The sequence below is a fragment of the Aotus nancymaae genome, unplaced genomic scaffold (assembly GCF_030222135.1).
Source record: "Aotus nancymaae isolate 86718 unplaced genomic scaffold, 86718_ANA_hifiasm-v0.15.2.pri h1tg000011l, whole genome shotgun sequence".
Lineage (NCBI taxonomy): Eukaryota > Metazoa > Chordata > Mammalia > Primates > Aotidae > Aotus > Aotus nancymaae.
Genome location: NW_026988422.1, coordinates 88,732,919 through 88,876,208, shown reverse-complemented (window position 1 = coordinate 88,876,208; position 143,290 = coordinate 88,732,919). Strand labels below are relative to the sequence as shown.

Here is a 143,290-nt window from a genome sequence, read left to right as displayed (position 1 = left end):
GACAGTAGGGACAGATGCCAGCCTGAGATGGAACCTCAAGAGAGGTGGTCTCAGACACTGTCCACCTAAGCCAGGAGCAGACCCGAGTGTCGCCCCAGAGGTCCTGAGAGCGCTGGGCCCACAGCCTCCCCTCCAGGCTCTGCTGCCTCTCAGGCCAGCCCTGGACATCCGGGTTTCCCCAGGCCTGGCGGTAGGATTAGAGTGAGGTCTGTGTCACTGTGGTTCTACTATACAGAGGAGTATGAGTACGTGGGTTACACTTACACCCACAGTGTCGCACAGTCCATCAAAAACCCATCCCTGGGAGCCTCCTGCCACAGCCGTCCTCCCGGGGACCACCACGTGCCGTGTTAGGATTTTGATCGGGGTCACAGCACCATGGGTATGGTGGCTTCCACAGCAGAGCAGCCCGTGACCAAAACCCACGGGACAGCAGGCACGACAGAGAGGCCTACGAGTGACCACGTGGGGCTCCTGCCCATAGAGACCCCAGAGACCCAAGATGGCCAGGGTCACACACAGGTCGGCCAGATGTGGCTCTGAGGGGTCCTCATCACTGCTGCCCTCCCAACACCTGTCCCCGGACAAGGCCAGCCCACAGCACCGTCTGCGGCCATCTGGCCAGCAGTCCGGAAGTCCCTCCCTCAGGCTGGGGTCCCCCAGGTCGGCACAGGGGCAATGGGAGGGCGGCACTGGCCCTGTGCACTGTCCCTGCCCCTGTGGTCCTGGCCTGCCTGGCCCTGACGCCTGAGCCTCTCCTGGGTCATTTCCAAGATGATGACATTCCCAGGGGCAGCCAGAGCCGGGCGTCGCTCATCCTGCCCGGCCGTCCTGAGTCCTGCTGGTTTCCAGACCTCTCTGGGAAGCCAACACAGGACTCACCCCCCACAGTCAGAGACAAAGAACCTTCCAGAAAGCCCTGTCTCTCTCCTCAGTGGACACCCTCTTCCAGGACCCTCCTCGGCAGGGTCACAGCGGGAACCCACATCTGGATCGGGACGGCCCCCAGAACACAAGATGACCCATGGGACAGCCCCACACACAGCCCTTCCCAGACCCCTAAAAGGCACCCCACCCCTACACCTGCCCCAGGGCTAAACTCCAGGAGGCCTGACTCCTGCACACCCTCTGGCAGACGTCACCTCAGGCCCCTCCTGGAGGGGACAGGAGCCCGGGAGGCTGAGTCACATGCACCTGCCCTCGATGGCAGGCAGGGAAGGTTCAGAATGCTCTGAGACCCCCAGGATGCAGTGCCACTGTCAGTGGGGGCCCCGGACGCCTGGGCCAGGGCCTGCATGGGAAAGGCCTCTGGCCACACTCAGGGGTTTTTGTGAAGGGCCCTCCTACTGTGTAACTACGGTACCTACCACAGTGATGAACCCAGTGACAAAAACCCGGCCGCACACCCAGGCCCATGCACGCTCCTCAGCTCAGAGCTCTCCAGGACCACAAGAGCAGGGCCCGAGGGTTCGTGCCCACACCCTCAGCCTCTAGAGACACCCTGGCCATCTCAGCCCGCGGGCTGGTGCCAGGCACACCGTATCCCTCCAAACAGGGGCTTCAGGGGACTCTGAGCTGACCTCACTGATGTCCACAGGTGCCCTGACCCCTTCCCCACCAGCTGCTCCAGACTCTGTCCCGACAGCTGCCCCATTTCCAACAGCCAATTCCTGGGGCCCAGATCCACTGTACACACCAGCCTCGTTCCAGCACCTCCTGCCAATTCTGGACCCATCCTGGCTGGAATCCAGAGGGCAGCATACGCCGGGCTCCCAACAGGCAGGACCCCCGCAAACCCTCCTCTGAGAGGCCAGTGTAGCCCATAGGGTCATCCCCCAGACGGTCCCCTCACCTGCCCATGTAGAAACGCCTGCCTTTGACGTCCCCACCTGGCAAAGACGCCTTATGGAGCCTCCAGCCCCAGGTACAGCCATAGAGAGCATCTCCAAAGCACCTAGGAAGGAGCCCATGCCCAGGTCTGCCTGGACCCTCGGCCAGGCTGACAGGAGGGGACTCTGGAGCTGGGCCCGCACTGGGCCGCATAGGAGCTCACCGCTGAGGAGGACAGGAGAGCCCCTGCTGGGGAGCCCCCAGCCTCCTACTGACCGGAGGCCTGTCCCAGAGCCCAGGAGGCTGCAGAGGCCTCTCTGGGGGACGCGGGGCGTGTCTGGTCCCTGAGCAGCCCCGGCCTCCCCAGCCCTGGGGTCTCCTGGCACCGCTGTCCGGACCCTCCCTGCCCCCTGAGAAGCTCCTCCTGACAGCCCCGCCTCCAGTTCCAGGTGTGGATATTGTCAGGGGGTGTCAGGCCGTGGTGCAGGCAGCTATAGCCACCACAGTGCTGCTGCCCATAGCAGTAACCAGGCCAACGGCGGGCCCCGCCCTGCAGCCCCAGGCCCAGCGCACCTGCTTCTCCTGGGCTCTCAAGGCCGCTGCGGTCTGCCCTCCCGTCCTCTGTGCCGAGGCTTCCCTCAGTGGGAGGTCTGTGCTCGGCTTCCCAGGGCCTCACCCCTGCAAGGAAGGCCAAGTGCTGGGCCTGCCAGGGGCACTGCACCCTCCCTTGCCTGGCTAAGATGGGGTGGGCAGCCCAGCCTCAGAAGGGACATTTTGCTGGGGCGTCTGTCACCGTGGCTACTGGAGTACTGGCCCCCAAACAACGCAGACCTTGCCAAAATCCCCACCGCCTCCCCTGCCAGGGGCTGGCCTGGTCTCCTGCTGTCCTACGAGGCTGCTGACCCCCAGGATGGCTCCCGTCCCCAGTTCTAGAGCCAGGGAAGACCCCAGGCAGGCTCAGGCTGGGAGGCCACCCCCTCCTCGCGGGGTTCAGTGCAGGTGCCCAGGGCAGGAAGCGGCATGAACACAGAGATGACGGTGCCATCCCTCACCTGCGTCCCCCCCTTCCTCTGTACCCCTCACCCCCCAGGCCAGCCCAGGATGTCCAGTGACCCCACCTCAGTGTCACTGCCTGGCACTGCCCTGGGGAGGACCCTCAGCCCCCACCCTGTCTAGAGGACTGGGGAGGACAGGACACAGGCCCACTCCTTACACTTCCCACACCTGGCTCCTGCTGGGACCCTCGGGGTGTGGACAGAAAGGGCGCCTGCCTGGTTGGCCCCAGAGCCAGGAACAACTCTCCAGGGACCGCAGCCTAAGCACCCCCATCCCCAGGACCCAGCCCTGCCCCTCCTCCCCCTGCTCTCCTCTCATCACCCCACGGGAACCCGGAATCCCAGGAAGCCACCGGGAAGGGCTGAGGGAGGAAGCGGGGTGCTGCACCCCAGGCAGGAGGCTCTGTCTTCATGAGCCCAGGGAAGTGCCAGCCTCCTAGAGGAGATGGTCCACCCTGCCTGGGGCTCCCACAGTGGCAGGCTGCGGGGAAAGACCAGGGATGGTTCCGGGGAGGGCTCAGGGCCCCACGGGTGCCCCAGCATCCTGGATGAGCCCACCCCTCTCACCCACGGACCCGCCCACCTCCTCTCCACCCGGCTCCACCTGGGCACAGGTCATCCACACCATCCTAAGTCCCATCTACACCAGAGCCAGAGGAGTCAGTGCAGACAGAGGCTGGGGTGCAGAGGGACCGAAAGGGCAGGTGGGGGAGGAAGGGATGGAGGGAGGGGCGGTCAGTGAAGATGCCCCCATCCCTGGGTCTCTGATCCTCCTCTGGGACCCCCAGATCCTGCCCCCTCCAAGCCCTGGAGAACAAGCAGGATGGGAGATTCTGTGGGGGACCCTCTCACAGTGGAATACCCCCACAGTGGCTCAGGCCAGACCCGAAGCCCCTCAGTGAGCCCTCCACTGCAGTGCTGGGTGCCCCTCCCAGATAGGACGGACCCAGCACCCCGAGGAGGTCCAGCCAGGGGGAGCTCAGAGCCCTGGAGGAGCAGGATACAGCCCCCAATACAGGCGCAGGCCTCAGCTCCACCCAGGACCTCCCAGACCCGCCCTGGGAGGGATGCCTCTCTCTAGCCCCTGAAGGCCAGAAGGCAGCTGGCCTCTGCCTCAGACCGCCATTCCCATGGAGCCCATCCTGACACGAGAGCGGGAGAAAGGCCCCCAGAGTCAGGGTTGAGGGACGCCCCCATCAAGGTCAGACACATCCAAGGGGCGCTGAGCCCAGCAAGGAAGGCCCCCGAACAGACCAGGAGGTTTCTGAAGGTGTGTGTGTCAGTGTGGGGTATAGCAGCGGTTGGGCCCACAGTGACACGTGCCCCGCCAGAAACCCCGTCCCAAGTCAGCAGAACAAAAAGACAGCAGGGAGGACAGGCCTAGGATCTGAGGCCGCACCTGACACCCAGGCCAGCAGACGCCTCCCCTCCCTGCCCTGTCTCGCATTCCTGAAAGAACAGGGGCAGCCTGAGGGGGTCCAGGACCAGGAGATGGGTCCCCTCTACCCCGAGGAGGAGCGAGGTGGGAACCCCAGCCGCCCATCATTGAGGCTGACCTGCCCAGAGGGGCCTGGGCCCCCACACACCGGGGCGGAAAGTGTGCAGGCCTCAGGCTCTGTGGGTGTTCTGCTAGCTGGGGCTCCCAGTGCTCACCCCACACCTAAAACGAGCTACAGCCTCCAGAACCCCCACAGCAGACCCCTGCAGCAGCCCAGCCCCTCCCAGGAGGCCCCGGAGCCCAGGGCACCTGGGTGGATTCTGAACAGCCCCAAGACTCAGTGGGTACCCTGGGAACTACCTCTGTGAGAAAAGCTGTGTCCAAAACTGTCCCCTGGCCACTGCTGGAGGCCCAGCCAGAAAGGGGAGCAGCCGCCCCAAACCCAGGTCCTGCTCGGCTCCCAGGATCCCCAGCACCCGGAGACCCACGGGGTCCCCACTGAGGACAAGGCCCGGGGGCTTCAACGGGTCAGGGAAGCGGCTGAATCCTGTCCTACAACGCTGGCTCCAGTGCCCCTGACCAGAGCTGACCCCACCGAAAAGCAAGTGCCCCTCAGGGAAGCAGAAGTCACCGGCGCCTCCCAGCATTACCCCAGGCAGCACAGGCACAAACCCCACATCCAGAGCCGACTCCAATACCCTGGGGGACCCCCACCCTGATGACTCCCCACTGGAATCCACCCCGGAGTCCACCAGGACCAAAGACCCCACCCTGTCCCTGTCCCTCACTCAGGGCCTGATGCAGGGGAGCGCTTGGGAGCAGACTCGGGTTTAGGGGACACCACAGTAGGCCCCAGCCTGCACCAGGCCACCCACCCTTCCCTCCTGCCTTGGAGCGGCACAGACTTTGGGGTCTGGGCAGGGAAGAACTTCTGGTAGGTGGCCAAATACACAGCCCTCGGACTGAAGTGGCCCCAGGAAGACCCCCGGGTGGTGGACCTCGCCCCTTCCTCCCAGCTGGACCCCATATCCTCCCCAAGATGTGGGCGTCATCCGAGACCGGACCTCCATGGAGCCCCCGTCGGAGTCCTCCCTGGTCTCCACTGGGTCTCCGCACAGTCCATGTGAATGCGGCCACCTTGGACACACCAGGCAGCCCCGGCCCAGCCACCCTGCAGCGCCCGAGCCCACCCTGGGGTACAGCAGGTGCCTCTGGGAGGGGCTGGGCTCCCCACGCCCACCCCCCACCTGCACACACCCACCCGCCCCCGCCCGGGCCCTCTGAGGAGGGTCAGAGCCCCCCGTGGGGTATGGACTTAGGGTCTCACTCACGCGCCTCCCCTCCTGGGAGAAGGGGCCTCATGCCCAGATCCCCAAAGCAGCTGGTCACAGGTGGAGGCAGCGGCCCCAGTGCCACCCGAACTGCCCCTCAGGCTGCTCCAGCCCCGGCTGCCCTGCGTCCCTGGGAGGCCTGGACTTCACCAGACCACAGGTCCAGGGCACAGCCCCGGGAGCTGCCCACACCCAGCTCGCAGGAGGAGGATAAGCTCCAGACCCCCAGGGCTGGGAGCCGCCTTCCTGCCACCCCTTCCTGCCCCAGACCTCCGTGCCCTCCCCCAGCCACTGACACACGGGCCAGGGAGCTGTTCCCACACAGTTCAACCGAAACCCGGACGCCTGGCCCTCGGGTGGCTGCCACTTCCTTCTCCATTCGCTCCCAGCACCTCCGTGCCCCTCCTTCCTCCCTCCTTCCAGGAGCACCCTGTGCTGCCCCTCCCTGAAGCCCACACCCTGGGAGACCCCACTCTCCCTCAGGCCGTTTCTCCCCCGCTGCTCTTGCCACCCACCCAGACAACCTGGGGTCCTGTGCCTGCAGCGCCCACCCTGGTCTCCACCCAGACCCCTCCCAGGCCGACCCTGCACCTGCAGACCCTCCCCTCTTCTACCGCCAGAGCCTGTTTCTCCCACCTGTGCCCACCCCTCCCCCTCCTGCCCACAGCTCAAGCTCTTCTTCTCCTGGGGCCCCTGAGCCATGGCCCTGACCGTGCCCTCCCCACCACCCACCGCCCATGCCCTCACCTTCCTCCTGGCCACTCCGCCCGCTCCCCTCTCAGGCCCAGCCTTTGTATTTCAGAACAAAGACTCACCCAAGTCTTTCCCTCCAGGCCTGGGCCCGTGTCCTCACTGCCCGTCTGTGGGACCAGCCTCCTCTGCACAGAAGCAGGGAGCTCAGCCCTTCCACAGGCAGAAGCCGCTGGATGAACTCTGCCCCAGCGCCTTGACCCACGTCTGCCTGGGTGTCCACTGCCCACTCCTGCAGGGAGGCTTAGGACTCCTTTAAAGATGAGGGATCCAGTCAGCAACATCATGGAGCAATGGGGCTCCCAGACATCCCAGCCTCTCCCAGGCCCCTCCAGGAAAGACACCTGCAACCTCCCGTTCAACAGAGTCTAACACCAAACGACCCTGGAGGCCGCTGGATAGGAACTGAGTCAGCGCCCGACCCGGAGGCAGAGGAGCAGTGAGCCGGAGCCCGGACCTCAGGGCCGGAGACCAGCGGCGCACATCCTGAGAGCCTCACTGGTGGCCCCACAACACCCCAGGAAACAGGACAGACCCACAGCCCCATCTGGACCAGGGCAGACCCTGCCTCAAGGACACCAGGCGACAGCTTCAGAGGCTCCTGCAGAAGAGAGGAGAGGAGGCCTCCTTCTCCAGCAAGCGCTTCCCTTGACCAAAAACAGGGCCACGCAGCTCCCCCAGGACAAAGGAGGAGCCCCCTGCACAGCACTGGGCTCAGAGTCCTCTCCAAGTCACCCTGCGTTTCAGACAAAAACCCTGGGAATGCACAGTCTCAGCAGGAGAGCCGGGCCAGAGACAGCAAGAGGGGACAGGAGGATGTTGTGCCGGCCCGTGTCACTGTGAGAGTATTGTACTAGTACCACCTGCTATGCCCACAGTGACTCAGCCCCAGTCCCAAAGCCCTGCTGGCAACGCACCCACTGCTGGGCTGAAGCGCTGGAGGCAGCACCTGGGAAGTAGGGGCTAGGGGTGCCCATCAAAGTCAAAACGCACCAGACTCTTCACCCAGTCATCACCCTCCCCGGCCAGCGAGCAAAGTAAGCAGAAAATGAGAGCCAAGCTGGGGAAGCTTGCACAGGCCCCGAGGAAAGCGCTTCGGTGGGTGTGCAAGATGAGATGCAGGCAGAGCCTGAGGACAGCCTTTGACGGCTCCCGCTCTCCTGTGCAGAGAGTTCCGTAAACCGGTGTTGGGGATTGACGGCTGGGAGGAGCCCAGGAGGACAGTCTGTGGAAAGAGAACCGAGAAGGAGGAGCGGTCGCCGTCGTACGCCATCATCCTCCAAAGTTTGCCCTGTGCCACACCTGCTGCATCAGGGATGCTTAACAGCTGATGTAGACACAGCTAAAGGGAGAATCAGGGAGACGGATGTGCAGCACAGACCTGGATAAATTCTCCAGCGCGAGGACACCAGCACAGGTGAGATCACGACGATGCTGAGTAATTGGAGGAACAAAGGGAAGTCCCAAAAACACTTTCAATAGGATTTCTCCTAAAGAAAACTTACACCCGCCAAAATGAGCTACCTTCTTAAGGGACACATTTCCCAGTTAGAAAACCACAAAGAAAACCGAGAAAAGACGGTCACGTAAACACAGCAGCGGTGACTTCTCCTGGGGAGGAAGAGGGTGTGAACGGAGCCTCGCAGGGCCGGCAAGTCCGCCAACAGAACAGAGCAGGACAAACACGTTACAGCACGTTGGAACGAGCGGCTCAGCTTCTAAAACGCAAGAAGAGGAGCACGCACGCGGCTGTGTTTGGAAAATTCTCACTCCAGCCCTGTTCACGATGGCAAAGACATTAACCCAGGCTGGATAAATAATGACGACACAGGCCCCTGCACAATGATACAGACACACGTTCAGTATGCGACATCCACGGCGTATCCCCAAAGAAACGGCTCTAAGAGAAAAAGGCCTGATGTGTGGTGGCACTCACCTCCCTGGCATCCCCGGACAGGTGGCAGGCGCCCTGCTGGCAGCTCCTGGGGCCTGACGTGGAGCAAGCACGGAGCCGCGGACCAGCGAGGAGGGCACAGTCGGTGCATCCCAGAGAGAAGCAGCTCAGCCACACTCCAGACCAGGGCCCAGAGGGACGCCCATGCACGGGGAGGCCGAGCCCAGCCCCTCCACAGCCAGCACCACCCTGCAGGGACTGCCAATGGGCAGGCGCAGAGGGGGCTGGGAGGAGGGGCAGGGACGCCAGGCGGGGTCGGCACCGGGAGAAAACCACAGAAGCCTGGCACACGCACCTGAGCCTCCCCTGACCTGGACATCACCTGGCCTGGACCTCACCTGCCCTGGACCTCACCTGCCCTGGACCTCACCTGGCCTGGACATCACCTGGCCTGGACATCACCTGGCCTTGACCTCACCTGCCCTGGGCCTCACCTGGCCTGGACTTCACTGACCTGGGCCTCACCTGGCCTGGACCTCACCTGGCCTGGACCTCACCTGGCCTGGACTTCACCTGGCCTGGGCCTCACCTGACCTTGACCTCACTGACCTGGGCCTCACCTGACCTGGGCCTCCCCTGACCTGGGCCTCCCCTGACCTTGACCTCACTGACCTGGGCCTCACCTGACCTGGGCCTCCCCTGACCTGGGCCTCCCCTGGCCTGGACCTCACCTGCCCTGGACATCACCTGGCCTGGACCTCACCTGACCTGGACATCACCTGACCTGGACCTCACCTGGCCTGGACTTCACCTGGCCTGGGCCTCACCTGACCTTGACCTCACTGACCTGGGCCTCACTGACCTGGGCCTCACTGACCTGACCTCACCGGGTCTGGGCCTCACCTGCACCTGCTCCAGGTCTTGCTGGAACCTGAGTAGCACTGAGGCTGCGGGGGCCCATCCAGGGTTGGGATGACTCTGGGGATGACTCTTGTACCTCATCTGACCTTTCTGGGTGAGGAGCCTTATTCCCTGGGAACACAAAAAGCCCCAGAGTGATGCCTGCATGGTTAGGACAGGGCCATGGGGTGTGTAGGGGCAGTAGGGACAGATGCCAGCCTGAGGTGAAGCCTCAGACACAGGTGGGCACAGACACTGTCCACCTAAGCCAGGAGCAGACCCGAGTGTCGCCCCAGAGGTCCTGAGAGCGCTGGGACCACAGCCTCCCCTCCGGGCTCTGCTGCCTCTCAGGCCAGCCCTGGACATCCGGGTTTCCCCAGGCCTGGTAGTAGGATTGGAGTGAGGTCTGTGTCACTGTGGTTCTACTATACTGATGCTGATGGGTTCTACATACACCCACAGCGTCGCACAGTCCATCAAAAACCCATCCCTGGGAGCCTCCCGCCACAGCCCTTCCCCCGGGGACCACCACGTGCCGTGTTAGGATTTTGATCGGGGTCACAGCACCATGTGTATGGTGGCTCCCACAGCAGAGCAGCCCGTGACCAAAACCCACAGGACAGCAGGCACGACGGAGAGGCCCACGAGTGACCACGTGGAGCTCCTGCCCACCAGCCCCAGAGACCCATGATGGCCAAAGTCACCCTCAGACCAGCCAGACCTGGCTCCAAGAGGTCCACACTGCTGCTGCCCTCACAACACCTGTCCAGATGGGGACCAGGGTGGCCCACAGCACCATCAGCTGCCATCTGACCAGCAGCCCCAGAAGCCCCATTCTCAAGGCTGGAAAACATGTGTGGACCCTGTGAGCCCCCAGGTCTGCGCAGAAGCAGTGGGAGGGCGGCACTGGCCCTGTGCACTGTCCCTGCCCCTGTGGTCCTGGCCTGCCTGGCCCTGACGCCTGAGCCTCTCCTGGGTCATTTCCAAGATGACGACATTCCCAGGGGCAGCCAGAGCCGGGCGTCGCTCACCGTGCCCGGCCGTCCTGAGTCCTGCTGGTTTCCAGACCTCTCTGGGAAGCAACACAGGACTCACCCCCCACAGTCAGAGACAAAGAACCTTCCAGAAAGCCCTGTCTCTCTCCCCAGTGGGCACCCTCTTCCAGGACCCTCCTCGGCAGGGTCACAGCGGGAACCCACATCTGGATCGGGACGGCCCCCAGAACACAAGATGACCCATGGGACAGCCCCACACACAGCCCTTCCCAGACCCCTAAAAGGCACCCCACCCCTACACCTGCCCCAGGGCTAAACTCCAGGAGGCCTGACTCCTGCACACCCTCTGGCAGACGTCACCTCAGGCCCCTCCTGGAGGGGACAGGAGCCCGGGAGGCTGAGTCACATCTACCTGCCCTCGATGGCAGGCGGGGAAGGTTCAGAATGCTCTGAGACCCCCAGGATGCAGCGCCACTGTCGGTGGGGGCCCAGGACGCCTGGGCCAGGGCCTGCATGGGAAAGGCCTCTGGCCACACTCAGGGGTTTTTGTGAAGGGCCCTCCTACTGTGTAACTATGGTAACTACCACAGTGATGAACCCAGTGGCAAAAACCCGGCCGCACACTCAGGCCCATGCACGCTCCTCAGCTCAGAGCTCTCCAGGACCACAAGAGCCGGGCCCGAGGGTTCGTGCCCACACCCTCAGCCTCTAGAGACACCCTGGCCATCTCAGCCCGCGGGCTGGTGCCAGGCACACCATATCCCTCCAAACAGGGGCTTCAGGGGACTCTGAGCTGACCTCACTGATGTCCACAGGTGCCCTGACCCCTTCCCCACCAGCTGCACCAGACTCTGTCCCGACAGCTGCCCCATTTCCAACAGCCAATTCCTGGGGCCCAGATCCACTGTACACACCAGCCTCGTTCCAGCACCTCCTGCCAATTCTGGACCCATCCTGGCCGGAATCCAGAGGGCAGCGTCCGCCGGGCTCCCAACAGGCAGGACCCCCACAAACCCTCCTCTGAGAGGCCAGTGTAGCCCATAGGGTCAGGCCCCAGACGGTCCCCTCACCTGCCCACGTAGAAACGCCTGCCTTTGACATCCCCACCTGGCAAAGACGCCTTATGGAGCCTCCAGCCCCAGGTACAGCCATAGAGAGCATCTCCAAAGCACCTAGGAAGGAGCCCATGCCCAGGTCTGCCTGGACCCTCGGCCAGGCTGACAGGAGGGGACGCTGGAGCTGGGCCCGCACTGGGCCGCATAGGAGCTCACCACTGAGGAGGACAGGAGAGCCCCTGCTGGGGAGCCCCCAGCCTCCTACTGACCGGAGGCCTGTCCCAGAGCCCAGGAGGCTGCAGAGGCCTCTCCGGGGGATGCGGGGCGTGTCTGGTCCCTGAGCAGCCCCGGCCTCCCCAGCCCTGGGGGCTCCTGGCACCGCCGTCCGGACCCTCCCTGCCCCCTGAGAAGCTCCTCCTGACAGCCCCGCCTCCAGTTCCAGGTGTGGATACTGTCGGGGGTGTCAGGCCGTGGTGCAGGCAGCTATAGCCACCACAGTGCTGCTGCCCATAGCAGTAACCAGGCCAACGGCGGGCCCCGCCCTGCAGCCCCAGGCCCAGCGCACCTGCTTCTCCTGGGCTCTCAAGGCCGCTGCGGTCTGCCCTCCCGCCCTCTGTGCCGAGGCTTCCCTCAGTGGGAGGTCTGTGCTCGGCTTCCCAGGGCCTCACCCCTGCAAGGAAGGCCAAGTGCTGGGCCTGCCAGGGGCACCGCACCCTCCCTTGCCCTGGCTAAGATGGTGTGGGCAGCCCAGCCTCAGAAGGGACATTTTGCTGGGGTGTCTGTCACCGTGGCTACTGGAGTACTGGCCCCCAAACAACGCAGACCTTGCCAAAATCCCCACCGCCTCCCCTGCCAGGGGCTGGCCTGGTCTCCTGCTGTCCTACGAAGCTGCTGACCCCCAGGATGGCTCCCGTCCCCAGTTCTAGAGCCAGGGAAGACCCCAGGCAGGCTCAGGCTGGGAGGCCACCCCCTCCTCGCGGGGTTCAGTGCAGGTGCCCAGGGCAGGAAGCGGCATGAACACAGAGATGACGGTGCCATCCCTCACCTGCGTCCCCCTCCTCCTCTGCACCCCTCACCCCCCAGGCCAGCCCAGGATGTCCAGTGACCCCACCTCAGTGTCACTGCCTGGCACTGCCCTGGGGAGGACCCTCAGCCCCCACCCTGTCTAGAGGACTGGGGAGGACAGGACACAGGCCCACTCCTTACACTTCCCACACCTGGCTCCTGCTGGGACCCTCGGGGTGTGGACAGAAAGGGCGCCTGCCTGGTTGGCCCCGGAGCCAGGAACAACTCTCCAGGGACCACAGCCTAAGCACCCCCATCCCCAGGACCCAGCCCTGCCCCTCCTCCCCCTGCTCTCCTCTCATCACCCCACGGGAACCCAGAATCCCAGGAAGCCACCGGGAAGGGCTGAGGGAGGAAGCGGGGTGCTGCACCCCAGGCAGGAGGCTCCGTCTTCATGAGCCCAGGGAAGTGCCAGGCTCCTAGAGGAGATGGTCCACCCTGCCTGGGGCTCCCACAGTGGCAGGCTGCGGGGAAAGACCAGGGATGGTTCCGGGGAGGGCTCAGGGCCCCACGGGTGCCCCAGCATCCTGGATGAGCCCACCCCTCTCACCCACGGACCCGCCCACCTCCTCTCCACCCGGCTCCACCTGGGCACAGGTCATCCACACCATCCTAAGTCCCATCTACACCAGAGCCAGAGGAGTCAGTGCAGACAGAGGCTGGGGTGCAGAGGGACCGAAAGGGCAGGTGGGGGAGGAAGGGATGGAGGGAGGGGCGGTCAGTGAAGATGCCCCCATCCCTGGGTCTCTGATCCTCCTCTGGGACCCCCAGATCCTGCCCCTCCAGGCCCTGGAGAACAAGCAGGATGGGAGATTCTGTGGGGGACCCTCTCACAGTGGAATACCCCCACAGTGGCTCAGGCCAGACCCGAAGCCCCTCAGTGAGCCCTCCACTGCAGTGCTGGGTGCCCCTCCCAGATAGGACGGACCCAGCACCCCGAGGAGGTCCAGCCAGGGGGAGCTCAGAGCCCTGGAGGAGCAGGATACAGCCCCCAATACAGGCGCAGGCCTCAGCTCCACCCAGGACCTCCCAGACCCGCCCTGGGAGGGATGCCTCTCTCTAGCCCCTGAAGGCCAGAAGGCAGCTGGCCTCTGCCTCAGACCGCCATTCCCATGGAGCCCATCCTGACACGAGAGCGGGAGAAAGGCCCCCAGAGTCAGGGTTGAGGGACGCCCCCATCAAGGTCAGACACATCCAAGGGGCGCTGAGCCCAGCAAGGAAGGCCCCCGAACAGACCAGGAGGTTTCTGAAGGTGTGTGTGTCAGTGTGGGGTATAGCAGCGGTTGGGCCCACAGTGACACGTGCCCCGCCAGAAACCCCGTCCCAAGTCAGCAGAACAAAAAGACAGCAGGGAGGACAGGCCTAGGATCTGAGGCCGCACCTGACACCCAGGCCAGCAGACGCCTCCCCTCCCTGCCCTGTCTCGCGTTCCTGAAAGAACAGGGGCAGCCTGAGGGGGTCCAGGACCAGGAGATGGGTCCCCTCTACCCCGAGGAGGAGCGAGGTGGGAACCCCAGCCGCCCATCATTGAGGCTGACCTGCCCAGAGGGGCCTGGGCCCCCACACACCGGGGCGGAAAGTGTGCAGGCCTCAGGCTCTGTGGGTGTTCCGCTAGCTGGGGCTCCCAGTGCTCACCCCACACCTAAAACGAGCTACAGCCTCCAGAACCCCCACAGCAGACCCCGCCCAGCAGCCCAGCCCCCATCCCGGAGGCCCTGGAACTCAGGGCGCCTGGGCAGATTCTGAACAGCCCCGAGTCACGGTGGGTATACTGGGGGCTATTACCACTGTGAGAAAAGCTGCATCCAAAACTGTCTCCTGCCTGCTGCCGGAGGCCCAGTCCAAGAGGGGAGCCGCCGCCCCAAACCCGTGTCCTCCCAGCCCTCGTGACCCCCAGCACCCGGAGCCCCACGGTGTCCCCATGGAATGGTGAGGATGGGGGTTGTGGGCCATCTGCACCTCACAACATCACCCCCAGGCAGCACAGGCACAAACCCCACATCCAGAGCCGACTCCAGGGGCACAGACACCCCAATACCCTGGGGGAACCCCACCCTGGTGACTCTCCACTGGGATCCACCCCAGCGTCTATCTGGACCGAAGCCCCTGCCCCTGTCCTTGTCCTTCACTCAGGGCCTGCTGAAGGGCGAGTGCTTTGCAGAAGAGTCAGGTTTAGGGGGCACCACTGTGGGCCCAACCTCCCACCAGGCCCAACTTCGGCCAGGCCACAGAGTTTCCTTTCCTGCCCTGGGCACCATAGACTTTGGGGTCTGGGCAGGGAGGACCTCCCAGCAGGTCACCAAGCCCAGAACCCCAGACTGAGGTGGCCTTAGGAAGACCCCCAGGAGGAGGCTTGTGCCCCTTTCTCTCACATGGACCCCGTGCCCCCAAGACAGGGGCATCATGCAGGGCAGGTGCTCCATGGAGCCACCACCAGGCACCTCCCTGGCGCCGGTCCCCACTGTGCCTCCTTCCCGGCTCGGGGGATGTGGCCACCTTAGCCTCACAGGGCAGCCTGGACCCAGCTCCTCTGCGGTGCCCTAGCCCTTGGCAGGATTCCCAGAGGCCAGAGCCCACCCCTCCTCATGCTCCACCTGCTCACACCCACCCACCCCCCGCCCAGCCGCACTCCAGGAGGGCTGGACCTGCCCATGGGGTGGGCATCCCCCACCTGCTCACACCCACCCACCCCCTGCCCAGCCGCACTCCAGGAGGGCTGGACCTGCCCATGGGGCGGGGGGTCCAGGTCTCACTTACTCGCCTCCGTTCCTGAGCAGAGGAGCCTCATGCCCGGGTCTCCCGTGCCAGCGCTGGTCACAGGTGTGGGTACTGTGCCCCACGGCCACCCTGACCTGGCCCCTCAGGCTCCTCCAGCCACCGCTGCCCTGCATCCCTGGGAGGCCTGGGCTTCACTGGACCACAGGCCCAGGGCACAGCCCTGGGAGCCGCCCACGCGCAGCTCACAGGAAGAAGATAAGCTCCTGCCAACCCTTCCTGCCCCAGACCTCCGTGCCCTCCCCCAGCCACTGACACACACTGTTCACACACAGTTCAACCCAAACCCGGACGCCTGGCACCCGGGTGGCTGCCACTTCCTTCTCCATTCGCTCCCAGCGCCTCCGTGCTCCCTCCCTCCTCCCCACTTCCTTTCTTCGTGAATTGGGTGCATTCCCCGGAGTGCTGGGTGCAGGGCAGCCCCGAGCTTGGGGTCACCTCCTCCCAGAAGGCAGCCTCAGGGTGCCTGGGGCTAGCAGGGTGGGGGTGAGGCTTCCAGCTCCAGCCACTCCACTGGCCGGGACTAAGGAAGTGAGCGGCAGCCAGAAATCCAGACCATTCCGTAACAGACAGATTTCAAGAAGGTTACCAGACCTCAGTATAAGTTACATGAGCCCCTTCGCAACAATCCCTTATGAAGGGAAGTCACTGTCGCCTCAGATTTCTCAAAAAACATGGAAACTTTATCAATGCCTGTAAAAGTCTTTTGGAAGGAAAATACGATTCAAGAATTCTATGCCCAAAATGCTGGCGTGTTTTCCACACAGATACGCTTGGGGAGTGCGGTCCCATGACTGCTTCTCTCACTGCATAAATTTTATGTGGTATTTAAGCATATTCATAAACGTATATGTCTATTTTTACGTGTGAGATGTTTTACTTTTGTTTTATTTATTCAATCAAGAATGTTGAAGAATAAGCCAGACATGGTGGCTCACACCTGTAATCCCAGCACTTTGGGAGGCAGAGGTGGGCGGATCACCTGAGGTCAGGAGTTCCAGACCAGCCTGACCAACACGGTGAAACCCCATCTCTCCTAAAAACACAAAAATTAGCCGGGCATGGTGGTACTCACCTATAATCTCAGCAACTCGGGAGGCTGAGGCTGGAGAATCACTTGAACCCAGGAGGCAGAGGTTGCAGTGAGCTGAGATCACACCACTGCACTCCAGCCTAGCGACAGAGTGACACTCCATCTCAAAAAAAAATTGACAAGTAAATTTCTGTTTTTGAATAAAGACGAACTTCATCACAGCAAGATAAAGATGCAAGGCTCCAGACGGGAAGGCACAGCCAGCACAGTGAAGGCTGGCACAGGCGCTGGGGTGCCAGGCACATGGCAGGAGTGCCAGCGTCACGCAGTGCCCACCACGGCCCCGCAGCCTCAGTGTCCTTGTGAGCTGGCCGTGCAAGGCAAGGAGCGTGTTACAAGCTCTAGGACAACCACTGGAAGTGAGGCTGAGGAGCAGAGCCCAGAGGCCCGTGGAGCTGCTGAAATGAAAGCTAAAGAAAGTGTTTGCTGCCTCCCGACCTGGTAGGAAAAGATGGAGAGGAGGCGGCACAGGGAGTATTGTACAGAGGGGACCGTTTACAATGGAATGCACGGAGCGCAGGGGGCCCAGGACGCGAAGGCCCTGTGCAGGGCGGTCACCCAGCCTGCTGACCGAGGTTTACTGCAGGGAGCTCTGGGGTGGCTGAGATGCGGTCCCTGGAGCCCCCCACAAGGTAGCAAGGCAGCAGAGCGGGTCAATGCCCAGGTCGGCTGCAGGCTGCCCAGGACTTGGGGTCCTTACGTCAGCAGGCACTGATGCAGCTGGTGCAGAGAGAGGCACCGAGCAGGTCACCTCCAGGGGACAGAGTGGCTGGAGAGGGTGAAGCAGTGGGTGGAGTCACAGCAGCTCCAGGCGCGGGAGAGACGTGCATTCACGCACATCTGATCCTTCCTCCCCCACAGAACAGTCCCCCCTGCCTTCCTCATAGCTGCGCAAAGCAAAATGTAGACCTTTCTTTTTGTAATTAATGTTTAAATTCACAAATGAAACTGTATATATTTATTGGGTAGAAGATGGTGTTTTGAAACATGGGTACGCTGTGGAACGGCAGCGTCGAGCTGATTAACAAGCGTTACTTCCCGTACTTGTCCTTTGTTTGTGGCGAGAATGCCTAAAACCCACTGTCTCAGTATTTTTAAGAATGCAGTACGATCTTATCCACCATGGTCGCCGTGATGCACAGCCCAGACCCAAGCTCACTCTCCGGCCAGCTCGGGCCGTGCGTCCTCTCACCAGCGTCCCCCACCTGGCCCCCGGCCCTGGTAACTACCATGCTACCCTCTACTTATGTGAGTTCAGGTTTGTTGTTTTTTGTTGTTGTTTTTTTTTTTTTGAGACAGAGTCTCACTCTGCCGCCCAGGCTGGAGTGTGGTGGCGACCTCGTCTCACTGCAACCTCTGCCTCCAGAGTTCAAGTGATTCTCCTGCCTCAGTCTCCCAAGTAGCTGAGATTACAGGCACCCACCAGCATGCCCGGCTAATTTTTTGTATTTTTAGTAGAGATGGGGTTTCACCATGTTAGCCAGAATGGTCTTGATCTCCTGACCTCGTGATCCGCCCATCTCAGCCTCCCAAAGTGCTGGGATTACAGGCGTGAGCCACCGCGCCCGGCCAGCGTTTTAAGATTCTGCAGATGAATAAGACCATACGGTAGTTGCTTTCCATGCCTGGCTCGTTTTAGGCAACACACCGTCCTCCCGATTCATCCATGTTGTTGCCGATGACAGGGTCTCATCCTTTTCAAAGGCTAAATAGAATTCCATCACGTAACAGACGCATTTCCTTTATCCGTGCGTCAACTGATGGACGTGTGGGTTGACTCCGCTTCTCAGCTGCTGTGGACGGTGCTGCAGTGAACCTGGGCGTGCAGAGGTCCCTTCAGCATCCTGACTTCGTGTCCTCTGGATAAGTGCCCAGCCGCGGGATCGCTGGATCACACTGTATGGGTTTTTTTATTGGAAACTTTAATTTTTTTAGTGAAACTAGGAAAACAGATAAAACCACAGAATCCAAAATACAGATGAAGATGTCAAAAATAGCTGACGTTGCACAGAGGTCACGTGGGAGGAAGCGAATATGTGACGAGCAAACGAGGCTGCGAGGGCCCAGAGGCAGCTGAAATACCCCGTCTACACCCGAGGACCCTGCCAAGAGCTCAAGAGCTTTACCCTGTGCATATGACGATCAGCACACGAGTCAGAATACAGAGAGTCGCCAGCAGACGTCTGGTGTCCATGCATCCAGCTGAGCGAGAGACACGGGCGGCGCGGGGCCAGCCGGTCACACCCTCCGGGCCAGCCAGTCACACCCCACGTCGTTTTCACTGCAGGTGTTTGTCTTTGCCACGGCAGAAAACGAGAAAGCCTGGGCTTCAAAGCTTCCCAGGCTCCTCTTCTCCCCATTCCACAGAAACACCTGCGAAGAGCAGGCCCAGCAGAGCTTAATTCACAAAAAACGAGTAATAAACTTGAATGGGAACAGTATCGACTTCTTAGAAACAACAGCAAGGTGTATAAAAATATTCATTGGAGCAATATTGGGATAAGAATTCCAGCCAAGTTGTTCTCCATGGATACAAAGTAATGAAGGAGTTGGATTTGTGAAGGAAAATGGTGAAGCTCAAATACAGGTGAAGAGATCAGAAATGAACAGGACAAGACAAAATAAGGTCTGGCCAAAGGAAACAATGCGGAAGATCAAAAAACAAAAAGCTGTTTTCTTGAGAAGCTAAACAAAATTGACAAGCCGTTATCCAGACTAAGAAAAAGAGAGAAGATCCAAACAAGTAGAATCAGAGACGGGAAAGGGGACGTAACGACTTACATCAAAGGGTCACTAGTGGCTATGACATGCCAATAAAGTGGAAAATCTAGAAGAAATGGACAAATTCCTAGACACAGCCTCCCAAGATTGAACCAAGAAGAAATTTAAAACCTGAACGGACTGAAAACAAGTAATGAGATCGGAGCCATAATTTAAAAGTGTCCCAGTAAAGAGAAGCCCAGGACCTGGTGGCCTCGCTGCTGAATTCTGCCAAACATTAAAATAGAACTAATACCAATCCTACTCAAACTATTTCAAAACATAGAGAAGGAAAGAATGCTTCAAACCTCATTATACGACGCCAGTGTTAACCTGATACCAAAACTAGACAAAGACACCTTAAAAAAAAAAAGAAAGAAAGAAAACTACAGGCCAATATGTCTGATGAATATTGACACAAAAATCTTCAACAAAATCCAAGCAAACCAATTCAACAACACATTAGAAAGATCACTCATCATGACCAAGTGGGATTTATCCAACTGGGGATGCAGGAATGGTTCGACGTATGCAAGTCAAGCAATGTGACACAGCCTATCGACAGAATGAAAGATAAAAACCATTTAATCATTTCAATCGATGCTGAAAAGGCATTTAATAAAATTCAACATTGCTTCATAATAAAAATTCTCTTCTATACCGGGTGTAGAAGAAACTTACCCCAACATAACCAAGCCATATATAACAGTCCCACAGTAATGATACTAAGCAGGAAAAAACTAAAAGGCTTTTCTCTAAGATCTAGAATATGACAAGATGCCCACTTTCACCACTGCTATTCAACAGAGTACTGGAAGTCCTAGCCAGAGCAATCAGACAAAAGAAATATACAAAAGGCATCCAAATTGGAAAGGAAAAGTCAAATTATCTGCATTTGCATATGGTATGATCTTATATTTAGATGGGTAAACAAATTCCGTAAGGTTACAGGATACAAAATCGCCACACAAAAATCACTAGCATTTCCATATGCCAACAATGAACCATCTGAAAAAGAAATTAGAAAGCAACCCTATTTACAGTAACTACAAACACACGCCTAGGAATTAATCAAAGAGGTGAAAGATCTCTATAATGAAAACTATGAAACACTGGCGAACGAAGTGGGAGAGTACACCAAAAAATGGAGATATTGCATGTTCATGGATTAGAAGAATCAAAGTTGCTACAATGTCCACACTATCAAAAGCAATCTACAGATTAAATGCAATCCCTATCAAAACACCAACGACATCATTCACAGAAATAGAAAGAAAATCCCAAAATGTACATGGAACCACGAAAGGCCCTGAAGAGCCGAAGTTCTCCTAAGCAAAAAGAACAGAACTGCAGGAATGACATTGCCTGTCTTCAAACTGTGCTACAGAGCTATGCACAGTAACCAAGAGAGCATGGTGCTGTCATACGAACAGACACACAGGCCAATGGAACGAGATAGAGAACCCAGAAATAAATCCACACACCTACAACGAACTCATTTTTGACAAAGTTGCCAAGAACATACACTGGGGAAAAGATAATATCTCTTCAATAAATGGTGCTGGGAAAACTGGATATCCACATGCATACAAGTGAAACTAGAGCCCTGTCTCCCACCATATACAAACATCAAATCCAAATGGATCGAGGACTTAAATCTAAGACCTCACGCTATGAAACCGCTGCAAACTCTCCGAGACATCAGTTCAGGCAAAGATTTCCTGAGTAATATCCCACAAGCACAAACAACCAAAGCAAAAAATGGACAAATGGGATCACATCAAGTGAAAAGGCGAAGGGAAGGAGACGATCAACAGAATGAAGAGACAACCCACAGAATGGGAGAAAATATTTGAAAAATATCCATCTGACATATACAGCCAACTGTTCTTCTAGAACAATCCAGGGCCATATACACAGCCATATACAGCCAACGGTTCTTCAAGAACAAAGGCTGCTGAAAAAGAGTTCCAAGCATCAATACCCCATCATCTCATGATAAAACTGCCAGAGAAAGCCACCAGCCGTCAAAGGTGCTTGGAGAAACCAGGGCCGAGAACCAGCAGCAGATATTAAGCATCCTTAACTGCAAGGCTAAGACAGAAATGACGGCGGGGGACAGTGTGGGCTCAGCAGACGTGAAGCGGGCGGGAAACGGTGTCTGCTCTGACAAGGTGGACTTTTTACAACGATCGACACACAGGACGGGAGACAGAGAGCACTTCGGAATTACTGCCTTGCTCCAAATAACTCTCAGCCAAAGGACTTCAGTAAAACCAAACAGCGTATTAGACAGCACAGACGAATTCTAAGAAAATAATATTACTGACTACAATCATACGATGCTAGAGATGGAGGGCAAAGGAAGAGGAGACCGGGTAGTTTCTCCTTGTACATAGCAAAGAGCGAAGGTTTATTGACCAAAGAAGAGGAATGTTTTGGAAAGTTATGAAGTTAGCCACGACACACAGAAGAGAGCCAAAACAAGAAAACTTGAGATGGAAAACTTTTGGAAGTATAAAAACAGAAAACACGATCTACTAAGCTAGGATTGAAGCCAGATACATCCGTGAACACAACACGTGCGAATGGTCTCAGCTCGCCTTTAAAAGGAAGAGACTTCCCAGTTGGACCCCCAGATAAAACCCGGCTCTATACAGCACGCGAATATTATGACACATAAAACGAGAAAAGCTGAAAAATCTTGAGCAAAAGTCACCCTCTGGGACAATGTCAAGCTCCGTGCCGGGGAAGATGACCCTCCTGAGACCTTCCCTCACTCTCCCAGTCCTCTCAGGGTAGGAACTGGGTGTCCGTAGGGAAAGTGTTTCTTTTCACTTAAATGTTTTTATTCCCTTTGGTAACTTGTCACGACCTCGATTCATCAGCTGCAGCGGCGGCGTGCTCCTCCGTCGCTCCTGACCTGGGAAATGAAGCAGCAAGACTTTTTCTGCTGTCCTTGCCCACGAGGGCCTTCCTCCCAGAGGAGAGTGCCCAGGCCGGCAGGAGCCACGGTGGAAGCATGGAAACCACGTCTCCAACAGCAGAGACCACCTGCTCTCTGGAGAATAAGGGATATTCCCTCATCCCTCAGGTATAAGGGATACGGCGCACTCTCCCCAGCCTGGGGGTGAGGGACAGCGTCATTCCTCACAGTGATGCCCCTGTATTCCAGTCATCTGGCCCCTCACCAACCAGCCAAGAGCCAGCCCCTCGCCAACCTGGACCCCAGCCACCTCGCCAAGCCTCGGTGTGGGCCTGGAGGGCGTGGAGCCCCGCTGGGCCGTCCTGTCCTCCTGGGGGGCCTGGGGTCCCGCTGGGCCGTCCTGTCCTCCTGGGGGGCCTGGGGTCCCGCTGGGCCGTCCTGTCCTCCTGGGGGGCCTGGGGTCCCGCTGGGGCGTCCTGTCCTCCTGGGGGGCGTGGAGCCCCGCTGGGGCGTCCTGTCCTCCTGGGGGGCCTGGGGTCCCGCTGGGGCGTCCTGTCCTCCTGGGGGGCCTGGGGTCCCGCTGGGGCGTCCTGTCCTCCTGGAAGGCGTGGAGTAGGTGTTGCACCCCTACCTCTGGGCCCACACCCTCCCTTGTTGCTGACCCCAGGCCTTTCCCTCTGGCTTGGATGTCCAAGGCCCTGTCCCGGCCAGAGAGCTGCTCCAACTCGAGGAACGTCTTCAGCGGGATCTAAAGGCCATGTCATAAACAGCGCGTGTGCCCAGTGAGCAGAGCAGCCTCTCCACTACCCTTGGGCTGCAGCTCTCAGCTCAGCTCCCAGCCTTGCTCAGGGCAGCCAGGCCAGGAGGTGTCGTCCAGGCTAAGTGCTCTGAGGGGAGACAGGGCCCCCAGGAGATGCCAGCTGTAGGGATAGGCTGGGGGGCCAACTCGGCCTGGCCTGTGGGCCCTGCCCTGGCCACCCATTGCCTGATCCGGCCTGGGTCACTCGCGTGCTTTCTCTGGTGTGTGCTTGTGGCGGGTGGGGGCAGGGGCTGTGCTCCAGGACCCAACTGTAGGATGCTGTGGAAGGAGCAAGGCCCAGGTACCAGCAAAGCCATGGGCACGGGGGTCTCTGGTCCCTCCACAGCTCTGCACAAGGGGCCACGTGCCGGGGCCTCATAGGCCTTGTGGGCCTGCTGGAGCTACCAGCCTCTGAAGTGTGTGGAAAGGCAGGACTGGGGCTGGGGCTGGGGCTGGGGCTGGGCATGGGCAAGGTGTGGGGGGCTCCTCCCTGCCCTCAGGACAGGAGGCACAGAGGGCAGGAGCCAGTGCTTCTGGAGGGGCCTGGAAGCCCCACCCCTCACCCCCTGCAAAGGACACAGGAGGTCCCAGAGCTGAGACCGTCAGAGAAAGGGCCTTGGGAAAGGAGCTGGGGCTCAAGAAGTCCCACCAAGCACTGTGACCCCCCACTGAGTCTCAAAGGGCGGCTCGGGACTCCTCTGCTTCCCCAGAGAGCAGGATGCCAGTGCAGTAGGAAAGAGAAGGCCGGGCCCTCCCCTCCCCAGCCCAGGGATCCAGAGGCCCAAGCATGTGGGCGAGAGGCACAGCCCACCCTCAGCCTGCTCCCTCAACCCTGCCAGCACCCCCAGGGCAGCGGTCCCCAGACACAGAGCCACTCCCCCAGCACCAGGTCCCCTCCTCCTCACTCGCCCCTCACAGGTGCCTCCCGGGACATCAGTTTCCTAAACAAATGCGTTCTCAGCCCCTCGTGGCTGGAGGTGGGTTCTCTTGCCATTCCCAGCCCAGGGCATCGTCCCCAGGCTGGCAACTGTCCAGCTGTGTCTAGAGAGACCCACTGCCCCAGACAGCACCTCAGGGTCCCCCGTCCTGCCCGGACCCCTGCAGGAAAGCTCACAAACCACCCCCATCCTGTCCACACCCCTACGGGAGTCCCAACCCTCTCCCCACATCCAGGCTTCCCTCCCAGACCCATCATCCCAGCCCGCACGGTGCCTGAGGGAGCCTTCTTGAGCGGCAACTAAGAAAGCCCCCCACACCCTCAGCCCCTTCAAGGCTCTCAGTCCCCTTTACACCCAGCCTCAGCAAACCACCGGCGTCCTCCAGCTTCAGGCCACAGCCTCCAGGCCTTTGCCTTGGCTGTTCCTCTGCCTGGAGCTATGCCCTGATGTAGACTCTCCCCAGCAAGCCTGCAGGGGCGCCTCCCCTCCCCTAGACACCCACTGCCCCTCAGTTTACCCCCAGCAGAGGCCCACACTGGGCACACTCCATGCTCACACCTGGCTGCAGGCCTTGGCCTCCCTGAGGGCCCCGTCCAGCCCACGTCTGGCTGGGGATGCACACAAAGCCCCTCACCCAGGCTCGGCGGGGGGCACCAGTGCAGGCCTGGGGAGGGTCTCTCCTTAGACCACTTTGCCCCTTCCCTGGCACCACCACGGGAAGAGCTGAGACCTCACAGCTGAGGTGCAGGGAAGGGGCCCAGCACTCGTGGACACACAGGGAGCCCGTGTCCCAGCGCCGTGGTGAGTGAAGCCCAGCGCCACCCGCAGAGGACTCCCATTCAGTGGCATGAGGGTGACAGGCAGAAGCAACCGGGCAGCCCCTCTGGTTCCCACAGACGGGATCAGAGCAGGAAAGGCTGCCTGCCCTGCCGGCCTCCAAGGAGCACTGGTGGGGTCCGCGGCCCTCCAGGCGAGGGGGCTACCCCAGCCACCGCCCCCCGGGCCTCTGCAGTTGAGAAAGCAACTCAGAAAGCAGACAGCTGGGAGGTGGCATGGCAGACCCAGCCTCAGATCTGCGCTGCTTTCTGAAAGGAAAGGACTGCTAATGACAGCAGCGGCAGGTGATTGGCACGAGACTCCAGCGTGGCACCCAGCACGCCAACGACTCAGCAGCGGCAGGTGATTGGCACGAGACTCCAGCGTGGCACCCAGCACGCCAATGACTCAGCAACGGTAGGTGATTGGCACGAGACTCCAGCGTGGCACCCAGCACGCCAATGACTCAGCAGCGGCAGGTGATTGGCACGAGACTCCAGCGTGGCACCCAGAACGCCAATGACTCAGCAGCAGCAGGTGATTGGCACGAGACTCCAGCGTGGCACCCAGAACGCCAATGACTCAGCAGCGGCAGGTGATTGGCACGAGACTCCAGCGTGGCACCCAGCACGCCAATGACTCAGCAGCGGCAGGTGATTGGCACGAGACTCCAGCGTGGCACCCAGCACGCCAATGACTCAGCAGCGGCAGGTGATTGGCACGAGACTCCAGCGTGGCACCCAGCACGCCAATGACTCAGCAGCGGCAGGTGATTGGCACGAGACTCCAGCGTGGCACCCAGCACGCCAATGACTCAGCAGCAGCAGGTGATTGGCAAGAGACTCCAGCGTGGCACCCAGAACGCCAATGACTCAGCAGCAGCAGGTGATTGGCACGAGACTCCAGCGTGGCACCCAGCACACCAATGACTCAGCAGCGGCAGGTGATTGGCACGAGACTCCAGCGTGGCACCCAGCACGCCAATGACTCAGCAGCAGCAGGTGATTGGCAAGAGACTCCAGCGTGGCACCCAGCACGCCAATGACTCAGCAGCGGCAGGTGATTGGCACGAGACTCCAGCGTGACTGTGAGGGCTGGGGGGGGCACGCCACTTGTTCTGGGGCTGACAGTGGTGGGGAGAGCACTGGCGAAGGTGCTGGGGGCCCCTGGACCTGACCCGACCTGGTGGCCACAGCCAGGCCCCCCCCCGGCCCCGCAGGGCCCCTACCAGCTGCGGGGTTTCAGTTGAGCTTGGAACCACTGTGCTAACTGGGGACACGGTGATTGGCAGCTCTACAAAAACCGCGTCCCCAGGGACCCCTCGGTGGCTTTCTGCAGCCCCAGGCTCAGGGCGGGCTCACCATGCCTGATTACTTGGACTCCTGGGGCCCCGGCACCCGGGTCACCGTCTCCTCGGGTGAGTCTGCTGTCTGGGGATGGTGGGAATCCAGGTGCGCTGGGCCAGGCGAGGGCTTTGGCCTCGGACATGGGGACAGGCGCTCAGCCAGGGGGTCAGCGGGAGGGTGGAGGGCATGTTTTTGTGTGGGAGAAGCAGGAGGGCAGACACTGTGCTACTGGTACTTAGACGTCTGGGGCCCTGGCACCCTGGTCACTATCTCCTCAGGTGAGTCCCCCTGCAGCCCCCTCCCCATCTTCTCTGTCCGGGAACCAGCCCAGGTCCCTGGGGTCTGCGGCCAGTCGGGGTCTGGCCTGAGGCCACAAAGGTGCCCTCCCTGGGGTCTCTGCCATGGGCTGCACGCCAGAGCCCTGCCGTCACTTAGCCCTGGGGCAGCTGGAGCCCCCAAAGACAGGCAGGGACCCACCACAGGTGGCAAGCAGGCCGAGGGCAGGGACGGGGCTGGCCGGGAAGGTGAAGCTGTGGGCAGAGCCGGGGCCGAGGCCGGGCGCTGGCTGTCCATGTGCCCAGACCTGGCCGACACTTCAGTGCGGCTTCCAGTGCTTGGAGCGCTGGGACCAGGGCACCCCAGCCACCGTCTCCCTGGGTGACTTCACCTCCGTCTCAGCCGGGGTCTGTGTGGCTGGGGACAGGAACGCAGGTTGCCTCTGCTCTGTGCTTGCGCAGCGTGATCCATTTGAGCGTCCTGCAGGCGGGGGTTTGGGCAGGAACAGGGACTATGTCCCTGTGTGATGTTTCTGATATATGGGGCCAAGGGAGCACGGTCACCGTCTCTTCAGATAAGACGGCTGTCCCTCTGCCTCCTTGCTCTGGGCACAGCGTCCTCTGTCCTGGAGCTGAGAGATTAATGCCCAGGGGCTCTTGGGTCTGTGCAGGGCCTTGTGGGGCTCTCCGGGGCTCCTTCTGGGGCTGCCTGAGCCACGTTCAGCAGATGGCCTTTCTTTGGGGGTCAAGACTCTGCTCCTGGGGTGAAGGGTGGGCAGAGTCATGCTTGTGCTGGGACAGGGTGACCTTGGGACACAGGCCCGGCCGCCCAGCCCGGGACAGACGGAGAGTTGGGTTTTTGCACACCTCTTAACGGGGCCTCTCACAATGTGACTACTTTGACTACTGGGGCCAGGGGACCCTGGTCACCGTCTCCACAGGTGAGTCCTCACAGCCTCTCCCCTGCTTTAACTCTTCTCTGGGGTTAATTTTGGGGGAAAATGAGTGTGCCTCGGTCTCATGCCAAGAAAGCCTGGGAGCAGCCTTGGGGGGCTCAGGAGAACGCCCCAGGCCACGGCGGCCGCTCCGACAGAGGGCAAGGGCTCCAGACCTTCCTCCTCCTGGGCCCGGCAATGGGGTCTCTCCGTAGTCAGGGCCACCCGGGCCCTTCCCGGGCTCAGTCTGAGAGGGTCCCGGATACTTGGCCGGGGATCGGTTCTTGCCGGGGTCCTGGCATTGCTGTCACAATGTGACAGCTGGTTAGACTCCTGGGGCCAGGGGACCCTGGTCACCGTCACCTCAGGTGAGTCCTCACCCCCCCCACTCTGAGTCCACTTAGGGAGACTCAGGGTCGTAGTCTCGGAGACATTTTGGAGGTCAGGAAGGAAAGCCGGGGAGAGGGAGCCTTCCAATGGGAACCAGCCTCCCTCCCCTTCCCCAGGTTTGGCCACAGGCGTCGGGGCCGGGGCGCCCCTTTGTCTGGTCTGGGGTGGCCACTCTTGGCTTCATCTGGAGCATTGCCAAGGGCTGTCGTGTTGATTGTGGGTCAGGGCTCTGTCCTGCTCCAAGGCACCTGCTCTCCGGGACGGGTGCCCCTGGGGTGTTTGGACTCCTGGAATGACTTAGGAGCCGTCTGCTTGCACCTGGACTTCCCAGGCCGGCAGTGGTCTGGCTTCCGAAGGGTCAGGCCAGAATGTGGGGTCTGTGGGAGGCCAGCAGAGGGTTCCATGAGAAGGGCCAGGACAGGGGCATGGACAGTCGGCTTCCACGTGATACCTGGAGACAGAGGGTCTCTGGGTGGCTGCAAACAATGTGAGCCGGGCGCCCAGGGTTTTTGTGGGGTGAGGATGCACATTCTGCCATTGTGATTACTACGGTATGGATCTCTGGGGCCAAGGGACCGAGCTCACCGTCTCCCCAGGTAAGAACGGCCACTCCAGGGTCTCTGTTTTCTGCTAGTGCCTGTGGGGTTTTCTGAGCATTGCAGGCTGGTCCTCGGGACAAGTTCTGAGGGGACCTGGGTGGGCGGCCAGGAGGGGACGGGCACTGGGGGGCCTGGAGGGTCTCGGAGCCTCTGTGGATTTTCTGATGCCTTTGGAAAATGGATCTCAGGTTGGGTGCGTCTGATGGAGTAACTGAGCCTGGGGGCTTGGGGAGCCACGTCTGGATGAGAAGCCAGAGCAAACCAGGGCTCCATGGCTGGAGGGCCACTGTGGGGGCCCCTGCCGAGGTGCTGGGGTCTTAGTGATGGCTGAGGAGTGTGTCTCCGGAGGGAGTGGTGTCGGTAGGACTACAAGATCGTGGCACAGACAGTCAATAGTGAAATATTTTCTTTAGAATGACGAGGTGCACTGTGTGAGAGATAAAGAGATAAATTATCTCCAGCCAATAAAGAATTTAAGCTGCATCTTAAATTCTTTATTGGCTGGAAAGAGAACTGTCAGAGTGGGTGAATCCAGCCAGGACGGACGCGTAGCCGTGGTCTTGATGAGCGCGGGGTCGGGGGCAGGGGCAGCCCAGAAAGGGCGGCTGCTGATCTGACAAGGACTTAGGGAGGCCGCTTGAGCTTCCAAGAGAAAAGGATTTGTCATCTTAAGAGGCGTGCTCACTAGATGTTAAAAGACAGGGTATGTTTGAAATGGCTCCTGAGAAAAATGGTTTAGAAAATTCTGACTTAAAAATGTGAGAGCTTTTCAAGTATATTAATTTTTTTTAACTGTCCAAGTATTTGAAATTTTTATCATTCGATTAAGACCCATGAGTCGCCTCTCTCTGGAACTGAGGCCAGAGCAAGTTCAGCTAAGAAATACCAGCACGGTGCTGTCGGCCCCGTGCAGGCCTGAGCTCTGACAATCATAAATCAAGTTTATTTTTCTAATTAATTAGTGAGGCTGGGAGCAGATGCTGAGTTAGAGTCAAGATGGCGGCATGAGGGTCTCGGGTACCCACAGCAGGTGGCAGGAAGCAGGTCACCGCAAGAGTCTATTTTAGGGAGCGAAAAAACACACTTGGTAAATCTGTCACTTCTGGGTTCTGCCAGGCCCTGGTCTGAAAGCGCTCCACTGAGCAAAACAACACCTGGGCCATTTGCGTTTCTAAAATAAGGTGAGGCCCAAAACTGAAAGGCTCTTTTTTTAACTATCCGAACTTAATTTCCAGTCTTAGCTTATCAACTCTGGTTTGTGCAAACAGCATACCAACTTCTAAACTGCATTCATTTTCAAAGTAAGATGTTTAATAAATTTAACAGTCTTAGGAAGAACTTATGACTATATTCAAAAAACTTTTTAAATTAGTTTGTTATCCCTTCATGTGATAATTAACCTCAGAGCATTATTTTTATAATGACTGCGCTCACAGTTTTTTTTAGGTTAACCTGTTTTCTCTTTGTGATTAAGGAGAAACACTTTGATATTCTGATAGAGTGGCTTTCATTTTAGTATTTTTCAAGACCACTTTTCAGCTACTCATTTTAGGATAAGTTTTAGGTGAAATGTGCATAATTATCCTGAATTATTTCAGTTGAACATGTTAGTTGGTGGATTAAGAGAAAACTCAGTCAGACGGAAGGACAGGTTCTGTTTGGAATCCCGGTTTGGCCTCAGCAGGAGTGGTCTAGCGAGGTTTTGAGGGGGTGGCCGCCAGGCCCGGGCTGGGCTTTGGGTCTCCACGGACCTCCCAGAGCCGGGATGCATGGCTTATGCCACCAGCCCGACTGACCGCTCGGGACCCAGCCCTTGTTAACGGACTCGGAGGAATTATTCCATGCCAAAGCCTTGCACGGCTCGACGTGACCAGACGCCCGACACGGTAGGAGACGGGCGGCCGGCGCTGCCTCATCTGCTTCTCTGCAAACTTTGTATTTGATGTCTCATTTCCACCAGAGGGGGCATCGGTCTTAAGTGCTTGATGAAGAGCGGGAGACTCAGTTGTGTGAGTCTTTTGAGTGACCATTGTCTGGGTCACCCCCATTTAACTTTCTCTGAAGCCCATTTCGAGGAGAGGTCTCATGAGCTGCTTTGCAGCCCATGGATGGGGCCGGGCTGCTTCGTGGTGCCTCACCGGCCTCGCCCTCGTTTAAGTCACAGACTGTAGGTCATCGTCGCGCCGTTGAAACTAGCTCACGCCTTCCAAGGCGACTTATGGTAAACGGCAGAATTTTAAGTGGCAAATTCAGATAAAATGCATTTCTGGGTTGTTTCCAATGACGACTGTTATCTAGAGGGAATGTGAAGGCGGGGGCTTGTTTCAGACTCGGGAGGGAGGAGATGCTCCGGGAGGATGGAGGCTCTGAGCATCTCCAGTGCCGTCCTCTCGGTGCAGAGGCTGTGCTGCCGCTTCTAGTGCAAGGGGAACTGCTCGTTTTTATCACAGTACGAGCTCCTAAGTTCTAGTCTAATTCTCAAGATGTTTTAATGACTTTAAAGAAGCAAAGAAATATTCCACCCAGGTAGTGGAGGATGGTCATGCTTGGTACTGCTTTGGAAGCAAAACCCAGCTGGTTTTGCTGGGGTGGGCTGGGCTGAGCTGGGCTGAGCTGACCTGGGATGAGGTGGGTTGAGCTGAGCTGGGTTGGGTTGAGCTGAGCCAAGCTGGGTTGAGCTGAACTGGGCTGGGCTGAACTGGGCTGGGCTGGGCTGAGCTGAGCTGAGCTGGGATGAGCTGAGCTGGGATGAGCTGGGTTGAGCTGGGCTGAGCTGGGCTGTGCTGAGCTGGGCTGGGCTGGGCTGGGCTGGGCTGGGCTGAGCTGGACTGAGCTGAGCTGAGCTGGACTGAGCTGGGCTGGGCTGGGCTGAGCTGAGCTGGGATGAGCTGGGTTGAGCTGGGCTGAGCTGGGCTGTGCTGAGCTGGGCTGTGCTGAGCTGAGCTGGGATGAGCTGACCTGAGCTGGGATGAGCTGAGCTGGGATGAGCTGGGCTGAGCTGGGCTGAGCTGAGCTGGGATGAGGTGGGTTGAGCTGAGCTGGGTTGGGTTGAGCTGAGCCAAGCTGGGTTGAGCTGAACTGGGCTGGGCTGAACTGGGCTGGGCTGGGATGAGCTGAGCTGAGCTGGGCTGAGCCAGGCTGAGCTGGGCTGTGCTGAGCTGAGCTGGGATGAGCTGGGTTGAGCTGGGCTGGGTTGGGTTGAGCTGAGCCCGGTTGAGCTGAGCCCAGCTGAGCTGGGCTGTGCTGAACTGAGCTGGGATGAGCTGAGCTGAGCTGGCTGAGCTGGGCTGGGCTGAGCTGGGTTGAGCTGGGCTGGGCTGGGCTGGGCTGAGCTGAGCTGGGATGAGCTGAGCTGGGATGAGCTGGGTTGAGCTGGGCTGAGCTGGGCTGTGCTGAGCTGGGCTGTGCTGAGCTGAGCTGGGTTGAGCTGGGATGAGCTGAGCTGGGATGAGCTGGGTTGAGCTGGGCTGAGCTGGGCTGTGCTGAGCTGGGCTGGGTTGAGCTGGGATGAGCTGAGCTGGGATGAGCTGGGTTGAGCTGGGCTGAGCTGGGCTGTGCTGAGCTGGGCTGTGCTGAGCTGAGCTGGGATGAGCTGACCTGAGCTGGGATGAGCTGAGCTGGGATGAGCTGGGCTGAGCTGAGCTGGCCTGGGCTGAGCTGGGCTGAGCTGGGCTGAGCTGACCTGGGATGAGGTGGGTTGAGCTGAGCTGGGTTGGGTTGAGCTGAGCTGGGCTGATCTGGTTGAGCTGGGCTGAGCTGAGCTGGGCTGGGCTGAGCTGAGCTGGGATGAGCTGAGCTGGGCTGGGCTGAGCTGAACTAGGCTGGAATGGGCTGAGCTGGGCTGTGCTGACCTGAGCTGGGATGAGCTGGGCTGAGCTGAGCTGGGCTGGGTTGGGTTGAGCTGAGCCGGGCTGAGCTGGGCTGAGCTGGGCTGAGCTGACCTGGGAAGAGCTGGTCTGAGGTGACCTGAGCCGGGCTGGGCTGTGCTGAGCTGAGCTGACCTGGGCTGGGCTGTGTTGAGCTGGACCAGGCTGAGGTGAGCCAGCCTGGGCTGGGCTGGGCTGGGCTGGGCTGAGCTGAGCTGAACTGAGCTGGACTGAGCTGTGCTGGGCTGAGCTGGGCTGGGCTGGGCTGAGCTGAACTGAGCTGGACTGAGCTGTGCTGGGCTGAGCTGGGCTAAGCTGATTTGAGTTGAGCTGGGCAGGGCTGGGCTGAGCTGGGCTGGACTGAGCTGAGCTGGGCTGGGCTGGGCTGGGCTGGGCTGACCTGGGCTGACCTGGGCTGACCTGGGCTGAGCTGAGCTGGGCTGAGCTAGGCTGGGCTGATCTAACCCGAAGCTCAGCTGGGCTGGGTTGAGTTGAGTTGAGCTGACCTGGGCTGGGCAGGGCTAAGCTGGGTTGAGCTGTGCTGGGCTGAACTAGGCTGTGCTGAACCAGGCTTAGCTGTGCTGGGCTTGGCTGCGTTGAGCTGAGATGGTCTTAGATGATCTGAGCTCAGCAGGGCTGGGGTGACCTGATCTGATCTCATCTGCGTTGGGCTGGCTGAGCTTGGCTTTGCTGAGCTGGTCTGGGCTGGGATGAACTGGAGGACATGGCACTGGGTCAGTCTTCATGATCTTGTTGGACTTGGGTGGATAGCCTTAGCTGAGTCCACACTGCATTCCCCATCACTCCCGCCCTCCCTACACCCACCACCAGGGCTGGGTTGTCTGCGTGGGGAGACTTCAGGGTGGCTAGAGCGTGGCTGGGCTGGGGCACCCGCTCTCTGCTGGCCGCCTGTGTGGTGTGTGGCTCCAGGCTTCACATTCAGGAACGCAGCCTGGGCCCTCCAGCTGTGTGTGCTGGGAGCTGATGTGCAGTGCCTCTCTGCTGATGCCTCAGGGGAAAGCAGGTCCGGTCCACCCAAGCCTGAGCCCTCAGCCATTCTGAGCAGGGAGCCAAGGGCAGGCTGGCCTCGAGCGCAGCAGGGCAGCCAGATGAATGGTGGCAGGGGCGGCTAGGCCTGCTCCAGAAGACCCTAGGTTGGTCCTGGTGGTCAGCGCTGGGCCCTGCAGCCCCAGCAGCCTTGGACAAGGACCCCAGGCCTCGCCACGGCCCCACCACCCTGTTAGCCATGGCCTTCTGCGCTCTGGAGGCCTGCAGGTGGGCTCGGCCTTGGTGGGGCAGCCACGGCAGGATGCGAGCAGGGAGAGGCCACTCAGAACGCCGCTCGGCCACGACAGACAGGGCGCGAGGAGACCGCTCCTCACCCCTCCCTTTCCGTTTTGTCCTGCGGGTCCTCAGGGACTGCGTCCGCCCCAGTCCTCTTCCCCCTCGTCTCCTGTGAGAACGCCCTGTCGGATACGAGCACGGTGTCGGTCGGCTGCCTGGCGCGGGACTTCCTGCCCGCCTCCATCACTTTCTCCTGGAAATACAAGAACAACTCTGACATCAGCAGCGTCCGGCGCTTCCAGTCACTCCTGAGGGAGGGCAAGTACATGGCCACCTCGCAGGTGCTGCTGCCTTCCAGTGACGTCTTGAAGGGCGTGGACGACCACGTGGTGTGCAAAGTCCAGCACCCCAATGGCAACCAGGAGAAGAACGTGCCTCTTCCCGGTGAGGGCCGGGCTTCCCCCAGTCCCGGGCGGAGCGGGCGCGGGAAGGGCGGGAGTGGGCCCCGGCTGACCTGTGTCCCTCCCTGCAGTGCTTGAAGAGCTGCCCCCCAACGTGAGCGTCTTCGTCCCGCCCCGCGATGCCTTCGCCGGCAACCCCCGCAAGTCCAAGCTCATCTGCCAGGCCACGGGCTTCAGCCCCCGGCAGGTCAAGGTGTCCTGGCTGCAGGACGGGAAGAAGCTGGAGTCTGGCTTCACCACGGGCCAGGTGGAGACTGAGGCCAAAGGCTCTGGGCCCACGACCTTCCAGGTGACCAGCACGCTGACCATCGCCGAGAAAGACTGGCTCAGCCAGAGCGTGTTCACCTGCCGCGTGGATCACAGCGGCCTGGCCTTCCAGAAGAACGTGTCCTCCGTGTGCGGCACCAGTGAGTACCCTGTCCCCAAGGGCAGCGCCCACGGACACACAGGGGTCCACCGTGGTCTGGCATTCGCCACCCCGGACACAGCCGTCCGCTCCCTGAGCCTTGGCTTCCCAGAGCAGTCAAGGGCAGGGGCTCGGGCACGGGGCCCCTGGGCTGGGCAGAGGCGGGTGCTCGTCTCTGGGTGGGAGCTGTGCCTCCACCTCTGACACCTTTCTCTTGACTCCAGATCCAACCACGGGCATCCGAGTCTTTGCCATCCCTCCATCCTTTGCCAGCATTTTCCTCACCAAGTCCACCAAGTTGACCTGCCTGGTTACAGACCTGGCCACCTATGATAGTGTGACCATCTCCTGGACCTGGCAGGATGGCAAAGCTCTGAAAACCCACACCAACATCTCTGAGAGCCACCCCAATGGCACCTTCAGCGCCACAGGTGTGGCCAGCATCTGTGAGGACGACTGGAACTCCGGGGAAAGGTTCACGTGCACCGTGACACACACGGACCTGCCCTCGCCGCTGAAGCAGAGCATCTCAAGGCCCAAGGGTAGGCCCCTGCCCAGCCCCTGGTCCTGCACTCCCCGGCACCCTCCCTCAGCCTCGGGGGCACGGTGAAGAGCGCCCCTCAGCCCCTTACTCACCAGCGTCTCTGCCCACAGGGGCGGCCCTGCACAGGCCTGATGTCTATTTGCTGCCGCCGGCCCGGGAGCAGCTGAGCCTGCGGGAGTCGGCGACCGTCACCTGCCTGGTGACCGGCTTCTCTCCCGCGGACGTCTTCGTGCAGTGGATGCAGAGGGGGCAGCCTCTGCCCCAGGAGAAGTACGTGACCAGCGCCCCAGTGCCCGAGCCCCACACCCCAGGCCTGTACTTCACCTACAGCACCCTGACGGTGTCCGAGGAGGACTGGAACGCAGGGGAGAGCTACACCTGCGTCGTGGGCCATGAGGCCCTGCCCAACAGGGTCACCGAGAGGACCGTGGACAAGTCCACCGGTAAACCCACCCTGTACAACGTGTCCCTAGTCATGTCTGACACGGCTGGCACCTGCTACTGACCCTGCTGGCCTGCCCACGGGCTCGGGGCGGCCGGCCGCTCTGTGTGTGCGTGCAAACTAACCGTGTCAATGGGGTGAGATGTTGCATCTTAAAAAACTAGAAATAAAAAGATCCATTCAAAAGATACTGGTCCCGAGTGCGCGATGCTCTGGCCTGCTGCACCTCCCCTGCAGACCACCTTTCTCCACAGCCCCCATGCCGCCTCACCCACCTGCGTGCCTCAGTGGCTTCTGGGAGCCCCAAATTCCCTGCAGATGCTCACCGCAGGCTGACCTCACACTCACCATTCCTCCTACTGCTTGAAAAAGGGCTGAGAGCAAGGCCACACGAACACAGGCAGCACACATGCACATGTGTGGACACACGTGGACAGACATGGACACACACAGACACACAGGGACACACAGAGACGTGCTAACCCACGGACACACACACAGAAACACGGACACACACACAGACGCATGGCACAGAGATGTGCTAACCCATGGGTGCACACACACAGACATGGACACACACACAGATATGGACACACAGAGATGTGCTAACTCATGGGTGTGCACGCACACACACATACACACAGAAATATGGACACACAGACACACAGACACACATGCTTGCTAACCCATGGGCATGCATGCACACACACACACAGACACAGACATACAGAGATGCGTTAACCCATGGGTGTGCACACTCAGACATGGACACACACATATGCAAACACACACGGACACACATGTGCAAACATGCCCAGGCACACAAAGATGGCACACAGTCTACAGGCACACATAGACACACACACATGGACACACACATCATGGACACATAGACACACACATGGACACACAAATATGGACACACACAGACACATGCACAGACACGGACACACACATCATGGACACACAGGGACACACAGACACATGGACACACACACGGACACACATCATGGACAGACATCATGGACACATGGACACACACATGGACACACACATCATGGACACAGACACATGACACACACATGACACATCATGGACACAGAGACACACATGGACACACAGAGACACACATGACACACATCATGGACACAGAGACACATGGACACACACATGGACACGCATAGACACATACACATGAACACACACATGCAGGACATGTACACACAGACACACTGGCACAGAGGCATACACACAGGCACAGGCACACACACATTCACAAACACACAGGTACATGCACACACAAAAACAGACACAAATACATGGACACTTGCACACACACACACACTGACACACACAGGAGCATGAGCATATGCTAACATGTAGACACCCGCACATCTACACAAAGACACACAACAGATAGATGGACGTGCACACACCCACACCACACAAACCCATGCCGGCCAGCCCCGCCCACGTTCTCCCGCTGCCCTGTCGGATGCTCTGTCCCCGCAACACTTTGCTCCCCGCGCTGTCCTGGCCCCCGGGGCTTCGGGCCCAGGCTCTGCTTCTCCTTCTGTCTCTGCTTGGAGGTGCTGCCATGGCACCCAGCTTGGACTCTGCCTGGGGAGCGGCATCCCCAGGGATAGTGTGACCCTCCCAAGGCCAGGCTCTGGAGGAAGGCAGCAGGTGGCCCCCACATGTGTGACCCCCCTGAGGCCAGGCTCTGGAGGAAGGCAGCAGGTGGCTCCCACATGTGTGACCCCCTGAGGCCAGGCTCTGGAGGAAGGCAGCAGATGGCCCCCACATGTGTGACCCCCCTGAGGCCAGGCTCTCGAGGAAGGCAGCAGATGGCCCCCACATGTGTGACCCCCCTGAGGCCAGGCTCTGGAGGAAGGCAGCAGATGGCCCCCACATGTGTGACCCCCCTGAGGCCAGGCTCTGGAGGAAGGCAGCAGATGGCCCCCACATGTGTGACCCTCCCAAGGCCAGGCTCTGGAGGAAGGCAGCAGGTGGCCCCCACATGTGTGACCCCCCTGAGGCCAGGCTCTCAAGGAAGGCAGCAGATGGCCCCCACATGTGTGACCCCCTGAGGCCAGGCTCTCAAGGAAGGCAGCAGGTGGCCCCCACATGTGTGACCCCCCTGAGGCCAGGCTCTGGAGGAAGGCAGCAGGTGGCCCCCACATGTGTGACCCCCCTGAGGCCAGGCTCTCGAGGAAGGCAGCAGGTGGCCCCCACACATGCTTGGGAGCAGAACTGGGGCCAGTGCCATATGCTCAGGCGGTGACTGGACATGTGTCCAGGGGCAGGGTGGCTGCCCAGCAGCTGCTGCTCTTAGCGGGAGGCCTCAGGAGATGAGCTGGTGCAAGGCTGCCCCGCACACACCCCCTGCCCCAGCCCAGAGCAGGGAGCAAGCCAGGTCCCACTGCAGCAGCCCAGGGAGGACAGAGCCCAGGCAGGAAGGCAGGGACCCAAGTCAGGTCTCCACACCCAACAGACAGTGCTGTCCCTAACTGGGGCCAGCTCTGAGTCCCCACACACACGCTTGGCCCTTTGGGGTCCTGGGCTCCAGGTGTCCCCCAAGGGCCTGTCTGTGCAGGGGATGCAGCACCCCCAAATGTCCTCATCCCACTGTGGCGCTCAGGTCTCTGTCTGGGTCCTGACAGGGTAGACAAGCCAGCCAGGGTGCAGACTCTGCTCCGAGGGGGAACTGCAGAGCCAGGGCCCTGATGAGGAGGTGAGGAGGGGAGGAGGTGAGGAGCGGGCACCTCCCAGCTCAGGCCTCCTGCCTGCGTAGCCCCACAGCACAGGGCAGGACCACACCCCCTGCTTCCCCTGCAGGAGAGTCAGGACATGCTGGCCACCGCTCCGCTGGCCCCGACCTCCGGCCCCCGGCTTGTGTCTGTGTGCTGCCTGTGCTATCTGAGCCACCCCAGGGCTCCTGGGACAAGACCTCAGGGTCCCTGCCCTGCCCAGCCTCAGCCTGCGCCCCCCTGCATCAGGCTCTTGGGGACCCAGCCCATGCCTTGGACAGTGCCTGAACCCCTCCACTGGCTCTCCCCACCCATGGGTGCAGCACAGCCTAGGGGCCAAGGGTGGACTTAGAGGAGGGGCCCCAGGGCCTGGCTTTGCTGGGTGCCACCCCAGCCTGACCCTACCCCGTCCCGTGCTGTGTCCCCTGCAGAGGGGGAGGTGAGCGCCGACGAGGAGGGCTTTGAGAACCTGTGGGCCACCGCCTCCACCTTCATCGTCCTCTTCCTCCTGAGCCTCTTCTACAGTACCACCGTCACCCTGTTCAAGGTAGCACAGACAGGGCACGGGGGGCATGGGGCCCAGGGAGCAGCAGGGCCGGACGTCCGTCACGGAGGCTCCCACCAACCCGCTGGGTCACCTCTGCCTGGCTCCCTTCCCACCCAGGGGGAAAGCGCTTCACACCGTCTCTGTTGCCCGCAGGTAAAATGATCCCAACCGAAGAACGGAGAACATCGGAGACCAGAGAGAGGAACTCAGGGGGCGCTGCTGCAGGCCTGGGGTCCCCGCCCGCCCTCGTGGCCCTCAGCGCGCGTTTCTCTTCCCGCCCGGCCTCCAGCTGTGCGCTCCAACACAGGCTTCCTTCCAGACGGGCAGGGGCCACCACGTTGGCTCTACCCACGCTGCTCTGCTGTGTATACGCTTGTTGCCCTGAAATAAACATGCACATTTTATCCATGAAACGGCTTTCTCATGAGGGACTTTGTTTCTCTTTCAAGCCTTTCGTGCTACATGGGCCTCTCAAGGGGGGACCCCACTTCCGAAGGGAGCCATGGGAAAGAGAGCTCGGCCAGCACAGGAGCTTTTAAGGCCGTGTGCCCAGGAGAGGGGCCACAGCAGCAGGCGGCTGAGACTCAGATTGGGGAGCACGCAGCCTGACGGAAGGAGGGCGACTGAGCAGGGGAGGGTTCCAGGCCTGGTCTCCCAAGCACGACCTGAACTGGGGGGCCGGGCTCAGGCCTCGGGGGCCTCAGTGTGTGCCCCACATACCTACAACTCCTGGGCCACCTTCCGCTGTTCCCAGCAAGCCCAGCCAGTCCTCGGCCTTGCCCCAAAGCTTCGTGATGGGTGGCACACGCCACCAGGATCCAGGAGGAGAGGGTTGAGCCCTCGAGAGCAGTGGCCCTGTCTGCACAGCATGGGGGCGTCACACTCGGCAGGAGCACTGCCCTCAGCAGGAGCACTGCACTCAGCAGGAGCACTGTCCTCAGCAGGAGCACTGCCTTCCTCAGGAGCACTGCCCTCAGCAGGAGCACTGCCTTCCTCAGGAGCACTGCCTTCCTCAGGAGCACTGCCCTCAGCAGGAGCACTGAACTCAGCAGGAGCACTGTCTTTTGCAGGAGCACTGCCCTCAGCAGGAGCACTGCACTCAGCAGGAGCACTGCACTCAGCAGGAGCACTGTCTTCCTCAGGAGCACTGCCCTCAGCAGGAGCACTGCCCTCAGCAGGAGCACTGCACTCAGCAGGAGCACTGCACTCAGCAGGAGCACTGTCTTCCTCAGGAGCACTGCCCTCAGCAGGAGCACTGCACTCAGCAGGAGCACTGCACTCAGCAGGAGCACTGTCTTCCTCAGGAGCACTGCCCTCAGCAGGAGCACTGCACTTGGCAGGAGCACGGGGGTGGAGGGCTGCAGCCGTGCCGCGGCAGGGCTGTGGAAGTTGGACAAAAGTTTCTGGTGAACCAGTTGTGCTGCTCTCACAAGACACCATGGGCTGGGAGACTTGAGCAACAGACACTTGCCTCCCACAGCTCCGGAGGCTGGAAGTCTAAGATCAAGGCGCCAGCAACTTCAGCATCTGGTGAGGGCCAATTCCCGGCTCAGAGACGCGCCTTCTCACTGCATCCTCGTGCAGCAGAAGAGGGTAAAGGCGCTCTCAGGGTCCCAGGGTCTCTTTCATACGGCACTAAGCCCACGATGACGGCCTCATCATCTCCCAGACGCCCAGGCCTCCAGTGCCATCCCCTTGCAAGTGAGGTCTGGGGGGTGGGAGGCGTGACTGTATCACCCATAGAAGCTGTCAGGGGATGCATGATGGAGAGGGCGGGTCTCTGCCATCACCGTGCAGATGAGCAGGTGGTGGAGGAGAAGTGACTGCCAAGGAGGTGGGGGTGGGGTCAAAGAGCAGGGGTTGGGGGCTCATTCCAGGAGGCTCACCTGGCCATGGTGCTGTCAACCAGCGGTGACCCACAGGCCATGGCAAAGTCAAGGCCAGCAGTGGCTGTGAGACCAGGGTGGAGGCAGGTGGGGAGGGGAGAGGATCAGGCTGGAAGGACTGGGCAGACCACAGGGTCAAAGAAATGTCCTGGGGGAGCACCCAGGATGGCGTCTTGGGAGGGTGCACAAGCCAGGGGCCTGAAAGGAGGCCATTTCAGGTTCTGGGGAGCAGCCTGGCGCTTGCTCTGAGCCAGCTGTCCCGGGCATCTGGGGGCTGCTGGGTGCAAGTTGTGTCCCTCCCACTAAATGTGCTCTCCCCAAGGACACGGCCCGACCTTGGGTCCCTGCTGGATCCCTGAGCTGGCAGCAGCCCTGCCCTCAGAATGTCCAGGAGACAGGTGGAGGTGCACCTGGGGGTCCCGGGGGAAACCCATCCTCCAGTCTCGGGCTCCCCGTCGGCTCCCAGCATCCAGCTCCAGCTCCGCCTTGGTTACATGGAGCTCCTCACAGGCTCAGCCTCCCAGGCTGGGGGAGGACAGAGTGAGGGGCCCCGCACTGCCCAGGGCAACGGAAGTGTATTCCGTCCTGGCTCTGGAGGCCGGCAGCTGGGAGGGAGGCCTCGGCGGGGCGGGCTCCTCTGTGTCACGGGAGACTCTGTCCCGGCTCTCTCCTGGCTGCTGGGGCTTTGCCGCCATCTCTGCTGCTCTTGGCTTGTGGGAGCAGTGCCGTCTTCACAGGGCGCTCCCCCACGTGCTGTCCGTGCTCCAATTCCCTCTTCAAATGCGGACGGCGTCACATCGGATCGGAGGCTCACCCTACTCCAGAGTGACCTCATCTGAACTTGATGACATCTGTAAAGACTGTTTCCAAACAGGGTCACATTCTGAGGTCCTGGGAGTTAAGAGTTCAACACACGAATTTACAGGGGACACATTTTAACCCATGACAGTTTGCCCTCCGGTCCCCCATAATCATGTGCTTGGGAAAGAAGGCCAAGGAGGTGTCCGGGCAACCATTTGTGAAAGAGAATGGATAGGTGACTTGAGGATCCATTCAACCATCTCAGCAGAAACCAGGAGTAGAGAGGAGGTTACTGAGGAGGTAACTGTGCAGGGCTCTCTTGTCTGATTTGCCACTTTATCACAAGGGTCCCCTTTCCTCCAGTTTTCAATAACATGTTCCTCATTTCTGTCTGGGGCCTCACCAGAGGCACCTTCAGCATTCACATTTCTAGCAACGTTCTGTTGGTGACAATTTATGTATTCTCTAAGATGACGGGAGTTTTCTCTACAGCTCTCCTCCTTCTGAGCCCCCACTGGGATCATCTTGAATGTCCAAATTTCTACCAGCAATCTTCAAGGAAATCTAGGTTTTTTCTAACATGCACCTCAAAACTCTTCTTGCCTTTACACATTACCCTGTCCCAAATTCACTCCACAGTCTTAGGTATCAATTAAATCAGCACCCCACTTCTAAAGCCAAAATCTGTGTTCGTTTCTTATGAGCTGTTGTAACAAAGTACCACAACCACATGGCTCGAACAACAGAAATGTAGTCTCCCCCAGTTCTGGAGGCCAGGTGTCTGAGATCAAGCTGTGGGCAGGGCTGGCTCCTCTGGGTCGGCGGGGAGAACCTGTTCCAGGCGTCTGTCCTGGCTTTTGTTGGTTTGCTGGGAATCTCTGGCGTTCCTTGGCTTTCAGAAACCGCTCCGCTGTCTCCGTCTTCACCTCCACATGGCATTCTGCCCGTGTGCATGTCTGTGTCTAGACTTCCCTTCTGCATACAAACACCAGCCACATCGGCTCGGAGGCTCACCCTACTCCGGCGTGACCTCATCTCCACTTGATGGCATCTGCAAAACTCTGCTTCCAAACAAGGTCACATTCTGAGGTCCTATGGGTCAGAGCTTCAACATACCATTTATTTGGAGACACGAGTCAACCCATAACAAGCCCATCCCCAGCGTCTCACCAGTGGTGCTGCAGAGGGAGGCCTGGCAGGGCCGCTATCCCAGCACGGTCCAGGGTGGCTGCAGGAAGGGAATTAGGGGCGTGCTGTTGGGATGGGAGATTCTGAGGGGGCCATGCATACCGCCGAGGATGTGGAGGGCTGACAATCCTGCTTAGAAAATCCAAGGGAAGGATGTGAATTGGAGGAAGGGCTGGGTCACCTGGTGTCTGGGAAAGCAGGGCGGCAGGCTCTGCCCCAAGGGAGAAGGGCGGGAGGATGGGGCCACTGCACCAGAAGACCTCGCGTACCAGGCGAAAGAAGGGAACACCTGGCCCCCCTGAGCAGGGACAGTCAGTGTGGGGGTGGAACGACGGGAGGAGGCAGAGGGAGCATAGAAAAGGCCTCCAGTAGACAAAGACGGAGGACCTGGGGCCACCAGGCACCCAGCAAGGACCCTGCACTCACTCAGGGTTACAGGCCCTTTAAAAGAAAGTGTGCCGGCTTCTAATTGAGGTCATCGCTGAGCCGAGAACCTTTCACTGGGGAGAGTATGAGCCAGTGTCTAATCAGTTCAATCCTCCTGGAGTGGGATGCTTTCGAGAGTGGAGGTTGCTGATGAGGGACAGCACGGTCCCCGCTGCCTCCACCCCGTCTCCCACCCCCACACTGACTGTCCCTGCTCAGGTGGGGCCAGGTGTTCCTGTCTTCCGCCTGGTACGCGAGGTCATCCGGTGTGCCAGTGGCCCCACCCTCCTGCCCTTTTCCCTGGGCGCCCAGGTCTTCAGGAAAGGGAGTCTGAGAGCCAGGCCCGGCAGGGAGCCACACATTCTGGGACCTGCCGCCCCTACAGCCTGCCGACCACGAGTGACAGCCCTTACAAGGGGCCAGGCGAGCTCATGGGCTTGTCCCAGCATCAGAGCCCCTGGGGCCAGGCATCAGGGAGAGGAGGAGCCAATCCCACCAGCTCCTCCTAAGCCACTCAGAGGGCCAGACACAGGGCCCTCTGCAGGGCTATGGCACCCCATGATCCCTGCAGGGCAGCTGAGGACCAGTGGCTGGGGGCCTGGGCAGGGGGGCCACACAGCCCTAGGCCCGCTGCTCCCCAGCTTGAGTGCCCCTCCTCCCCTCAAGGGTCCAAGGGAAGTGGTTCCCAGAGAGATGGGGGCAACAGGGAAGGTGGAGGGCCCAGGAGTGGCCAGAGGGGCACCACAGCCTCTGGAAGAAAGACCCCTCCGTTCCAGGGGCTCTGGCAACAGCAGCCCAGTGACCGCAAGGCCCTGGGTCCCACTCAGTTATTCCGACTCACAGCACAGGAGCGGCAGCAGGCCACTGGCCCAGCCCCGCTCACCCCAGGCCCTCCTGGACCACTTTTCCCTGGCTCCCCCACCTGCCCGCTGCCAGGGTCCCCTGCCCTGCCCCTCACCCTGAGAGCCTCCAGCCTCGGACTCCCGCTGTGTCTGTCTTCCAGGGCCTGCCCGGTCTCCGGACGTGTTTCGCATCACATCGGAGTGTGAGCTCCCGAAGGATGACAACTCTGTGGTCCTGGCCTGCTTGATAACTGGGTACAACCCGAAGCCCGTGAATGTCACCTGGTACCTGGGGACACAGATCCAGCTCCAGAGGAACTTCCCTGAGGTACAAGGAAAAGAGAACAGCTACACGACCAGCAGCCAGCTCTTCACCCCTGTCTCCCGGCAGCACCAAAGCGAGTACAAATGTGTCGTCCGGCACGTCCCCAGCAACAGCAGCACGGAGAAGACCTTTCACCGGCCCGGTAGGTGGCCCTGGTGATCACCCAGAAAGGCCCCCAGGACCCCCACACCTTCCACTCAGGGCCTGACCACAACGACAGAAGCAAGGGCTGGGCCATGAGGTGGCCCCCAACTCCCCTCTCCCCCCCGCCGTTTGTACCCCTGCCGGCCCTCCCCGCTCAGTCCCTCTCCCTCGGCCCCTCTGCTCCCTCTCTCTGCAGCCCCATCTCCCAACATTCAGATCCTTTTCCTTCCAGACCCTTTCCCCACTGCATGGAGGCAGCTTGTCAGCAGGTGGCTGTGGAGCAGGGGCCCCCCACAGCCCAGCTCCCACCCTTGCAGCAGCCCTCCCTTCTGCCCACCTGGCTGCGGTGCCCCCACCTTCCTGTCCACAACCCGGCCCCCGGTACCCGCGTGCCCTCTGCCCTCACCCTCACCCACACTGCTCCTCGGATTTCAGAGTCTCGGCAGGCACAGTCCCCCTCAGTGCCCACCGCACCATCCCAAGCACCACCCCAAACACCACCCCAAACACCACCCCAAGCAGAGGGCAGCCCCTCCAAGGGAAGCAGAACCCCAGCGGCCACCAGGAACACAGGTGAGAAGCCCTTTCCCTGCACGGCCCACCCCCACCTACCTGCTCATTCCTCAGCCGCCTCCTCCAGGCAGCCCTTCACAACTCCAAGTCACATGCTGGGTAAGGAAAGGGACATTGAACTGCCTCTAACAAACCCCTACCTCCAGTCAGCCCCGGCCTGCGGGCCGGCAGATGCCAAACAGCCGCAGACTCCCAGAGCGGACCCAGGGCCAGCTCCAGGACTCCCTGGCCCCCTGGACCCAGCTCCACACCGCTGAGCTGAGGCGTGGACACGTGTGCAGCCTCACAGGGAGCCACCCTGCCAAGGCGGCCCAGCGTGTGGACTCACCGGTCACTCAGGCGGCAGCGGCCCCTCCCCGTGACCCTCGCCTCCCGCCTCCCCCAGGCCTGGCTATCTCCAAGTGCTGAGTCCTGGTAGCCAGCCTGCTTCTCCCCTTCACCCTGCCTGCTACCCCAGAATGGTGGAGGAAAGAGAGTCCTCACCAGGAAGTTTATCTGAGAAGTCCGAGGCTTATGACTGAACTGCCCGAGATGGCCACGTGGCCGGGGAGGGGTTCCGTGTTCGGGAGAACCCAGGTATGTGCCTGACCCTCTCTGAGCATGGCGGCAAGTGTTAGAAGTGCAGTGAGGTGGGTGCACCCACAGGCAGAATGGCTGCCCCTCGCCCACCCTCTGGGGCGTGGTCAAGCTCTGCCAAGGGTGTGGCACAGCCATGGTGGCCCCAGCCTGGATGGGTGGTCACGGTGCCCTCACCCTGGGCCAGGATCTGCCTCCACTCTGCAGGTACAGAAACGTGACATTCCCGTCTGTAAAAGTGCCTAGCCCCTGGGCTTGGGGTGACCGATCGGACGCAGGGAGATGGGCCACAGCTTCCCGTGAGAATAGTGAGGGTAGCCACTCCCTGAGCCAGGCACCTGCATTCATCCCCCTCCGCCCTTCTCATGGGCAGTGGAGACTCAGCCACTAAATGAGCTGAGTGCATCGGCGGCCAGCCCTGGAGCCCAGTCACACCCCACGGCCTGGTCTGCTGGTGGAGGCGCTTCCCCCGCGCAGCCTCCGCGAGGACCGCCAAGTGCTCTTACTCAGACCACGGCGCTGCTTCCTGCACCTCGACTTCCCACAACAAGCCAGGGTGCAGACAGCCTAGGCCCTCCTGCCCTGGAGCCTGGGGGCATCCAGTTAAAGGTGACCCTTCGTGGGAGGTGCCTGACGTGTGCTGAGCTCGGCAGCTGAGCCCTCAGGTCTGGTCTGCTCTGCCCCACCTGGAGGACCCAACCGACCCAGACGCAGACAGGGTTGTGGCATGACCCCATAGACGGCGACCCGCAGGCCAGGCGCAGCCACAGCCATGGTTATGTGACCCCATAGACGGCCACCCACAGGTCAGATGCAGCCACAGCCATGGTTATGTGACCCCATAGACGGCCACCCACAGGTCAGATGCAGCCACAGCCATGGTTATGTGACCCCATAGACGGCGACCCGCAGGCCAGATGCAGCCACAGCCATGGTTATGTGACCCCACAGACGGCCACCCGCAGGCCAGGCGCAGCCGCAGCCATGGTTATGTGACCCCACAGACGGCCACCCGCAGGCCAGATGCAGCCACAGCCATGGTTATGTGACCCCACAGACGGCCACCCGCAGGCCAGATGCAGCCACAGCCATGGTTATGTGACCCCACAGACGGCCACCCGCAGGCCAGATGCAGCCGCAGCCATGGTTATGTGACCCCACAGACGGCCACCCGCAGGCCAGATGCAGCCGCAGCCATGGTTATGTGACCCCACAGACGGCCACCCGCAGGCCAGAGGCAGCCACAGCCATGGTTATGTGACCCCATAGACGGCCAGCCGCAGGCCAGATGCAGCCACAGCCATGGTTATGTGACCCCATAGACGGCGACCCGCAGGCCAGGCGCAGCCAAGGCCTGTTTTGTGTGGCCCAGAAATGTCTTTACAGGTTTAGTGGGAAGGAGGAAGAGAGAAAAGCAGGGAAGAGGCAGAAGACGAGGTCAATGAAATCTCTACAAAATGTCAATGACATTCTCCACAGACGTGGAAAGACCAGGCTAACGCACACGTGTAGCCACAGGAGACCCCGAAACCCAGAACAATTGTGAGCAGAAAGAACAAAGCAGGAAGCAAACCAGTGCCTGACTTCAAAACATACGATAACTCAATTATAATCAAACCAGGATGGTACCTCATGGAAACAGACACACGGACCCACGGAACAGAAGAGTGAGCCCAGAAGTCAAGCTGCGTGTTTGCAGTCCACTGACTTTCAACAAGGGCACCAGGAGAGCGCAAAGGACACTTTCCTCAGTAAACGGTGCTGGAGAAACTGGACGCCCGCGTGCAGACCAACGAAACTGGACCCTGGTCTCACCCCATGCTCAACTATCAGATGAAACCAGTCTAGACCCGGTGCACTGACTCACGCCTGTAATCCCAGCACTTTGGGAGGCCGAGGCAGGCAGATCCCTGAGGTCAGGAGTTTCAGACCAGCCTGGCCAACATGACAAAACCCTGTCTCTACTAAAAATACAAAAATTAGCCGAGTATGGTGGGGCACACCTATAATCCCAGCTACTCAGGAGGCTGAGGCAGAATTGCTTGAACCGGGGAGGCGGAGGTTGCAGTGAGTTGAGATCGCACCACTGCACACCTGGGCGACAGAGTGAGACTCTGTCTCCAAAAAAAAAAAAAAGGAGAGGGAAGGAGAAGGGAGGGGAGGGTCTTAAGGTTTAGCTGAACAGATAAATCCACTAGAAAAAAACATTGGGGGGATACTCCATCACATTAGTCTGAGCAATGGTTTTTGGTACGACCCCAAAAGCTCAGACGGCCAAAGCAAAAACACACAAATGGGATCGTGTCAAACGAAAAGGCTTCTGCACAGCAGAGGGAACAGTCAACAGGACGACACGACCTACAGACTGGGAGGAAATCATCTGCAAACCTACGACTGAGAACTGACTGGTATCCAAAATGTATAAGGAGCTCAGACGACTCAGTGGTAAGAAAACAAATAACTCAATGTAAAAATGGGTAAAGTGTCTCGGTAGACATTCACTAACAGGAGGCCTGTAAATGGCCGCCACGCACATGAACAAATGCTCACTGACCTTCAGAGGAATTCAAATTAAACCAGAATGGGTATCGTCTCACAGCTGTTAGGATTCCTACCACCAAAAAGACAAAACATCACAGGTGTTGGTGAGGGTGTGGAGGAAGAAACCCTGCACGTGGGAGTGCGGTTAGCTCAGCCGCCATGGGAAGCAGGACGGAGCTGCCTCAGAAAACGAAAAACAGAGCTACGTACCGCCCGGTAATCCCACTGCTGGGGACACAGCCACAGAGAAACAAGACATTATCTAGAAGAGACGCGTGCCCTCCCATCTCCTGGCAGCCCTAGTCACAAACGCCAAGATATGGAACCCACCTAAACAGCCCCAGCAGACGCACGGGTGAAGAAAACGTGGTGCGCACGCACGGCGGATGCTACTCAGCCTTTAAAAAGAGTGAAATCCTGGCCGGGCGCGGTGGCTCAAGTCTGTAATCCCAGCACTTTGGGAGGCCGAGGCGGGGGGATCACGAGGTCAAGAGATCGAGACCATCCTGGTCAACACGGTGAAACCCCGTCTCTACTAATACAAAAAAAAATTAGCTGGGCGTGGTGGCGCGTGCCTGTAATCCCAGCTGCTCAGGAGGCTGAGGCAGGAGAATTGCCTGAACCCAGGAGGCGGAGGTTGCGGTGAGCCGAGATCGCACCATTGCACTCCAGCCTGGGTAACAAGAGCGAAACTCCGTCTCAAAAAAAAAAAAAAAAAAAAAAAAGAGTGAAATCCTGTCCCTGGCGACAAAGCACATGAGTCTGAAGGACACTTCTGCTGAGTGAAGTCAGCCAGGCACAGAGAGAGCAACCCGTGCAATGGCAGAGAGCAGAGTGCGGTTTGCCGGGAGCCGGCGGGGGCTGCGGAGATGCCGGTGAAAGGACGCGGAGCCTCGGCTGGGAGGAGTGAGCCCAGGATGTCCCTGTACGCGGGAACTGAAGTTAGTCACAGTGGGCTGTATTCTGGAGAAAGGGGATTTCAGTGTCCTCGCCACAGGGAGTGACAGGCGTGTGAGCTCATGCCCGGGCGTCCGCTGCATGGAGCCGTTCCACGATGGACACAGATTTCAAATCATCGTGTTGTACATGATAAATGTCTATAATTTTTGTCAATTAAAACAATTTTAACAGGAAGAGGAGGAGAGAAGGAGGAGGAAGAGGAACAAGAGGGACAGACAAAGCCCCTGCTGTCCTCCGCTGCTCCATCGAAACACCCGTGGCCCCATCAGTAGTTGGCCTAAGCTGCTGACGCGACGGCTGCTGTGTGGACGGGCCCTGAGCGCTTAGAAACTCGTGACCACTAAGGGCCCCCACAAGGACAGTCAGGGTCCGCCCGGAACCAGAAGCCCACTCAGGGAGCGCTGAGAAAGAAGCTCTTAGACTCGTGGGGTGTCCCAGGTCCCTCGGAGGGCTGTGCCGCGGGGTCGGGGTGCGGTGAGGGAGGGTCCCAGGTTTGGTGGGCGAGGTCAGGCAGCCTCTCTGCCTCTGGCCAGCGTGTGCCCAGCACTGCCTCCTCCCCACTGCCCCCCGTGGGCCACACCTGTCCAGAAGCTGGGGAGAGGAGAGCACAGTGGAGAAGTCAGTCCCTCTGGGGAGGTGGCACTCCAGCCCTCTCCCCAGAGAGCCTGCGGGTGCGTCCCGCCTGGCAGCCACAGCGCAGAGAGCTCTGGAGGCGTCAAAGGCCCACATCTGCTCAGGGGAGAGCGGGCAGCAGCCCGCCCATGCCCAATGGGCCTTTGCCCACAGATCTGACCTCCTCCCCCGCCTCCCCGCAGCTGCCCAGGCGCCCGTCAAGCTTTCCCTGAACCTGCTGGCCTCATCTGCCCCTCCCGAGGTGGCCTCGTGGCTCCTGTGCAAGGTGTCCGGCTTCTCGCCCCCCAACGTCCTCCTGACGTGGCTGCAGGACCAGCACGAGGTGAACGCTTCCTGGTTTGCCACGGCGCACCCTGCCCCGCAGCCTGGGAGCACCACGTTTCAGGCCTGGAGTGTGCTGCATGTCCCGGCCCCGCCCAGCCCTCAGCCAGCCAACTACACGTGCAAGGTCCATCACAAGGCCTCCCAGACTCTGCTCAACGCCAGCCTGAGCCTGGATGTCAGCTGTGAGTCACCACCAGGCCCAGGGTTGGGAGGGGGACTCTGTGGGGGGCCACAAGGAGCTGGAATCCACACTGGGCAGGGGTGGGGTGGGCAAAGGCTGCCCAGGGCACACGGGCCCCTTCTCGGTGTCCGGCGGGAGTGCAGGGTTCCCAGTGCTCCTGGGCCACAGATGTCCCTGTGCCCATCCTCACTGTCCACACCGCTTGCTGGCCCAGGCTGGCCGGCACAGTTGAGAGGTGGATCTGACCCCTGGCTGTGCCCGGAGGAGCCGTGGTTTCCTACCAAGATGCTCTCCATGGCTGGGTGCTGGGCACGGGTCTTCCCTGGTGTCAATGTGAACATGGTCACCCGAGCAGCTGCCCTCCCTGGGGACGTCTGACCATCCAAGAGCACAGAGCCAGAGGCGTCTCCAGAGACCCCACATGTCAGGTTTGGGCTCAAGCCTAGTGAAAGGCCTGCCCTGCACATGCCCATAGTGGGCGCTGACCACGCTGCTCGGAGGTGCAGAGGGAACAGGGCCCCAGAGTCATGGCCCCCAGCCTCCTGCCAGGCCCACCCTTGGCTGCCCCCTTGAGTCATGGCACCCAGACCAGTGCCCCACCCCCACCTGAGCATGGCCCAGGCTGCACACACAGCAGGAGGGTGCCTGCCCAGCTCAGGCCTGCTGCCCAAGCCCCAGCTGCCCAGCCAAGGGAGGTGCAGGAGGCCCCCGGCGTGAGCTGGAGCCAGGCGCCCATGCCCCTGGGCTGCCCTGCAGAGCCAGAGAAAGGAAGGCACCCGAATCCACATGGGGCAGGAGCGAGGGCTGTCCCAGGCTCTGCTGGCCCTGGGGTCTCCCAGCAGCCCTGACTCCAGGCATGGGCCTTACCCCAGAGTGGCCCTGTGAGGTGGCCTCACAGAGGACAGTGTCTGACCTCTGTGTCTGACCCTGCCTGCCTCACACAGGTGGGCTCCACAGCCATGGGTGGCCTGGGGGGCAGCAGCCCCACCTGACCCTGCAGGGACCCCCATCCCCCTGCAGCAACAGCTGCTTCTCAGTCCCTCAGCCTCCCATCCCCCTGAGAGGGTCTCCCCCGAAGCTGCAGCCCCAGCCCACGGCTGCCCACCTGGGGCTGAGACTCCCTGTCCACTGCCTCCTCCTCGTCAGGACGCCATCTGTGCTGGGCCCCAGGCTTGGCCTACACCTTCCCATCCTTGCCATGGCCTCTGACCTTGCCTGCCCGCCCTCCGCCACAGGCTCCACACTGACCCCTCCAGGCTCCCACACCCAGCTGGGGGCCGTCCCCAGGCACAGGCAGTCTGGGATCTCACAGGGGAGCCTAGACCATCACCTGGTCAGACCCAGGAGAGGCTGGCGGCTGCCCTGCCACCACGCCCCAGGCTGCAGTCCTATCGGTGTGTGTGCGTGCATCGTGTGTACCCCGTGTGTACCCATGTGCACCCAGGATACCCAAGCATACCCTTGTGCCCCCAACACAAGTCTCCCTCCCAGGCAGTGAGGCCAGACGCTGCAGTGGTTAGGGCCGAGGCTTATCCCACAGAGCCCCTGTGCCTTTCCTGCCTCGATTTCCCCTCTCGTCTGCTGGGCCAGCATGAACCACGTCCCGGGCTGCAGTGAGGAGGAAGCGAGCTGGTGCTGGGAGGGGCTCCCGTGTGCACATGGGCAGGAGGGGTGCGGTGTCTGAGCACCCGGCCTCCACCTGAGAGAGAGGGGCAGGAGCTCCCTGACCCGCCCAGACCACACGCCCCGTGTTCCAGGTGCTTCCCGTTATCTATGACCGAGGACCCAGCTTCTTTCTGAATTTCCAGTTCTTCACGGAGCAATGCCTTTGTAAAATGCAGTAAGAATCACTAGAAAAATGATAGGAACAGAAAGACACACCGATTGTTTGTTATTAGATTTAACAGACCGTGGCCCCGTGACGTGGCCCCTGGACCAGATCCCTCCACAGCCGCCACTCAGCAGCTCTGGCTGAGCTCACCGCACGGCACAATAAACGCTTGTCGAGTGAACACTAGGAGACCTGTGGCGTGGCGGTTTCTTGCTGTTTCTGGCCTGCCCACGGGCTCTTCCTCATGGACGGGGCTGTGCCCACCAAGGAAGTGTTTCTCCCCGCCCAGGCTCGCCTCGGGCCTGCTGCCATCTCCAGCCAGAGGGAACAGTCCATACACACATCTGCTCACGCCAGACCCTTGCTAACCCCCTTCCACCGCCCCCTCCCGCTGCTGCGATCGAATCGCCCTGCCTGGACCTCCCCTCCCGGCCCCTCCTGCCCTCCTGGGTCAGCCCCCAGGTCAGGACACTCACTGGTCCCCCAAGGAGAAGCCACGCTCTGCTTGCTGCCCAGCCATGTGTCATCTCCCACATCCTGTCACCCGGGTACTTCCTAAGGAAGGTCTCCATGTGCGCAGACTGCCAAAGAGCCCCCGCCCTCCATCGCCCTTCTCACAGGAGCCCAGTCCACGAGAGTCTGTGGTTCCATCTGCCTGCCCCACTCAGGGAAGTGTCCAGGCGATGTGTCCAGGCAGGGAGGACACTGTGGGCAGAGGCTTGTCAAGGGGACAGATCGGGAAGAGAGTGGGAGCTCCCTGGAGACAGCCATACCTTCTGGGGAGGATGCACCGTCAGCTCAGCTCCAGCCTGTGCAGGGTGGGCGGAGGGGCAGCGTGGCCCTCAGGACCAGGGAGCTTCTCACTCGGCCCCTGTTTCTCCCCAGACCTGGCCACGACCCGCCTGATCCCTCAGAGCGAGGATGAGAACAGCGATGACTACACGCCCGCGGATGACGTGGGCAGCCTGTGGACCACCCTGTCCACGTTCGTGGCCCTGTTTGTCCTCACCCTCCTCTACAGTGGCATCGTCACCTTCATCAAGGTCAGGGGAGCGGCCGGGCCCTCAGTGCCCCTCGGGGTGGGTATGGGGCCCTTCCGGGCAACATGCCGGAGCTCGTCCAGGGATCCTGGGCCAGGCAGAGGCAGAGCTGAGGGATCCTAGAGGACATGCAGGCCGTCCATGGGCTGAGGGCCCTCTGTCTCCCCTGCACCCCTCAGGCTGCCAGGCCCCTGTCTGACCCCAGGGGCTCTCTTGCAGGTGAAGTAGCCCAGGAGAGCAGGATGCCCTGTACCTGCAGGGAAGGGAAGCGGCCTCTGTGCCTCACCCGTGGCTGCCAGAAAGCAGAGAGGACCCACCCTGGACTCTGCTGTGTGCGGGAAAATGCTCCAGCCCCTGCCCCCAGCTCTGCTCTGCTCTGCCACAGAACCCAGTCTTCTAGACCAGGGCGATGGGCGCCCATCACTCCACGGGCGAGGCAGAGCACCCCTGCCCGGGCCCTGACCCCTGTGCCTCCTTCCTGTGCTTCCCCAGAGCCAGCCAGTCCCAACTGCAGCCCCCTGGCCGCCCCATAAACACGCTTTGGCTCATTTCACCTGCCTCCTGTTCTTTGTCCGGCGGTCTGGATTCACCTCAAGTTAAAGGACACAGGGAGCTGAGGGCAATGGGGATGGAATTGGGGTGTCAGCAGCAACAGGGAACACGGCAGCCAGCTGTCACGGCAAGGAAAACCGAGCAGAGACCCTGCTCTGAAGTTAATGGACTGAGAACCCTCCTCCCCACACCAAACACAAGCACACACAGTCACCTGTACATGCACACACACGCACACAGCTCACAAATAAGCACAGAGCCACACACATACAAGTGTCTATGCACACATACGCATGCGTACAGCTCAGAAATAAGCAGAGAGGCACACACGTGCCATACATATGCAGCTGTGCACCTGCAAACATGCAGCACAGCCACACGCATGCACACACACAGGCATGGACACACACAGGCATGGACACACACACACAGGCATGGACACACACACAGGCATGGACACACACAGGCATGGACACACACACACAGAGGCATGGGCACACACACACAGGCATGGACACACACACAGGCATGGACACACACACAGAGGCATGGGCACACACACACAGGCATGGACACACACACAGGCATGGACACACACACACAGGCATGGACACACACACAGGCATGGACACACACACAGGCATGGACACAGGAACACAGGCATGGACACACACAGGCATGGACACACACAGGCATGGACACACACACAGGCATGGACACACACAGGCATGGACACACACACAGAGGCATGGGCACACACACACAGGCATGGACACACACAGGCATGGGCACACACACACAGGCATGGACACACACACAGGCATGGACACACACAGGCATGAACACACACACAGAGGCATGGGCACACACACACAGGCATGGACACACACACAGGCATGGACACACACAGTCATGGACACACACACACAGGCATAGACACACACACAGGCATGGACACACACACACACGGGCATGGACACAGGAACACAGGTATGGACACACACAGGCATGGACACAGGAACACAGGCATGGACACACACACGCAGCATGGACACACACAGGCATGGACACAGGAACACAGGCATGGACACACAAGCACACGCATGGACACACACACAGGCATGGACACACACACAGGCATGGACACACACACGCAGCATGGACACACACAGGCATGGACACAGGAACACAGGCATGGACACACAAGCACACGCATGGACACACGCACAGAGGCATGGACACACACACACGCATGGACACACACACAGGCATGGACACAGGAACACAGGCATGGACACACAAGCACACGCATGGACACACACAGGCATGGACACACAAGCACACGCATGGACACACACAGGCATGGACACAGGAACACAGGCATGGACACAGGAACACAGGCATGGACACACACACAGGCATGGACACACACACAGGCATGGACACACAAGCACACGCATGGACACACACAGGCATGGACACACACACAGGCATGGACACAGGAACACAGGCATGGACAGACAGGCATAGACACACACACAGGCATGCATGTGAAGGTCTGTGGACACACACATCTGCATGTGCACACATGGGCTCGCACCCGCACACACATGTGCACACAGGCATCAAAGACACACATGCTCCTGACGCACATACACACAGACATGCACACTTACGCAGGCACACACCATGAGAAGTGGCACCGGAACAACCTTGCATGTGGAGCCCATTCTGTGTCTCTGCCTGCACCTCTTACTGTCTGCATGCTGTGGGCGAGAGCCTGAACCCCCGTCCCTCCATCTCCTCATCAGAATGGGGTGAAAATGCACCTGTCAGATAGGGTGGGTGAGAAGTAAATAAAATCCCATCTGAAAGGGGCTCAGCAGGGCCCGGCTACTGGTCGGCCCTCCTGTTACCATCTGCTTGGGCTGAACATTTGTGTCCCCCTGAAATTCACACATTCACACATCCACACGTTTCCCCTGAAATGCCAACCTGCAATGTAATGAATTAGAAGATGGGGCTTTTGGGGGCGATGAGGTCAAAACTGGTGTCCCCGTGACGAGGATTAGCACCCTTATAAGAGAAGCCAAGAGAGCTCCCTCACCCTTACTCACTTGTGAGGAGACGCCCTCTGTGAACCGGGGTGCCGGCCTCACCAGACACCCGTCTGCTGGAGCCTTGGTCTGGGACGTTCAGCCTCCAGAACAGTGAGAAATAAGTTTCTGTTTTTTCTAAGCCACTATGTCTGTAGTGTGTGGAAGTCATCAGGATCAAAATGGAGTCACCTGTATTTCAAAAAAAAAAAAAAAAAAAAGTCCTGACAAATAAAGCCTGGGAAGGCCAAGAAGAGCAGAGAGTTCTTGTGCACAAACACTTGATAACAAGAACTATCGCAAAGGACTCCACAAAACCGCGACTGGCACAAAGGCCATCACAACCTTACACAAAAAAATGCCTCTGGGAGGACCCGTACAATCTCAGACTGGTGTGGCCTTTGTCACTGGTCCTTGTGGCCAAGGGTCATATCTCAGAGCAATCACGTAACCCTCCTCGTTCTTCCTGTGAGAGCCCTGGTCTCCGTCCACCTCCCTGAACGAGCTTAGTTCACCATGGCACACGTCCCACTGCAATGCTCTATTCCCAAGTAAATGCCTTCTCCTTTTAGAGAGCTTGTCTCTGTTATTCAGGGTGAGATCCATGGAGTCCGAAGTGGGGTGTGGAGCGGGATCACTGCTGGAAGACGTCAGCAACCCCGGGCTGGTGTGCAGTCTTCACCTGAGCCTTCTTCGCTCTCAGCTTCCCCGGCCCCCTTTTTCTGACCTACTCAGTCTTCTCTCAGGCCAACCCTGCCTCTTTTTGGAAGACACTTTTTTAATATTACTTGGGGTTTCTTTTGCTTATCAGACTACCTTAACAAAGGACCTTACGTCCCTCCTGCGATGAGAAAAGACTTTTTGCCTTTTCTGGCAAGTCCTGTTTGGCGTGCAGACGCTCTGGTCCGAGCTCTGTGGTTTCAGAGTCTGCACTCCGTCTCTGAGGACGTCCTCTCTGGCGCGGCGACCGGTTCTTTCTGCGTGCCCCCTTTAATACGTGGTTGGATCTGCGTGCCTGGGTCGACTCTTTTGAGAGGACCCTTATCTGACTTATTCTGCTGTGGTTACATATATCTGTAAAAGATTCCACTCTTTTCCTCTGCTTCTTTCTAAAAATCTTTTCAGAACGAAATAAATGTTGTACATGGCGGGCACAGGCTGGCTCACCATCAAAGCAGCAGTCCGAGCTCCAGCGTGGCCTCATCAGATCTGGGGAACGTTCTTCACCGTCAAGGGATTCATGAGAAGGGGAATGATTTCTAAATATTAAGGCACGCCAAGTTCTCTGGGACTCCAGCTGGCTACATATTAGGCTCATCCTTGTGCACATTTTTTAACTAATGTGCAAATTACATACAGGAAAATTTAGAGTTATAGACTAATCTGGCTGGCTGTGATGGCCCACACCTATAATCCCAGCACTTCGGGAGGGCAAGGTGGGCAGCTCACTTGAGGTCAGGACTTTGAGACCAGCCTGGCCAACACAGCAAAACTCCATCTCTACTAAAACAAAAATTAGCCAGGCATGGTGGTGCGCACCTATAATCCCAGCTACGTGGGAGGCAGAGGCAGGAAAATCACTTGAACCGGGAAGGCAAAGGTTGCAGTGAGCCACTATAGCACCCCTGCACTCCAGCCTGAGCGACAGAGCGAGACTCCATCTCAAAAAAAAAAACTAATTTAATATTGCTGGTTTAATAAAAACAGCTGTATCTTCTGAGTCGTCGACAAAGTACCCATACACTTAACTTTCTCACCTAAGTGAACATCTGATAGTCACAGGCTATAAAAATGGCTAAAATGGAAATAACTTTAAATGATGACTAGCTTTATCTAATATCTCAGTTTTCATAAGTAATCTAGGTGAATTGTTAAAAATAATTAAGCCTGGTGCCGTGGCACACGCCTACAGTCCTGGCTGCCCAGGACGCTGAGGTAGAAGGATTGCTTGAACCCGGGAGTTCAGGTCTCCCTGAGCAATTCCACAAGACCCCCGTCTCCAAAACAAATAAATAAGATAAATGTAAAGAAATAAATGTTTCTAAATAAATTCTTATATAATTTAAAATCTTAAGGTTATGTTATCTTTAGTTAAATAATAGATATTCATTAAATGTCTGGGCCGTTTCCAAATAAGATTTTGAAAAGTGAAACAAATTGCTGAACCTAAATGTTTGTTCTTGGCTTCTCAAGTTTTATAGAAATTTCATAGAAAGACTAAATTTATTTGGGTCTATTAATATACATAAAAACTACGTTACGGTAAAACGTGCTTTTAAAAATTAGAAAATTGTTCTCATGTATAAAATAGTGACACGTGTCAAATGTTTAAAACTTGCTTGCTAGAAATTAAGGTGACCAAGAGTTCAAATTCTAATTAATATATATAATTCTGTTTACAAAGTACACCACAAAAAATAAGATGTGGTTTTTACTTTTAAAAATTGTAAGAAAGTCATTTACAATTTATTTTTATTGCAAAAAAATTTTGTCTAATTTGGAGCTTTTTTAAAGGCTGTTTGAAAGCATAGATTTAGGGAATAAATAAAACAAGATAGAAAAGAACCAGACTCATCTGCTGCCATGCGAGACGCGCCTGCCCCTCCACCGTGACTGTGCTTCCCAAGGCCCCACGGCGTGCGGAGCTGAATTTAATCTACAAATAGAGGTGAGCAAGTATTTTAAGGGACGTGGACAACAATGTGCTTTGCAGCATGAAGACCTGAAAACAAATGACACGCTCCTAAGTAGGAAACTGTTTCAATAAACTGCAGAACACCCAGCGGAAAACTCCACGGCCAGTGAGAAAGAGTGAAGCAGGAGCCTCATCAATACTGTGGCTGCCAATAGCTTCTGTTCATGCTCTCAACTCACATCTGCCCCTAAATGTGCACTTTTATCCCAGGCGTTGACACTGGCAGTCAGCTATGTGCCTCCTACTCAAGACATCGGTGGGAAGTAGGAAAGCTCCTGTTTAAAGCTTCCTTTCTCGTTAAAGAATAAGTGTGCTCGTAACTTTGTGAAGCCCTGTCCTATGTAGCTGTTAGACACGCCGGGCTTACAGGCACCTAGTACATCCTGTGTCCTGTACTTTAACCAGGATATCTGTGCTGGACGTGCTCACAGGCATGCCCAGCTCTCCATTGCTTTCACCTGTTTAGAAAAGTGTTAAGTTGTTAGCCAATCGGGTTTTAGTTTAGATCGTGAGGTCTGGCTCCAGCCAACGGAGATCAGACACAGCAGGAAGGATGACCCCAAATGCATAAGGAATAAATTTGTGTGTTTTCCTTTGTTCATTGTACTCTTGTGGCACGATGGCTAGCGAGGGTCCCTTCCTGCAGTCCAGGAAGTAAACACTGCGTTGCTGAAAGGTCCTTTGTCTCAGTGCTGATCTTTCTTTGTGGCACGGAGCATCGATTTCCAACAGCATCTGAACCAGCACAACTGAAGGTGGGTAGTTGGCTAAGTCAGGCCCCAGCAGTGTCCTGATTCCCAGAACTGTGACTCTCAGATCTTACATGGCAAAAGGGACTTTGCGGTTGTGACCAAGTCAATGACCTTGAGATGAGGAGAGGGGCCGAGGTTCCTTGGGTGGCGCCGAATGTGATCAAAGGTGTCATATGAGGGAGGCAGAAGGAGACGTGAGACAGAGGAGAAAGTGCTGTGACCCCAAAGCCAGAGGCTCCTGCTGACCCTCCAGCCCCGCCCCACCCCACAGACCGTGTGGTCTTTTTAAAACATAAATCTGTCAGGGCAGCCCACTCAAACCCACAGAGAGGTACCCACTGCACCAAGAACAAAGCCAGAACTCTCAGGCCGGACCCACTGCCCTCAGCCAGGCTGGAGCCCCAGTGCCCCCAGGTCTGGTCCCGGCCTCAGAGTGTAACTGGCTCCCAACACCCGTCTGCACTGCGGGCGCCTCACCATCACCTTCCCCGAGAGCACAGCCAGCCACGGCGGCCCTCCCGGTGAAAGGACGAATCGACAGTCAGGCCGGGCGCGCTCTCAGAGCTGCCGGCCAGCGGAGGAAGCCGCTCAGGCCTCTGCCCTAAGCACGAAGCCCTCCACGTGCTATCACAGCTGCCGCCCCGCCGTCCCCAAGGAGGCAGCTCTTGGCTTGTCCCTTGGGCCTCGAATTTGCAGGGAGCCCCGTCCACAGGCCCCCTGGGAGGCGGGAAGACGTCTCGGGCTCCAGAGCCCGTCACCTGTGATTCCCTGAGGACCGTGGGAACCTGGTGTCGGGCAGATGGTCTGTATCTGAGCTTTGTTTCTGTCTAGGAATCATACCTAGAAAATGCCCTAAAATGCACGATGCAACGCACATTGTCCCCAGCAAACTCCCCACCCTGCGCCGCTTTCTAGGGCCGGGGCTGACCCAGCACAGCCTGTGCACCTGCCCAAATGTCCACAGCCCCGGCCTCAGCCACACTTGTTTTCCTGAACCTTCAGCCAACAGAACCGCTCCAAGAGAATGACTCAGTGAGCTGCCTCCAGCTCCACTTCCCCTTTTCATGTTACATAAACGTCCGTTGAGTCCTGACGGACTACAGAAATCTGTCTGCTGGGGCCATGTGACAGCCGCAGGTGGCCCAGGGCCCCGCACAGGGCTGTGTTTACAGCTTTCCCGGCACCGAAGCCACGGCCATAACTCAGCCCCGTGACAGGGGCCTGGGCGCTCGCCCCCTCACGCTCTGCAGCTCACCCGTGTCACCGCAGCCTGCTGGGCCCGGACGCCACCCTCTGAGGTGGCACTCAGGGCAGAAACATCTGTTTCCAGCTGGGAACAAACAGGACATGTGTGCCTCCCACAGCTAAATCAATACTTGACAAGCCTGGCCTGACCCTGCCACTCACTGCCAGCCACCTGCCTGGGACCAACCCAGCTACTCTCACTTGGTATTTTGGGGGAAGGGTCTGAGTCCTTTCTGCCCCACTAGACTTGGGGACAGAGGCCTCTCAAGACCTGGACAGCAACCAGGCCATAGTCTCCAGCCCAAAGGCCTTCCAGAGGCCTGCACCTCTCCCGCCAAGGCCCTGATGTCTGTGGCTGTGGCCACAGCCGGGTCTGTACTTGCCAAGTTTATTCTAGAAAACATTGGTTGGGACAAGAACGCAAAACAGAATTGGGGAAGTGCAAGAGAAAAGAGAAAGGATTTCTGCTCTCATTGTAAGGACAAAAAGCATATTAAGGACCAGCATTGACACACATCAGTAATCAGACCAGAAGAAGGTGGGGCAAAATATCTGTGTTCTCGTGGGGTGAGCGAGAGTTTTCTCAGAATGAAGCTGAGACCCGGAATAGGGGAAACTAAGATTGATGAATTTGCCCACGGGAAAAATAAAGCGTCTACAAGGACAGAGCCACCAAGAAAAACAAAGTAAACCCCGCAGGAAAGAAAGTGGCCCGAGAATCTAACGCCAGAGAGTCTATTCGCGTGGGCTCCCGAGAGGCAGAGCCAAGAGGATGTGCCGTGGACAGAGACAGGGCTGGGCGTGGGGCCACGGCCACGGGTGTGGGCGGAGGAGAGACGCGAGAGGGAGAGTTTACGGAATCGGCTCACACAACCATGGAGACGAATGTCCAGGATCTGCCGGGCAAGCCAGCAGGCTGGAGACCGAGGAGAGCTGAGGCTGCTGCTCCGTCCGCAGTCCAGCCTGCTGGCAGAACGCCTCCTCCTGGGGGACCACCGTCTGTTTTCTGTTAAGGCCTCCAGCTGCCTGGATGAGGCCCACCCACGTGGTGGATGATGAGCTGCCTTTCTCGAAGTTCACTGGTTGAAATGTTAAGAGCATCTAAAGCTTCACCCGCACTATCCAGACTGGTGTTTGCCCAGGTGTCTGGGTACCGTGGCCTACCCCAGTTACCACCTAAAACTATCACGGAGTCCCAGAAAATGAATGTCAAAGAGAAAGACATGACGAATGTGACAAACTCGACCTTGAAGAAGCTTTCGGTGAAAGGGAAGAAGAGTTCACTTTGGCACGCTGCAGACACAAATAGCCGATAGAAGACACGGAAATGGTTAACAGTCAATGCAGCTTCCCGTGTGACGTCGCTGAACACCCACCGCAGGCCGGGCACGTGCTAAGGTGGACACGTGCAGCGAGCCTGCGCTGCAGCACTGAGGTCTCGACGGGGAACGGATGACGCAAATAACAAGAAAACAAAAGAGGGGAAAAAAGCATTAAAAAGAAGTAAACACTCGGTAAAGGGCAACAGTGCCAGGTGAGGCTGTGGCCATCGATGCCAGGTGTCCAGGACACATCCTTGGGGACACGGACCACGGAGAGGGGCATCCCAGGCAGAAGGAATGGGGGGAAGGGTCCGGGGCAGAAACGTGCTTGCCAAGTTCAAGAGCTGTGGGAAGGCCGGTGGGCTTGAGAAGGAGTGGGCTGGAAGGACAGGCCAGAGGCCAGACTGCACGGGGCCAGGCGGGCCCCGATTCCAGCCGCGGACTTCACTCTGTGGGGATAGGAAGCCCTCAGAGGGACTCGGCTGGGGGGCGGTTGTGTGTTTTCCCGGGAACCACAGGACAGTGAGTGACACGGGGCTGAGGAGGGAGGTCACAGGGCCCACCAGTCTCTGCGCAGGAGTCCCAGAGGAGGAGCAGAAACATCCAGAAGAATATACAAAGATTCAAAAGTAATTCAAAATAACAAAAAGCAAAATATTCAAAAATTACATGTTATTACTTAAAATAGTATTAGAAATAATAAAAATATATAACTCATCCATGTAACCAAAACCACGTGTATCCCAACAACTGTTGGAATAAAAAATATGAAGAAATCCTCATCTGGGAATCCCACAGCTGCGCCTGGAGCCCCTGCTCATCTCCGCTTCCGTGGTTCCTCCTCGCCCTGCGTCTCCTTGCATGTCTGGCTCTTGGGGCCTGTGTGCCGGATGTTGTATCCAGAAGTATTGGGTTAAGCCATTGAGCCTAAAGTGATATTATCATTTTCCAGAGGTGATTTTCATATGCTTCTGGCTGGTTCCTGGTAGAATTCAACATCGGAGGCCAACTTAATCCAGTGGTAGAGATGAATCCTGAGATTTTAGGGCACCCATCATCTAAGCAGTGTTCACTGCACCCAATATGCACTTTCTGATTCCTCACCTCCCCACCCACCCTCCTCCTGTGAGCCAGGCATGGTGGCTCACACTTGTAATCCCAGCACTTTGGGAGGCCAAGAAGTTTAGGACCAGGCTGGGCAACAGGGCAAGACCCCATCTCTACAAAACATGTTTAAAATTTACCTGGGCATAGTGGTGCATGTCTGTAGCCTGGGTGACACAGCGAGACTCTGTCTCAAAAAATTAAAAAAAAAAAAAAACTCCCATAAGTAAGGCTGTTTTCCTGTTCCTGATGCCATCTTGTCCACAGAAGTCAACCACTGTTCCATATTTGTCTTTTAGGAACACCCGGGACAGTCGGCTGCTGTCCACGGTGCTGCCTTGGGCAGACACGTGGTATCCAAGCTGCTGTCCACGGTGCTGCCTTGGGCAGACACGTGGTGTCCAAGCTACTGTCCACGGTTCTTTCATTTTTGTGCCTAGCATGACGATTTTTTTGTTTTTGTTTGTTTAATTGATTTTCTTTTTTTAGAACAGTGCTAGGTTTACAGACAAATTGAACAAAAAGGGCTTAGACTTTTCACATACCCAGTGTCTCTCTATACAGTCATTGTGCACCAGGGCAGCACATTTGTCACAGATGATAGCCGATATTGATAACTTATCATTCACTGAAATCCACAGTTTACATTAGGGTTCACTACTTGTGTTGTATAGTTCATGAGTTTTGACAAATGCACAATGTCACCTATCCACCATGGCAGTTTTATACAGAAGAGTAACCCCGTATTTCACTATTCATTCCTCACCCCTCACCCCAAACTCTGGCACCTGCTGATCTTTCTACTCTCTCTGGTTTTGCCTTTCCAAATATCACATAGTTTGGAAACATACAGTATTTAGCCTTCTCCAACCAGCTACTCTCACTTAGTAGTATGTATATAAGATTCCTCCATGTGGTTTGTGATTTAATAGCTCTTTTTTTTTTTTTTTTTTTTTTTTTTTTGATAGGGTCTCACTCTGTCACCCAGGCTGGAGTGCAGTGGTGTGGCCATGTTTCACTATAGCCTCAACCTCCCAGGCTCAAGCGATTCTCTTGCCTTAGCCTCCTACACAGCTGGGATTACAGGCACCACCATTGTGCCCATTTTTTAATTTTTTGTAGAAATGGCATCTGGCTATATTGCCCAGGCTGATATAGAGCTCTTGGGCTCAAGTGATCCTCCTGCCTCAACCTCCCAAAGTTCTGGGATTGCAGGTGTGAGCCACCATGGCTAGACTTGATAGCTCACTTTTTATTTCTGAATGATATTCCACTGTCTGGATGTACCACAGTTAACTGACCCATTCACATGTGAATGGTATTTTACTGGCTTCCAAGTTTTGGCAATTGCAAACAAAGCTGCTATAAAAACTCATGTGCAGATTTCTGTGTGGACATAAGTTTTCAACTCATTTGAATAAATACCTAGGAGTGTGGTTGTATGGTAAAATTAGATTTATCTTTTATAAACCATCAAACTGTCTTCCAGAGTGGCTGCACCATCTTGTGTTCCCACCAGCAATGAAAGGGAGTTCTTTTTGTCCCACATCCTCCACAGCATTTCACTTTGAGGGCTTTCTGTTTTGTTTGGGATTTTCTCCATCCTATATCTGGTAGTGGTAGCTCATTGCTGTTTTTATTCGTCCTCCCAATGGCACCTCACGTGGAGCATATTTTCGTGTGCTTATTTGCCATCTGCAAGCCTTCTTTGGTGAGGTGTCTATTCAGATCTTTTGCCCACGTTTAAATTGGGCTGTTTGTCTTCTTAGTGTTGAAATTTAATAATGGTTCTTTAAGTGTTTTAGATACAAGTCGTTTATCAGATATATATTTTCTCCCAGTCTGTGGCCTGCCTTTTTCATTCCTTTGACAGTGTCTTTCACATGCAGACTTATTTTCATTTTAATAAAGCTCAGGTAATGAATTTTTCTTTATTACAAATTGTACTTTTGGTGTTATATCTAAAACCTCATTGCCAAACCGAAGATCATCTGGATTTTCTCCTGTTATCTTCTAAAAGTTTCATGGTTTTGTGGTTTACATTTGGGTCTATGATCCACTGTGAGTAATTTTTGTGAAAAGCATAAGTTCTGTGTCTAGATTTTTTTTTTTTTTTTTTTTTGCTTTGGTGCCATTTAGTTAAAAGATGACCCTTTCTCCATTGAGCTGCCTTTGCTCCTTTGTTGGAGATCAGTTGAATGTGTTTATGGGAGTCTATTTTCAGAAAATTTTGTTCTATTGATTTGTCTATCCTTTCACCAGTTCCACACTGTCCTGATTTTTGTGGCGTTACAGAAAGTCTTGCACAGATGTTGGGAAGAGTCAGTAGAGTCAATCCCCTAACTTTGTTCTTCAAAATTGCGTTGCCTCTTCTGAGTCTTTTTCCTTCCATATAAACTGTAGAATCCGTTTGCCGACATCCACAAAATAATGTTGTGGGAATTCGATTAGGATTGTGTTAAATGTATAGATAAAGTTGGGGAAGAACTGACATCTTAAGAATATTGTCTTTCTATTCATGAATGTGGAATATCTCTCGACTGGTTTCGATCGTCTTTGGTTTCTTTTATCAGAGTTTGATAGTTTTCCTAACATACATCTTGTATGTGTTTTATTAGATTCATACCCAAGTATTTCAATTTCTGGTACTAATGTAAATGGTATTAGGTTTTCCACTTTAAATCCCGATTGCTCATTGCTGGTACATAAGAAAAAATTGGCTTTTGTCTGTTAAACTTAACATCCTTCAAATGTGCTGTTAGGTCATTCTTGCGTTGCTATAAAGAAATACTGGAGCAGAAGCAGGAGAGAGATTCTGCAGGGGGAGGCGCCACTCATCACCAAAGGGCTGGCCCAAGCCATTCATGAGGATCCGCCCCCGTGACTTCAACACCTCTCAGCAGGCCCCACCTCCAGCATTGGGGATGACATCTCAATATGAGATTTGGGCGGGAACAAATCAAAGTACACCATTGCTGTAATCACTTACTAGTTCCAGGAGGGGATTTTTGTCGATTATTTGGGATTTTCTGCACAGACATCACGTCATCCGATGACAAATGCAGCTTCATTTGTTCTCCAATCTGTATGTCTTATGCTTGCTTTTCATGATGAATGCATTAGCTAGACTCCCAGCATGGTGCTGAATGGGAGTGGAAAGGGGACCCACCCACGTGCTCCCAACCTCAGGGGAATAACATGCTGCTTCTCACCGTGAAGGGTGGTGGCAGGAGGTTTTTCATAGTTGTCCTTTATCAATTTGAGGCTATTCCCCTTTATTCAAAGTTTGCTGAGAGTTGTTATGATGAATGGAGTTGTATTTTGTCAAATGCTTTTTTGTAATCTATTGCTATGACCACATGAGTTTTCTTTAAACTTTTGAAGAGATGGATTATATTAATTTGCTTTTAAGGGGAAAGCTTATATTAATTGATTTTGAAGTCCAATCAGCCTTGCTTGTATTGCTGAGAGTTCTCCAGATAAACAGAACCAATATGATGGGTGTGTGTGTGTGTGTGTGTGTGTGAGAGAGAGAGAGAGAGAATTTTAAGGAATTGGCTCACATGGGTGTGCAGGCTGGCAAGTCCAAAATCAAAATCTGCAGTGTGGAAGCTGACCCAGGAAAGAGCTGATGCTCCAGCTTGAGTCCAAAGACAATCTAGAGGCACAATTCCATCTTTCTCAGGGAACCTCAGTCTGTCTTTTCTTACAGTCTTCAACTGATTTGATGAGGCCCACCCATGTTTTGGAGGATGATCTGCTTTATGTAAGTCTAACAACTTAAATGTTAATTCTGTCTAAAAAAAAATACCTTCACAACATCCAGATTCATGTCTGACCAAATATTGGGTTCCAAGACCTAGCTAAGTTGACAAGTAAAATCAGCCATCACATTTGCATACCTGGGATAAATCCCAATGGGTATATTATTTTTTATACATGGTTGGATTCCATTTGCTAATATTTCATTAACATTAGATTTTACACTGTCAATATCAAAGGTAAGGAGTCTGAAAAAGACTGCTAGAACTCACCCATGCCTGTTTCTCTCCTTCCTTCACCTCCTGCTAGACTGTTTCCCAGTGCCATCACATGCAGACCTGTTACCAGTTCTGTTCAATGAGTAATGTGAGTAAGTCAGACAGCACCATGAAGAGGTGTGAAGCTGTAACAAAAAATATTCCATGGTTCATGCCTGTAGTCCCAGCTACCAGGGAGGCTGAGGTGGGAGGATCACCTGAGCCTGCAGAAGTGGAGGCTGCAGTGAGCCGAGATCATACCACTATACCCCAGCCTAGACGACAAAATGAAATTCTATCTCAAAAAAATAAAATAAAATAAAATAACTTGCCTTAGAAGAAGGGAGGTAGCTAGCGGGAAACCTGGTGTCAGGCTGGAGGGCTGCAGATCCTTGTCATGCCTTACTAAATCGGCTGTTAAAAGTTGAGAGGCAGAGTCCCTGCCTACTCAGCCTGCAGCTCTAGGGTGAGAGATTGCAAAATCGAGTGAGTATGAAGAGTCTGGTGGCTACTATTAGCTCCCTTCATTAATTAATTAGAGAAAAGAGGTTAGGTCAGAGAATTGGTGGCTTTGCAAGCAAAAATTTAAAAAGAATAGAGAAAATCCAAAAATTATAGGGAGGGCGTGGAAAAGCTGACTTATTCAGAACCCAAACAAGACGGGACACTAAGAACATTTGGATGATAAGGAAGACGGCCAAGGTCTGACTGCAGGTGTGGCCTTCCCATCCACAGACTCTTTCATAAATAACCGAATTTTTAATTTGTTATTTTTGTGGATACATAATAATTTTACATTAATGTATTTATGGGGCACACGTGATACTTTCATACATGTCTAGGATGTGTAATGATCAAATCAGGGTAGTTAAAATACCTATCACCTCAAAAGTTATCATTTCAAATCTTCTCTTCTAGCTATTTTGAAATATACAATAAATTATTGTTAACTATAGTCACCATACTGTGCTACTAAACACTAGAACTTATTCCTTCTATCCAACTATATATATATATATTTTTTTTTTTGAGATGGAGGCTTGCTCTATCATCCAGGCTGGAGTGCAGTGGTGCAATCTTGGCTCACTTCAGCCTCCACCTCCTGGGTTCAAGCAATTCTCCTGCCTCAGCCTCCCAAGTAGCTGGGATTACGGGCACATGCCACCATGTCCAGCTAATTTTTGTACTTTTACTAGAGATGAGGTTTTACCATGTTGTCCAGGCTGGTCTCAAACTCCTCACCTCAGGTGATCCACCTCCCTCTCCTCAAAGTGCTGGGGTTACAAGCGCGAGCCACCACATCGGCCTATCCAGCGGTATTTTTGTATACATTAACCAATCTCTCTCATCTCCTCCTTGTCCCAGTGATCCTTCCCAATCTCTGGCAACCACCATTCTCCTCTCTACCTCCACAAGGTCCACGTTTTTAGCTCCCACATATGAATGAGGACACATGATATATGTCTTTCTGTGCCTGGCTTATTTCACTTTAACGTAATAACCTCCCATTCCATCTATGTTGCTGAAAATAATGGGATTTCATTGTTTTTTAAGGCTGAATAGTATTCCATTACATATATACACCACATTTCTTTATTCTTTTATCCATTGATGGACACTTAGCTTGATACCCTATCTTAGCTATTGTGAACAGTGCTGCAATACATTTGGGAGTGCAGGTATCTCTCCAAAACATTGATTTTCTTTTACAAATATATGCAGCAGTGAAATTGCTAAATTATAAGGTAGTTCTAGTTTTAATTTTTTGAAGAACCTCCATACTGTTTTCAATAATGACTGTACTAATTTACATTCCAACCAGCAGTGAACAAGTACGCCCCTTTGCTCACATCCTCACCAGCATCTGTTACTTTGTGTCTTCGGGAGTCACCATTCTAACTGGGGTAAGATGCTATCTCATTGCGATTTTGATTTGCATTTCCCCATCATTAGTGATGTTGAGCATTTTTCCATGTACACGCTGGTCACACTTGCATGTCTTCTTCTGAGACATGCATATTAATGTCTTTTGCCCATTTTAATGGGATTTTTTGTTATTGTTGAGTTCCTTGTATATTCTGAATATTAGTCCCTTGTTGAAAGAATTTCATCCGATCAAAGGTTGACTCTTCACTCTGCTGACTGTTTCCTTGCTGTGCAGAAGCTTTTGAGTTTAATATAGTCTTATTTGCGTATTTGCGTTTCTGTTGCCAGTGCTTTTGAGGTGTTAGCCATAAAATCTTCCCCTATGACGATGTCCCGGAGTGTTTTCCCTATGTTTTCTTCCATTCATTTTATAATTTTGAGTCTCATGTTTATAAGTCTTTAATACATTTTGGCTGCTTTTTTTATTCAGTGAGAGCTCAGGGCCTAGTTTTCTTCTTCTGCATGTGGATAGCCAGTTTTCCTAGCATCATTTATTGAAAAGGCTGTTCTTTCGTAACACTTTCATTGAAACTCAGTAGGCTATAAATATGTGGTTGTATTTCTGGGTTCTCTATTCTATTCCATTGGTCTGTGTCTGTTTTTATACCAATGCCATGCCGTTTTGGTTCCTATACCCTTGTGATATGTTTTAAAGTCAGGTGGTGTGATGCTTCCAGCTTCGTTCTTTCTCCTGAAGGTTTCTTTGGCTATTCAAGCTCTTTTTGGTTTCATATTAATTTTAGGATTGTTTTTCCATTTCTGTGAAAAATGACATTGATATTTTAATAGTGATTACGCTGAGTCGGTAGATTGCTTTGGATAGTGTGGTCATTTTAACAATATTAATTCTCCCAATTCCTGAGCGTGGAAGGTCTTCCCATTTGTTTGCATCCTCTTCAATTTCTGTCATCAGTGTCTTGTAGTTTTCCTTGCAGAAGTCTTTTACCTCCTTGGTGAAATTTATTTATGTGGATTTTTGTAGCTATTGTACATGGGATTGCCTTCTTGGTTTCTTTCTTAGCGAGTTCATTATTGGGGCATAGAAACTCTACTGACTTTCATATATTGATTTTGTACCTTGCAACTGTACTAAATGTACTTGTCAGATCTGTGAGTTTGTGGTGGAGTCTGGGTTTTTTTCCATTCAGCCAGTTATATCTTCTAAGTGGAAAATTCGATCTGTTTGCATTCAGGTTATTATTGACACACAAGGACGCATCGCTGCCATTCTGTTGGTTGTTCTCTAGTTGTTCTCTTGTTGTTCTGGATTGGCTGCGTCCCTTGCTTTCTCTCTTATTCTTTATCGTTGCGGCTTGCTGGTTCTCTGCATCTTTTTTCTTCCTCATTTTTTGTGTTTGCTGTGCTGCTGTGAGTTTATACTTTATGTGTTTTCATGATGGTAAAGATCGTCCTTGCGTGTCCAGGTATAGGACTCCCTTAAGCATTTCTTGTAAGGCCAGTATAGCAGTGATGAGACTCCGGGGGCTCGCATAGATGCTGGCTGTGGTGGGCAGGGTGAGTGATCCCCTGGGCCCCCAGCAGCAGCAGCAGTGTGCAGGGAGAGCCTGTCCTCAGGGCATGTGCAAGTGCCCAGTGGCCCTGCTGCTGGGGTCACTGCCCAGGGCATGCACTTCAGCCCTGGAAGCAGCAGCACTTAATCATAGCTTATTTCATTCAGTGGACCAAAGCATAAACCTGGGCTTCCTCTTTTTATCTGCTCATTCTGCTCCCCAAGTTCTCAAGGACTTATGTGGACAGTCTTCTTGCATTTGCCAAAAACTCAGTTCATTCTGTTATAAATCTCAGCACCTCTACCTGCTACAGACACGGAGCTCACCCCGTCAGTGGCACCCCTTCTGACCCAGAAGTGTCCTTGGGTATCTCTGTGGCCTCTGCCATGGGTGCTGGGACACCATCGTGGGAGGTGGGGGGCAGTGACTCCACCTTCACCCTCTGTGACCAGGCTGCAGGGGCAAGCCTCAGTGGGCACTGGTGGTGCCCTGGTCACAATACACCCTGGAGGTGAAGGGGACCTTCCAATTCTAAAGACATAGCAGGCTTGGGCAGTGCAAATCCTACCGGGACCAAACACCAATTCCATCACCCACTGAGGCTTGAAGTTAAGTGGGAGGGAGGGAGTCCCTGCAGGACGCTTGCTATCGTTTGCATGTTTGCCTCCCTCCCAGACTTCGTGTTGAAACTCAATCCCGTGTTGGAGGTGGGGCCTGATGGGAGGTGTTTGGATTTGGGGTGCGGATGCTTCACGAATAGACTAACGAGCTCCTTGAGGGTAGTTCTCACTCTTCCTCCTGCTAGAGCTGGCTGTTGAAAAGAGCCTGGCGTCTCTCCTCTCTCCGGCTTCCCCTCTCCCTATGTGGTCTCTGTACACACCATGGTCCGTGTACAGCCTGCAGAACCATGAGCCAAATAAACCTGCTTTCTTTATAAATTACCCAGCTTCAGGAATTCCCTCATAACGACTTAGTGAATGAAGACGCCTGACAGCCCCTGTCCCACATGCCTCCAGCAACGCTCTGCGGGCTCGCACCTCCAAGTAACCCATTTTGGAGGGATTTAATGGAGGGACGACTTGCTGGCGGAGGTCTGCGCTCGGTGCAAGAGCTCCCGGGACACAGGCCTGAGCGGGCCCCAGCAGAGCCAAGAGTAGCAGGATATGCCACTTTCAAACAAGAATAATTTTGAGCTGAAGACAATGCAAAAGAAGCATACCGAAGAAAAAAATCTCTGCCCACTCCCTTCCTACCAGGAAAAGCGGAGGATTCCTGATCCTTGGAGACAACTCCAGATGCTCATCAGCCCAGAGACGGCACCAGAGGAACCCACACAACAAATCATCGACTTATCTTCCGTGGGCTTCCCTGGATGTCTGCTTCCCACGGTTTGCTGCTGCCCTGCAGGCTGACAGCCCCTTTTATCTTCCGTGGGCTTCCCTGGACGTCTGCTTCCCACGCTTTGCTGCCCTGCAGGCTGACAGCCCCTTTCCTTTGTCTTGCCACTTCTGTAAAAACGGTTGCCCATTTGCCAGATGCTCCGTGAGCTCACGTGCCACCCACTCCTTTGAATTTCTCGTCGCTGACGGCTCCCGCGTGGAGGCGTAACGTCCATGCTAGTAAACTGTCTTCTGTTGTTAATATCTTGTTCATCTAATTGACAGGACTCCAGCTAATGAGCCTGAGATGGGTAGAAGAGGGAAAAATGCTTCTTCCCCTACAATACCAGCCGCGCCCCCACACACACTGGAGGAGGAGGCAGAGCCGCTGTGAGGTCTGCAGGAACAGAGGCTCCTCGGCTGTCTGCTGAGGAGGGCAATAAGCCCCAGGCAACCCTGCAAGGAGAGAGCCAGCGTCACGGCTCAGCATCAGCACCCTCCCTCTCATCTCCTGCAGGCAGCCAGCCCAACCACTGACCCGTCCAGCACCCAGGGAGTGAGGCGGGCCAGAGTCCACTCCAAGGGCAGAAGCTGTGGGGCAGGTGGGGAGCCAGCCGGGGGCATGTTGGCAGAGCGAGGTGGGTCATGGCACCCACAGCCTGGTGGCTTCTGCTGGAGAGAGACCCTGAGGGCCAGGCTTGTCAGAGCTGATAACAGAGCTGTATGACAGCTCATCGTGAGATACCACAGGCTGTCAGGCTGTCGGAAGAACCTGGGCAGGCTACCAAGTCTCTCCATCCACAAGACAGCTCATGCCAGCTATCAGGGTGGGCACCAGGAGGAGAGGCCATGCTCATCTCCACCCGAGCTCACTTGGTGCCTGTAGAACATTACGATGCTGAGGAGGCGTGTAGCTTGCGTGATGCTTGGGTGGTACAGTACTGGCTGTGTCCGTCCATTTTCCACTGCTGTAAAGGAATACCTGAGGCTCTGTGACTTACAAAGAAAAGAGGTTTATTTGGTTTGTGGTTTTGCAGGCCGTACAAGAACCCTGGTGCCAGCATCTGCTTCTGGTGAGGGCATCAGGGAGCTTACAGCCATGGCAGAAGCTGAAGGGGGAGAGAGCATGTGACATGGTGAGGGAGGGAGCAGGACGGGGAAGGAGGAGGTGCCAGGCTCTTTTAAACAACCAGCTCTCCTGTGAACTAACAGAGCAAGAACTGCCTCATCACCAAGAGGAAGGCAGCAAGCCATTCACGAGGGGTCCACGGCATGCCCCCAACACTTCCTCCAACACTGGGGATCACATTTCAACAGGAAGGAGTGAGCCATTCATGAGGGGTCCACGGCATGCCCCCAACACTTCCCACCCGGCCCACCTCCAACACTGGGGATCACATTTCAACAGGAGATCTAGAGGGAACAAACATCCGAAGCATGTCATTCCACCCTGTCCCCCCAAATCCCATGTCCCTCTCACATTGCAAAATACAATCATCCCTTCTCAGTAGTGCCCTAAAGTCTCACCTTGTTCTAGCACCTACTCAATCCAAACCCCAGAGTTTCCTCTGAGACCCAAGCCATGCTCCTTCCACCTACGAATCTGTAAGATGAAAAACAAGTTGCTACTTCCAAGATACAGAGATGGGATAGGAATTGGGTGATCTTTTCCACCCCAAAAGGAATAAATCGGCCAAAAAAGGAGGGGAGAAGCAGCAGGCCCCACACAATTCTGAGGGGAAGACATTAAACTTTAAAGCTCCCAATAATGCTTGACACCATGTCCCCCACGCGGAGCACACTGGTGCGAAGGGCTTTGCGGAGTGCAGCTCACCTGGCTGCTCTCACGGGTTGAGTGCTCGTATCTTTTCCCGGCTCTGGGTGCAAGCTGCTGGTGGCGCTACCATTCTTGGGTCTGGAGGGTCGCAGCCCCGTTCCCAGAGCTCCACTAGGCAGTGCCCCGACGGGGACTCTATGACGGGGCTCCAATCCTACATTTTCCCTCCACACTCCCCTAGTGCAGGCTCTGCGGGAGAACTCCACCTTGCAGTCGGTTTATATCTGGGCTCCCAGGCTTTCTTTTTTGTCTCTCTCTTTTTTTATTTTTAATTCAATAGCTTACGGGGAACAGGTGGTTTTGGTTACACAGGTAAATTCTTTCTTGGTAATTTCTGAGATTTCAGTGCACTGACATCCGAGAAGTGTCCGTTGTACTCAATATGTAATTATTTTTAACATGGTTAAGAGAATGTTTTCATGACTTATGAAAGCTTTAGGTTCCAGGGCCCAGAGTAAACACTATTTTTTAATTTTTTTTTTTTTATTATACTTTAAGTTCTGGGGTACATGTGTAGATCTTGCAGGATTGTTACGTAGGTATACATATGCCATAGTGGTTTGCTGCCTCCATCCCACCATCACCTACATGAGGTATTTCTCCCAATCTTATCCCCCTCCAATCTCCCCACCCCTTGCCCTCCCATCCCCCAACAGACCCCAGTGTGTGATGTTCCTCTCCCTGTGTCCATGTGTTCTCATTTTTGGCACCCACCTATGAGTGAGAACATGCAGTGTTTGGTTTTCTGTTCTTGTGTCAGTTTGCTCAGAATGATGGTTTCCACCTTCATCCATGTCCCTTCAAAGGACATGAGCTCATGCTTTTTTATGGCTGCATAGTATTCCATGCTGTATATGTGCCACATTTTCTTTATCCAGTCTATCCTTGATGGGCATTTGGGTTGGTTCCAGGTCTTTGCTATTGTAAACAGTGCCACAATGAACACACGTGTGCATGTATCTTTATAATAGAATGATTTATAATCCTTTGGGTATATACCCAGTAATGGGATTGCTGGGTCAAATGGTATTTCAGAAGAATAAGTCAGAGAGATCCAAGATGGCCGATGACTAGCAGCTCGGGCACGTACCTCCCAGTGAAAGCGCAAAGAACGAGAGGACGTCACACTTTCAGACGAATATTTGTTGCTCATGGACCAGGAGATTCCCAGTGGAGGAGCCCCACGGGTCACCAGGGTGACTCTTGTGGCCGGTTCAGCGGTTTTTCTGGTGCCTCAGCATGCCAATTCTAGGTGCAGAGTCCGGAGATTCCCGGGCAGAAAAGCACCATCAATCTTAACACCGCTGTTTTGGCCGGCACAGTGGACTGCTCAGATTTCGGCGCTGGGAATCAACAAGTTGGACATCAGAGACCTAGTTAGAAAGTCGGCAATTACAAAGACAACAGACGGATAAATATATAATGAAGGGAAGAAACCAGCGTAAAAAGGCAGAGAATACTCAAAATCAGAATGCCTCTCCCTCTACAGGGGATCGCAATTCCTCATCAGTAACGGAACAAGGCTTAATAGATTACACGTGTGTTCCAATAACAGAAGCAGGCTTCAAAACGTGGGTGATAAGAAACTTCTGTGAATTAAAAGAACTTGTTTTAACCCAATGCAAAGAAACTAAGAACCTTGAAAAAAGGTTTGACGAAATGTTAACGAGAATGGACAAGATAGAGAAGAATATAAGTGAATTGATGGAGCTGAAAAACACAACACGAGAACTTCGCGAAGCATGCACAAGTTTAAAGAGTCAAATTGATCAAGCAGAAGAAAGGACATCAGAAGTCGAGGACCAGCTCAGTGAAATGAAACGAGAAGTCAAGAATGGAGAAAAAAGGATGAAAAGGAACGAGCAAAGTCTCCAGGAAATATGGGACTATGTGAAAAGACCTAATCTACGTTTGATAGGTGTACCTGAATGTGATGAAGAGAATGAATCCAAGTTGGAAAATACTCTCCAGGATATCATTCAGGAAAACTTTCCCAACCTAGCAAGGCAGGGTAATATTCAACTCCAGGTAATACAGAGAACACCACAAAGATATTCTTCAAGAAGACCAACCCCAAGGCACATAATCGCCAGATTTATTAGGGTTGAAATGAAGGAGAAAATACTAAGGGCAGCCAGAGAGAAAGGTCAGGTTACCCATAAAGGGAAACCTATCAGACTCACAGCAGATCTCTCAGCAGAAACCCTACAAGCCAGAAAAGAGTGGGGATCAATATTTAACATCCTTAAAGAAAAGAACTTTCAACCCAGAATTTCCTATCCAGCCAAACTAAGCTTTATAATCGAAGGAAAAATTAAATCTTTTGCGAACAAACAAGTACTTAGAGAGTTCACCACCACCAGACCTGCTTTACAAGAGCTTCTGAAAGAAGCACTATACATATAAAGGAACAACCAATATCAGCCTTTCCAAAAATATATCAAAAAGCAAAGAATATTAACATAATGAAAAATTTACATCAACTAATGGGCAAAACAGCCAGCTAGCATCAAACGCCAGTATTAAACTTATATATATTTTAATTGGATAAAAAGCCAAAACCCATCGGTATGCTGCATCCAGACCCATCTTACATGCAACAATACACAAAGACTCAGAGAGAAGGAGGAAGATTTACCAACCAAACAGAGAGTAAAAATAAACTAATAAACAAAAAGCAGGAGATGCAATTCTCGCCTCTGATAAAGTAGACTTTAAAGCAACAAAGATCAAAAGAGGCAAAGAAGGATATTACATAATGGTAAAAGGATCAATGTAACAAGAAGAGCTAACGATTTTATAGATCAACGAGACAGAAAATTAACAAGGACATCCAGGACTTGAACTCAGACCTGGAACAAGTAAACTTAATAAACATTTATAGAACTCTCCACTTCAAATACACAAAACATACATTACCACCTCACACCTATTAGAAAAGTGACTATATAATTGGAAGTAAATCACTCCTCAGTAATCGCATAATATTTCATAGGTTTAAATGAAATATTGGTTGGCTGTTTGTTTGTTATCTTCTTCCCTTATTCCTTCCTGATTACATCATTAAGTATAATTATCAGTATAAAAGAGGTTTTTAATAATCATTACTAAATTGCGTTCTAGCCTGGGCAAGAAAGCAATACTCCCATTCTCTCTCCCTCTTTCTTTTCCTTTTTCCTCCTCCCCATTCTCTCTCTCTCTTTCTCTTCCTTTTTCCACCTCCCCATTTTCTCTCTCTTTCTCTTTTTTCTTCCTCCTTTTCAAAAAAAAAATATATATATATAAAAGATCAACAAAGTGAAAAAATTGATTTTTCAAAAGATAAACAAAAATGACAGTTACCTAGACTAAACAAAAAAAAGACCCAAATAAATGAAATCAGAAATGAAAAAGGAAACATTGCAACTCATATCACAGAAGCACAAGGATTATGAGAGACTGTACACCAGCAGATTAGAAAACCTGGCAGGAACGGGTACGTTTCCAGACAATACAACCTACCAAGATTGAGCCAAGAAGAAATAGAAAGCCTGAACGAACCAGTCATGAGCACTGAGATTGAATCTGTAATAAAAAGTCTCCCGTCAAAGAAAAGCCCAAAGAAATCCTATTGAAATACCAATGACATTCCGATGAAAACACCAATTCTAGAGCGGCCCAAACACTTCACTGGGGAATTCTACCAAACGCTAAAGAACTGATACCAGTTCTTCTGAAAATCTTCCGGAATTGAAGAGGAGGCAGTTCTTCCAAATACATTGCATGAGGCCACCATGATGGTGATTATGATTATGAGTATGTGATTTACTATGATTTCAAAACCAGACAGCACAACAAAAAAAGAAAACTATAGGCTAATTACCCTGATGAAGATAATAGATGCAAAAATCTTCAACCAAATGCTAGCAAATTGAATCCAGCAGCACATTAAAAACATTGTTTACCATGATCAAGTGAGATTTATCCCAGGAATGCAAGGACGGTTCAACATATGCAAATCACATCAAGAGAATGAAGGACAAAAACCATATTATCATAACAGACACAGAAAAATTACTTGATAAAATCCAACATCCTTCATAAACATTCTCAGCAAGTTAGGTATGGAAGGAATATGCCCTCACACAATAAAGGCTGTATGTGCAAACGCACAGCCAACATCAAACTGAACAGGCAAAAGTTGAAAGCTTTTCTCTAAAATCTGGAACAAGCCAGTGATGCCAGGCCAGGTGCAGTGCCTCATGCCTCTAATCCCAGCGCTTTTGGAGGCCAAGGCAGGAGGATCACTTGAGCCCAACAAAGGAAACCATCACCGGAGTGAAAGGACAATCTACAGACTGTTGGAAAATATTTGCAAACTCTCCATCCAGCAAGGGACTAATATTTAGAATATACCAGAAACTCCAACAGCTAAACATAAAAGAAAACAAATATTTTTATTAAAAACAGGCAAATAAAAAATATGTAAAAGTTTTTAAAATCAAAAAAGGAACTGAATAGACATCTCTAAAAGGAAGAGATACAAATGGCCAACAGACATTTGAGGAAACGCTCAACATTACTAATCATAAGGGAAATGCAAATCAAAACCACAATAACATATAGTCTCATCCCACTTAGAATGGCCATTATCAAAAAATAAAAAACAAATACTGTCAAAGATTCAGAGAAAGGGGAGCTTGAATGCGATATTGGCTGGAATCCCGCCTTTGAAATTAGTACAGCCATTGAAAAACAGTATATAGAAATTAGTGCTGCCCCACGGTCTAGCCATCCTCTACTGGGCATTTACCCAAAAGAAGGGGGATCTATGTCAGAGAGACATCCACAGTCCATGTTCATTACAGCAGTATTCACAACGCCAGTGTTGGAATAGACATACATGTCCATCAACAGATGAAAGCATAAAGAAAGTGTAGTGTTCACACACACACACACACACACACACACAGAGGAATTCTATCCAGCCATGAAAAAGAATGAAATCTTGTCATTTCAGACAACATGGATGAGCTTGGAGGACATTATGTTAAGTGAAAGGAAGCTAGACACAGACAGCCAAATAGCACACGTTCTCACTCATAAATGGAAGCCAAACAAGCTGATCGCACAGACGTAGAGAGGAGACTCGTGGTTGCCAGAGGCTGGGAAGGGGAGAGGGCGGAGATAGCCAGAGGTCAGTTAATAAATACAAAATTACAGTCAGATAGGAGGAAGAGGTCCCGGGGTTCTCTGACACCACAGGGTATAACAAACAACAATTTATTATATATTCTCATAAGGCTAGAAGAGTGGGTTTTGAATGTTCCCAGCAGAAAGAAGTCATAAATGTTTGAGGTGATGGATATGCTAATTACCCTGATTTGATCATCACACATTGTATATATGTATCCAAATATCACAATGTACCCCAAAATACGTACCATTACTATGTGTCAACTAAAAACAATAATAAAAATGTTTTTAAACAGGTAAAATAAAAGTATAAATATAGTTTTCTTCCAAAAAAATAATCTAATGCAGTTTTCCCTGCTGGGTTCTGGGCTTGCTTGGGCCCACGGCTCCCCTCTGCCTTCTGACGTATCCTTTTTGGAATGGGAATGTCTGTCCTATGCCCGTCCCACCACTGCACTTTGGAAGCAGAGAATGTCTTGTGCAGTTTCAAAGGTCCACAGATGGAGAGGAATTTCACCCCAGAATGAATCTCACCCTGGGTTTCGCCCACACTGGATGCAGGTGGCATTAAGATGAGACTTGGGACTAAGAATTGGTGCTGGAATGGGTTAGCCATCTTGGAGATGTTAGTATGGGACACAGGAACTGTGTGTGTGAGACACACATGATTATGGGGGACCGGATGGCAAACTGTCATGGGTTAAAATGTGTCCCCTGTAAATTCGTGTGTTGAACTCTTAACTCCCAGGACCTCAGAATGTGACCCTGTTTGGAAACAGAGTCTTTGCAGATGTCATCAAGTTCAGATGAGGTCACCCTGGAGTAGGGCGAGCCTCCGATCCGATATGACGCCGTCCTCATCCAAAGAGGGAATTGGGGCACGGACAGCACGTGGGGGAGCGCCCTGTGAAGACGGCACTGCTCCCACAAGCCAAGAGCAGCAGAGATGGCGGCAAAGCCCCAGCAGCCAGGAGAGAGCCGGGACAGAGTCTCCCGTGACACAGAGGAGCCCGCCCCGCCGAGGCCTCCCTCCCAGCTGCTGGCCTCCAGAGCCAGGACGGAATACACTTCCGTTGCCCTGGGCAGTGCGGGGCCCCTCAGTCTGTCTCCCCCAGCCTGGGAGGCTGAGCCTGTGAGGAGCTCCATGTAACCAAGGCGGAGCTGGAGCTGGATGCTGGGAGCCGACGGGGAGCCCGAGACTGGAGGATGGGTTCCCCCGGGACCCACAGGTGCGCCTCCACCTGTCTCCTGGACATTCTGAGGGCAGGGCTGCTGCCAGCTCAGGGATCCAGCAGGGACCCAAGGTCGGGCCGTGTCCTTGGGGAGAGCACATTTAGTGGGAGGGACATGACTTCCCCTAGCAAATGTCCGTTCTGAACACTTCCTGTACTACACCTCCTTGGCTTTGTGGTGTGCCTAGTCCCTCTGGCCTCATCCCGTCCCCTGCTACCACCCACCTCCACATCAGTCCTTGCCCAGCTCTGCCCTCTGTCCAGAGCTTCCCCTGGCAAGGGCCCTGCTGAGCTCAGTCCAGGCTCCCCCAGCACAGGTAGGAGCCTCGCACCTGCCCTTGCCCTCCCCACCCTACATGGTGCCAGCAACCCCAGGCCCCAGGGAGGCCCCACTTCTCTCTGCTGCTGGCCCAGTGGCCCTGCAGTCCCACTGCAGGTCGGGTGTGCCCCTGACCTCTGAGGAAGCCAAGTGCCCTGCCCCGAGACAGGCCATCCTCTCCACTCAGCCCCAGGGCCCTGCCCCCATCCCTTCCCCTCACCCACACCCCAGGCTCTGGCAGGCTCTGCCCAGGCCCTGAGTGGGCCCCTCTGGCTCCTCTCTGCTGATGCACTGCCCTGTGCCACCTCCACTGAGCTTCAGTGTGTTTATCCACCTGCCCCACATCCCCCCGGCCCCAGGAGCAGAGCTGGTGGTCCTGGCTCCTGGCAACCCCTCTTGTTCCTTCTGGAGTGCCAGCCTCAGGGGCCTTCCTGGCCAGAGTCCACTCACGCCAGCCCTGGGACCCTCCTGGTCTCAAGCACACACTCCCCCTGCAGCCAGTCCTGCCCCTGACCGTGAGCTGAGCCCTGAACCCTGGAATGCCTTCCCTTCTCCCTCCCAGCTCGCCCTTGCCAACTGCTCAATGAGCTGGACTCACACCCCCTCCCTGCACCAGGAGTGAGAGGCAGCTGGAGCCAGCAGGCAAAAGCAGCCACCAGGGCCCCATCGGGGCCAGAGGCTCAGGTGAGAAGCCCAGGTATTGAGAGGCTGAGTCCCCGGGCAAAGTGGGCATAATCGCTGCCAGTCTCAGTCCAGCCCCAGGGACTCAGAGACAGAGAAGAGAGCAGCGCACAAGGCCCCAGGCTCCCCCGCTTCTCCCCTGAGTATGGGGCACCCACCACCCCCACCCCCACACACCCGTGAGGCAGCCTCAGCTGTGCCCGGACTCCCCCTCGCCCTCCGACACAGAAGCCACCAGAAGAAAAGGGAACTTGAGGAAGTAGGCTGTGCTGCCAGTTTCAATCCCGTTCTTAGTCTCTGCCGGGTGCAGGGGTGGAGTTTGCACCTCTGGGGACCTGCGCCCGGAGCTGTGATTTCCTAGGAAGACAAATAGTGGCTGACAGCGGGGGCGGGGTTGCCCACAGGTGCCGGGCCAGGGCAGGAAGGGCAGGGACCCCACCTCGGGGAGTGGGGTCGGCTCAGGGCAGAGGTAGAGGCGGGAGAGGAGAAGCACAGAGCCTGGGGGCCACTGTGGGTGCTCCTGGACCTGAGCTGCTGAACATGCTACACGAGACTGGGGAGACGCAGTGCCGAGGCCCAGGCAGAGCCAGCACGGGGCAGGGGGGCAGCCTTCAGGCACCGATGCCCACCAGTGCGAGATGATGGGGCCCATGGGCAGGGGCTTCCCAGCCAACAGGGCACCAGAGGCTGACTGAGGCCTCCAGGACGACCGGGCTGGGACCATGAGAATCATGATGGGAGGTGGCAGAGCCAGCCGTGGGGCTATGCCAGGATGGGCAGGACCGACCTGAGCTGAGGAGGCGGAGGAGAGGCTCCAGGTGAACAGAGGGGCTGGTCCAGGCCTCAGCATCACCCGAGCCCAGGACAGGGTCAGCAGTGGTGGCCATGGGGCCCTCCTCTTAACCAGGACCAAGAACAGCAGGTGAGCCCGGAGCAGGGCAGGGAGGGTGGGAGCCAATGAGCCCAGAGGCAGAGGCAGGGACAGGGGAGGGACAGGGGCTGGGCTCAGAGCCAGCTGATGGGGCTGGGGTGCCAGCTGGCTGGGAGCAGGGCTGTGGTCAGCAGCGGAGAGGAGGGAGAGCCGTGCTGAATGCACGGGTGGGCGGAGGGAAGAGAACAGGGAGGCCCAGAAGGGCCCAGAGCACAGGCCTGGGATGAGGGAAGAGACTGAGGCTCCGGGGGTTCAGGGAGCTGACCCAGCAGAGCAGAAGCCACTGGGGAGCCGAGGTTCAGAAGCAGCTTACACAGCACGGCCAGTGCAGGGACGGGAGGGTCCAGGAGCTCCTCCAGGAGGGCACGTGGGCAGGAGCAAGGGGCTCCGCTGGGAAGAGATGGCTGGGCACTGGGGGTGCCTCACAGCACAGGGAGCAAGCCAAGTGCTGGGAAAAAAAGGAGGCCAGAAAAAGAGCCCAAACCTGGACAGGGGGTGCCAGGATAGGCAGAAGGGCAACAGCAGCCTGAGTCATTGAGGGAGGCAGGACGAGCAGGGGGCAGCCCCTGGAGCTCAGGGACCAAGGCAGAGAAGCTGCAGGTGAGCAGGGCCGGTGGGAGGCAGGACGAGCAGGGGGCAGCTCCTGGAGCTCAGGGGAGCAGGGCAGAGCATCTGAAGGTGAGCAGGGACCAGTGTGAGGCAGGACGAGCAGGGGGCAGCTCCTGGAGCTCAGGGGAGCAGGGCAGAGCATCTGAAGGTGAGCAGGAACCAGTGGGAGGCAGGACGAGCAGGGGGCAGCTCCTGGAGCTCAGGGGAGCAGGGCAGAGCATCTGAAGGTGAGCAGGGACCGGTGGGAGGCAGGACGAGCAGGGGGCAGCTCCTGGAGCTCAGGGGAGCAGGGCAGAGCATCTGAAGGTGAGCAGGGACCACTGGGAGGTGGGCAAGCAGGGGGCAGCTCCTGGAGCTCAGGGGAGCAGGGCAGAGCATCTGAAGGTGAGCAGGAACCAGTGGGAGGCAGGACGAGCAGGAGGCAACTCCTGGAGCTCAGGGGAGCAGGGCAGAGCATCTGAAGGTGAGCAGGGGCAGACAGGAGGCAGGAAGAGCAGGGGGCAGCTCCCGGAGCTCAGGGGAGCAGGGCAGAGCATCTGAAGGTGAGTAGAGGCAGATGGGAGGCAGGACGAGCAGGGGGCAGCTCCTGGAGCTCAGGGGAGCAGGGCAGAGCATCTGAAGGTGAGCAGGGACCGGTGGGAGGCAGGACGAGCAAGGGGCAGCTCCGGGAGCTCAGGGGAGCAGGGCAGAGCATGTGAAAGTGAGCAGTGGCAGACGGGAGGCAGGACGAGCAGGGGGCAGCTCCTGGAGCTCAGGGGAGCAGGGCAGAGCATCTGAAGGTGAGCAGGAACCAGTGGGAGGCAGGACGAGCAGGGAGCAGCTCCTGGAGCTCAGGGGAGCAGGGCAGAGCATCTGAAGGTGAGCAGGGATCAGAGGGAGGCAGGACGAGCAGGGGGCAACTCCTGGAGCTCAGGGGAGCAGGGCAGAGCATCTGAAGGTGAGTAGAGGCAGATGGGAGGCAGGACGAGCAGGGGGCAGCTCCTGGGGCTCAGGGGAGCAGGGCAGAGCATCTGTGGTGAGCAGGGACCAGTGTGAGGCAGGATGAGCAAGGGGCAGCTCCTGGAGCTCAGGGGAGCAGGGCAGAGCATCTGAAGGTGAGCAGGAACCAGTGGGAGGCAGGACGAGCAGGGGACAGGTCCTGGAGCTCAGGGGAGCAGGGCAGAGCATCTGAAGGTGAGCAGGGACCAGTGTGAGGCAGGATGAGCAAGGGGCAGCTCCTGGAGCTCAGGGGAGCAGGGCAGAGCATCTGAAGGTGAGCAGGAACCAGTGGGAGGCAGGACGAGCAGGGGGCAGCTCCTGGAGCTCAGGGGAGCAGGGCAGAGCATCTGAAGGTGAGCAGGGACCGGTGGGAGGCAGGATGAGCAAGGGGCAGCTCCTGGAGCTCAGGGGAGCAGGGCAGAGCATCTGAAGGTGAGCAGGGACCGGTGGGAGGCAGGACGAGCAGGGGGCAGCTCCTGGAGCTCAGGGGAGCAGGGCAGAGCATCTGAAGGTGAGCAGGAACCAGTGGGAGGCAGGACGAGCAGGGGACAGGTCCTGGAGCTCAGGGGAGCAGGGCAGAGCATCTGAAGGTGAGCAGGGACCAGTGTGAGGCAGGATGAGCAAGGGGCAGCTCCTGGAGCTCAGGGGAGCAGGGCAGAGCATCTGAAGGTGAGCAGGAACCAGTGGGAGGCAGGACGAGCAGGGGGCAGCTCCTGGAGCTCAGGGGAGCAGGGCAGAGCATCTGAAGGTGAGCAGGGACCGGTGGGAGGCAGGACGAGCAGGGGGCAGCTCCTGGAGCTCAGGGGAGCAGGGCAGAGCATCTGAAGGTGAGCAGGGACCGGTGGGAGGCAGGACGAGCAGGGGACAGGTCCTGGAGCTCAGGGGAGCAGGGCAGAGCATCTGAAGGTGAGCAGGGACCAGTGGGAGGCAGGACGAGCAGTGGGTAGCTTCTGGGGCTCAGGGGAGCAGGCCAGAGCATCTGTGGTGAGCAGGGACCAGTGTGAGGCAGGATGAGCAGGGGGCAGCTCCTGGAGCTCAGGGGAGCAGGGCAGAGCATCTGAAGGTGAGCAGGGACCAGTGGGAGGCAGGAGGAGCAGGGGGCAGCTCCTGAAGCTCAGAGGACCAGGGAGAGCAGCCACATGTTTGCTTGGCAGGTGGGAGGCAGGATGAGGAGGTGGCAGGCACTGGAGCTCAGGTGTCCAGGCCAGAGCAGCTGCAGGTGAGCAGGGGCCGTCAGAGGTGAGGACTAGCCGGGGAAAGCTCCTGGAGGTGGCCTGAAGGACAAGCAGGGGTCAGTGGGAGGCAGGAGGAAAAGGAGGCAGCTCCCGGAGCTCAGGGGACCAGGGCAGAGCAGTAGGGGGCAGGCACTGGAGCTCAGGGGACCAGGGCAGAGCAGCCACAGGTGAGCAGTGCTGGTGGGAGCCAGCACTGAGCTCCTAGGCTTTGGCAGGAGCTGGGCAGTTGCTGGCAGCTGACAGCTGAGAGACGGTGAAAGCACAGTGCAGCCTCCTGGTGCAGGGAGCGGGTGTGAGCCCAGCCTGCTGAGCAGTTGGCAAGGGCGAGCTGGGAAGGAGAAGGGAAGGCTTTCCAGGGTTCAGGGCTGATCTCACAGGCAGGGGCAGGACTGGCTGCAGGGAGAGCGTGTGCTTGAGACCAGGAGGGTTCCAGGGCTGGCCCGAGTGGACCCTGGCCAGGAAGGCCCCTGAGGCTGGCACTCCAGAAGGAACAAGAGGGGCTGCCAGGAGCCAGGACCACCAGCTCTGCTCCTGGGGCCGGGGGGATGTGGGACAGGTGGATAAACACACTGAAGCTCAGTGGAGGTGGCACAGGGCAGTGCATCAGCAGAGAGGAGCCAGAGGGGCCCACTCAGGGCCTGGGCAGAGCCTGCCAGAGCCTGGGGTGTGGGTGAGGGGAAGGGATGGGGGCAGGGCCCTGGGGCTGAGTGGAGAGGATGGCCTGTCTCGGGGCAGGGCACTTGGCTTCCTCAGAGGTCAGGGGCACACCCGACCTGCAGTGGGACTGCAGGGCCACTGGGCCAGCAGCAGAGAGAAGTGGGGCCTCCCTGGGGCCTGGGGTTGCTGGCACCATGTAGGGTGGGGAGGGCAGGGGCAGGTGCGAGGCTCCTACCTGTGCTGGGGGAGCCTGGACTGAGCTCAGCAGGGCCCTTGCCAGGGGAAGCTCTGGACAGAGGGCAGAGCTGCGCGGTGGCGTGCGGTGACGTGCAGTGACTGAACTTCAGGAAGTAATGCAGGGAAGCCGAGGAGGCGTGGGGGGGTCCAGGCGCTCGGGGCCCTGGCGCGGGCTGGTGCACGCTGGGGCTAAGGGGAAAGGAGGGGAGAGGCTGAGCAGGAGGCTCCCAAGGGCTCTTCCAAAGCAGGCGATTCCAGGGCCTGGGGCTGAGGGGCGCCGGCCTGTGCAGTGCCTGGCCCCTCCGCTGCACAGAAGACAAGGGCCCTGGAGGGCAGAGGGCAGAGGGCAGGCTCTGACCAGGGCCCTGGGCATGTCAGGCCCACTCACTACAGGGGGCCACGCTGGGCAGCAGGGTCGGAGCTGAGGGTGTCGGGGAGCCCACCAGAAGCCATTGGGGAACAGTGGCCACTGGTCAAGCCAGGCACCCACAGAAGGCTGGAGTGGGGCTGATGGGCACAAGCCGTGCTTGAGGGGGCACCGGTGGCCAGAGCCGAGGCCAAGCCAGAGGCCCTGGGCTGTGCTGACTCCCAGCAGACACAGAGCACTGTCCCAGCAGCCGAGCCCGCCTCCTAGGCTCCAGGGGTGCCTGCAGCGGGACACCACAGGGCCGCTGGTCTGCAAGCTTTCCGGGGCAGGCTGGGCCTGACCTTGTCCTCAGGGCAGGGAGGAGGCCACCAGCCAGGTGCACACCCCATGCCCATGAGCCCAGACACTGGACCCTGCCTGGATCCACGTGGAGGGACAGGAACGGAGGGGCCTGTGGGGCCTGGACCCAGCTCCGTCCCACACTGTGGTCACATGGTGCCACCTCTCTTGCAGCCTCCACCAAGGCACCGGACGTCTTCCCCCTGACGCCCTGCGGTACCTCTGGGACCACGACGGCCCTGGGCTGCCTGGTCAAGGACTACTTCCCCCAGCCGGTGACCGTGTCCTGGAACTCGGGCGCCCTGACCAGCGGCGTGCACACCTTCCCGGCCGTCCTGCAGTCCTCGGGGCTCTATTCCCTCAGCAGCATGGTGACCACCAGCAGCGCGGGCAGCCAGACCTACACCTGCAACGTGGTCCACCCACCCACCGGCTTCAAGAAGGACCTGACAGTGCGACCTCGTGAGTGGACTGCGCAGGGAGGGAGGGTGTCTGCGGGCAGACGGGCTCAGTCCTCCTGCCTGGACACGCCACAGTGGAGCAGCCGCAGCCCAGGGCAGCCGCAGAGGCCCAGTCTGTCTCCTCACCCATGGGCCTTGCCTGCCCCACTCATGCTCAGGGAGAGGGTCTTCCGGCTGCTTCCACGAGGCTCCAGACAGGCACAGGCTGGATGCGCCTACCCCAGGCCCTGCGCACACAGGCGCCGATGCTGGTCTCAGGCCTGCCAAGGGCCGTATCTGGGAGGTGCCTGGCCCTGACCTGAGCCCACCCCAAAGGACAAACTCTCCTGCCCTCTCCTCCCAGACCCCAGTAACTCCAAGTCTTCTCTCTGCAGACAACCCATCACCACCCTGTCCCCCATGCCCAGGTAAGCCAGCCCAGGCCTCGCCCTCCAGCTCAAGGTGGGACTAGTGCCCAGAGGGGCCTCCATCCAGGGACAGGCCCCAGCTGGGTGCTGACGTGTCCGCCTCCATCTCTTCCTCAGCACCTGAATTGCTGGAGGGACCATCAGTCTTCCTCTTCCCCCCGAAACCCAAGGACGTCCTCAGGATCACCGGGACCCCTGAGGTCACGTGCGTGGTGGTGGACGTGAGCCAGGACGACCCCGAGGTCCAGTTCAACTGGTATGTGGACAACGTGGAGGTGCACAATGCCAAGACGAGCCCGAGGGAGCAGCAGTTCAACAGCACGTACCGCGTGGTCAGCGCCCTCCCCGTCCTGCACCAGGACTGGCTGAAGGGCAAGGAGTACAAATGCAAGGTCACCAACAAAGCCCTCCCGGCCCCCATCCAGAAGACCATCCACAAGGCCAAAGGTGGGAGCCACGCGAGGGCCACGTGGACGGAGACCAGCCCAGCCCGCCCTCTGCCCCGGGACTGACCCGTGCCCACCTCTGTCCCCGCAGGGACGCCCCGAGAGCCGCAGGTGTACATCCTGCCCCCGTCGCGGGAGGAGATGAGCAGGAGCCAGGTCAGCCTGACCTGCCTGGTGCACAGCTTCTACCCCAGCGACATCGCCGTGGAGTGGGAGAGCAGCGGGCAGCCCGAGAGCAGCTACAAGAACACGCCACCAGTTCTGGACGCCGACGGCTCCTTCTTCCTCTACAGCAAGCTCACCGTGGACAAGAGCCGCTGGCAGCAGGGCAAGGTCTTCTCGTGCTCCGTGATGCACGAGGCTCTGCACAACCACTACACGCAGAAGAGCGTCTCCGCATCTCCGGGTAAATGAGTGCGGCGCCCGGCAGGCCCCGCTCCCCAGCCTCTCGGGGTTCCTCGAGGGTGCTGGTCACACACCCCATGTACATACCCACCAGGCGCCCGGCATGGAAATAAAGCACCCAGCGCTGCCCTGGGCCCCTTCAAGACTGTGATGCTTCTTTCCGTGGGTCAGGCTGAGTCTGAGGCCTGAGTGGCACAAGGGAGGCAGAGTGGGTCCCACTGGCCCCACACTGGCCCAGGCTGTGCAGCTGTGCCTGGGCCACCTAGGGTGGGGCTCAGCCAGGGGCTGCCCGCGGCGGGGTGGGGGCTTGGTCAGCGTGCCCCTCCCTCCGGCGGCGGCTGCCCTGGGCTGGACAAAGACAGGCCCTAGGAGCCCCCTGGGGACAGGCACACAGCCTTTGCCTCTGAGGAGACAGGCCTGTTCTGTGAGCTCCCTGTCCTCATGCCCCCTGTGCCCACTCGGGGACATGCCTCATCCATGTGCACAGGGACAGGCCCTTCCTCACCCACCTCCCCCACCACACGAAGCCCAAGCAGCCCTGCCCAGCCTTGCACCCACATGGGGACACAACTGACTCCCAGGGAGGGACTGTTCCAGATGCCCACACACACACTCACACCCAGCCCAGACTCACACTCACACTCACCCATACACACTCACACAGCCCAGACTCACACCCACACACACTCATGCTCAGCCCAGACTCACACCCACACACACACACTCAGCCCAGACTCATACCCACACACACTCAGCCCAGACACACTTACCCACACACACACCCAGCACAGACTCACACACCCATACACACTCACACTCAGCCCAGACTCACATACACACACACTCACACTCAGCCCAGACTCACATACACACACTCACTCAGCCCAGACTCACACCCACACACACTCATGCTCAGCCCAGACTCACATACACACACACTCAGCCCAGACTCACATACCCACACACACACTCAGCCCAGACACACTCACCCACACACACACCCAGCACAGACTCACACACCCATACACACTCACACTCATCCCAGACTCACATACACACATACACACACTCAGACAGCCTAGACTCACATACACTCAGCCCAGACTCACACTCACACTCACCCACCCACTCCCAGACACACTCGCCCACACACTCCCAGCCCACACACACCCATACACACTCACAGCCCAGACTCACACCCACACACACTCAGCAGACTCACACACACACTGAGCACAGACTCCCACTCACACTCACCCACACACAACCCAGACTCCCACTCACACACACACACTCAGCCCAGACTCACACTCACACACACACACAGCCCAGACTCACATACCCACACACACACAGCCCAGACTCACACTCAGCCCAGACACACTCACACTCACCCACACACACTCACATAGCCCACACTCACACACAGCCCAGACCCATTCCACAAACCTTTCACGGAGGCTGGCCAGCCACTCAGCCACCACACACACACATGTACACCCTACACGGAGCCTCACCAGGCAGCCTGCGCAGCACCCAGACCATAGCAAGGTCCCCACACAGCAACACTCCTTGCACGTGGGCCCCCACGAGCCCCATGCAGCACCTCAAGGCCCACAAGCCTCTCAGCAGCTTGTCCACCTGCTGACCAGCTCAGGCAAAACCAGCACTGCCCTCACAAGGGGCCCAGCAGCCACCCCACACACACGGGCCCCCACCCACGGGGGCACCCACGCCTTCTCACTTCCCTGGCACCGGCCCACTTCCCAGTACCACCCTTCCCTGCAGCTGGGGTCACATAGGGGGCGGGCTTTGCCATCCTCCTGCCCTCTGGGCCTCAGAGAGGGGTACGGGGAACGGGGAGTGGGTCCCGCCGAGGGCCAGGCTGCGCTCTAGGGCCAGGCATCTGGCCGAGCCATGGGGTCAAAGCTCATGCACGGGGCAGGCAGCTGTGGGGAGCAGACCTCAGGGCACTGATGGCCCATCCCGGCCATGCCCTGCACCCCAGGCCCCACCACAGATGGAGTCGCCCCCGAGGCCTGAGCCTAGCAGACACAGCACTGACCACCCTCTTCCTGTACAGAGCTGATACTGGAGGAGAGCTGTGTGGAGGCGCAGGACGGGGAGCTGGACGGGCTGTGGACGACCATCACCATCTTCATCACACTCTTTCTGCTGAGTGTGTGCTACAGCGCCACCGTCACCTTCTTCAAGGTTGGCCCCATGCTGTCCCCAGCTGTCCCCAACACTGTCCCCATGGTGTCCCCAGCTGTCCTTGACACTGTCCCCAATGCTGTCCCCACCTGTCCCCAACACTGTCCCCCATGTTGTCCCCAGCTGTCCCCGACACTGTCCCCAATGCTGTCCCCACCTGTCCCTGACACTGTCCCCCATGTTGTCCCCAGGTGTCCCTCACACTGTCCCCCACACTGTCCCCACCTGTCCCCGACATTGTCCCCCATGCTGTCCCCAGGTGTCACTGACACTGTCCCCCACACTGTCCCCACCTGTCCCAACACTGTCCCCCACACTGTCCCCACCTGTCCCCAACACTGTCCCCCATGCTGTCCCCAGGTGTCCCTGACACTGTCCCCCACACTGTCCCCACCTGTCCCTGACACTGTCCCCACCTGTCCCCGACACTGTCCCCCGTGCTCTCCCCACCTGTCCCTGACACTGTCCCCCACTGTCCCCAACACTGTCCCCACACTGTCCCCACCTGTCCCCACACTGTCCCCACCTGTCCCCGACACTGTCCCCACACTGTCCCCACCTGTCCCCACACTGTCCCCACCTGTCCCCGACACTGTCCCCACACTGTCCCCACCTGTCCCCACACTGTCCCCACCTGTCCCCACCTGTCCCCACACTGTCCCCACCTGTCCCCACACTGTCCCCACCTGTCCCCACCTGTCCCCACACTGTCCCCACCTGTCCCCAACACTGTCCCCACCTGTCCCCGACACTGTCCCCACACTGTCCCCACCTGTCCCCACACTGTCCCCACCTGTCCCCGACACTGTCCCCACACTGTCCCCACCTGTCCCCAACACTGTCCCCACACTGTCCCCACCTGTCCCCACACTGTCCCCACCTGTCCCCGACACTGTCCCCACACTGTCCCCACCTGTCCCCAACACTGTCCCCACACTGTCCCCACCTGTCCCCACACTGTCCCCACCTGTCCCCGACACTGTCCCCACACTGTCCCCACCTGTCCCCACACTGTCCCCAACACTGTCCCCACCTGTCCCCGACACTGTCCCCACACTGTCCCCACCTGTCCCCACACTGTCCCCAACACTGTCCCCAGTGCTCTCCCCACCTGTCCCTGACACTGTCCCCACCTGTCCCCACACTGTCCCCACCTGTCCCCGACACTGTCCCCACACTGTCCCCACCTGTCCCCAACACTGTCCCCACACTGTCCCCACCTGTCCCCACACTGTCCCCACCTGTCCCCGACACTGTCCCCACACTGTCCCCACCTGTCCCCAACACTGTCCCCACACTGTCCCCACCTGTCCCCACACTGTCCCCACCTGTCCCCGACACTGTCCCCACACTGTCCCCACCTGTCCCCACACTGTCCCCAACACTGTCCCCACCTGTCCCCGACACTGTCCCCACACTGTCCCCACCTGTCCCCACACTGTCCCCACCTGTCCCCGACACTGTCCCCACACTGTCCCCACCTGTCCCCACACTGTCCCCACCTGTCCCCGACACTGTCCCCACACTGTCCCCACCTGTCCCCACACTGTCCCCACCTGTCCCCACCTGTCCCCACACTGTCCCCACCTGTCCCCACACTGTCCCCACCTGTCCCCACCTGTCCCCACACTGTCCCCACCTGTCCCCAACACTGTCCCCACCTGTCCCCGACACTGTCCCCACACTGTCCCCACCTGTCCCCACACTGTCCCCACCTGTCCCCGACACTGTCCCCACACTGTCCCCACCTGTCCCCACACTGTCCCCACCTGTCCCCGACACTGTCCCCACACTGTCCCCACCTGTCCCCAACACTGTCCCCACACTGTCCCCACCTGTCCCCACACTGTCCCCACCTGTCCCCGACACTGTCCCCACACTGTCCCCACCTGTCCCCACACTGTCCCCAACACTGTCCCCACCTGTCCCCGACACTGTCCCCACACTGTCCCCACCTGTCCCCACACTGTCCCCAACACTGTCCCCAGTGCTCTCCCCACCTGTCCCTGACACTGTCCCCACCTGTCCCCACACTGTCCCCACACTGTCCCCGACACTGTCCCCACACTGTCCCCACCTGTCCCCAACACTGTCCCCACACTGTCCCCACCTGTCCCCACACTGTCCCCACCTGTCCCCGACACTGTCCCCACACTGTCCCCACCTGTCCCCAACACTGTCCCCACACTGTCCCCACCTGTCCCCACACTGTCCCCACCTGTCCCCGACACTGTCCCCACACTGTCCCCACCTGTCCCCGACACTGTCCCCACACTGTCCCCGACACTGTCCCCACCTGTCCCCGACACTGTCCCCACCTGTCCCCACACTGTCCCCAACACTGTCCCCAGTGCTCTCCCCACCTGTCCCTGACACTGTCCCCACCTGTCCCCATGCTGTCCCCACACTGTCCCCACACTGCCCCCAGTGCTGCCCACACACCATCTTCATGCTGTCCCTCATGCCGTCTTCTGTGTTGTCCACATGCTTTTGCTGCCCTAGCCCTCCTCTCCATGTCCATGCCTGGGTGATTTGAGGGGGGGGTTGGCCTCGGGGCAGGGCTGTGGCCTGGGTGGCCTGAGGAACAGATGGACCTTGGGGCAGGGACGTGGCCTGGGTGGACTGAGGAACAGATGGACCCTGGGGCAGGGACGTGGCCTGGGTGGCCTGGGGGCAGGGCTGTGGCCTCGCTCACACTGTCTGCGCCACCCTGCAGGTGAAGTGGATCTTCTCCTCGGTGGTGGACCTGAAGCAGACCATCGTCCCCGACTACAGGAACATGATCGGGCAGGGGGCCTAGGGCCACCCAGACCTCACACAGGAGCTGTGGGCCACGCTCAGCCGCCACCCAGGCCGCGCCTGTCCCTGACCTCGCCGCCCTCGACCCCATGGCTCTCTGGCCTTGCAGTCACCCTCTGACCTGCCACACCCAGTGTGCCCCTCTTTGAGCCTGTGCATAGCAGGTCTGTCCCAGGTCTCTGCTGCTTGGTGCGTGCAGGGCGCTGGAGCCAGGTATCCCCTCAGCAGGACGCCTCTGCCCTCCAGCCCCCTAGCTGCTCACACCAAAGGAGGCAGCGGCCAGCATCCCAGGCGCCCACCCAGGCAGGAACCGGCCTGGAGCCAACCCCGTCCACACCAGCCTCCTGAACACAGGCGTGACCAGTGGGAGCTTCCACCACCAAGCCGGGAAGTCACAGCACCCTCGGGCCCTGCTGGGGAGGCTTCAGAGAGCGGAGAATGCTCAGATGGCCTTCCTCCTGGCCCGCGGCCAGCCAGGCTCCATTCTGGGCAGTCCCGTGAGCTCCCAACGTGAGGAATGAGGTTAAAGAACCCTGTTCTCTGGCTCCTGGGAAGACGCCTCCCACTGAGCAGGGTCTCAGGTCCCAGCACCACCTCTTGGCTGCCTGCTCACACTGCTGCATTCTCAGGACTGGAACTTGACCCGCAGGGACAGACAGCCCCAGAGTCTGCACTGGGAAGAGGAGGGGCCGGGCGCAGGACACTGCCACCTCCCACCCCACCCCACCCCACAAGACCACAGGAGAAGAGCCTGGGCCACGCGGCCACTGCAGCAGCCCCCACACCATGCAAGGCCAGGGTGGCCCAGAGAAGAGGTGGGCATCGGCCAGACAGGCCTCCCGAGGGGCCTAGTGACCAGGTCCCAGGTGGGCAAGAATCAGCCTTGGTGGGGCCTGAGGACAGAGGAGGCCCAGGAGCACTGGGAGAGACGTGTAGGGACACCAGGAGAGCCAGGAGCAGGGGCACAGCCGGAACCATCCCCGAGGCTGAGTCCAGCCCCAAGGCACCTGCAGCAGGACCCAGCAGCCACTCTGGAGGCACGAGGCGGAAGACCACAGAGAGGGCGCCGTGGCCTCGGGAGGCTGGGCTGCTGGCCACGAGGGCTGCACAGAGGCCGCCACGCCCTGCCGCCCCCGCCACGCCTTTGGGCAAACGTCAGGCAGAATCCGCAGACAGGAAGAGGGACACGCGGGAGTGTGGCCGGCGCCTGCCTCGGCCGTCGGGGGACTCGGGGCCTCACTGGAAGGAGGTGCCACGGTCTCAGCTTTGGTAGCTTTTGTTCTTTTAAATTGATTGTCTTGAATGTTTCTTTTTAACGACAATAAAATATCCTTTTTAAGTCTTGTACTTCATGGTGGGAGCAGCCTTCCGGTCCAAGCGCCCCCTGCCCCGGCGGGAAGCACGGTCAGAAGGAGGCTGGGTGAGCTGCACTCAGGGCTCCCGGTACACGACCCCCCACCTCCCACAGCCATACTCACACCTCCCACAGCCACACTCACGCCTCCCACAGCCACACTCACACCTCATACCTCCCACAGCCACACTCACAACCCCCCACCTCCCACAGCCATACTCACGACCCCCCACCTCCCACAGCCATACTCACATCTCCCACAGCCACACTCACGCCTCCCACAGCCACACTCACACCTCACACCTCCCACAGCCACACTCACACCTCCACCTCCCACAGTCACACTCACAACCCCCCACCTCCCACAGCCATACTCACGCCTCCCACAGCCACACTCATACCTCACACCTCCCACAGCCACACTCACACCTCCACCCCCCACAGCCACACTCACACCTCCCACAGCCACACTCACTCCTCCCACAGCCACACTCACGCCTCCCACAGCCACACTCACGCCTCCTGCAGTCACACTCACTCCTCCCACAGCCACACTCACGCCTCCCACAGCCACACTCACACCTCCCACCCCCCACAGCCATACTCACACCTCCACCCCCCACAGCTACACTCACACCTCCCGCAGCCACACTCACTCCTCCCACAGCCACACTCACGCCTCCTGCAGCCACACTCACTCCTCCCACAGCCACACGCCTCCCACAGCCACACTCACACCTCACACCTCCCACTGCCACACTCACACGTCCACCTCCCACAGCCACACTCACTCCTCACACCTCCCCACAGCCACACTCACACCTCACACCTCGCACCTCCCACAGCCACACTCACACCTCCCACCGCCACACTCACACCTCCACCTCCCACAGCCACACTCACACCTGACACCTCCCACAGCCACACTCACACCTCCCACAGCCACACTCACACCTCCACCTCCCACAGCCACACTCACACCTCCCACAGCCACACTCACACCTCCCAGTCCCCACAGCCACACTCACTCCTCCCACAGCCACACTCACACCTCCCACAGCCACACTCACACCTCCCACAGCTACACTCACACCTCCCACTCCCCACAGCCACACTCACACCTCCCACAGCCACACTCACACCTCCCACTCCCCACAGCCACACTCACGCCTATGCAGCCCTCCCTGGGCTGTGCCACTACATGGACCCCGGGGCTTCTCCTCTTTCCTGCATGGACGCAGTTTCTCTTCCCTCTGGGCATGGTGCTGCCTGTCCTGGTCACTCTGCGGCGGGCAGGGCCTCCGGGGCAAGCTGGGTACAGGCCTGGTAGCTGGTTCAGGCTGGCCAGGCAGAGCCACATGGAGGCCCTGCCAGCATGAACCATGGTCCGAAGCGAGACGTGTGTGTGAATCCGTGTCAGCTCAGGGCCACCATGGGTGGCTCACACAGCAGACGCGGATCCTCCCAGTCCTAGAGACCAGGGGTCTAGCACGGCAGTGTGGGCCGGCGGCTTCCTCCCGAGCCCTCGCATCTTGGCCTGCAGACCCGCCTCCTCCCTGGGCCCTCACGTGGCCATCCCCCTGGGTCGCATGTCCCAAGCTTCTCTTCTTAGAAGGACTCACATCAGATTGGATTAGTGACCGCACTTCAACTTAATTACCTCTGTAAAAACCCCATCTCCAAACAGAGTCACACTGTGAGACCAGGATTAAGACTCCAACACATGAATTCACAGGGGCCACAGTTTAACTCAACACTCCATGCTCTGGCCCCAAAATTCATTATCTTCTCACATGTAAAATACATTCATCCTATCTCAGCGTCCCCCAAGTATTAGCCCATTTCACCATCAATTCTAAGCCTAAAATCTCATCAAAATATCCCCTTAATCAGGTACAGTGAAACCTAGTGTGTGAATCAGGGACGGGTGAACCCGGTGTGTGAGATTCATTCTGGGGTAAAACGCAACCCGTAAGAGACATGTTGGGGGCCAGGAGCAAGGACCAGGCGGGAAGTCAGAGGTAGGGAGAGATTTTCAGAGACAAAGCTGGGCACTAGCTCATGCAGCGAGGACGGACTTTCAACAGCGGTGACTACTGCAGCAGAAGAAAGAGTCTGGCGTGAGCTGAACTCACCTTCATCTGTGCGGAGGCGACAGCCTGGTAAAGGGAGGTGGCGGCGGGAGCAGGGAGGGCGCCCGGGGCTCAGTCGTCGGGGAAGGGAGATGATGCCCGGCGCTGGTCCGCGTCCCGGGATGGGCCCCCTGTGTCCGCGCCGACCGCTGTTGAGGTCAGGATTCTGTCCTCCTTCCCACTGAGGACACTTCAAGGGAGCGGCTCTCAGGTCCCGAGGAAGACCCTCCTGGCCACAGGAGACGCGCAGACGTCGGGAACGGACAGAAGGACGTGTGGCTGCAGCCCTTTCGGCAGACGCCCTGAGAGAGGGAGGTCGGGGATGGAGCAGACGGCCGGCTCCGGTGCGAGGAGCTTTCTCGGGCAGGTGTTGGCGGGGCAGGGGTCGGCCTAGGACTGCGGCCTGAAGCCGTTGGAAACTGTCAGTGTCCACTCAAGTCTTTCCAAGCCAAGGCTGAGGCCGAGTGGACAGGCTCCAAGGAGAGGGTCTTATTACTGCGGTGGCCCCGGAGTCTCCTGTGGCAGGAGAGACACCATCACGCCAGGAAAGGGGGTGGTTACATTCGCTCGCATGGCATCGAGTGGCAGGAGCAGAGTTGGGGGTGAAATCCCCAGACTCCAGGCCCAGTCGCGCCGTGGGAGGGCTCGCCGCTGGAGGGTGGGCTCCGGGGGCCTGGCCTGAACTGGGTGCTGAAGCCCAGCCCTTTGACTGTCAGGACTCACTGCTGCAGCCGCTGGGGGGGCGAGGGAGACAGCACCCAGGTGTGGAGCGGGCAGCTGCTGCATCACCGGCTCTATGCCAAGCCCAAGGATGGCATCCCAGAGATGCAGGAGAGCTCTGTCCAGAGAACGCGGCAGCCTTCGGAGACCCTGCTGCACAGGTCTCCACCTTCTGCCCTTCAAGGGGCCCTAGGCCCCTCCGGGTGCTCTGGTGGAGTGGGCTCCAGTCCACTGCCTGAGGATGGATGGCCCGGCTGGGCTAAGGAGAGGAACCCCAGGCCAGTGCTGGGCGCCGGGCCATTCCGTGCACTGAGCAGACTGCGCTGGGACGAAGCAGATGCTCCCTGTAGCTCCTGCCACCTGCAGGGCCTGGCACCTGGACCAGGCTCCCCTGGGGAAATTGGGCCCCTCCCTGAGGCACCCGGGCCCCCCACTCCCTTTCCACCTGGAACTGAGCACCCTCCAGAGGGCCAGCCCTCCCACGGGAACACCACGCCCAGCCCCAGGACCCTCCCTCAACTCTCCAGCAAGGCTGCACTGCAGGCACACCCCTAGTCGTCCGTGCTGTGATGTGACATGACATGGTGTGATGTGGTGTGATGGCCCTGGTGTGACAGGGTATGTGGCGTGATGTGATGGGACATGGTGTGATGTGGTGTGACATCCCCAGTGTGATGTGGTGTGACGATGTGACATGATTGGACATGGTGTGATGGAGTATGACATCCCTGATATGATGGGGTATGATATGGTGTGATGTGGTGTGAGATGATGTGATGTGACATCCCTGGTGTGACTCTCATGACATTTGTGGTCAGCCCAGGATACAGAGGTCCATTTGGCCAAAGGAAGGGGGAGAATGGAACCATCTGAGCATGCTGACCTGGAGGAATTGGTGGCCCTTGAGTCCACAAAGCCCACCCTGCCAGGTGTCCCTGCCCCACATGACCCAAGTGGGCTTGCAGAGCAGCAAGAAGGGCTCTGGTTAGACTGGAGGAAGGACCTGCCTCAGTGTGGCCTTGTGAGGAGACAGAGTGAAGCTGTGACCTCAGCATCCACCCGGCACAGGGTGAAGCCCCTCATGTCCTCTCCACAGGGGTCCCAGAGCAAGGTCCATGGCAAGCTGAAGGGGGGGCAGAGGGAGGATGCTGGGGAGGCAGGGGCGAGGGGAGTGAGACCCCACATTCTAGCTGAGCCCCTGCACAGGGAAGGAACCCAGCTGAACACCCATCTCCTGACACGCCCCTGACTCTGCCCCTGCCCGACCACCTCCCAGAGGGCACCGTGACCCCTCTGCTACTCACACCCAGCACGGGGTATGGTGTCCCCCCCGAGCCCAGCCAGTGAGGCCTGGCACAGCCACACCTGTGCTCAGCACTCCTATGGCCAAGCTCCCTACTGACATGGCAGGGCCAGGCGTGGAGGAGACAGAAGGCCCGGCCTGGCGTAACACTCAGGCTGCACATGCCTGCCACGCATGGGGGCCACATGACACACACACACACATGTACTCACATGGGCCTCACACAGGGATGCGCGTGCCTGTGGCCCCAGCAACCACCCTGCGCATTTGGGCCCGGGCTCCCAGGCGGGTCACATCCTCACGCCTTGAGCCGCCCCATGTGCCAGGCCCTTCGCCCGAGACCCCATCCCCAGTGCTGGCTGTTGAGCCACACCGTCTTCTCTGTGGGTCCCTCCCAGCCACTCAGCAGTGTCCACGAAGACACAGACATGGGACATGGGATGTAACTTAACATGGCTGTTGATTGACATTGTCAGGGTGAGGGAGGCCACCTGGGGAGACGTGGCCTGTCTGCTGCTATCAGTTTAGGAGCAAAAGGAAAGGCATGACTTTTGTTCTTTTTTTTTCATGACTGGGCTTGCCAGCTCAACTTTTCTTTTTGGCACAGTGAGTTTGGGGTCCTGAGATTCTATTTTCCTTTCACAATGGTCAAGATCAGTGGTGTGAGATTCAGGAGCACTGGTCCGCACCCAGACCCCTGCCATCCTTGGACTCTTTTCAAATGCATGCTGCGGTCTCTGACACTCTCTCACCATGGCAGGAACTGAGGCTGCAGCCCCCGCTCCTGGGGACAATGCCAGGCTGGAACCCGCATTTCTGACCCCAAAGCTCCTGTTCCTTCCACTCACCCCACACCACCACTTTGAGTCCTGAACATTGTCCTTGCCTGAATCCTGCCCTCAGAGACGGGGTCAAGCCAGCCACCAACACATCACACCCAGAGAAGGTCCCTTGAGCCCAGAGATGTTTGGAGACCACAGAAACCCTGGAAGCTCTGTGGATACGCTGCACATTTCTCTATTCAGCAGATATTCACCAGGTGGCAACCGGCAGAGACGCCACATGGCATGGAGCTCACTTGGCCAACAGGATAGGTGTAGGGTTGGGAGGTGTGCCCAGGGCGCTCCTTAAAGCAGAGCTGTGGGGAAAAGTTGCGGCCAACCTCAGATCTGCTCATCAACACCTGGTCTCCTGCCCTCCTGGGCCACAGAAAACTAAGCTTCCTGGATACTGAGTCTGGGTGGGGCCATGGGATACAAGGAATTGCAACAAGTTAAAAGATCATTTTTTAAAAATATTATGATCATGACTCACATAAACATATGATGACACATTTCAGATATGTTATTTATCTCATTAATCAAGGTGTTACAACCAGTTCAAAGTGGAATTCAAAGCACTACACTCATATAATCAATTCAGGAATGCCAAAATGAGTTCACAAATAGATACAAAACTGACCTTTTCTCTGGGAGGTGAGGAGGAATCGATTGTCCTTCCAAAGATGAGGGCTTGAATTTCTACCAGTTCATGACCCAGAGGCTGGGAGCCCTGGCTTACAGAGCTGTAGAATAGTTCAAAGAAAATAAAAGATGCAGAACTCCATTGAGTGAAATGACCTGAAAGTGTGTGCAAAACGATGTCCTGCTTTCCACTGAGGGCACCTAGTCATCTTCTGGTCCATTTCAGTTTTTCACAATTTTTCCCATAAACATATATAACTGACAGAAACAGATCCATAATACAGAGAAGACCCATGTAAACCAATGAGAAAAATCAAATAACTCCACAGAGGAATAGGCAAGAGAATGGAACCTTTGTTTTACAGAAGATATCTAAATACCCAGTGAACGTATGAAAAGGATGTTGACCACGCTAGTCAACAGAAAAATGAAAATGAAAAGCCACAAGAGAAAGTCGTTCTGATTCCAATAACGCTGGGGCAGCTAATATGAGACTAGCCCTTCGGCAGATGGCAATGATAAACACTGGAAAAACTACACACACACACACACACACACACAGAAACACACACACATGCAGAAACACACACACACAGAAACACGCAGAAACACATACACAGAGAAACACACACAGAAACACACACACATGCAGAAACACACACATACAGAAACACACACAGAAACACACGCAGAAACACACACACAGAAACACACAAACACACACACAGAAACACACAGAAACACACACACAGAAACACACACAAACACACACAGAAACACACACACAGAAACACACACACAGAAACACACACTCACAGAAACACACGCAGAAACACACACAGAAACACACACAGAAACACACATGCACAGAAACACACACTCACAGAAACACATCCACAGAAACACACACAGAAAAACACAGAAACACACACACAGAAACACACACTCACAGAAACACACACACAGAAACACACAGAAACACACTCACAGAAACACACACAGAAACACACACTCACAGAAACACACTCACAGAAACACACACTCACAGAAACACACACTGACAGAAACACACACACAGAAACACACACAAACACACACAGAAACACACTCACAGAAACACACACACAGAAACAAACACACACAGAAACACACAGAAACACACACACAGAAACACACTCAGAAACACACACAGAAACACACACGCACAGAAACACAGAAACACACACACAGAAAAACACAGAAACACACTCACAGAAAAACACACAGAAACACACACTCACGGAAACACACACTCACAGAAACACACACACAGAAACACACTCACAGAAACACACACAGAAACACACACACACAGAAACACACAAACACACAGAAACACACACAGAAACACACACTCACAGAAACACACACAGAAAAACACACAGAAACACACACACAGAAACACACACAGAAACACACACAGAAACACACTCACAGAAACACACACAGAAACACACACACAGAAACACACACAGAAACACACATGCACAGACACACTCACAGAAACACACACTCACAGAAACACACAGAGAAACACATACACACAGAAACACACACACAGAAACACACTCACAGAAACACACTCACAGAAACACACAAACACACACACAGAAACAAACACACACAGAAACACACACAAACACACACACAGAAACACACATGCACAGAAACACACTCACAGAAACACACAGAGAAAAACACAGAAAAACACACAGAAACACACACACAGAAACACACACTCACAGAAACACACACACACAGAAACACACACAGAAACACACACACATGCAGAAACACACACACACAGAAACACGCAGAAACACATACACACAGAGAAACACACACAGAAACACACACACATGCAGAAACACACACATACAGAAACACACACAGAAACACACACGCAGAAACACACACACAGAAACACACAAACACACACACAGAAACACACACAGAAACACACACACAGAAACACACACACAGAAACACACACACAGAAACACACACTCACAGAAACACACGCAGAAACACACACAGAAACACACACAGAAACACACATGCACAGAAACACACACTCACAGAAACACATTCACAGAAACACACACAGAAAAACACAGAAACACACACACAGAAACACACACACAGAAACACACACTCACAGAAACACACACAGAAACACACACAGAAACACACAGAAACACACTCACAGAAACACACTCACAGAAACACACACTCACAGAAACACACACTCACAGAAACACACACAGAAACACACACAAACACACACAGAAACACACTCACAGAAACACACACACAGAAACACACAGAAACACACAGAAACACACACACAGAAACACACTCACAGAAACACACACAGAAACACACACGCACAGAAACACTCACAGAAACACACACACAGAAAAACACAGAAACACACTCACAGAAACACACACAGAAACACACACTCACGGAAACACACACTCACAGAAACACACACACAGAAACACACTCACAGAAACACACACAGAAACACACACACAGAAACAAACACACACAGAAACACAAACACACAGAAACACACACAGAAACACACACACAGAAACACACTCACAGAAACACACACAGAAACACACACACAGAAACACACTCACAGAAACACACACAGAAACACACACAGAAACACACACAGAAACACACATGCACAGACACACTCACAGAAACACACACTCACAGAAACACACACACAGAGAAACACATACACACAGAAACACACACACAGAAACACACTCACAGAAACACACAGAAACACACAAACACACACGCAGAAACAAACACACACAGAAACACACACAAACACACACACAGAAACACACATGCACAGAAACACACTCACAGAAACACACAGAGAAAAACAGAAAAACACACAGAAACACACACACAGAAACACACACTCACAGAAACACACACGCAGAAACACGCACGCACAGAAACACTCACAGAAACACACACTCACAGAAACACACACAGAAACACACAGAAACACACACTCACAGAAACACACACACAGTAACACACACACAGAAACACACACACACAGAAACACACACATAGAAACACACACTCACAGAAACACACACAGAAACACACACAGAAACACACACTCACAGAAACACACACAGAAACAAACACACACACAGAAACACACACAAACACACACAGAAACACACACAGAAACACACATGCACAGAAACACTCACAGAAATACACACTCACAGAAACACACACACAGAAAAACACACAGAAACACACACACAGAAACACACACACAGAAACACACAGAAACACACACACACAGAAACACACACAGAAACACATACACACAGAAACACACACACAGAAACACACACTCACAGAAACACAAACACACAAACACACACTCACAGAAACACACAGAAACAAACACACACACAGAAACACACACAAACACACCCACAGAAACACACACAGAAACACACACACAGAAACACACTCACAGAAACACACACTCACAGAAACACAAACACACAAACACACACTCACAGAAACACACACACAGAAACACACAGAAACAAACACACACACAGAAACACACACAAACACACCCACAGAAACACACACAGAAACACACACACAGAAACACACTCACAGAAACACACACACAGAAACACACACTCACAGAAACACACTCACAGAAACACACACAGAAACACACACAGAAACACACACTCACAGAAACACACACAGAAACAAACACACACACAGAAACACACTCACAGAAACACACACTGAAACACACACAGAGAAACACACAAACACACACACAGAAACACACACACAGAAACACACACACAGAAACACACCCACACACAAACACACACACAGAAACACAGACACACCTACTGAAGGCACTGGAACATGACCAAAAGTAGGCAAACACTAGTAAGAATTATTCCCTGAAATCTTTGTCTGAGGTCACACTCCAGTGCATGTAGCAGGTGCAACTAGAGTTCAAGCAGAAAACTGCAGCCCTCCTGGTAAGGAGTGGGATGCAGGGCTGCATTTTCCGAGCAGCTGGAAATGAAGAGGGGATATCCATAAAGGAGGAGGCCACAGAAGGGAAACCCCAAAGTCTGCAAGCAAACCACTGAAACCTCCGGCTGACCCCTTAAGTGTGCATGTGTAGGGAAAACTCCAAAGAGCCCAGCAGAAAGCAACACCTGTAAGGTTGAGAGAGCTGAGATTCCAGCTACTGCCAAATGCTGGGCACACAGACTTTGGAGTTTGAGTCAAGTCAAGCTAACTGCTTTCTAACATTAAAAAAATGATCAATGCTCTGCTAAGAATGCAAAACCCACGGTCTGTATCACATGTTGTCAACAACCTCAGGTGCACATCCAAAATTACCATGTATGCAAAGAAATATGAAAATGTGATCCATAGTCAAAAGAAAAGGCGGTCAATGGAGATCAACTCCAAGATGACCTAGACGCAGACCCAGTTATCAGACAAGGACTTCAAAGAAGTTCTGTTAAATATGCTCAAAGACTTAAAGGAAACTATGGTTATAATGAGTGTCCAGATGGGGAATCTCTATAAACAACTGAAAATATTTACAAGAACCAAATGAAAATTCTAGAATTAAAAGTATAATTCTGAAATGAACAACAGCATTTGGCCAGGCACAGTGGCTCATGCCTGTAATCCTAGCACTTTGGGAGGCCAACGAGGAAAGATCACCTAATCCCAGGAGTAAGAGACCAGCCTAGACAACATGGTGAAACCCCATCTCTATTTTATTAAAAAAGAAAAGAAAGAGAAAAACATTACTCAACTTTAATAACAGATTGGAGAAGACATAAGAAGAACTGAAAACTTAAAGATGCATCAATAGAATATATCAATTCTTTTTCATCCAATCCAAAGAAGAGAGAGAAAAATACTGAAATATGAAAAGAGACTCCTCATCCTGCAGGACAAGGTGAAGCATTCTAAAACATGTGAAACTGGAGTCCAGAGGTGGATGTAATACTTCAATGGGAAAGGTGAACCCTAAGCTATATGGAAATGTACCAGCCTAGGCTAGTATGGTGGGCTGATAGCATCTCCCTAGGCAAATATATGCCCATCTGGAACCACAGAATGTGACCTTATTTGGAAATAAGATCTTTATAAATTAGGTTAAGAACTTGAGCTGATAGCATACTAAATTTTGGATGGGTTCCAAGCCCAGAGACTGGTGTCCTCATAGGAGAAAAGGACACAGACATATGTGGAGGTAAGTCATGTGATGACAAAGGAGAAGATGAGGGGTATCAGGAGCCACCTGTGTTTGCCCATTTGCATTACTGTAAAGAAATACCTGAGGCTGGGTAACTTACAAAGAAGAGAGGTTGAACTGGCTCACAGTTCTGCAGGCTGTACAGGAAGCATGGCACCAGCATCTGCCTCTGGTGAGGGCCTCAGGAAGCTTCCAATCACAGCAGAAGGTGAAGGGAGAGCAGATATGTCACATGGCAAGAATGCGAGCAAGATGCTGAGCAGAGGCCCCAGACTTGAACAGCTAGGTTGTGTGTGAACTAACAGGGGGAGAACTCACGCATCACCAAGGGGATGGTACTAAGTCATTCATGAGGGATCTGCCCTCATGATCTAATCACCTTCTACCAGGCCCACCTCCAACATTGAGAATCATATTTCGGCATGAGGTTTGGAGGGGAAAAATATCTAAACCATATCATTCCACCCCGGCCCCCGCTTCTCACACTGCAAAATACAATCATGCCTTCTCAATAGTCCCCCAAAGTCTTACCTCATTCCAGAATCAACCCAAAATTCCCAAGTCCCAAGTCTCATCTGAAGATGAGTCCCTTCCACCTATCGGCCTATGAAATCAAAGACAAATTATTTACTCCCCAGACACCATGAAAGTGCAGACATCAGGCAAACATTCTCATTCCATAAGGGAGAAATTGGCAAAAAGAAAGGCTCTATATGCCCCATACAAGTCAGAAATCCAGCAGGGCAGTCATTAAATCTTACAGCTCCAAGGTGGTCTCCTTTGACTTAACGTCCCATATCCAGGGCACACTGGTGCAGGGTTCAGTCATTACGTGAGGCCCTGGACGACTCTACCCCTGTGGCTTCTCCCACAGGATAGAGTTGAGTGCCCATGGCTCTTCAGATTCAGGGTGCAAGCTGCCACTGGATCTACCATTCCGGGATCTGGAGGACAGTGGCCCCCTTCCCACAGCTCCACTAGGCAGTGCCCTGGTAGAGACATTATATGGGGGTTCAGCCCCACGTTTCCCCTTGGCACTGCTCTAGTAGAGGTTCTCTGTGAGGGCTCCATGCTGGCAGTAGGCTTCTGTCTGGGCACCAAGGCTTTCTCACACATTTCTGTAATCCACAGGGAAGATGCCAAGCCTCCTTCAGTCTTGCATTCTGGGTGCCTACAGGCTTAATGCCAGGTGGAAGCCGCTAAGGCTTATAGTGGCTTGGACTCTCCAAAGCAGCAGCCTTATCTATACTTGGGGCCCTTTGAGCCAAGGCTAAAGGCAGAGCAGCCAGGATGTGGAAAGCAGTGTCCCAAGGCCGCACAGGGCAGCAGTGACCATGGGCATGGCCCACAGAGCCATCCCTTCCTCCTCCTTGGCCTCTGGGCCTGTGATGGGAAAGACCACCTCAGAGATTTCTGAAAGGCCTTCAAGGGCTTTTTCCCTTTGTTCTGGATACAAGTGCTTGGCTCCCTTTTAGTTATGCTAATCTCTCTAGCAAGTGGCTGCTTCACAGCCTGCTTATATTTCTTCCTCTCCTGAAAATGCCTTTTTCTTTTCTACCATATGGCTAGGCTGTGAATTTTTTAAATTTTTTATGGCCTGCTTTTCTTTGTTAATGAAAAAAGCCAAACTCTATGAAACACTTGAAGAGATTTATTCTGAGGCAAACGTGAGAGCCATGAACTGTGGCACAGCCTCAAAAGGTCCTGAGAAAATTTATCCAAGGTGGTTGGGGTACAGCTTGGTTTTATGTTTTAGGGAGATGTAAGACATCAATCAATACATGTAAAGTATATATTGGTTTGGTTTGGAAAGGCAGGATAATTCAAAGTGGGGAATTCCAAGTCATAGGTGGATCTGAAGATTTCCTGATTGGCAATTGGATGAAAAAGCTATTATGTAAAAAGTTGAAGTCAGCAAAAAGCAATGCCTAAGTTATGATAAAGGGGGTTGTGGAAGCCACAGTTATGATGTAGATGAACCCTCCAGGTTTCAGAGAGAATAGATGGTAAATATCTCTTAACAGAACCTAAAAAGTGCCAGACTCTTGGTTAAATCTCTCCCGAATCAGGAAGAGACCTGGAAAAGGAAGAGGATTCTCTACAGAATATAAATTTCCTCTGTAAGGCCGGTTGCCTCGCCGGGAGCTCAGACGCACATCCCCCCCTCCTCTTTTTTCCGAAAGCTCGGACATGCTCGGGCATGTTCCCTTCTCCCCTTCTCGCACAGCCTGGCTTTCCCTTAAAGAACCCAGTATGCAAGCAGGGTCTTGTGATTCTAGCCAATAGCAGCCGAGTCTTTCTAGGCAATAGCAGCCGAGTAATTCTAACCAATAGCAGCCAAGTCCTGTATGCAAACAAAGGCTTGTAACCTTACCCAATAGTAGTCCTGCTCTCCCACAACCAATCGAGCTCCTTCACTCTCTATAAAACCCCACGTCTGAGAGGAGTCCATGCGACTTCTCCAGCCCCTCCTGTCGGACCGCAGAACCTCGTCCAGGAGCCTGAATAAACCCTTCACATTGGATCTTCTTGTGTTGGCCTCAGTTTCTTCCTTTTAAACTCGGCAAGAACAAACCTTACATCCTCCACAAGAGACAGCTTTGCAGGGCCATTCCAAAATATGTCAAAAAAAATATGCTGGGATAAAATAATTTCCTTCCATGCCTACTTCCTGTCATGTGATGCTATACCAGAGTCAGGTTGGAATTTGATCTTATTGCTACAAAGAGTCTGGTTTGTCAATCTTAAGCTCTCTGTTTTAATGTTAATACCGGTCAGCTGAGCCTAAACTCCAAAGGGAGAGGGTTTAGTGAGGGACCTCCAACCCCTCCCCTTCCTGTCATGACCTGAACTGGTTTTTCAGGTTTCTTTGGAATCCCCTTGTCTTAGAATTTTATTTTTAACTTTACACCTTTTAAATATAAGTTCAAACTTTAAGTCATTTCTTTGCTCCCATATCTTATCATAGACTGTTAGAAGCAACCAGGTCACATCTTAGAAATGTCTGCTTAGAAATGTCTTCCACCAGGTACAGTAAGTCATTGTTTTTCTTTTTTTTTTTTTTTTTTTGAGACGGAGTTTTGCTCTTGTTGCCCAGGCTGGAGTGCAATGGTGCAATCTCAGCTAACCACAACCTCCACCCTCCAGGTTCAAGTGACTCTCCTGCCTCAGCTTCCGGAGCAGCTGGGATTACAGGCGTGCACCACCATGCCCAGCTAATTTTGTATTTTTAGTAGAGATGGGGTTTCTTCATGTTGGTCAGGCTTGTCTCAAACTCCCAACCCCAGGTGATCCACCCACCTTGGCCTCCCAAAGTGCTGGGATTGCAGGTGTGAGCCTCCACGCCTGGCCTACGTCATCACCCTTGAGGTCAAACTTCCACAGATCCCTAGGACATGAACACAGGGCAGCCAGGCTGTTTCTTAGAATTTAAAAGGGTGACGTTTACTCTAGGTCCCAATCAGTTCCTTGTTTCCGTCTGAGATTTCATCAGCCTGGCTTTTACAGTCCACATTTCTATCAGCGTTTTGGTAACAACCATTTAATCAGTCTCTAAGAAATTCCAGACTTTCCCTCATCTTCTTGTCTTCTTCTGAGTCCTCCAAATTCTTCTAATCTCGCTGCCCATTACCTAATTTCAAAGCTGCTTCCACATTTTCAGGTATCTTTATAGCAACATTCCACTCCTCAATACCAATTTCCTGTGTTAGTCTGTGTTACTAGAAAAAAAAAATACAGGAGGCTGGTAATTTATAAGGAAAAGAGGTTTAGGCTGGGCACTGTGGTTCATACCTGTAATCCTAGCATTTTGGGAGGTCAAGGCAGGAGGATCACTTGAGCTCAGAAGTTTGAGACCACACTGGGCAACACGGTGAGACCTTGTCTTGAAAAAAACAAGAAAAGACAAGCAGGGAAGGGTGAGGCAGGGTGGAAGGGAAGAGCGGAAGGGAAGGACACAGAAGAGCGGGGAAGGGAGGACAGGAGAGTTAATTACCTCACAGCTCTGCAGGCCATTCAGAAAACGTGGCCCTGGCATCTGCTTCTGGTGAGGCCTCAGGGAGATTACAATCACGGCAGAAGGTGAACGGGGAGCAGGCATGTCACATGGCAAGACGGAGCAAGAGAAGACAAGTGGCAGGTCCCAGACTTTTAAACAACCAGCTGTCACATGGACTAACTGAGCGAGAACTCACTCATCACCTGGGGGATGGTGCTGACCCATTCATGAGGACTCCAGCCCTGTGATCTAATCACCTCCCACCAGGCCCCACCTCCAACACTCGGAATCACATCCCAGCATGAAATCTGGAGGGATGCATATCCAAACCGTTTCACCACAGGAAGCTGGAAGAGGCAGAGGGTCCTCCCCTGGAGCCCTCAGAGAGAGCACGGCCACCAACACCTTGATCTCCAACATCTTGATCTCAGATTCCTGACTTCCAGAACTCTGAAAAAAATAACTTTTGTTCTTTGGGGGGGTTTAAGTTCTGGGGTACATGTGCAGAACGTGCAGGATTGTTACATAGGTATACCCATGCCATGGTGGTTTGCTGCATCCATCACCCCGTCACCTACATTAGGTATTTCTCTGAATGCTATCCCTCTCCAATCCCCCCACCCACTGCTATCCCTCCCCTAGGCCCCCCACCCCACAACAGACCCCGGTGTGTGATGTCCCCCTCCCTGTGTCCATGTGTTCTCACTGTTCAACACCCACTTATGAGTGAGAACATGCGGTGTTTGGTTTTCTGTTCTTGTGTCAGTTTGCTCAGAATGATGGTTTCCAGATTCATCCACGTCCCTACAAAGGACATGAATCCATCCTTTTTTATGGCTGCATAGTATTCCATAGTGTATATGTGCCACATTTTCTTTATCCAGTCTATCCTTGATGGGCATTTGGGTTGGTTCCAAGTCTTTGCTATTGTGAACAGTGCCACAATAAACATAGGTGTGCACATGTCTTTATAACAGAATGATTTATAATCCTTTGGGTATATACCCAGTAATGGGATTTCTGGGTCAAATGGAATTTCTATTTCTAGGTCCTTGAGGAATCGCCACACTGTCTTCCACAATGGTTGAACTAATTTACACTCCCACCAACAGTGTAAAAGTGTTCCTATTTCTCCACATCCTATCCAGCATCTGTTGTCTCCAGATTTTTTAATGATCGCCATTCTAACTGGCGTGAGATGTATCTCAACGTGGTTTTAATTTGCATTTCTCTGATGACCAGTGATGATGAGCACTTTTTCATATGTTTGTTGGCTGCATAAAAGTCTTCTTTTGAAAAATGTCTGTTCATATCCTTTGCCCATGTTTTGATGGGGTTGTTTTTTCTTGTAAATTTGTTTTACTTCTTTGTAGATTCTGCTTATTAGCTCTTTGTCAGATGGGTAGATTGCAAAAAAAATTCCCCATTCTATTGGTTGCTGGTTCACTGTGTTTCTTTTGCTGTGCAGAAGCTCTTAGGTTTAATTCGATCCCATTTGTCTATTTTGGTTTTTGTTGCCATTGCTTTTGGTGTTTTAGTCACGAAGTCCTAATTTTTGTTGTTTTAAACCACATTTGTGATATTTCGTTACAGCAGCCACAGCACGGACATAGTTGGTAACAGCGTTCTCTGGCCTCCGAAATACAAGCCTGGGGTAAATAACTATTGACTTTGACCGCATGGAAATCAGGAAGAAAGTAATAAGCATCCTCAATAGACAAGATGACCTGGGAGATCATGGCGAGTTTAAAGCTTGGAAATCCGCAACCAAAAAATCCTGTCTTGCAAATTGCCAAGAAATTGCCAAGAAAACCTTTAGAAAACATGGTCATAGAAAAGATGGAGAAAGCGGAATGACTCCCTGGTTTCTGAAGAGGTGCTTAGGCATTTAAGGGAGACTGATGAGGCTTCACACTGCACTTCAGAATGGCAGACACTCACGAGATCATCCACCACGGGATGCAGAGCTGGAGGCAGGGGCCACAAACCGGGTGGGCAGAGCGGCATCAGCATCAGGACTGGCAGGAGGCCCGGGAAGGAACAGGAGGCAGCAGTGGGGCCTGGCAAGCCCTGGGGAACGGAATTTACTTGCAGGAGACTAGGGGCTTGCATTTGGGCCAAAACTAAGGACAGGGAGCCAGCTGGTCCCAGGGAACTCTGCAGCAGGAGGAGTGGCACCCACCCCGGGGGCGAGGGCCTGACAACTGAACAGAGGGTTGTGGGCACTGGGCACTGGTCTGCCGGGGAGGGTCTGAAGGCTGCTGCCCGGCCACACATGTCCTGGTCCTGAACAAAGGGTCCCAGAGGCACCTGCAGCCCCACCCTCCTCAGAGCACCCTCTCAGCCCCAGCTGGGTTGGCCCCTGCTCACCCCACATGCCCTGACAGTGGGGCCCAGCCTCAGAAGGGGGCCCCTCCGTTTGTATTTTCTATCTGATCCTTGACACAGTGCTAACACCAAAGACCAAACCCCTAATCTTGGTTCACAGACTCTGCAAAGAAATGACTAAGACTAGTTCTTCAGGAGGTCAGTTTTAGAACATGTTTATTCCAACTTAATTGTGCCTTATCGCTGTGCACCAAGGAAAATATCTGCACATCTGTAGTAAAGTGCGAAGGCACCTTCATTTTGTTTGTATACGAAACTTTTTAAAAAAATATCTCACTTTATGGCCAGGCATGGTGGCTCACGCCTGTAATCCCAACATTTTGGGAGGCCAAGTCAGGCAGATCAAGAGGTCGGGAGTTTGAGACCAGCCTGGCCAACATAGTGAAACCCGTCTCTACTGAAATACAGAAAATTAGCCAGGTGTGCTGGTACGAACCTGTAGTCCCAGCTACTCAGGAGGCTGACGCAGGGGAATCCCTTGAACCCAGGAGGCGGAGGTTGCAGTGAGCCAAGATTGTGCCACTGCACCCAAGCCTGGCAACAGTGCAAGACTCCGTCTCAAAAAACAAAAAAAAAAATCTCACTTTTTAAAACTGGGTTTTGTGTGTTTTGTATGCTTATAATATTTCCCATAGTAGATGGTTTTAATGATGAAGTCTGAGCCTTTTGACAGAAAGCAGGTCAATGGATTCCCAGCAATCAGGGAAGTGTTGATTGCAAAGGGGCCTTGGGGAATTTCCGGAGAGATTCCACATCTTACAACTGTTCATCTGGATCACGGTGGGGGTTGCATGACTGCACAGTTGTTGAAACTCACATTTAACAGGATGTTTATACTAAACATAAACTACTTAAATAAATATGACTTTTAAACTTAGAAAAGTTGGGGGGTGTTTCACTACCCCGGCTCGAAGCCCACCTGGCCACGTGCCTGGCCAGTCACCGCCATCCTGCCAGCACTTGTCTCCAGCGTCCCGACAGCCTCCTGACCCCCTGGGCTGCGCTGCGCCCCCAGGAGCGTGGCCACCCGGGAGCAGCTGGATGGAGACAGGGAGCCCGAGACTCCTGCCGTACCAAGTCCTCCACCCCCACCAACCCACCAGCCACACACAGACGCCAAAGCTGCAATGTCCTCACATGCGCTGCCTCTGTCCACCCTGGCAGGGCCATTCCAGGCCTGGGGTAGGAGGGCAGACTCTCCCCCTGCCCCCAGACACAGGCACACATGCACACGCGCACACACACAGGTGTGTAGAGCTGAGACATGACCCGTTCTCATGCAGAGTCTAGCCCCCGTCACTGAGGGAAAGGGGCAGCTGGACACACCAGGCCCTTCTCAAGGCCTGGGCCAGCAGGGCCGGGGTGGCCAGAAGAGGGCAGGAGGGGCTGGGGACACTGTGCCTGTTGGGCTTAGGTGGGCACACACCGGGCAGGAGAGGAAGAGCCAGGGGATCCCAAGGGTGGCAGACACCAGAGATGGAGCCCCAGCTGGAACCCAGGGTTACGGGAGCAGCAGATGACCCGTCCTCCTTCCGGGGGCCACCCTGCCTGGTCCCTGCAGCCCAGCACAGCTTGGAGCACTGAGGCCCCCAGCCTGGGGGAAGTGAGCTGCTAGATGGGGCAGGTGGAGCCCCAGTCACACCCACACGGTGCACACAGCCTCACTGGGGACCGGAGAGGGCAGGAGGTTGCCAGCCCTGCTGTGGTTTCTCTCAGAATCCTGGGCCCTTCCAGGGAACTCAACATGTTCCCCTCGGCCTCCCACATGGCACCTTTCCCCAGGCAGGGCCAAGAGCAGGGCATGGGGGCCTTGGACAGCCTGGGAGGGAGGACAGTCACCCCTGGCCTGGTCTCCCTAAGCCTCACATGCTAGCCCTCCTGGTGGCCAGCGGCCCTCTCCAGGTCTTCCCCATGTGCTCAACAGCCCCCTGAGGGCGCCAGGCCTGACACCCCTCTCCCTCCACCCCTGCACAGGACCACCAGCCCTGGGCAACCTGGGTCCCAGAGGTGGGTACCTGGGGGCCGGGTCTGGTGTCTCCCTCACCAAAGATTCTACACACCCCACCCCTCCCGGGTGGTCAGGCGAGCTGGCCTCCCCAGGCATGCTGGCCTCTGGTGGACAGGCAGGCCAACAGTGGGAAGGGAATCATCTCACTCAGGGCAGAGCACTGGCTGCCACGAGGCATAGGTGCCATGGGCGCCTCCGGGAAGGCCACCGAGCCCAAGCCAGCCTTCTCCATGTGCCCACGCCTACCCACAGCACAGATGGGGCACGGCGTCCCCAGCCTCCAGCAGCGGCAGGGACCCTACAGAGCCACCAGCCACCTCTGCACAGCTCCCTGCCGGCCCCACCAGGCTTCCAGGCCCCAGCCTCGAGGAGCAGCCCAGCTAGGGACCCCCAGCTGCAGAACGGTGACCTGGGAGTGAGTATAAGGTGAGGCCACCACACAGGGTGCCAGCTCCAAGCAGGGCACGGGAACGAGGGCTGCGGCCATCAGGAGGCCCTGCACACACGTCCTGGACAAGCGGTCCCAAGGGCCGGTTCACCTCGGTGCGTCTCATTCTCCTGAACAAAAGAGCCCCCACCCTGTCTTCACAAGGTTTCCGGGGGCAGAGGGGCGACGCCCAGTGCCCTCTCCCCTTCCCAGGCAGCGGGACCCCGAGTTTGCTGACTGGCACCACTAAGCTCACACACGCACCAATGGTGAGTGTCCAGGAGCTGGGCAGGGGCCCCCGGTCGGGCTGCGGAGAGGAGAGGACCTCGCCCAGCACTCAGGCCCACGTGCGTAGTCACGGAGCCTCACCTGAGCGGCCGCTGTTGTGCAATCGAGTTCCCAAGAACAGAGAGAAAAGGGAACTTCCAGGGCGGCCCAGGCCCCCGGGGGTTCCCACCCCATTTTTAGCTGAAAGCACTGAGGCAGAGCTTCCCCTATCCAGGCTCTGCTGCCTGGCATAAAAATAACAACTACGCTTACTGATCATCTGGGAGCCATCCAGGGACCCAACGGGGAGCCGGACGGGCCACACCAGTCAGGGGCGCCAGACGGAGGACCCGGCACTGCAGGTGGGAACCCCGACCAAGGGGCTGGCCCAGGCAGCAGTGAGGGACGGGCTGCCTGGGCCCCTGACAGGGCGGGGGCTCCTGGACTGCCCTCACTGTACAGACCAAGCTTCCTGGCCACTGCATGGACTACAGCTGCCCCTTCCCTGCACAGGGACACAGGAAACGCAGGAACAGCCTAACGGCAACCAGGAGAAACCAAGGGGCTGTGAATCTCGGCTGGGACGGGGCTGGGCCCAAGATGGGAAGGTCAGAGGCCCCACGCCGGGCAGGGCTGGGCTGAGCACAGACTGCCTGCACCCCCAGGACAGGGACACAACCCAGAGCCAGGAGGGAGGGTGGGAGGCGGCAGCAGTGATCTGCACCGTGCCACTGGCTGGCTTCAGCCCACATCTTCTGGGCCGACGTGGGCCAGGCCAGCTGGACGGAACGACGGGGCCTCGGCTGAGCAGAGTGGACTAAGCAGCCAAAACAGGCTGAGCTGAGGCGAGCCGGGTGGACTGAGCTACCCCGGCCCTTCAGAGGACAGGCTGGCTAAGCTGGGCTGGCCTGAACTGGGTTCAGCTGGGCCGGGCCAGGCCAGGCGGGTTTAGCCGAGTTGAGTGGACTGAGTTGGGGTGAGCTGGGTAGAGTGAAATGAGCTAGCCTCATCGGAGCCAGGCTTGAGCTGGGTTATCCTAAGCCCTAAGTTGGACTGACCTGGGCCGAGCTGGACTTATCTGGGGGCAGGGCAAAGCCAGGCCAAGCTGAGCCGAGGTGGCCTGCACTGGGAGGTCCAGGATGGGACTAAGCTGAATTAGGCTGACCTGGACGTGACTGCACTAGGTTGAAATAAGCTGGGCCGATGCAGGAGTAGGGACGAGGTACAGCTCTCTCTCCACTCAGGATAAAATGGGCGCTCTCGGACTATCTGGGGGGAACTAGGCCCAGCTGGGACATCATCTGCTGAGCTTACCTGACCTGAGCTCGCAGGGCTGCGCTGAGCTGAGCGGGACCGACCTGCGCAAGCTTAGCTGGTTGGGCTAAGCTGGGCTGAGCTAAATTGGGTTGAGCTGGGGAGGGCTAGGCTGGCTAAGGGACCTGAGATGGACAGGGTTAGAAGCTGGACTGAGCTGGGCTTAGATTATTGAAGTGAGTTGAGCTGGGGTGACCTAAACTGGGTTTGGCTGGGATGAGTTGATCTGGGCTGAACTAAGCCTGCCGAGTGGGCTGGGCTGGGCTGACCTAGGTTCAGCTGAGCTGGGCTAATGTGGGCTGGGCTGGGTCAGGTTGAGGTTAACTGGGCTGGGCTGGGCTGAGTTCAGCTAAACTGGGCTGGGCTGGGCTGGGCTGGGCTGGGCTGAGTTCAGCTAAACTGGGCTGGGCTGGGCTGGGCTGAGTTCAGCTAAACTGGGCTGGGCTGGGCTAGGCTGGGCTGGGGTGGGCTGGGCTGAGTTCAGCTAAACTGGGCTGGGCTGGGCTGGGCTGGGCTGGGCTGGGCTGGGCTGAGTTCAGCTAAACTGGGCTGGGCTGGGCTGGGGTGGGCTAGGCTGGGCTCGGCTGAGTTCAGCTAAACTGGGCTGGGCTGGGCTGGGCTGAGTTCAGCTAAACTGGGCTGGGCTGGGCTGGGGTGGGCTGGGCTGGGCTGGGGTGGGCTGGGCTGGGCTGAGTTCAGCTAAACTGGGCTGGGCTGGGCTGGACTGGGCTGGGCTGGGCTGAGTTCAGCTAAACTGGGCTGGGCTGGGCTGGGCTGGGCTGAGTTCAGCTAAACTGGGCTGGGCTGGGCTGGGCTCGGCTGAGTTCAGCTAAACTGGGCTGGGCTGGGGTGGGCTGGGCTGGGCTGAGTTCAGCTAAACTGGGCTGGGCTGGGCTGGGCTGGGCTGAGTTCAGCTAAACTGGGCTGGGCTGGGCTGGGGTGGGCTGGGCTGGGCTGAGTTCAGCTAAACTGGGCTGGGCTGGGCTGGGCTGGGCTGAGTTCAGCTAAACTGGGCTGGGCTGGGCTGGGCTCGGCTGAGTTCAGCTAAACTGGGCTGGGCTGGGCTGGGCTGGGCTGAGTTCAGCTAAACTGGGCTGGGCTGGGCTGGGGTGGGCTGGGCTGGGCTGAGTTCAGCTAAACTGGACTGGGCTGGGCTGGGCTGAGTTCAGCTAAGCTGGGCTAGGCTGGGCTGGGGTGGGCTGGGCTGAGTTCAGCTAAACTGGGCTGGGCTGGGCTGGGCTGGGCTCAACTGGATCCGGCTGAACTGGGCTGGAGGTGCTGAACTTGGTTCAGCTGGGCTGAGCAAGACCAAACTGGACTGAGCTGGCCGGGCCTGTGCTGTGATTGGAAGACCTGTGCTGAGCGGGACCGACCTGAGCAAGCTTAGCTGGTTGGGCTAAGCTGGGCTGAGCTAAATTGGGTTGAGCTGGGGAGGGCTAGGCTGGCTGAGGGACCTGAGATGGACAGGGTTAGAAGCTGGACTGAGCTGGGCTTAGATTATTGAACTGAGTTGAGCTGGGGTGACCTAAACTGGGTTTGGCTGGGATGAGCTGATCTGGGCTGAACTAAGCCTGCCGAGTGGGCTGGGCTGGGCTGACCTAGGTTCAGCTGGGCCAATATGGGCTGGGCCAGGCTAAGGTGAACTGAGCTGGGCGGAGCTGACTGGGCTGAACTAGGCTAGCCTGAGGAGGCTGAGCTAGGTTGGGTTGGATTGAGTTGGGTTGGGCCGGGCTAACCTAACCTGACCTGACCTAACTGACCTGACCTGGGTTCAGCTGGTCTAGGTTGGCCTGGGCTGGGCTGACCTGGACCAGGCTGGCCTACAGTGGACCTCAGAGGGTGACTCCCTGGGTGGGCCGGTCTCTGCTGACTTTGGCTGTTCTGGTGGGCAGAGTGGGGCTGGACACTGTGATTTTGGTGGTACCTAGAACAGACTTTGACACCAAGCTAATGCAGCTCCAGGGGCAGGACAGGCTGGGAATCTGGGGCTCCAGGCCAGGAGTGAGGGCCTCACATGCAGATGGCTCTGTCCAGGCCAGGGGGCTGTTGTGAAGGGGCCACCTGGGGCATCAGGGCAAATCTTCCCACCTTCCCCTCGAGGCCAGCGGGGGCAGAGCATGCAGGGGTCTGGCAGGCTCAGCACTCAGAGCCTGAGGAGTAGGGGCCAGGGTTGGAGGCCCGGCTGACCACCCACTGTGAGCCCAGTGAGATTTTGAAGGGGAAGGGCTCTGGGTCCCAGGCTTCAGCCTAGGGGTGTGGCCCAGTGCCTCTGCTCCCGAGTTCCCAGGCTTCAGCACTTGGGGTGCAGGTTGGGGTCATCCTGGGGCACCCCCACCTTCCTGAGCCCAGCCTGAGGACAGTGGCTGAGCAACAGCTTCGTAGGGGAACAGGGACCCTGGGAGGTGCCCTGGGCCTGGAGCTTGTGGGGAAGCACAGGTGGGAAAAGGCCCGGAACGAGCCTGGCCATCTGGACCCCTGGGCCGCCCCAGCGTCCCCAGCTCCCCCACACAGACTCCCCCAGCCTGATGGGCTGGCCCGAGGCTGGCGCTGACCAGGCTCTGTCCTCACAGCCTCCACACAGCACCCATCCGTCTTCCCCTTGATCCCCTGCTGCAAAGAAGTCAAGAACGAAGCGTCCGTGACCGTGGGCTGCCTGGCCACAGGGTACTTCCCCACGCCGGTGACCGTGACCTGGGACACAGGCTCCCTGAACGGGAGCGTCGTGACCCTCCCGGCCACCACCCCCATGGCCTCTGGCCACTACACCACCTCCAGCCAGCTGACCGTCTCGGGTGAATGGAAGACGCAGGCGTTCACCTGCAGGGTGGTACATACCCCATCGTCCCCTGACCCGGTCAAAAAAACCTTCAAAGGTAAGAGCGGGCCAAGCTCAGAGACCACAGGTTCAGAGCAGGAGAGACTTCCCTGGAGTGCCAGGCTGAGGGCTGGCAGAGCAGGCAGGGGGTGAAGGGGGGAGGACTCCAACGCTGGGAACACCCAGCATGCTCGGGGACCCGGCCAGGACGTGGGGGCAGAGGACAGCACACAGAGCTCAGGGAGGCCAGCAGTCCTCATGACCACCTGCTCTGCCCGCAGTCTGCTCCAGGGACTTCGACATACCCACCGTGAAGATCCTGCAGTCCTCCTGCGACGGCAGCGGGGACGTCCCCCCGACCATCCAGCTCCTGTGCCTCGTTTCCGGGTACACCCCAGGCGACGTCAACATCACCTGGCTGCAGGACGGGCAGGTCGTGGACGTGAACTGGACCGTCTCTGCTCCCGTGCTGGAGGGCAAGCTGGCCTCCAGGCAGAGCGAACTCATCCTCACCCAGAAGCGCTGGCTGTCCGACCACACCTACACCTGCCTGGTGGACTATCAAGGCGACACCCTTGAGGAGAGTGCCAAGAGGTGTGCGGGTAGGTTCCCACCTGCCCTGGTGGCCACCAGGAGGCCAGAGAAGGGGGGCGGGCGGGCCTCACACAGCCCTCCCGTGTGACACAGATTCCAACCCGAGAGGGGTGAGCGCCTACGTGAGCCGGCCCAGCCCCTTGGACCTGTTCGTCAGCAAATCCCCTACGATCACCTGTCTGGTGGTGGACCTGGCACCCAGCCAGGGGACGGCGAACCTGACCTGGTCCCGTGCCAGTAAGAAGCCTGTGCCGCAACCGACCCAAAAGGAGCAGAAGCAGCGCAATGGCACGGTCACCATCACGTCCACCCTGCCAGTGGGCACCAGAGACTGGATCGAGGGGGAGACGTACCACTGCAGGGTCACCCACCCCCACCTGCCCAGGGCCCTCGTTCGGTCCATGACCAAGATGAGCGGTGAGCTGCAGGCAGGCCCGGGCCGGGGAGGGAGGGAGCGGAGCCTGCGCTGACCCCACATCTGGCCCCAGGCCCGCGTGCTGCCCCGGAAGTCCACGTGTTTGCAACGCCAGAGGAGCCGCGGAACCCGGACAAGCGCACCCTCACCTGCCTGATCCAGAACTTCCTGCCCGTGGACATCTCGGTGCAGTGGCTGCACGGTGGGGTGGTGCTCCCGCCCTCCCGGCACAGCACCACGCCGCCCCTCAGGGCCAAGGGCTCCGGCTTCTTCGTCTTCAGCCGCCTGGAGGTGACCAGGGCCGAATGGGAGCAGAAAAACGAATTCATCTGCCGTGCAATCCACGAGGCAGTGAAAGACTCACAGACCGTCGAGAAAGCGGTGTCTATAAATCTCGGTAAATGACGTCCTCCTGCCTCCCTCCCTCCCGGGGCTCCGTCCAGCGGTGCGGTGGGGAGGGCTGGCCAGACCTTCTGTCCACTGTTGCCACGACCCCAGGAAGCCACCCCCAATAAACTGCGTGCTGAGAGCCCTGGGTGCACCTGTTCTTGGGAGCGGGCAGTGCTGTGGGCAGGGGCCTCTTGGCACAGAGGAATGGGCCACCCAGGAGGGGAATGGGAGGAGGTGACAAGACCAAGGTGCCGCTCAGCCATCTGCCTTTGTGTCAGGGGTATTCGTCAAACAGCACATCCTCAGGCCCTCATCACAGATGCCCCGGGCGCTCTCTGCGCCCACTCTGGGTCCACCCTCTCCAGAGTCCAAAGATCCAGGGGAGGTCCTCAGGGAAGGGGGCGAGGGAGTCCAGCCCCCACAGCCCTCTCTCTCCTGGGGGCTTGGCTTCTACACCCCTGGACAGGAACCCCTGCACCCCCATGTGTAGCTGGGCACACAGGCCCCTCCAGGTGGAGAAACAGCCCAAGTGAAACCCCCACACAGACATGCAGGACCCCAGGCAACCCTCCCCAGACACACACACAACCCTCCCAGACAGACAGCCCTTCCCGAGTCTGTGCCACTGGCATTCACCTCTTTACCCTGTCCCACCTGGGGCTAGTGGGGCTGAGCCCACCCACACCCCACAGCCTTCGCCACCCTGCCCCATGGGCACACCAGGCCCAGATCAGCACCAGGCCCCACCTCAGACCACCCTGAATCTGCCCCCAGAGAACCACCAGCCTCACACACCCAGTCATGCCCTCGCACACCTCACCCCAGGCACAGAGCTGTGCACGTGCCAAGCACACGCCAACTACATGGTGGCATGCACCACCCCCAGGGCGCCATGGGTACCCACACATGCTCATGCCTGGCCCACGCTCCGCCCCCAACACTAACTCCAGCCAGGCTCCTCGCAAGTCCTTCCTCTGAGGGATACCTGGGCCGCTGAGTCCCAGACAGAAACGGAGAGGCCCCCACAGGACTTGGCGTCCTCCAGTCCAACCCCCGCTGTCACCCTGTCAGCTGCACCCCACAGCCAAACACAGGACAGATGCGCCCCCAGGACGTGGCCTCCATCCCACTCCCTTCTTGCCCACACCAGAAGCCCAGAGAGGCCACATGCCCCTCCCACATACCAACCATAGGTGGGTATCTGCCACCCCAGATCCAAACACTACCCCTGTCATGCACAGCTGCACACCAAGGGCACGGCACCCACCAAATCCACACAAACACAGGCGCCAGGCACCCCACGGGCCCAAAGCCCCCGTGTCTGAAGACGCGGTCCCTGCACACCAGCCTCAGTGTCACGCCCCAGCCCAGCCTCACCCAGCTCCAGGCCAGCAGTGGAAGAAAGAGGGGTGTGAGCCCCCAACACTGGACCCATGCCTGCTGGTGACCTGGGACTGGCAGGCAGCTCAGGGCGTTGGGGAAGGGAGTGGAGGGGACCCGGGCCCAGGGTCCAGGCAGGAGGAGCCAGAGGGACTAGCCTGGGCCGGGGCTTACAGTCCACACCAGGCCATCCCCTCAGAGCACCCGTGCAGTGATTTCCAGGTCCTAGGAGCCAGGCCACACAGCTCACACACCCTTCTGAGGGCCCAGAGTGGGGCAGCCACTCGTGTGCCAAGGGGCCAGGTCCCTCTCTGGGGAGGGGATGGGGTCTGGAGAGAGGCGGAGTGGAAGTAATCAGAGTTCAGGAGGGAAGCCATAATGAACAAAGGGAAAATGCTGGGTCACCCTGGGGCCAGGGCGGGGCTGGGACGAGAGGTCAGGAGTCCTGGCCCGGGGCTGGGGACTGACTCAGGACCTGGGTCCCCACCTCAGGGCTGGCCAGAGGCTCTGCGCAGTCCCGGAGGGCCCTGGACAGGGTACTCTGCCACCGCGGACAGCAGCAGGGCCTGTCGAGAGCAGCAAGGGGCTCTGTCCCCCGTCCCCGCTGCCCCTGCGGAGGCCCCGAGCTGGACGTGTGTGTGGAGGAGGCCGAGGGCGAGGCGCCGTGGACGTGGACCGGCCTCTGCATCTTCGCCACACTCTTCCTGCTCAGCGTGAGCTACAGCGCCATCCTCACGCTCCTGATGGTGGGCACCCACCTCCAGGGGCCGGGCGGGGCAGGGGGCCGGGCAGAGCTGGCGGCGCCTTGACCCAGCCCTCCCCTCAGGCCCAGCGGTTCCCCTCAGCCCCGCGGCAGGGGAGGCCCCGGCCGTCCCAAGACTACACCAACATCCTCCAGCCTCACGCCTAGGCCGCGGGCCCTCGCGCTCCACCAGGCCCGGCTCTTTCCCTGCCGTTCTGGAGCGCCCCTCGGCTGCGCCCTGCCCCAGGTGGGAAAAGGGAAGCAGATAAGCCTCTCGGGGCACAAGGACACCACTGTGGGCTGATGGCCAGCGACCCTGAGCCCAGCCCCAAGGTTAAAGCACCGATGAGACCGCCAGTCACAGCCCCTGCACCAGAACAGCGTCCGTCCCTTCCACGGAGTCATCGAGGCAGGGGTGGCTGCGGCCGCTCTGAGCTTATCCCAGGCCCCTGGGTCTCACAGTCCGTCCCATTCTGACAGTACAATCACCAAAAGACAAGGAGGACCCAGTGCCTGGCGCCCAGCCCAGGACACAGTTGGGTCCGTGTCCAGCCCAGACCAGCCCACGGCCTCACTCGGGTCAGACTTGGTCTGACCATTCCAGCCCCGAGGCCCAAGTGTCCAAGTACCTGGCCTCCCGGTCCCCCAAGCCTTGCCCAGGCCCTTTCCCTTCACCCACCCGCCCCTCCTGCCGTCTGTCCACAGCCCCCATCCCTGCAGAGTGAAGGCACCGGCAAGCCCTCTGAGGCCAGGCCGCAGGACCGTTTGGGGCTTCAGGCCCCTGGGGTGGGTGGAGGGGGCTCCCACTGCCAGAGAAGGGGTTTCCTGCAGGGACGGCCGCTGCTGACCTGGCCCCGCGACCTCGCCCAGCCTCTGGCCTCAGCAGTCCTATTTCTTTCCCTCTGCGTTTCTTAGTAAAGTTCCTTTTTACAAACCCCAGGTCTCCAAGTGCTCTTTGGGAGGTGTCTGCGGCCCTGGAGTGGCTGGTGGGAGGCAGGACCCCTGAGGACTGGAGGGGAAGCCGGGGGCAAGGAGCTCACGCCTGTAATCGCAGCACTTCGGGAGGCTGAGGCAGGCAGATCATGAGGTCAAGAGTTTGAGACCAGCCTGACCAACATGATGAAACCCGTCTCTACTAGATATACAAAAAGTAGCCGGGCGTGGTGGCGGGTGCCTGTAGTCCCGGCTATTCGGGAGGCTGAGATAGGAGAATCTCTTGAACCTGGGAGGCAGAGGTTTCAGTGAGCCAAGATGGTGCCATCGAACTCCACCCTGGGCAAGAGAGTGAGACTCTGTCTCAAAAAAAACAAAAGAAAAGTGAAAGTAAGGAGGGGGTGGAGGGGGTGGGGGGGTGGAGGGGGTGGGGGGACGGAGGGGGTGGGGGAGGGAGGGGGTGGGGGGACGGAGGGGGTGGGGGAGGGGGGGGGTGGAGGGGGTGGGGGGACGGAGGGGGTGGGGGAGGGGGGGGTGGAGGGGGTGGGGGGACGGAGGGGGTGGGGGAGGGGGGGGGTGGGGGGATGGAGGGGGTGGTGGGGTGGAGGGGGTGGGGGCGCTCCTTGGCCCTGACTGAGGGCACTTGAATTGCTAAGACCATCTTTTAGGGCCCGTTGGCGAAATCCCCCAATGCAGGAAGAGTCCAATGACAGTGAGGGCCCCACAGGGAGAGCCTCGCTCTGTGCCAGGAGACCCACGTCACACGGAGCCTGGCACAAAGTGGAATGAAGCAAGCCTGCCAGGGTCTGACGGCGGCACGTGGGTCCCCCACCCCGTCCTCCTCGGGGACCTCGGAGCGGCCAGGCATGGGGCAGAAGGTGAGGAGCGACGGCTCCCTGTGGGGTGGAGAACACCAAAGTGGGCAGCACAGAGGCCGCTGGGTCCGAGCGATGGAGGAGGGGCGTGGCTGCCCAGCGCTCCTCACACACTCGATCATCCACAGACACACACACAGACACACACAACACGCACAGGTTCACACACACACAGACCAAGCTCTCACACTCACACATGTGCACTCACACCAATCATGCAGCCACAAACACACGCTCACACGCTCGGACACGCTCACACCAACACACACACAGCCTCGGGAAGCCAGGCCCCCAGTCCGCCGCAGCACCAGCCGAGGTCCCGAAAACCCACCTCTCTTACGACAGACCGGCCCTCCAAAGACAAGGTCCCTGGGCCGGGTGCCCCTCCGGGGGGCACAGCTCAGTGACTTCCTTCTCTGCCCTGCACCCTAGATCATGAGAGCCCCATGGACCCCAGCACAACGACAACAAGGGGTTGGCTCACTGCCCCGCTCTGGGCCAGACATCCTCACACACGGAGAATTCCACCTCCTCGAAGGCCTGAGAGGGAGGCGAGATGGGCAGCCACATTGAGGAGACATTCGGGGCCCATGGGGAGGGGCAGAGGCCTGGATCCACACCCAGCTCGGAACAGCGCCCCTGCCTTCCACGTGGCCTGGCCTCCCGGGACTAAGAGGATGCCCTCGTCCCCCTCTTTATTCTCCTGTTAACCCACCAGTGAGTACAACGATGGTCCCCAAAAGATGCAGCCGCATCCTAACCCCTGGGGCCCTCGGGTGCGGCGTTGTCTGTTAAAAGGGCCTTTAGATACAATCAAGGTAAGGATTTTGAGATGAGGGCGTCCTGGATGACGAAGGGGGCCTAGATCCCAGCACAAGTGTCCCGGCTGGAGACAGTCGAGGAGACACAGGGACGGGGAGAGGCAGCGGCACGTCGGGGTGGCACTGTGGGCTGAGTGTCTGTGTCTGCCTGAAACTCGTGTGTGACGGCCCTAACCCCAGAGTGAGAGCGTGCAGAGGTGGGGCCTTGGGGGACTGGTTAGGGCCCGAGGGGAGAGCCCTCAAAAATGCAGTTCGTCCCCAATCTCACTAGAGACCCTAAAGAAAAGGGACCCCAGAGAGCAGCCCTGCCCTCTTTCTGCCTCCTGAGGACGCGGCAAGGAGATGGGGTCTGTGAACCCAGAAGCGGCCCTCACTGGACCTTGACCCCCGCTGCCATCCTGACCTTGAACTTCCAGCTCGAGAACTGCGAGAAATGAGTGTTTGTTGATGAACCCACCAAGTCTCTGGTATTTTTGTTATTGCAGCCAGAAATGACTAAGACGCGGCGGCAGCGTCCCCCTGTCGAGGGCTGTGGTCATCCCAAGCTTAATAACAAAAGCTCCGGAGCCTCCTTGAACCGCCAGGGTGTCCTCCCAGGACCCTGGGGCAGCCCCAGGCTACCCCCTCCTCCTCTGCCCCCACCTGCCCTGGCCTGGCCTCACAGTCACTCCCTGGATTTCACCCCGCAGCATCACAGCCAGGCCTCTTCCATTCCCACTGCAGTGGCTCCTCTGTGACGCGCCCCGGCCTCCCATTGCTGGTGGCACCGAGCCCCCAGAAAGAGCTGGCCTCCCCCGAATGCAGGCCAGCGTCACCCGTGGGGTCTCTCCAACACAGACCCGCAGTAGGAGCACCGCCTGGGCATGGGGGGTGGGCAGCGCTGGACTGGCCCAGCAGGCACTTGGCCGCCCTGAGCTGCAGGGCTGCAGGCTAGAAGATGGGGCACTCCCCACACCCCCAGCCTGGGCTGCAGTCTGGGGCCCCAGCAGCCCATGGGGCAGGCCGAGGGGCCAGGCTGGAGTGGCTCCAGCCCAGCAGCACAAAACTCACTATCCCCAGGCTGAAGCCCACCCCGTGGCCCCAAGTACCCTCTCACCAGGGGTCCACCCACAGGCGCCCTTCCCCTACGGACCCTCAGGGACCCTCTCTGGCCCTGTGTCTCCCCTTCTCATCTCTGTCTTGGGGTCTCTGAGCCTCTGTGTCAGTTTCTGCTTCCCTGCATCTTGGCCCCCACCCCAGCCCTGTGGAGCCACGTGGAGCCAAGAAGCTCCTGGCCGGTGGGGTCACAGAGCCCTGGCCACACACACCTGGCCCCACCACAGCCAGACCACAGACCAGACATGACGTGGAGGTGCGCGGCCGTGTCTGCCGGGGCAGGAAGTGGGCGACTGACCTCATCTGTAGGCCAGACACAGGCATGCCGGCCCTCCCCGCCAGCCCCCAGCACCCAGCCGAACGGGTGGACACGGCCAGAGCGGCGGAGCAGGGCTCTGCTGAGGAGACAGAGGGCCATCGAGGCAGGGCCCAGGCCGAGTCTGGGCTCCCCTTTCCACAACAGCCCCTCTTGGCAGCCAGACCCCTGTGAGGGCAGACCTGCAGCCACGGCGCCCACACGCCGGAGACCATCTGCTCAGCCCTGCGGACCCTCCAGCAGCCTAAGCAGGTGGGGCTCAGAGCTCCCAGGCCTCCGCCGCCTCCTCTGCACATTGAGGCGTCCAGCCAGGCTGGTCCTAGGCCCTTCTGGGAGCAAAAGATGGAGAACAGACACCAAGACCAGAGGGAAGGAGGAAAGAGGCCACCATGGAGACCCGGGAACCACGGGCAGGACTCCATACCCGGCAGGAGGGACCTGGCACTGGGGCCCAGCCAGGCTGGCCAGGCCTACACTGGGATGACCCGGCCCTTCCTGGGATGCAAGGTGAAAAGCTGTCAGGGCCAAGCTGAGGCCTAGGCTGAGCCAAGCCAGAGAAGAAGAGCCGATGACCCGGGGCCAGCTGACGCAGGTCCACGGGGGCTGCCCTGAGCTGCCCCGGGCTGAGCTGGGCTGAGCTGAGCTGGGCTGGGCTGGGCTGGGCTGGGCTGGGCTGAGCTGAGCTGGACTGAGCTGAGCTGAGCTGGGCTGAACTGGGCTGAGCTGGACCAGGCTGTGCTGAGCTGGGCTGAGCTGAGCTGAGTTGGGCTGAACTAGGCTGGAATGGTCAGGCTGATCTGGGCTGAGCTGAGCTGGGCTGGGCTAGGCTGAACTAGGCTGGAATGGGCTGAGCTGGGCTGGGCTGGGCTGAGCAGAGCTGAGCTGGGCTGGGCTGGGCTGGGCTGGGCTTGGCTGGGCTGAGCTGAGCTGGGCTCTGGGCTGGGCTGAGCTGGGCTGGGCTAGGCTGAGCTGGGCTGAGCTGAGCTGAGCTGGGTTGGGCTGGGCTGGGCTGGGCTGGGCTGGGCTGGGCTGAACTAGGCTGGAATGGTCAGGCTGGTCTGGGCTGAGCTGAGCTGGGCTGGGCTAGGCTGAACTAGGCTGGAATGGGCTGAGCTGGGCTGGGCTGAGCAGAACTGAGCTGGGCTGAGCTGGGCTGAGCTGGGCTGAGCTGGGCTGGGCTAGGCTGGGCTGAGCTGGGCTGGGCTGGGCTGGGCTGAGCTGGGCTGGGCTGGGCTGGGCTGAGCTGGGCTGGGCTGGGCTGGGCTGAACTAGGCTGGGCTGAGTTGAGCCAGGCTGGGCTGGGCTGGGCTGGGCTGACCTGAGCTGGGCTGGGCTGAGCTGGGCTGGGCTGGGCTGGGCTGGGCTGGGCTGGGCTGGGCTGGGCTGGGCTGGACTGAGCTGGGCTGGGCTGGGCTGAACTAGGCTGGAATGGTCAGGCTGGTCTGGGCTGAGCTGAGCTGGGCTGGGCTAGGCTGAACTAGGCTGGAATGGGCTGAGCTGGGCTGGGCTGAGCAGAACTGAGCTGGGCTGAGCTGGGCTGAGCTGGGCTGAGCTGGGCTGGGCTAGGCTGGAATGGGCTGAGCTGGGCCTGGCTGGAATGAGCTGGGCTGAGCTGGGCTGGGCTGGGCTGGGCTGAGCTGGGCTGGGCTGGGCTGGGCTGAGCTGGGCTGGGCTGGGCTGGGCTGGGCTGAACTAGGCTGGGCTGAGTTGAGCCAGGCTGGGCTGGGCTGGGCTGGGCTGACCTGGGCTGGGCTGGGCTAGGCCTGTCTGAGCTGGGCTGAGCTAGGCTGGAATGGGCTGTGCTGGGCTGGGCTGACCTGAGCTGAGCTGAGCTGAGCTGGGCTGGGCTGGGCTGTGCTGGGCTGGGCTGAGCTGAGCTGAGCTGGGCTGAGCTGGGCTGGGCTGGGCTGAGCTGAGCTGAGCTGAGCTGGGCTGAGCTGGGCTGGGCTGGGCTGGGCTGGGCTGGGCTGACCTGAGCTGAGCTGAGCTGAGCTGGGCTGGGCTGGGCTGTGCTGGGCTGGGCTGACCTGAGCTGAGCTGAGCTGAGCTGGGCTGGGCTGAAATGGGCTGGGCTGGGCTGTGCTGGGCTGGGCTGAGCTGAGCTGAGCTGGGCTGGGCTGGGCTGAGATGGACTGAGCTGGGCTGGGCTGGGCTGAGATGGGCTGTGCTGGGCTGAGCTGAGCTGAGATGGGCTGAGATGGGCTGAGCTGGGCTGGGCTGGGCTGGGCTGGGCTGGGCTGAGATGGGCTGAGATGGGCTGACCTGAGCTGAGCTGAGCTGATCTGGGCTGGGCTGAGCTGGGCTGGGCTGAGCTGAGCTGAGCTGAGCTGAGCTGGGCTGGGCTGAGATGGGCTGAGCTGGGCTGGGCTGGGTTGGGCTGGGCTGGGCTGAACTGGGTTGGGCTGGGCTTAGCTGGGCTGGGCTGAGCTGGGCTAAGCTGGCCTGGGCTGGGCTGGGCCAGGCTGAGCTGGGCTGATCTGGGCTGGACTGAGCTGAGCTGGGCTGGGCTGGGCTGGATGGCCTGGGCTGAGGTGGTTGCTCATGTGAGAAGGAGACCGTGGGTTGAATGTGAATCCACCTGCAGAGTCCCAGCTCGGTAGCCCCTGTGTTCTCAGGGGTTCTGAAGGCCACGCAGCTCAGTTGCACCGTGACTCTTCTCCCTGACCCGTTGCCCTGGAGGAAATTTCGAATGAGCAGGCCCAGAGCTCCCCTGTGTAGCAGGCCCTGTCCTGGAGGGCCTGGCAGGGGCGTGGCTTAGTGTTTCAACCTCTGGTCCTGAGACTGCATAGACCACAGGGGTTCACTGTGGCTTGCTGGGCCTGGGGTCGGGTTTGTGGAGTGGTGGGTGTTGGACTGACCGAGGACAGGGAGGTGGGGTCACATCCAAGCAGCACTCAGAGCCCAGGACCCCTCCTCAGAGCCCCCACCAAGATCCTCTCTAGCTGTGGGGGAGACAACAAGACATGTCCCCCAGCCAGAGCAGGCGCTGAGGTCGGGGGCTCGGGGGGTTCAGGGGACTCAGCCGCTATGTGACAGAGCCCTGTTTAACACAGCTGGTGTCAGGGACGGCCTGGGTCAGGGCCCTATCTGAGGAGCGTGTTCAGAAACCACGTCGCTGGGATCAGACAACCGGGTCCCATCGCAGGCCCATGGTGCCAGAGCTGTGTGACCTCGGGGCCGTCACGGGGCCTGTGTGTGCCAGGCTCCTCCAGTGTAGAGGAGAGGCCGGCACAGCCCGTGCTCCTGGGACTCGGCAGGAGGGCCGCACCCTCACGGCGCACCCTGTGTTCCAGAATCCCCGACCAAGCCCCAGGTCTTCCCACTGAGCCTCGCCAGCGAGCAGCCAGACGGAAACGTGGTCGTCGCCTGCCTGGTCCAGAGCTTCTTCCCCCAGGAGCCGCTCAGTGTGACCTGGAGCCAAAACGGGACGACCACAAACTTCCCGCCCAGCCAGGCGGCCGCCGGGGGCCTGTACACCACGAGCAGCCAACTGACCCTGCCAGCCGCGCAGTGCCCGGACACCAAGTCCCTGAAATGCAGCGTGAAGCACTACACGTACGACAGCCAGGATGTGACCGTGCCCTGCAGAGGTCAGAGGGCAGGCTGGGGAGTGGGGCGGGGCCACCCTGCCCTGCCCTGACACAGCGCCTAGGCCCATGCTCCCCACAGGGAGCCGCCCCTTCACTCACGCCAGACTGGACTGCTGGCAAAGCCCCAGGGGCCGGGAGTGGACGGGCCAGGAGGGGCAGGGCGGGGGCATGGGGAGGGGTGTGCCACAGGCTCAGGGCATCTCTCCACTGCAGTTCCTCCCGAGTGCCCACCCCCATGTCACCCATGCTGCAAGCCCCGACTGTCACTGCACCAGCCAGCCCTCGAGGACCTGCTCCTGGGTTCAGAAGCAAACCTCACGTGCACACTGACCGGCCTGACCAATGCCTCGGGCGTCACCTTCACCTGGACGGCCTCCGGTGGGAAGAACGCTGTCCAGGGGAAACCTGAGCGTGACCTCTGTGGCTGCTACCGCGTGTCCAGCGTCCTGCCCGGCTGTGCCGAGCCGTGGAAGCGCGGGGAGACCTTCACGTGCACCGCTGCCTACCCCGAGGCCGATACCTCGTTGACCGCCACCATCACAAAACCAGGTGGGCCCGAACCCGGCTTGGGGCCCTGCTTGTGCTCCAGTTTGCAAAGCATCTTCCTGGCCTGCCTCCTCCCTCCCCGTCCTGGGCTCGGGTTGCTCATGCCGAGTACAGACGGAAACTGAGGCAGGCTGAGGGGGGCCAGGACATAGCCCAGGGTGCCATCAGAGCAGGGGTCTCCCTCACCCCCCGTCCAGCCCCCTGACCTGACTCTCTACCCTCCAGGAAACGCCTTCCGGCCCCAGGTCCACCTGCTGCCGCCCCCGTCGGAGGAGCTGGCCCTGAACGAGCTGGTGACGCTGACGTGCCTGGCACGCGGCTTCAGCCCCAAGGACGTGCTGGTTCGCTGGCTGCAGGGGTCCCAGGAGCTGCCCCGAGAGAAGTACCTGACTTGGACATCCCGGCAAGAGCCCGGCCAGGACACCACCACCTTCGCCGTGACCAGCGTGCTGCGCGTGCCGGCTGAGGCCTGGAACAAGGGTGACACCTTCTCCTGCATGGTGGGCCACGAGGCCCTGCCGCTGGCCTTCACGCAGAAGACCATCGACCGCCTGGCGGGTAAACCCACCCACGTCAATGTGTCTGTGGTCATGGCGGAGGTGGACGGCGTCTGCTACTGAGCCCACCCGTCCCTGCCCCCGAATAAACTCCATGCTCCCCCAAGCAGCCCCACGCTTCCGTCCGGCGCCTGTCTGTCCAGCCTCAGGGTCTCAGCATGTGGGAAAGGGCCAGGCCACGGGGAGGGAAGAGCACCCCTGCCCCGAGGCTCAGGGGCCCCTGGCACCCCCGAGAGCCCTTCCACCTGCTGTGAGTGTGACATGTGAGTGTGAGTGTGTGGTGCAGGAGGCCTCACTGGGGTGAAATGAGGTCTGCCGAGGCAGGCACAGCCCAGGGTGGGTTCTGAGAGACTCGGGTGCCCCGGAGAGTTCCAAGTGGGCAGTGGCATGGCCGTCTGTCCCTGAGAGAGCCGTCTGTGGCTGCAGCTGGGAGGGAATGGGGAGGGTGAGAGGAGCAGGCTGGCAGAGAAAGAGGCTGGTACCTCGGGCAGGCAGTGGGAGGAATGGCGAGGGAGTGAGGGGCTGGGCTCCAGGATCCACTGTGAAGGAGGACAAGCTCCCAGAGAGCCCCACCACCCTAGTGAGTTGGCCTCAGGACAGCCCCACGACTCATGCAGAAACGGGCACCTCCCGCCTCCACACTGCTCTGTACGGGGCACACAGGCACACAGGCATTCTCACACTCACACACACACCTGAGCCCTGCAGGAACAGCACGTTCACAGCCCAGACCCAGCTCCAGAAAGGCCGGGGAGCCCCTCCCAAGCCCCCAGCGGGCATTCCCAGGCCCAGCCCGCTGCCCAGCCCCTCAGCCTCCCCATGTTTCCACTGTGCACAGCTCAGGGTCCAACTCCCCAGACCCAGGCAGCCCCTGCTCCCTGCCTGGCCCCAAACTCCGGTCTCTCATCCCTTCCTGAGCCCAGGTAGGACCCAAAGCATAGACAGGGAGGGGCCACGTGGGGCAGCATCAGAGCAGGCCAGCGAGACAGGGCCAGCCTGGCCCCTCTGCACGTCTCTGGGATCTGCTTGGGGCTCCCAGGAGGAAGAACAGTCACAACCGCTGCAGGGACACCTGGCACCAGGACTCCCACAAGGGGGCAGCGGGGGCCCTGCTCTGGCCTTAGGCGCCTTCCGGGACTCCCCAGGGGCCCCGCCTTCTGGCTGCCTGCCTCTGCTCTCAGGGCCGAGGTGAGGTGACTGGACCCTCTGGTGACTGGACCCTCAAGAGGCCACCATCACCCTTGAGGGTCCAGTCACCAGAGGGTAATTGAGAACAACAGGTCACTCAGGGAAGCCCTGCCACCGAGAAGCCCTCCAGCCCATGGGACCCAGGACCTGGTCCAGAGGAGGGGCTTTTAAAGAGAAGGGGGAAGAGGGAGAATCAACAGATGAGGGGCTGAACCAGCAGAGAGCAGGCAGACACGTGGGTGGATCCTAGGACATATGCCAAATGGATGGGTGAATGGAGGATGGATGGGTGGGTAAATGGCTGGATGGAGGATGGACAGATGGATGGATGATGGATGGATGGGTGGGTGGATGGAGGATGGATGGGTGATAAAATGGATGGTTGGATGGATGAAGGATGGGTGGATGGAGGATGGATGGGCGAGTGGAAGATGGATGGGTGGATGGATGGATGGATGGATGATGGATGGGTGGATGGAGGATGGATGAATGAAGGATGAAGGATGGATGGGTGGATGGATGGATGATGGGTGGATGGATGGATATGGATGGGTGGATGGATGGATGGATGGACAGATAATGGATGGGTGGTAAAATGGATGGATGGATGGATGAAGGATGGATGATGGATGGGTGGATGGAGGATGGATGAATGAAGGATGAAGGATGGATGGGTGGATGGATGGATGGATGGGTGAGTGGAAGATGGATGGGTGGATGGAGGATAGATGAATGGAGGATGGATGGGTGGATGGATGGATGGATAGATGGATGATGGGTGGATGGATGGACGGATGATGGATGGGTGGATGGAGGATGGATGAATGAAGGATGAATGATGGATGGGTGGGTGGATGGATGGAGGGATGGATGATGGGTGGATGGATGGATATTGATGGATGGATGGATGGATGGATGGAGGGATGGATGGATGGATGGATGGATGGATGGATGGATGGATGATGGATGATGGATGGGTGGGTGGATGAAGGATACACGAGTGGATAGAGGATGGATGGATGGAGGGTTGCGGATAGATGGATGGGTGAATGTATGTATGGAGGATAGGTAGAAGGAAGACAAATGGATGGATAATTGCTTTATGGATAGACATGGATGGATATTTGAATGATAGCCTGCTGTTAATGGATGAATGGATGGGTGAGTGGGTAAGAGTGTTATAGATGAAGGAGTGGATATACGGATAATAGTTTATAGTTGGGTGGGTGGATAGATGGATGGAAGGATAGAAAGAGAGGTGAATGATTGGATGTATCAGCATATGACAAGCAGGTACAACTCTAGGTGGTCTCTATGCCCTGAGACCCTGAGGAAAATAAGGATGCCTGTGCTGGTGGCCCTCGCCTGGCCCCCCCTTGCAACCCCTCAGCCACATTCCCTGGGAAGGCAACAGAAGCCTCTGGTCTTGCCCATTCAACCTCTGGCACACTGAGTGTCAGGCTCAGGTCTCTGTCTTGGACCCAGATCTCCTTGAGGGTGGACGTGTCTGATCCTCTCTGGCCCTGGGACCCAGTCACTGAATATGTGGCTGAGACTGCGACTGGGGGTGGGGGGGCAGGTACCTTGGGCTCAAGCTCCCCTTGAAGGAGAAGATGGTGCTCACTCTCTGCCGAGTCTCTCCCTGAGGGGTCTTGAGAACCTCAAAGACAGAAAGTCTCAGCCCCTCACCTGGGACCCTGCCTCCTCGTCTTCCCTGGGGGAGTCTCAGGCCTGAGATGGGGACCCAGACCCCACTGTCCCCAGACCCCAAGGAAGCATAGCCCCTGTTCACAAGAGCCTGAGCTGGGCAGGCCCTCACTGTGTTGCAGATTGGAAGGCACTGCTTCCCTGTGTGGAGCTGGACCCGCTGCAGGAGACCCTGGAGGAGGAGACCCCTGGCGCCAGCCTGTGGCCCACCACCGTCACCTTCCTCACCCTCTTCCTGCTGAGCCTGTTCTACAGCACAGCACTGACCGTGACCAGCGTCCGGGGCCCGTCCAGCAGCAGGGAGGGCCCCCAGTTCTGAGCAGCAGCCGGCAGGGCACAGGTATACACACTGTAGATAGCATCTATGGCAGGCAGAGCAAGCACTGTGGGCTCCCACTGTGGGGGGTCATGCTCTCCTGGGGGGCCTTCACGGACACTGAGGGCACAGGCGGGCCCAGGGTCAGGCCTGAGCTTCCCTCCAGTGCAGTAACCCGGATTCAGTCCAGGCTCCCCTGAGCCAGGACGGATGATGGATGGGTGGATGGAGGATGAGTGATGAGGACCGGGGCTGGGACAGAGGGCATTGGCTGCTGCTCCTTCAGGCTATGACCCTCTGTCTTTGCAGGGAGGAAGCGTGGAGGAACCTCTTGGACAAGCCAGGCATGCCAGAATTCAGCCCTTTCAGAAGCCACCGACCCACCTCTACTCAAATGCCTTCCAGGTGCAATAAAGCGGCCACAAGGAAAACGTTCACAAACTCAATGAGGAGACGGGTCGGGGAAGGGTAGTGGCTGTAGCCTGGAGGACTCCTGCTTCAAAGTCCCCCTGGGTGTCATGGTGGGCATGGTGCGCATGGACAGAGGGTGCCTCTGGTCCCAAAATCAAGAAAGGATCTGATCTTGCATGAGGCTGAGGCCCAAGGATGAATGCTGGATTCACCAGAGACCGTGGCAAAGAAACCCACTCCCAAGAACTGTATGGGAACCCCATTCCTCACAACCTGGACAGCTCTGGTCCTCCTCACTGGGTCCTCACCCTGATCACAGGGCCCTGTTCCAGACCAGTGGACCCTTTTACTGATCACTGAGCTCTGGTCCTACTACTTGGGTCCTGTTTCTGATCATGCAATTCTATCCTTGATCACTGAGCCTTAGTCTTGATCACTGAGTCCTACTCCTGTTTTTACCCCTGAACCTGATAACTCAGCCCTGGTTCTGATCACTCAGCCCTGGACCTGATCACTCAGCCCTGGTCCTCACTACTCAGCCCTGGACCTGATCACCCAGCCCTGTTCCTCATCACTCAGCCTTGGTTCTGATCATTCAGCCCTGGTCCTCATCACTCAGTCCTGGTCCTCATCACTCAGCCCTGGTTCTGATCATTCAGCCCTGGTCCTCATCACTCAGCCCTGATCCTCATCACTCAGCCCTGGTCCTCATCACTCAGCCCTGGACCTGATCACTCAGCCCTGGTCCTCATCACTCAACCCTGGTTCTGATCATTCAGCCCTGGTCCTCATCACTCAGCCCTGGTCCTCATCACTCAGCCCTGGTTCTGATCATTCAGCCCTGGTCCTCATCACTCAGCCCTGGTTCTCATCACTCAGCCCTGGTCCTCATCACTCAGCCCTGGATCTGATCACTCAGCCCTGGATCTGATCACTCAGCCCTGGTCCTCATCACTCAACCCTGGTTCTGATCATTCAGCCCTGGTCCTCATCACTCAGCCCTGGTCCTCATCACTCAGCCCTGGACCTGATCACTCAACCCTGGACCTCATCACTCAGCCCTGGTCCCTCATCACTCAGCCCTGGTTCTCATCACTCAGCCCTGGTTCTCATCACTCAGCCCTGGTCCTCATCACTCAGCCCTGGACCTGATCACTCAGCCCTGGTCCTCATCACTCAACCCTGGACCTCATCACTCAGCCCTGGTTCTCATCACTCAGCCCTGGTCCTCATCACTCAGCCCTGGACCTGATCACTCAGCCCCGGTCCTCATCACTCAACCCTGGACCTCATCACTCAGCCCTGGTTCTCATCACTCAGTCCTGGTCCTGATCACTGAGCCCTGGCCCTGATCACTGAGCCCTGGTCCTGATCACTGAGCCCTGGTCCTGATCACTGAGCCCTGGTCTCGATCACTGGGCACTGGTCCTGATCACTGGGTTCAGATCCTGATCACTGAGCCCTGTTCCTGATCACTAGGCCCTGTTCCTGATCACTGAGCCCTGTTCCTGATCACTGGGCCCTGTTCCTGATCACTGGGCCCTGTTCCTGATCACTGGACCCTGTTCCTGATCACTGGGCCCTGGTCTTGATCACTGAGCCCTGAACCTAATCACCGCACCCTGGTCCTGGTCACTGGGCCCTGGTCCTGATCACTGTGCCCTGTTCCTGATCACTAGGCCCTGGTCTTGATCACTGAGCCCTGCACCTAATCACTGCACCCTGATCCTGGTCACTAACCCCTGTTCCTGATCACTGAGCCATGTTCCTAACCACTGAGCCCTGGACCCAATGACTGGGCCCTGTGCCTGAGCACTGAGCCCTGGTCCTGATCACTGGGTCCTGGTCCTGATCACTGGGTCCTGATCCTGATCACTGGGTCCTGTCCCTGATCACTGAACCCTGGTCCTGATCACTGGGTCCTGGTCCTGATCCCTGGGCCCTGTCCCTGATCACTGGGCCCTGGTCCTGATCACTGGGTCCTGTCCCTGATCACTGGACCCTGGTCCTGATCACTGAGCCCTGGTCCTGATCACTGGGTCCTGGTCCTGATCACTGGGCCCTGGTCCTGATCACTGAACCCTGGTCCTGATCACTGGGCCCTGGTCCTGATCACTGGGCCCTGGTCCTGATCACTGGGTCCTGTCCCTGATCACTGGGCCCTGGTCCTGATCACTGGGCCCTGGTCCTGATCACTGAACCCTGGTCCTGATCACTGGGCCCTGGTCCTGATCACTGGGCCCTGGTCCTGATCACTGGGTCCTGTCCCTGATCACTGGGTCCTGGTCCTGATCACTGGGCCCTGGTCCTGATCACTGAACCCTGGTCCTGATCACTGAACCCTGGTCCTGATCACTGGGCCCTGGTCCTGATCACTGGGCCCTTGTCCTGATCACTGGGTCCTGGTCCTGATCACTGAACCCTGGTCCTGATCACTGGGTCCTGGTCCTGATCACTGGGCCCTGGTCCTGATCACTGGGTCCTGTCCCTGATCACCGGGCCCTGGTCCTGATCACCGGGTCCTGTCCCTGATCACCGGGCCCTGGTCCTGATCACTGGGTCCTGTCCTTGATCACCGGGCCCTGGTCCTGATCACTGGGTCCTGTCCCTGATCACCGGGCCCTGGTCCTGATCACCGGGTCCTGTCCCTGATCACCGGGCCCTGGTCCTGATCACCGGGTCCTGTCCCTGATCACCGGGCCCTGGTCCTGATCACCGGGTTCTGTCCCTGATCACCGGGCCCTGGTCCTGATCACTGGGTCCTGTCCCTGATCACTGGGCCCTGGTCCTGATCACTGGGTCCTGTCCCTGATCACCGGGCCCTGGTCCTGATCACTGGGTCCTGTCCCTGATCACTGGGCCCTTGTCCTGATCACTGGGTCCTGTCCCTGATCACCGGGCCCTGGTCCTGATCACTGGGTCCTGTCCCTGATCATTGGGTCCTGTCCCTGATCAATGAGCCCTGTTCCTGACCACTGAGCCCTGGTCCTTTTCTTATACATATTCATTTTGAAGTCTGATTCCTTTTCCGAGCCTGTGTCAGTCTGTCTGGACACTGAATCCTGTCTGATTTCTGAACCTGGCCCTCATTAGCAAGTGACCTGCAGAGGTGGAGGGAGACCTCCAGGGAAGCTAAGACCCTCTCAATGCATCAATGCATGCACTCGGTGGCAGACGAAGACATGACCCCAATGACTTGCTTCATTTTTTCCAGGCTCAGAGGGGTGTGTAGGCCCCCAAGAGGACTTGGTGGAGCACCATGAGCTACATCCCCAGCCCCTAAGGGGTCTGCAGGTCTGGACTTACCACGGGGGAAGGTACAGCACAGGAGTAAGGACAGGGAGGTAGGGAGGCCATGCTGTTTGTATTTCCTTGCTTTTCCCTTTGTCCTGAAGCCTCTTGCACCCCATCACCTGCAGAAACACCCAAAATAGGCCTGTGGGGCAGCTGAGTCATTGTGAATACAGCCCAGCCCAGGTGTTCTAGCCAGAGAGCTGCTGTTCTGAGAAACATGCCCCAAAACCGAGACCGGGCCAGGTGCACCTGGGGCCTGAGCGAGGGGCTGCAGCCACAGGAAGGGCCAGCCCCAACCGGCTCTGGGTCAGCCAGGACCTTCCACATCCCGGATTAGGCAAAGGTCAGCCAGGGTCAACTATCGTGTATCCGAAGTCAGCCAAAGTCAGCCAGGACCAGCTAGGGTCAGCGGCGCCATCTGGGATCAGCCAGGGTCAGCCAAGATCAGCCCGGTTTCTGCCAGGGTCAGCTAGGGCCATCTGGGGTCATCTGGATCAACCAGGGCCAGCCTGCGTTCTGCCAGAGTCCGCCAGAGCCTTCTAAGTTCATCTGAGGCCAGCCAGGGCCAGCCTGGGTCCCACCAGTGTCTGCTCAGGCCATTGTGCCCCTGGCCAAGCTCTCCAGCCTGCAGGCCTCCTCCGTGGGCAGCGCTCAAGAGGTCTGTGCCCACCACACAGCAGACCCCGGGGCACTGCACTGAGTGCCTGGCAGTGACCTTGGTGGCCCCATGCCCTGCATGCACCTCCCTCAGCTCTCCCCAGGGCCCTTGGCCAGAGCCAGGATGCAGTGCTCAGCCCTGGGCTCCAGCGGCTGCCCCGCCAAGCTGTGTCCAGCATAGTCAAGCCCACAGGCCACAGCAGGACCTGGACCCCACACCAGGGAAACAGGGGCTCTGGGAAGGGGACATTGGACCAGGGACCCAGAGAGACACAGAGACATAGACAGAGACAGGGATGGGGAGAGACCAGAGACAGAGAGACAGGAAAGGAGAGAGACAAAAAGAGACACAGTGAGATGGGGAGGACAGAGGTATGAGACGGGACAGTGAGACACACAGAGACACAGAGAGACAGAGACACAGAGAGAGACAGAGACACAGAGAGAAAGAGACAGAGACACAGAGAGAGACAGAGACACAGAGAGAGACAGAGATAGAGACACAGAGAGAGGCAGAGACACAGAGAGAAAGAGACAGAGACACAGAGAGACAGAGACACAGAGAGAGACAGAGACACAGAGAGAGGCAGAGACACAGAGAGAAAGAGACAGAGACACAGAGAGACAGAGACATAGAGACAGAGACACAGAGAGAGGCAGAGACACAGAGAGAGACAGAGACACAGAGAGAAAGAGACACAGAGAGAGACAGAGACACAGAGAGAGAAAGAGACACAGAGAGAGAAAGAGACACAGAGAGACAGAGACAGAGAGAGAAAGAGACAGAGACACAGAGAGAGACAGAGATAGAGACACAGAGAGAGAAAGAGGCAGCAAGGTGGGCCCAGGAACTCAGATGCAAGCCCCCTCACACTCACACTCACACACATACACACACACCACAACTATTATACATTCACAAACACACAGAAATACATCCCCACACTCACACTCACAGCCTCACCCATGCTCACACTCACACAGTAAGTCACTGTCTCACAACCACACTCACACCCAAACACACCCGGCCCAGGAGCCAACGGCCAGAGCTCAGCCTGCAGCTGAGGCCACAGAACCGGGGCTGGGCCAGAGCCGGGGCCTGTCTGGGTTCGGGGGCAGGCAGTATGGGCCCACCTGCACCTCCCAGGCCTGGCCCCCAGGTCACTGGGTCACCACCCAGCCCTCGCCCTGTTCACTGTCTCTGTGCCGGCCGGGGCAGGCCTCTGAGCCTCGGGGAAACCCACAGACCCACACGGGACCCCGAACACTGGGCAGGGAAGCTGGGGTGGGGAACACCGTGCCAGAGGTGGGAGTGGGAGGGTGCAGGACCCTGGGCACTGCCACCCCAGCCCTGGGGCTGAGACCAGGGACTGCCTCGGGTCTCCCAGGAGGGACTGGACAGCGGGGGATGGTCAGAGCAGCCAGCAGGGAGCAGCCGGAGTACGGGGACGGATGCTGGGAGGCCAACGGGACGGCGCAGGGCTCGTGGAGTGGGAGGGCCTGGAGGGCCTAGAGAACCTGCGGCCAGTGTCTGTGGAGAGGGGGCCCGGGAGCAGCCCAGAGCGGCCAGACTGGCAGGGGTGAGGAGGTGGGGGCCGCGAGGTGACGGTGAACGAGCTAGGGAGGCCTCCGGCCGGGGAGGGGACCTTGGCTGGGCTCTGACTGAACCCAGGGCTCCTGGAGAAGGGACCCAGCCTCCAGTGGGGAGAGGGCAGGCAGGGTGAGGATGTGGGCGTCTGACTCCATCCACAGCAGGGCTTCAAACACGCATAGCGTGGCCCGCAGACCTGCACCCTCACCCGCCTCGACTGGCACTGGCCGGCCACGTGCACGGTCCCCGGTCCCCCCAGCACCTCCCCACAAGGGCCACGTTCCAGGGCCCCTCTGAAGCACCTGCTGCGGGGTGTGCGGAGGGTCAGGGACCTGGGCCTGAGCTGCTGGGTGCGGTGGGGGGATCGGGGACCCAGGCTCAGCGTGGGGCTGGGGACTGGACAGATGGGGACGGAGGAAGACACGCGTGTGAGCCCCTCCTGCCGAGGGCTGGACTCACGCCCAGCCTAGGCCACATCCCCCGAGGTCTGTGAGCCTTCACTGTGACCCACTCAAACATTCAGAAGCTTTGAAAGCAGCCCCCGTCCTTGTCACTCTACACGGTGACTCTCAGCGTCACACCGTCCCTGTCGGATCCACCCTCCAGCCCCCGGGGAGGGAGGCCGGGACCCAGGCAGCGGGCAGTGAGGGCAGCGGGCACGGCAGGGTCACGGGGATGCGCCCACCACACCCGTGCACACGCTCCTCGTGGCACTGAGTTCACCGAGGGTGCCCCGCCGTTTGTCCTTGGGGTCCCCCTGCACTCCCCGCCCCCATCCCTGTCCTGCTGGGGCTGCAGCTGGGTCCCGGGGCACGGGGCGGCCCTGAGCGCCTCGCCCTCTTGGTCCCTGTGGGGTGAGCCGCGGTTCAGCCTTGGAGGCCGGGCCTGGGGCCCCGCAGCCGTGGGAGCACTGCCCGCTCCCGTGCCCACAGGGAACCGCCCACACCCACGGGGTCGGGGTCGGGGTTGGGTCGGGGTCGGGTCAGGCAGTGTGCGCCCGGCACCTAGATCCACGTCCCGAAGTGGGGACCATGGCCCAGGGGCTCTGTTCCCTGAGGCTCTCGAGATGAGATCTCCTGTTTCCTTCACTCCTTCTTCACCTCTTAGCTGGGAACCTTCTAGAAGGAGGGGTGTCCTCAATCACTGGGTGGTGATGAGTGAGCACAGATCACTCAGGAAGCTTCGTGGCTTCTCCTTCACCAGGACACAGTGCCCAGAGACAGAGATGCAGAGAGAGACAGAGACACAGAGAGACAGAGATGCAGAGACAGACACAGACACACAGAGACAGAGACAGAGAGAGACAGAGAGAGAGACAGAGATACAGAGAGAGACAGAGAGACAGAGATGCAGAGACAGACACAGACACACAGAGACAGAGACAGAGAGAGACAGAGACAGAGACAAAGAGAGACAGAGATACAGAGAGAGACAGAGAGACAGAGATGCAGAGACAGACACAGACACACAGAGAGAGACAGAGACACAGAGAAAGAAAGATAGAAACAGAGACAAACGACAGAGAAATATAGAGACACAGAGACACACACAGAGACAGAGACAGAGGCAGAGATAAAGAATTACAGAGAGATAGAGACAGAGAGAGACAGAGACATAAAGAGAGACAGAGAGCAAAACAGATACAGAGAGAGACACTGACAGAGACAGAGAGAGAAACAATCAGAGACAGAGACAGAGAGAGAGACAGAGAGATAGAGACAGAGAAGCAGAGATAGAAACAGAGACAAAGAACTATAGACAGAGCCAGAGACAAAGTGAGAGCAAGATAAAGTTACAGAGAGACAGAGACAGACACAGAGATAGAGAGACAGAGACACAGAGAGCTAGAGAGTCACTGTCACATTCATACCCATGCTCACACACACACGCGCGCGCACACACACACACATGCTCACACACACACACCCTCACACACCCACACACACACACATGCTCACACACACACGCGCACACACACACACACACATGCTCTCTCTCACACACACACACACACACACACACACACACAGAGGTTCTCTCACGCCTGTCACTTCCTGTTGGGCCCATGGCATGTCCAAGCCTCTGGACCACCAGCCCCATGGCTGACCAGTGTGTGCCCACCACTCCCTGCTTCAGGGGTCCCCTCTGTAAGCCGAGAGCACCCTGCTCATGGGTGGCCTAGGGGCCCGCCCAAGGCCTGGCTCAGGAAAGGCCCCAAACACACCCGGCCCAGGAGCCAGCGGCCAGAGCTCAGCTTGCAGCTGAGGCCACCGAGCCGGGGCTGGGCCAGAGCCGGGGCCTGTCTGGGTTGGGGGGCAGATAGCATGGGCCCACTTGCACCTCCCAGGCCTGGCCCCCAGGTCACTGGGTCACCACCCAGCCCTCACCCTGTTCACTGTCTCTGTGACAGCCGGAGCAGGCCTCTGAGCCTCAGGGAAACCCACAGACACACATGGGATGGAGAGACAGAGAAAGATAAAGAGATAGAGAGACAGAGATGTAGAGATAAGAGACAGAGATACAGAGAGAGAGAGAGACAAAGAATGAGAGACAGCTAGAGACACAGAGATAAGAAGAGACAGAGACACTGAGATAGAGACAGATACAGAGAGAAAGAGAGACAGAGAGAAAGACAGAGACAAAGAGAGACAGATACAGAGAGGAAGAGACAGAGACACAGAAACGGGGACAAAATGACACAGAGAGGCAGAGACAGACAGAGACAAAGATACAGAGAGACAGGCAGTGACAGAGACAGACAGACAGGAAGAGACAGAGATACAGACAGAGACGGAGACAGAGAGACACACAAGACACGAAGAGACAGAGAGACAGAGGCAAAGAAAGAAACACAGCAAAGGGACAGGCACGGAGGGAGGGATGGAGGGGACAGACAGAGACACAGAGGGAGAGAGACGGGTCGGCAGCAAGATGGCGGGCAAAGCCCAACAGGTGCACTTGACAGAAATGAGTCACAGACACCCCCAGTGGACAGAGACAGATTCAGGCAGAGAGATACCTTCGGAGAGGCGGAAAGAGAGACAGGGAGACGTAAGGGAGGCCAGAGACAGGGACAGAGGGAGAGACGGAGCTGGAGGCTCAGATGGAGACGGGCGTGACAGAGCTGGGAACCGGGAGGCCGTGGCCCCCAGGCCCAGAGACCTGGCCCATCGCCACGTGGCCCCCAGCCTTCTCCCTGGCCCTGTGAGCCTCTGCACAGTGGGGCCCACCGGCCCTGAGGGTGGGAAGGTGCGGCCTGCAGTGGACAGGCCCTGGACCAGTGCCCGGGCCAGCAGGGCCATCTCTGCTCAGCCTCCGCAGGCTCCTGGGTGGGGGTTGCCTGGGGACCTGAGCGCACACCCCTCTACAGCCCTGCCATCGTTGGCACCCCTGCCCCTCCTGCCAACCTGGGGGTGATCCCTGGGCCCTGGTCCAAAAGGTGGCAACAAGTTAAGAACCACTGAATTCAATAAAGTCGACATTTGCAGGGGTCCCTGCCTCAGTAACCCAAGTGGGCCTGTCCTGGGGGGCGGGTGGCCCCCCAATCTGGAGGCCCAGGCCGGCCTGGCCATCCTGGGTGGGCGGCAGCCACAGCTGCAGGTGGGGAGTCGTGAGAGCTATTTCTGAAAACAGCCTCAGAGGGTGAGAAACATGTTTTCGGTGTGGAACAAACAGCCATTTGCATGTGCCCTTGAGGGCCAAGTTTGCCCAGAATGAGTCACTCAAGGAGAAACAGAGCAGAGCCCTCACACCTGGATGGGGGAGGGGGAGCGGGCGCCGCACCACAGACCTGCTGTTTGGGTCTAGAGGAAGCTCAGCCCAGCAGGCCACCATGGCAGGACCCCCGTTCCCACCCACTGGC

The 143,290-nt window shown here is 57.3% G+C and overlaps 4 gene segments (V, D, J or C); all 4 read left to right on the top strand.

Moving 5' to 3' along the window:
• The first annotated feature begins 27,006 nt into the window (after positions 1-27,006).
• Positions 27,007-38,516, top strand: LOC105730114 (immunoglobulin heavy constant mu-like). The segment is given in 7 exon segments: positions 27,007-27,344; positions 33,248-33,559; positions 33,648-33,983; positions 34,207-34,524; positions 34,637-34,969; positions 38,150-38,265; positions 38,419-38,516. Coding segments are annotated over 7 exon segments (1,707 nt in total).
• On the top strand, positions 27,361-130,373 carry LOC105730120 (Ig alpha-1 chain C region-like). The segment is given in 4 exon segments: positions 27,361-27,962; positions 128,865-129,161; positions 129,375-129,710; positions 129,933-130,373. Coding segments are annotated over 4 exon segments (1,071 nt in total).
• On the top strand, positions 44,126-53,086 carry LOC105730119 (immunoglobulin heavy constant delta-like). The segment is given in 4 exon segments: positions 44,126-44,450; positions 49,343-49,666; positions 52,382-52,539; positions 52,756-53,086. Coding segments are annotated over 4 exon segments (816 nt in total).
• Positions 113,881-121,699, top strand: LOC110569211 (immunoglobulin heavy constant epsilon-like). The segment is given in 8 exon segments: positions 113,881-113,961; positions 114,117-114,243; positions 117,766-118,068; positions 118,292-118,612; positions 118,698-119,021; positions 119,093-119,416; positions 121,282-121,535; positions 121,616-121,699. Coding segments are annotated over 8 exon segments (1,818 nt in total).
• Positions 130,374-143,290: the final 12,917 nt, after the last annotated feature.